The sequence below is a fragment of the Eulemur rufifrons genome, chromosome 16, assembly GCF_041146395.1.
Source record: "Eulemur rufifrons isolate Redbay chromosome 16, OSU_ERuf_1, whole genome shotgun sequence".
NCBI lineage: Eukaryota > Metazoa > Chordata > Mammalia > Primates > Lemuridae > Eulemur > Eulemur rufifrons.
Genome location: NC_090998.1, coordinates 73852626 through 73996804, shown reverse-complemented (window position 1 = coordinate 73996804; position 144179 = coordinate 73852626). Strand labels below are relative to the sequence as shown.

The 144179-nt window shown below is 37.8% G+C and overlaps 2 protein-coding genes, 1 non-coding gene and 1 pseudogene across 8 annotated transcripts; 2 read left to right on the top strand and 2 right to left on the bottom strand.

The window, feature by feature from the left end:
• Nucleotides 1–50369: 50369 nt before the first annotated feature.
• USP44 (ubiquitin specific peptidase 44) lies at nt 50370–78612 on the top strand. Of its 3 annotated transcripts, none has more exons than XM_069490516.1 (6): nt 50370–50401; nt 61156–62653; nt 64676–64871; nt 68555–68663; nt 76349–76554; nt 77996–78612. In XM_069490516.1, the coding sequence occupies exons 2-6, from the start codon at nt 61226–61228 to the stop codon at nt 78193–78195; spliced, it is 2139 nt and encodes a 712-aa protein (XP_069346617.1). In that variant the 5' UTR covers nt 50370–50401; nt 61156–61225; the 3' UTR covers nt 78196–78612. The 3 variants fall into 3 exon arrangements, with proteins under 3 accessions (XP_069346617.1, XP_069346616.1, XP_069346618.1); XM_069490515.1 differs by having other exon boundaries at nt 50370–50658; XM_069490517.1 differs by lacking the exon at nt 50370–50401 and having other exon boundaries at nt 61153–62653.
• Nucleotides 78613–80274: 1662 nt separating this feature from the next.
• On the bottom strand, nt 80275–112147 carry METAP2 (methionyl aminopeptidase 2). 4 transcript variants are annotated; one of them, XM_069489507.1, is made up of 11 exons: nt 111852–112147; nt 109931–110038; nt 105379–105444; nt 102215–102248; nt 94914–95075; nt 94009–94190; nt 93200–93294; nt 87124–87220; nt 84045–84148; nt 83432–83547; nt 80275–82341 (listed from the first exon to the last, which is right to left on the bottom strand). In XM_069489507.1, the coding sequence occupies exons 1-11, from the start codon at nt 112000–112002 to the stop codon at nt 82089–82091; spliced, it is 1368 nt and encodes a 455-aa protein (XP_069345608.1). In that variant the 5' UTR covers nt 112003–112147; the 3' UTR covers nt 80275–82088. The 4 variants fall into 4 exon arrangements, with proteins under 4 accessions (XP_069345608.1, XP_069345605.1, XP_069345606.1 ...); XM_069489504.1 differs by having other exon boundaries at nt 102215–102317; nt 111852–112143; XM_069489505.1 differs by having other exon boundaries at nt 102215–102317; nt 109931–110035; nt 111852–112142.
• Nucleotides 112148–114828: 2681 nt separating this feature from the next.
• LOC138397665 (U6 spliceosomal RNA) lies at nt 114829–114936 on the top strand. Its single transcript, XR_011235798.1, has one exon. It is a non-coding gene; the product is annotated as a U6 spliceosomal RNA (small nuclear RNA).
• A 16360-nt stretch (nt 114937–131296) lies between these two features.
• Nucleotides 131297–131628, bottom strand: LOC138397326 (ragulator complex protein LAMTOR5 pseudogene; annotated as a pseudogene).
• Between the last annotated feature and the right edge of the window lie 12551 nt (nt 131629–144179).

Below are 144179 nucleotides of genomic sequence, written 5' to 3'. Positions count from 1 at the left end.
CAGCTGTCTCAGGGGGTGCTGCCTTGAATATGTTTAGAAAATAACACACAAATAAAGAACATGACATTTGCTATACCAAAGGAGCTTTTATAAGGCAATCACACCTACTACTGCAAAACTCCAAACTGGTAGTTTAAATATCACTTTGCACTTTTAAAACTATGGGATCAAAAGATGAAATTAGGTAAATGAATAATTAGGTAAATAAATGTTCTTATCTCTCTCTGTATTTACTACAGAGATAAGAACATTAAACAGAGTACACACATATGTCTTCACTAAAGAAAGGAAAACAGAGAAAGAATACTTTAAAGATCTATTTTTAATATGAAAAATTGATGTAAACTTTCTCAAAAACAATATAACCCATTCTCTCTGACTGCTTCATTTAGTATATTTTCTTTTTAAAATGACTGATTATCTTGTTTTGATTATCTTGCTCTTCAGAAAACAGGGGGCTATCATCAACATGAAAAGAAGAATTTTACTGTTCAATTTTATACTGATTATAAATTTAAAAAGAACTTGGTAATAGTACATGCAAGTTCTATCGCATTTGCCCATTATGGGCAAATGTCAACATACAACATATTGAAATTTCCTTTACAAAGATGCTCCTTTAGGATATTTATGTTTAACCAGAATTGCATGTAGGAACCTGCAACTAACTTGCATTTAATGAAATGTTATTCATTATAGCCTTACTAGTAAATAAGTGGTTCAGAGGTCATTTGACATCTCCTAGCCACTTTCACAATGATTATAGGTTAAAAACAAAAGCAAAGAAACTTTATTTTTAGTTGCTACTTCCAACTGGCATCTTCAGAATCAAGGGAAATAGTACCATGTCACACCATGACAGACTTGCTATGAGATTTTGAAAACATTACTTTCTCAGTGATCACTACTTTTTCTAGAAATAGCTTCGTGACTAAAATAAAGTAACAATACTTTCAGCAGATCATGATCATTCATATTTAGGTATTTCTCACAGGAAGGTATAGTTGAATTAAGACATTGGTTTGAACGCCTTAACAGAATCTAATAGAACAGTGACTTAAGTAAGAGTAAAGAATTATTTCTCCTTCATGTAAAAGTCTGAGCTAGTAGGTGATCTGGAGCATAGCATGAATTCTCTTCCATGAGGGCATCCAGGAAACCAGAGTCCACCTATATTATTGTTCCACTAGAGCAGGAGTTACAGTCAGCAGGTAGGACACCTGACTTGGTAAATAAAGTTTTATTGGAACACAGCCACACCCATTTGTATAAGTCTTACCAATGGCTGCTTTTGAGCTTTAAGAACAGAATTGAGTAGTTGTGACAGAGATCCCATGGCCTACATGACAAAATATTTCCTATCTGGCCACTTAAGAAAAAGTTTGCTGACTCCTGCAAAGAAAATTTACTAAACGAAGCTCTCAACTGCACAGTCAAAACTGGTTCACCACCACATGGCAGCCTGTGTGAAAAGGTAAAAAGGAAGTAAAGAGATCTTCTTATGGGCACCCATCACCTCCTTTCACATCCCATTGGCCAGAACTTAGTCACATGGCCCACTTACCTACAAGGGAGGCTGAGAAATGTAGTTTCTAGCTTGGTAGCCATGGGCCCAACTAAAAATTGGAGGTTCTATTACTGAAAGGAAGATTGAGAGAATGGCTATTAGAAGCCAATTAGTAGGGTCTTCTGCAGACCACCTCCCTGGCCACCCAAGTATTGATGCATACCCTTCTGAGTCATAAGAACAAATTCACCTCCTTCCCAAGGGAACCAGTCCAAAGTCCTACCCAGTTACCATATCCACCTCAGAGCTCAAGATCTCTCCTTCAAGTCTGGACGTGGCTCCTTTTGAAGCAGTGACTCATACACTAAGACATCCACTATGCACTGTTGTGACAAAGACAGGATAAACACAATTAAAACTCCAAGTCAGAGAAGGGAAGAATGGGAAATATACAGTAGTCACTCATCCATAGCAACTTTCAAGTCCTAATGAGCAAGAACTGCAAAGACTCTGTGCCTTAGCAGAGAGTAAGTTCCCACCTGATCACCCCTGATTCTGCTATCTGGGAAGTTCTTGTGTGTCTGTTACTCTCTGTGGCTGCATCATAAGTCAGTATTGGAAACTATGTCCTTCTTGGAAATTTGAAACTTTCTCGGCCTGTTTTCTACTGGTATGGGCTTGGAGGCCTCAGGGGTTGCATTAGGGGTTGAAAAATCATGGGTTTATGGTTTCTTGCAGATTTAATAGGTTTCTGTAAGTGGTGCCCCTGGAGTTGTATAGCACACATGGTGGCCCTAATCCTAGCTGAGGTCAGGTTACAGGAAATAGCAAGGAGACCCCTTAGAAGGCACTCACTGTGAAGGTAGAAGCAATCTAGACTAGTGATTTAAGCTTTCCAGGAAGGGTTAAAAGTCAGAGTATTTGCTCCAAGTCCTTTGCAGCTCATATCAGAATCCTTCCTGACCCAGCCACCACAGAGCTGTGCATGTGCCTATGGGGGAAATGGCAGGGGACTTGTAGATTGAGTAGAGCTCTACCCTTGGGGATCCAGAGAGTTTTCGCCAGAGTACACCCATGAGTGAGGATTACATGCAGAAAGAGAGGACATTTTCTCCTTCTCTCTATCACCTCATTTTCAATACAATGACGTACCGATTATATAAATATTTTTCCCTTCCTCCCAAGCAAAGTAAAAATGTCCCTTCTCTATGAGATCTTATTATTATTCTCAGGTCAAAATTAATCAATTCCTCCTTAGGGCTCCAATAGCAGTTACAAATTGTGATCGTTTACTGGCTGGTTATTAATAACTTAACTTCCCTAGGTCTTAGTTTCCTTAGGGAAATAGTAGTAAAGCTGTCATACAATTGTTATGAGAATTAGATCGGTTAATATGTGGGAAGCATTTAGAACAATTCCTATTACAGGGGAAGCACTTCATGCAATTTGGCTTGATAAAATAATGATTATTATTAAGAGCCAGTGAATTACATTTTTGCATAAGGAATTAGATTGGGTTTCTGTAATTTTATTTTGTAAAAATAGTAAGAAAGTTTTACTATTGTAAGAAATAGCTAAGAGATCAGAACTGAAGCAGTGGCTCATACCTATAGTCCCAGCAACTTGGGAGGCTGAGACAGGACGCTCACTTAAGCCCAGGAGTTTGAGACGAGCCTGGGCAACATAGTGAGACCTTATCTCTAAAAAATGTTTTTAAAAAATTAGCCAGGCATGGTGGCATACATCTGTAGTCCCAGCTACTCAGGTGGCTGAGGCAGGAGGATTACTGGAGTCCAGGAGTTCAAGGCTGCAGTAAGCTATGATTTTGCCACTGCACCCCAGCCTGGGTGACAAAGTGAGACCCTGTCTCAAAAAGAAAAAAAAGAGAGAGAGAGACAAGAACCAATCAATCCCTCTAACATAAATTCATTTATTCATTTTTCACATCTAATTTCACTGAACAGTGCAGGAATTGGTTTTGAGGATAAGAAAGAGGAAAATTAAAATTTTAAGTTGCACACTGAACCCCTTATGCTTTTGTGTTCAACAAGCATAGTGAACATTGATGGTTACCTAACCAGATCCATTAATTTCCTGACAAAACCCAATTGTTTCAAGTATATATCCCTGTCCATACAGTCCCTCTGCCTTACACAAAGCTAGTCCACCCTCAACTCCTAGAGTAATCCAAAATTATATAAAGCAGTAGGTTTTCAATCAGGGCAATTTTGCCTCCCAGTGGGTATTTGGCAATGTCTGGAGACATACTGGTTGTCTCAACTTGGGGTGGGGGGTGATGCTACTAACACATACTGGGTACAGGCCAGGGATGCTGCTAAACACTCTACAATGCACAGGACAGCACACCACAACAAAGAATTATCCAGCCCAAAATGCCAATAGGCCAAGGTTAAGAAAGCCTGATCTAAAGAGAATCCCATCCCTGTTATCAGGGGGAATGGTATGTGACCCAGTTCTAAACAATGAGATATAAAAAGAGATTTTCTAGATGCTTCGGGAAAGCTTTTCATCTCTCCTAAGGAAGAGGCTCAGGTGCCTGAGGTGCCTCAGGTGCCTCTCTCTCCTGCTACATGCCAAGTTAGCATGCAACTAATTGCTCTGGAGCCATCCTCCAACCACAAGAGGAAACAGCCTCCGGATTGAAACAGAGCAGAGCAATATAAAGAACCTCTGTCTTTGGTGACATATTGAAACCACTGGACCCACCAATACTGGAGCCCACCCTGCCACTGGAGTCATAATTAATAGCAATCAGAAGAGGTTGCTATTAATTATGACTCTTGGATTGCAAATGATACAAATGCAGTTTAAATGAGCTTAAAGTAAAAGGTGCTAACACATGTTCTCATTTTTAAAGTCAGTTTGAGTTGTATATTCCATGAATTGCATCAACATCAAGCTTTATTAAATAACTACTGTGCCAGGAACAGTATTAGGCATGGGGAATGTAAAAATAAAGAAGACAGCCAATGCCGGGCACGGTGGCTCATGCCTGTAATCCTAGCACTCTGGGAAGCCAAGGCGGGAGGATCGCTCAAGGTCAGGAGTTCAAGACCAGCCTGAGCAAGAGCGAGACCCCGTCTCTACTAAAAAAATAGAAAGAAATTAGCTGGACAACTGAACATATGTAGAAAAAATTAGCTGGGCATGGTGGTACATGCCTGTAGTCCCAGCTACCAGGGAGGCTGAGGCAGGAAGATTGCTTGAGCCCAGGAGTTTGAGGTTGCTGTGAGCTAGGCTGACGCCATGGCACTCTAGCCAGGGCAAAAAGAGCAAGACTCTGTCTCAAAAAAAAAAAATAAATAAAAATTAAAAAAAAAAGAAGACAACCAATTGACCCAATGTAGAGTTTTTATTCTAAGGGAAGACATAGATCCCCAAAGAAAAAAATTATATGTGCTATAACAGAGATAGGTGTAGTGACAGCCTAAGGTAAGAAGTAGTCCATCTCCCTGGCTAGGAAATTGAGTCTCTTTCCCTCACTAGATTCCTTATAGGTGAAGAATTAAATTGCTTTCATCTTCTCATTCTCAATATTTGCATGATTCCTTGCACATAGGTGCTCAGTAATATTTGACTAGTTTTGTATTTATCAAAAGAACCATTTTACTAGGTTCTCTAAAGTGCTTGTTGATTTTTTTAGAGGATAAAATTGATGCAATGCACAATTCCATTAATGTTTCCTCCTATTTTGCCAGAAGTCTCCAGGCCTCTTTAGTATGTATGTGTGTACTTCCAAAATGTGTTTATGGTACCTTAAAATATAAAATACAGACACAATTTAAACAAAATCACTGAAGTGAAAAGAAAAATTCAAGTAAAAATGTGATGAAAAGAAGAAGTAGGAAGAAGGAAGAGACACTCTGAAACTTGGAAAATCTTAGAGGACTATGCCATTTTGCTTTGTAAATATAAAAACAATTATAAAGAGATGAATGAAAGCAAAATTACTGATCATCTATGTTTAGATGTGTGTCCTTTTCACTGCTCCTGACACACTCATCAGAAAATAGCTTATGCTAAGAGGATCATCTATCACATAATCATTTACATCTTGAAATCAATATTGCCTATCCCCAAACAGGCATTACTAAAGAGGTTCATTGGCCAGAGTTCCTTAATTCCCGTTATTTCTCTGGGTCATACATTCCTAATATTTCAGGCTAGAGTGAAGCAACAATGCTATTCCCTGGGCTAAAGCCTCCCATTAGGTAGCAATATATTTTTTTAAAAAAAGATTTGGATGGAGAATCTTGTCAGACAAGGTTCCACCTGTCTGTATTAAGGAAACCACTTTCAGTTCTGGTATTCTTACCCTTCTGAAAAATTACCAAGTTATATGAAAACTCTGTTAAGTTTTAACTATTGCCACTTACATTTCCAAGAAGAAAGCTATTTTTAAGGTGGCATACATTTTCCTTAAAGAATAAGTTGCTATTAATTATGACTCTTGGATTGCAAATGATACAAATACAATTTAAATGAACTTAAAGTAAAACAGCAAATGATCGGGTTATCTGAGAAGTTCAAATACAGCTGTTTCAGGGGCCAGACCAATATTGGCACTTTTCATCTCCTCTGTGTGTTGCCACGCTGCTCCCATGTATTAGTTTTCTCCTAAGATAAGACAGACTCCATGTGGCTCCATGCTACATCCCAATGTAGCAACTTCTGCAGAGGAACTCTCCACCATTGTCCATCTGTCAGTTCAGAGAAGGTCTCTGATTGGCCCTGCTCAGGTCAATGGCCCACACCTGACCCAATCCCAGGTCTGGACAAAGGTTACTCTGACTGGTCAAGTCTGGATCATATGCTATTACTATTGCCAAGTAAGTGAGGCCTGGGAATTGTAGCCCATCAGAATCACACAAAGTAGAAGAGAGATACTTCCTGAAAAGAAGGGATGCTGGACAAAACCAAAAAAAAAAAAATGACCACTAACATAGGAAAGCATACAGTCAGGTAAATCATATTCCCCCAGAAAGTGTTTGGACATGTATTTAAGGGGTCCGTGACAGTTAGCACTTCTCCAATTTGAGATTGTTGAGAAATAGGGAAGGGAAACAGTGGCCTTCTGCCCTGGAAAAAGTAACCCCACATCATGGGAATTTGTGTTGTGTGAACCTCACAGTCTGCCTGTCCCACAGGTCAACTCTTCTATTTTGTTGTTACCTCAGATAACACGTTTAGCTCCTACATAGTCTGAGTATATTATTTGTAAGACAGGATAGGTGGGCATGCAGTTCTTTTCTAAAGCACTTTGAAATCCTGGGAAGATTGGGGTTATAGCATATGCTCCAGTGAGCCTGCTGAGATTACTCATGATGACTCTAGGCTATGTTTGGAACTCTTTCTGAAGTGAATAAACAGATGGCCAGCAGTGGCTAAAATTGAAAGTAGTTTGAAAAATGCTGAGAATCAATTACTTTAATACTCTGCAAGCTTAAAGGTCCTTCAACAATGACTGGACAATATTTATTAGGAAATATGTTCCTTCTGGAATGAATTCAGCTCAAGGAGAACAGATGCGCTGTAATATTCAGAGACATGAATTCAAAGTGATGTGAAAAAAGAATTACTGGTTTTACATCCCTATTACAGAAGTCTTGAGGCATAATTAATTGATGATGATTACTTCAGAAATACTCTGTGCCAAGACTCCACCAAAAAATAAAAGTATTTTTCTCATTAACTTCCTAGTAGTACATATTATGCATGAGAAATTCACAGGGATGGGCATGCTATATCTTGGAAAAAGTGATCCATTTAGGAGTATGTTTGAGCCAGAAACAGCAAAATGGTGGGAAAGGCAAGTTTTAAGATCCTGAATCCTGGAAACCATGCCAGTAGGATTTTTTGAGGGCCAAAAAAGGACAAGAATCAGCCAGTCCAGCTGTGAGAATGCAGCTGTGAGATTTCTGAAGAAAATGATGAAGTAGAAGGCATGCTCACAAAATGGACACACTACCAAGCTGGGAGTGGTATTATTAGCATGCTGGAGGACAAAAACCATTATTTAAAATGACTCTGGCAAATTAAAGACTTGAGTCTAAGGGGGGTGGGGGGGAGACAATAAATTTCAATGAGACCGGTCAAAAATTAGTATCAAATAAGAATCTACAGATCCAGCATAGGGTTCTATGCAGAAGTTTAGCAGCAATGGAACAAGATGGACCACACTGTAAATAATAGTTTATAATATGTAGGGATTACCTTGTCCAACTAATTCATTTTACAGATGAATTTTAAAAGTTTTTCCCAGAGAGGGCATTCTAATTATTTCTCACTATTTAACAAATTACTCTAAAAAAATAGTGGCTTTAAATAAATTATTTGCTCACAATTCTGCAGTTCGGGCAGGGCTTGGCAAGGACAGCTTGTCACGGCTCCACATGGCGGCAGCTGGGGTGGCGCAACTATGACTAGACAGTCGACTTCCAAGATGGCCTCACTCATAGCTGTCGGTTGGAAGATCGGCTGGGGCTGTCGGCCAGGGATTTAGTTCTCGCCCACACAGCTTCTCCATGTGGCTAGGTTGGGCTCGTGGAGAGGCCATGTGGAGGATGGCTGCTCACAGCACAGTGGTCTCAGGGTAGACATATTACATGGCAGCTGGCTTCCCCCAGCAAGCTGCTGGGTCTTCTGAATGCTTCAGCCTGAAACCAGCACGAGGTCACTTCCTCTGTCTTCTATTGGTTAAATAAAGCAGGTCTCAGGGTCATCTGAGGAGCCTAGGTTCAAGAGATGACTACACACAGGAGTGTGAATATCGGGAGGCATGTTTCAATCTACCACTAAGGAGATAGGACTTGTGCAATGTTAAATATATGCTACTATCAATTAGAGGAAAATTTTATGCTAACATGTCTTCAAAATAGAACATGGAGGAAAAAAGGAAAATAGGCAGAGATAGTAAAAATGGTCACATCTCAGTTTCACAATTTAAGAGAAACCTAGAAAAATCTTGGAGATAAGGCAGAAATTAATAATTATGATTGGAGGATAGGAAAATAAAACTTATGATGAAAACTTTTTAAAAATAAAATTATATGGCCTGGAGAAAAGAAGACTGGAGAGTGACTTAATAATGATCCTAAAAGCCTATATTTGAACATTTCATCACCAATTCCTATTCTCCAAGAAAAGGAACAGAAAAGGAAGATGTCTATTGAAATTGATCATATATGATTTAGGTTGGAAGAATTTCTGGGAAAAGAGGATTGATAAGAAAAAGGAGAATACAAAAACTGTTTTCTAAAAGTCTTTAAGAAAGGCTACAGTTAAATATATGGGAATGTTTTCTCTGCTCCTGGAAAAAAGGACCCCTCCATGATGGCTGTCCCCTCTGAAGCTGTGAAGTTCCTAGGGAGTGGTGACATTCTCTGGAGAGTCCATTGTCTATACCTTCCCACCTGCATTATTATTAATCCTTTTATGCCCCTGTCCTTGTCCCTGCTCTACATCTCACCTACACTGGAGGTTCTCTGCGGGCAAGGATCATGTCTTGATCTTCTTATCTTAGGGCCTGCAACTTGCTCTTAAGAGAATATGTACTCAGTAAATAAAGCATTTAGATACCTTCAGCCATGCTAACTGATTGGGTGCTTAAACATAATGATTAAATAATTAGTCATTTGTTTAATTTGATTGATATTTACTGTGCGTTGACTCTGTGCCAGGCATTATGCTATATGCAATGAGATGCTATGATCAGCAAAACAAACATGGTTGGTGTCCTTATTGTATAGTAAGAAGACCATATAACTATAAAAATAAGAGGTCTGTCGGGAAAGTATCCAGCCATTGTTAATATAAACCAGAATGGTTTGTGCAACATCGATGTAACTTGCAGCCAAGGCGAGTGGACTGGAATGCGTATGCGTGAACAATGATGATGTCACTGTACTAGTCAGTGGGGCCCTAGACCATTGGGTGAGTATGTGTACTGTGTGGCCATCACATTCAAAATGACTGAGCGAGTAGAGCAACAAATCTGCATCAGATTTTGCGTTCAGTTTGAACATTCCTCCGCAGAAACTATTTGTATGATTCAGAAGGCTTTGGGGGATGATGCAACGAGTGTAGCGTAAATAAAAGTGTGGCACAAATGCTATAAAGATGGTCAAGAACCTGCTGAAAGTGATCCATGTTCTGGAAGGCCTGCAACAAGCAGAACATCTGAGAATATTGAGCATGTACGGGTTAGGTTAAGAAACACCAGGAGAACTGTATGAGGTACCAATGTGCCTATTTTGAAGGGGACTGAGGCATCATTGTCCTGTGTACAATGTTTCTTGTATCTTCTTCAGTAAATGTCTCCATTTTTCATATTGCATGGCTGGATACTTTCCAGACAGACCTCATATATCAATATAGTTTTTTGAAGGAAAACTATAGGAGGATGAGCAAGATTAAACTAGGGGAACTAATTGATCTGGGGAGACAGAATAGTAAGTGATTATGAGCATGGACTCTGGAGTTGGACTGGCTGTAAGTTTCTTAACAACTCTGAACACTGAGTTTTTAGATCCGTGAAATGGGGATAAAAATAGTATCTATCTCATAAAATTGTTACAAAATTTAACCCTTGGTATGACTCATTTTGGTTTTTGAAATTTTTTTTGAGTTGTTCTATTTGCAAGGATTGATTTTTTCATGGAGGTTTTCCTCTAAGAAGATATTCTCTTGTTTTATATTAAAGGTCTTTCAAAAAACTAAGAGAAATTTTGGTTTTTATTTTTAGTAGGCAAAAACTCATTCATTTTGCGATTGCCATGTGGGTCAATTGGACCCTTAGAAAATCAAGGGTTAATAAAAATTGAAATCTATAAATTATGGGCTCTTAATCATCTTATTTTTCCTATATTTGAAATATTTTGCTATTTTATCGATTGGTTCACCATTAATGATCAATTATTCTCAACTATGATTTTTAAAAAGACTAAAATAATAAGAAAATGGAAGAATTATGGAATCACCTGGAAGTACCATGCAACAGTGAAATAAATCACCATTAATACATCATTCTTATTATACTAACCAAAGTACCTTTAAAGAAGGTATAAAAGATGAATGAAAAACTATCTTTGAGTCTTTTTTTTTAGCTATTGTTAAACACAGTTAAGAAATTTGAGTATACAAGTCAAGTTTAGGAGACAAGAGGGAAGTAGCTCTTCGTGTGGTACACAACTATAACAACAGTTAAGTGGTAAATGAATAGGAAACACTGACAATCTTGAAATCCTTCAGTTAGAGTAAATGCACAGAAAAGGTTTGTAATTTTCTTATCCCCCCAAGTTGGGCTGTGCTAGGCTCACAGTTTGTTTTTAGTAAATAAGTGATTGACTATTTGAAAGAAATGGACTCAAATTAGTCCTTAATGTCAGTAAAGTGGAATGGTTAGAAACAAGAATCTCACAGTTCAATTAACCTGAGTTCTTATTCCTGCTCTGCACTTACTAGATGTTTGATGTTAAGATGTTTTTGCACTTACCCCTCTGAGCCTCAGTTTTATCATCTGTAAAAGAAGGTCAATAATATTACCAACCTCAAGAGACTGACATGATATCTAAATTACATAATGCAGGTGAAATCCTTAGAACTCAGCAAGTGCTAGCCTCTAATATTAGTATCAGTATCATTTTTTTCCTAGTTAACAGATATTTTTCATCAGCATAGCAGTCAAATGTATAAAGCCAAATGTCAACAACATTAACAAAAAGTCTCACATGACTATTTTTCCTAGCACGGAAGCCAGGCTTTTTAATGTTATGATTTTTAATAGTATCACATTTGTCAAAGGGATGAATTAAAAATCTCGGCCTGGCTTTTCTCTTAATAAGCCAGGAAAGAGAGTTCCTTAGGAATCATTGAATAACACCAAATTAAATCTTATAAAAGCAAAAGGGAAGAATAAAATTCTCTTTTATCACGTGAAAAGGGATTGGCACACTATAGGAAAACCACCTAAAATTTGAAACATGTTGAGGGCCAACTAGATATAATGTATGCACAACTGAAATGTTATAATATTCTTTTCCATTTGCACCAGATCTTACCCATGCTTAATGAAAACAAGCCTGGGAAATAATACCATGTCTTTTCAAGACATCTGCTAACTAGGTGAGAATAATAATAATAATTATGATAATAATGATAGCTAGCATTTAATAAACCATAAGTATTTCACATGCATTTTCTCATTAAATTATCATACTGATACCCATTACATAAGTTTTGGGGGAAAATAAAGATACATAGTGGTTTTAAACCCTGAGAAGCTGATCCCAAGAATAAGAAAGGATACTATGGCACCAGTTATTAAATTTAAAAAAAAAAGAATAAGAAGGGAGCATGAGGTGGACAATGTGATGCACCACTCAGATCCCTCTTCAGTGAAGGACTGGTTGCCCAGCTGCTAGGAGTTCTGTTGGCAGATAGCCTTACACTGTGTTAACATCTCCAGGAGTCTTCAGCTGTTCCCAGATTGCCTCAGAAGCAGAGAGCAGCCTTGACCCAAGTCACACCCCTTCCAGGGTGGCTCATATCCAATGACTGGATGATGTGGGAATATAAAGATTTGGCCATCTAGGGCCAACTTAGGACAACCCTAAAGGGCCATTCTAGTTTCAGAGCTCCTTGTGGGATTGGCCAATACTGTGGTTGGTGTGCTGAGCCACAGCTGGATTTATCCCTCTGCTTCCTTCCCCATCTTTCCACAAGTTTTGATCCCAAGGGCACCCCTTAATAAACATCCTGCATGCTGAGCTCTGTCTCAGCGTCTGCTGCCTGGGGAACCCAACTTGCAACAATGCAAGGACACTACCACTGTAAAAAGGCCATCTTTACTCACACAAAATACATCACATTGTTAATAATTTGTTACAAAATTTAGCTATTATAAAATACTGAATCTCAAACAAGTTACATTATTCTTAGTCTTATTTTGTAGCCTGCAGGTTGGAGAGAAGAGGGCCATGGAATATCTGTGCCTTTGATGTACAAAGTACAGTGCCAGTTCCAGCACAGAGCTGTAGGTGAATATTGAGAAACAAAATTTGTCCTACTAAAGGTGATAACTGATCCGTTTTACCAAGATAAAATCAAAATAAAGAAAACTAGGATCTTTCTCTGGAATAAAGGACAGATGTAAGAATATATTCTAAGTGGGAAAAAAATTTTGATTACAGAAATTGAATGAAATAAAAAGGGAAGGAGATGACCCTTTCCTTATCTCAACTCCATCTCATTACCCAGAGGAGATCTCTCTTGGTTTGGTGTACATTATTTCCAGACTTTTTCCTTTTTCCTTGTTCATATGTTTGAATGTAAATTTTTAATAAAAATGAAATTTACTATATGTATTGTTCTGCAACCCACATTATGGAAGGTAGCCTGCTTTACTCAATGTCTACTGATTTAAATGTTAATCACATCTAAAAAATACCTTCACAGCAACATCTAGACTGGTGATCAAATATCTGGGCACCACAGCCTTGCCAAGTTGACACATAAAATTAACCATCACAAGTCCACCCCTGGTCAACCTGGCACTCATATATATCTCTTTCAACCATACTTAATCTCCAAATAAAGATAGTAACAAGAATCTATTTCTGTCCAACATGATAACAACTATCCTGTGTACAACTGAAAATGTACTAACCCTCTCCCCAGAAGAGGATGCAAAGTCTTTGGGTGATGTTCACTCCTCTTGAGACACTGTAATTTAAATTCTAAGATGCAAAGTCAATACATCTTATGTGATATGATAAGGGGATAAGAGAGGGAAGAAAACAAAAATATTTGCTTTGATGTAGCTATACATACACACATGCATAAACATATTTATAACAAAATAAGGAAGAAATACCCATGACAATTACAGTGCTCATTTCTGTAATTGGTCACATGATCATAGATGCTATTTATAACTGCCTTCTTCCACTACTCATTCTGTATTCCCTTTGCCTTCAGCAAGTACCTCAAGTGGCTGTGGTTCTTCAGCTGGTGGAATGACTCAAACCTTCATTCCTGAAGGGTCTGGGCCATTAGCAGTCCTGCCTGGATTGGGCTATTATAGTTTCCTACTGATCGTAATCATAGAGATTGGTAATGTTAATACTAAGGAACACTTTGAGAGATCGCCTATATTGCAGACATATTCTGCCTTACCTCTATTGTGGAGTAGCAACCCAATTTCCCCTTGGTAGTCATTATCAATCACCGCAGCCAGCACAGTGACTCCTTTCTTAGCATATTGATTCAGAGGCATGAGGAGCCCATAGTGGCTGGGTAACTGTCTTAACTTTCAGTTCAATGGAATCATTATTGTGTCTCCTGCTGGAAGCATCCCTCCCTTTGGAACTAAGATTTCTAGGCCAGAAGAACATAAAGTCATGGGGATAGGAATAAAAAGGTTTGCTAGTGGATCACTAGAGGTAATAGTGAGTGGTACCATTCCCATTTTCACCCTTTCATACCTGACCTCATGAATTCTGGCTAGGGGAGAACAGCATCACATATTGGACACTGATTCAGAGCATCCACTTTTGGATGGTATTCACATACTCAGCCCTGCAAGGTATTGCCTCCTAGCTGGCACTGTAACTGAGTCTTCAAAAGGCCATTCCACTGTTCTATCAAGCCAGTTCCTTCAGAATGGTAGAGAACATGGTAAAAATTTCTTGAGCATGGGCCCATTGTCACTATGCATTTCAGCTGTGAAGTGAGTTCCTTGGTCAGAAGCAATGCCATGTAAAACACCATGAAGGTTGATAAGGCATCTGTAAGTCCACAGATGGTGGTTTTGGCCAAAGCACTGCATGCAGGGAAGGCAAATCCGTATCCAGAGTAAGTGTCTATCCCAGTAAGAGCAAAATGCTGCCCCTTCCATGATGGAAGTGGTCCAATGTAATCAACCTGCCACCAGGTGGCCAGCTGATCACTCCAGGAAATGGTGCCATATCAGCGACTCAGTGTTTGTCTCTGCTGCTGGCAGACTGGGCACTCAGTAGTGGCCGTAGCCACGTCAGCCTTGGGGAATGGAAGTCTATGCTACTGAGCCCATGCAAAACCTGCATCCCTGCCACTTTGGCCACTATTTTCATGAACCCACTGGGTGATGACAATGGTGGCAGGGGAAAGAGGCTGACTGGTATTCACAGAACAGGTCATCTTACCCACTTTATTAAAATCTTCCTCTGCCAAGGATACCCTTTGGTAAACACTCACATGTAACACAAACATCTTCTCAGTTTTTGCCCATTCAGAGAGGTCTATCCAAATATGCCTTCCCTAGACCTCCTTGTCACCAATTTTCCAATCATGTTCCTTCCAAGTCTCTGGACATTCAGCCAAACCATTGGCCACAGCCCATGAATCAGTACACAACCGCATGTTGGCCATTTCTCCCTCCAAGCAAAGTAAACAACCTGGTGTATTGCTTGAATTTCTGCCCAAAGGGAAGATTTCCCTTCATCACTGTCCTTCAGTGACGTCCCAGAAAGGGGCTGTAGCACTGCAGCTGTCCACTTTTGGATGGTACTCACATACTACACAGAACTATCTGTGAATCAGGCCCAGGTTTTCTCTTCCTCTGTCAACGGATCATAGGGAACTCCCATGAGGCCACAGGTACAGGCTGGGAGAGAGAAGGTAACATAGTAGGAGTAGGGATCCTTTTACATCCATACTGTAAGTTTAGTTCATTCATTCTAACAACTGGATAGATTTCTATTGTGTCCTTGTATTAATACAATCTTCCCATTGTAATGAATTTTTAGCTTGTCTCCATTTTTTTTTGTTTTCAAAATGTTCCACTGAACATCTGTATACATATATCTTTGTGTACCTGTGAGATTTCCATAAAAACTAGATACTAGAAATAAAAAATAAAATTTCCATTAACTGTGGTGACTAGATTGGCTACTCTAGAACAAAGATACATCAAGAGACTCAATGGACCATTTTGACATCTATTACAGAAGATTTCTCTGATCACTCAGAAAAGAAACTAATAATATTCTCAAAAAAATGTACGTGTGTGTTTATGAATATGTGCGTGTGTGTATCTACATACTTTATCACCTATGTATATTGTTGAGCTAACATCTAAAACAAGATAGAAGCAATTATTTTTCCCCACAATTTTGAGATGGCTTAGTGATTATTGACACTGAATGAACTTGGAATATTCAACAAATAGAATATAGTTCAACTTGTTTAAAATTATTCTGTTAGCTGTAAGTACAGATCCATAGGTTACCTAGTAAATGATTTAGCTATTTAGGGTTTATTTTTTTTCATCATTGATTTTATCACAGGAGATGGTCCAATCTTGGGGATAATTGTTTAAAGAATGTATTTCAAATTCAACAGAAGTCTTGTACTTTTGTATAATAATATCTTTTCTAATTTTGCTAAACTAATGATCTTAAAATTTACACTTTATAAGTCAAAAACCTCATTTCATTCTAGCCAACAGTATCATTTTTCCAGTTCCTTTTACGAAGGACTTCTAAGTTTCATCTTTTAGCAGTTGGTTATATTTCATTGAACTGAGCTGAGACTAGCTGTCTCATACGTGGGCAGCCAAAGTGTTTATCACTATGCATAGTCCATTGAGTTAGTAGAGATTTCATCTCTCACTCACACAGCAAAAACTTCAAGCAAAGTGCTCTAAATCCTTGTCAATTTCAAAAAAAAAAAAAAAAAAACCAACCCCTAACCAGAGGGGATCTCTTTGGTAGGTCTTCTACAAGCAGAGGCTGACTGTTATTTACAAAACCTTATGAGTGGGCCACCTTATGAAAAATTGCCTCACATTTCTTAAAAATAGCTTAAATTCCATCATCTGAGATTTTATTTGGGGTCTTTAAAGCCTTTAAGTCTTCAAAAAAATCTCTTAAAATACAAATTCCTGGAAGAATTAATCCCTTAAGCCAAGAGAGCAGCTATTATCTTTGTTAAATAATTCAGAAATAAGATGCAGAATTTGAGCAAGGAGATAAAATAAGGAGGGTAGAGGGCCATAAAGCCAAAAAAAGTTTTGGGTTTTTTTTTTTTTTTTTGCCTGTTTTACAATGTTACCTATAATCTACCCACATAATATTTCAGGTATTAAATGAACCAGAAATATAAACTCATACTACAAGTTAGGCATGGATATTAATTTATCCTATAAAATATTTCAAAATATTGATCTGATAACTCAAGCTAATATCTTATTTATAGATATCTCTTCTCTTACACACACTTTCCATTCAACTCAGACACTTTCTATACCTTTTTCCTTCTAGAAACTCATCAATATTTGCTAACCCTGGAGAATGGATCCTTTTTTCTTCTCCCATCCCTCTAGAGTTAACCATTATCTTATCTTTTATCCTTATCATATCCTTGTTTTTCTTTAGTTTTACTCTCTATAAGTGTATCCTTAGATACTATAGTTTCATTTGCCCACTTTTGAACTTTTTTTAATAAATGGAATCATACTGCATGTACTTTTTTTTTGCTGCATGTTGTTTGTAGCTGTAGATTGTTCATTTTCATTTCTGCATAATTTTAAATTTTATAAATATACCACAATTTATTTCTCCATTGTACAGCTAATGAATATTTATGATGTTTCCATTTGGGGGGCTGCTAGGAACAATGCCATTATGAACATTGTTAAACATGAACTGTAATAAATATAGGCAGGGCTCAGTGGCTCATGCCTGTAATCCTAGCACTCTGGGAGGCCCAGGCGGGTGGATCGTTAGAGCTCAGGAGTTTGAGACCAGCCTGAATAAGAGCGAGACCCTGTCTCTACTAAAAATAGAAAAAAATGATATGGACAACTAAAAATATATATAGAAAAAATTAGCCAGCCATGGTGGCGCATGCCTGTAGTCCCAGCTACTCAGGAGGCTGAGGCAGTAGGATGGCTTGAGCCCAGGAGTTTGAGGTTGCTGTGAGCTAGGCTGACGCCACGGCACTATAGCCTGAGCAACAAAGTGAGACTCTGTCTCAATAAATAAATAAATAAAAGCACACAGTATATTCCTGGGAGTGGAATTGTTGTGTCATAGGATATGCACACCTTCAACATCAATTATTAATGCAAACTAATTTCCAAAGCAGTTGTGCTAATTTCCATTGCTACTAGAAGATATGAGAGCTCCTGTTGCTTCTTATCCTGGCCAACCCTTGATATTGTCAGACTTTCTAATTTTTGCAGATCTAGTGGGTGTATAAAGGTATCTAAATCTGTGAAGCCCTATTAGAAATGAGGTTGAGCACCTTTTTCATATATTTTACTAATCATTTGTATACCTCTCTTATGAAATGCCTCTTCACCTCTTTTGCCCTTTTTTTCCAGAATATACTTGACTGGTGCTATAGGTTGCAAATATCTTTATCCATTCTGTGTCTTATCTTTTCAGTCTTTTTATAGCATATTTTTGCACTTACTTTTAATGTAGTCAATTTTTTCCTTTATGTTTAGTGCTTTTTGTGACTTGTTTAATAAGTCATTTCTTACTCTTAAAGTATTCCCTTATATATTATCTCCTAAAAGCTTTCTAGTTTTCACTTTCACATTTAGGTCATTAATCTACCTGGAATTGATTTTGTCTATGGTGTACGGCTGAAGTCAATTCGGTTTTTTTCTATATACATATCCAATTATTCCAGCACCATTTATTGTGAAAAGAACAAGAAGAGATTCTTCGAGTTTTTTTTTTCTTTTCTTTTCTTTAATGTAGGTGTAGGAAACGTCTGGCCCTAGATTCAATTATTTTCAGCACATAGAGAAGGTTACAAGCGAGGGTTCTACTTATTCCAACAGCTGCTAAAACTCAAAAGGATTGTTTTTTGACATTGTTAGTTGTAATAATCTTTAAAAAGGCTAAATGTAGAAATAGGTTTTTCTATCTATAACTGAGATCCAGCATGCCTTATACATAGTCCATAAAATGGAAAGACAGACAGATATTCCTGGGCTTAGCCAGGCATAGTGGCATTGCCTATAGGCCCAGCTACTTTGGAGGCGGAGGCAGTACCATCACTTTAGCTCAGGAGTTCAACTCCAGCCTGGGCAACATAGCGAAACCTCATCTCTAAAAATAAAAAGAAATATATTCTTGGGCTTATCACTTTAAATCTAACCAAACTCAACAAACATTTAAGAAGTAAAATACGTTACAACACTTGTTTCATGCCTAAGGTTATACTTGTTTAATTGTATGCTTGATTATTTTCACAATCTTTGTAAATAAATTGAGTTTTGAGATTTTTACTCTGAGGTTTTGGCAGAATTGAAGCTATATCTCTATCTCATGGACTCCATCCTATTGTCATGATATCTTCATAGTTGAATCTTCTATGTAACTGCCCAGTGGTCAACTTATTCAAAGAGCTTCATATTTAGGGAAAATTTGCCTGATCCCTATTTCTTCCATTCACTGAACATTGTCTACCTGGAAGCCCATCCAGAGCTGCCTGCTTCGTTTTCCTTCCCTCTTCTCTTCTCTTCTCTCTTCTAGTCTTGCCTTCTTCAGACTCAACAACCCTAAGATCCTTTCATTCTTCCTGATGTCGTAAATTTTATGTCCCCTTTATCATCTCCTAGCTCTTTTGAAGGAACAAGTTGATATTATGAATATAAAATTGGCCACAGGAAAGTAGAATAAACTATCAACTTCCTTACTTCAGATAATAACTCCATTGATGTATTTGCTCTTTTGGAAGCCACTTTCCATTGCTGTTTCTGTATGCCATCAACAACTAGCCATAATAATGATATAAAATAAAATGTTTGTTAACACTGCCAAGTAGCATTTTGTTCCCATTTTAAAGTGGTTGAGTATAATGTTTCTATATTTCTCTCTTAAAAAATAACCTCAATCATGTTGCTTATGTACTTACAGATGAGCCCAAATGTATTAAAACACACACACACACACACACACACACTACTTCAGAGAAAACAGAACCACTTCTAATAAATTATGTATTTAAGAGAGTTTTATGTTTCACTGTTTAACATGAAAAGGTAAAGATATTTTGGTCACTTCATTTTCTTCATTATTCTTTTTTTTTTTTTTAGTAGAATGAGTAAAATTCTGTTTCTCTGCTTATTCACAGTTCTCAGCATGTGAATGGGATAACACCTTTGTACCTAGATTTTTTCCTAGTATAGCCAGTCATAATTTTGAAGTCTTTTCTTTAGTCAATCCATGGAGGTTGATTTTTCATTCTGAAGAATTATGACTGATGATCAAAAAAACTCAGTTATGCCTAGCAAAATTCTATTATCTCATTTCCCAAGGGGTACTTGTGAGTCCTGCCCCACCAGCAGCCAGGATACACAAGAACTCTGTTTTAAAGCAGTTCCACATGAATGCCTGTTTCTGCCTTGTGTTCTCCATGGCTGGGAATCACCTCTTTGAAAAACACAATGCCATGCTGAATGTGCATTTTTCATTAAAATGTGACCTGTTTCCAGGCTGGTATCTGTGCTCCAATTCAACTAACCCTTTGGCCAAATTCACACCCACATATTTTGGACATTCTTCTGGCCTAAAACTGCACCCAGAGCATCTGTTCTGTACAAAGGATTAATGGGGAAAAAAATGTGTGTGCAGATCAGAAGCCAGGCTGGCCGCTGCACACCCCTTCTGATGCTTGGTCAGACCACAAAGTGTAGGAGACAACTATCAGCCATGTGGAATATATGGTTTACTTTAAATCTTAGAGCTTTTAAATTTCCAGATGGGAGGCAAGGGAAAAAAAAAAAACAAAAACAAAATCTTGAAAACATTTTTTTTCTTTCTATTTTGGTTCTTTGTCATTTGATAACCTCTTGTGGTTTCTAATACTAAACTCTTTTTTTTTTTTTTTTTTTTTTTTTTGAGACAGAGTCTCACTCTGTTGCCCGGGCTAGAGTGAGTGCCGTGGCGTCAGCCTAGCTCACAGCAACCTCAAACTCCTGAGCTTAAGTGATCCTACTGCCTCAGCCTCCCGAGTAGCTGGGACTACAGGCATGCGCCACCATGCCCGGCTAATTTTTTGTATATATATATTTTAGTTGTCCATATAATTTCTTTCTATTTTTAGTAGAGACGGGGTCTCGCTCTTGCTCAGGCTGGTCTCGAACTCCTGACCTCCAGCGATCCACCCGCCTCGGCCTCCCAGAGTGCTAGGATTACAGGCGTGAGCCACCGCGCCCGGCCTCTAATACTAAACTCTTAAGTCTTTTCCTTAGGATGTTCTATTATAATCAAGAGTCTAAGAAATATTTGGGATTTTTTTCATGAGTGGAAAAAACAAGGAAAATACAATTGTTAAACCCCAAAAGAAAGGGGGGGAGCTATTTTCTGTGGGCACGTGTTCCCTGTTTTAAGAGATTTTCCTTTATTCATAACTCTCTTTTCCTCTTTTTCTTGTATCACCTCTAGGAAGGAAAAAAAAAAAAAAAAAAAAAAATCAAGAAACCAATTCTGGAAAGTGGAACTTAAGGAAAATGTATTTTTAAATTGTAGGTGTTGGTATGAATATATCTTAGAGTTTTTTTTAATTAATGGCATGCATAAAGAGGACACTAAAGAGTAGTGACTAGACATCATTCCCTAATAAATCCCCCCTGTTAAATTATATATTAATAAATCCTCAGCCAAATTTTCATTTGTGTATAGAGAGTTCAATGGTCATGAAGATGACTAAAGAAGCCTCCTCTAGTTTTGCCTAAGAAACTCAGGGAGTGTATATGGAGAGAATTCCTCATTCATAAACAAAGGTATGACATTTCTCTCTATTCCTCCGCTATAAACCAGGGCCATTTTTCACCCAGGCTGGAAGGAACCAACACTTTCAAACATGCTGCAGTAGAACCCAGGGAGTTCTTTTGACCAAAACAATGAGCACTCTCTGTTCTGCCCACCATGTTGTGGCCATTTTTCTAAATGTCTTGTCAGTGACCTTGACTAGTTAGATGTCCTTCACAGCATTGTGCCCTAGGAAAAGATAATATGATTGCCTCTGATTGCTCCTTCCAGTACCTCAAAACAGAATTAGGTTTCCTTTCCACCTCCTCACCCTCCACATTTAGATAGGGAAGTATAAACCCTAAGAGTTGATCGATAAATGCGGCAGAGGTGATAGTGAAACTACTTTGGAATTCTAGGTTCCTACGCTTTTCCCCAAGGGTAGGTTAATAATGACAGAGCTTTGTAAGAAAGCAATTTCAACTACAATGCATCCCCACAGCATTGACCAAAAGACACAGTGAAAATAATGCTACAAAAATATAACTAAAGTAAAAGAACAAATGCTAACCCCTAAAATATGGCTTTCTGTTCCCGACCCAGCAGAATTCCAGTGCGGCTTCAGTTCATTGTGACTCTAATCTCTTAAAACAGGGAACACGTGCCCACACAAAATAGTTTCCAATGTTTGTCTTTTTCTTTGCAGTCAGACACTGGCTATTTACATTTTAAATATTTTTCCCTATTTTTTCCACGTTTTTAATTTAAATTGACACCTTTCAAAGATTAGTGAATATGGATGGAACACAGAATGAACAAATCTAAATGCTTGTTTTTTTTTTTTTCCAGTTAGGAGAGACCACTGCTTTGCTGAAAAGTATTATCCCAGAGCACCCCCTTATGGCCAAATGTACTAATGAAGTGATTCCATGGAAAAAGTCAAAAAGTGTTTCAATATAAGATAAATACTGCTTTTCTACTGTTAAGAACTTTTCTCCATTTTTGATAGGAAATTAGAAATCACCTTGCCACTCAAAAGAATAATCTCAGGCAGAGTGTGGTGGCTCACACCTGTAATCCTAGCATTCTGGGAGGCCAAAGCAGGAGGATCGCTCGAGCTCAGGAGCTCAACACAAGCCTGAGCAAGAGTGAGACCCTGTCGCTACCAAAAAGAAAAAACATCAAAAGAATAATCTCAGTTCACTTTATAAGTAGATTTATTTACTATTCCAACAAATAACCCCTATCATGCTAGAAGAACATAGAACCCTATACTTTAGATTCAATCATGGCAAACCTAAACCAACCCAGTTTTTATACTCCTGATGAGCTTCATTCCCAGACGGATTTCTCCCACCACCCCTGGACCTGAAGTACTTTCTGAAGTGTAATCTTTCATTAAACCATTCACACCCACTAACCCCTGAACTCTTCTTGGATGCCAGCTTCATAGCCAGTTCATGTTATGAACGCCATATGAGCTGTTATTCACTAATAATAGTAAGCTGTTATTCACTAAACAGGATCACTGATTCCTACTGTTAGGATTATGAATGGCCACAGCTGTAAACATGGTTCTCTGGAGGGTTTTTGCTGCAGCTGGAAAGACAAGAAATGAGATAATAATTCTGACCCAAACAAGCAAATGTCTATAATAATTTAGCATGTCAGGAAATTCACACATAACTTCCTTTTCTTGTTATTTTTTAACCCATTATTTAGACTTTTCAAGTATCCTGTATGTCTTCAGAATACATCTCTATGTTCTTGTATTAAACATTAGAAAAAGGCATCAAATTTAAGCAAGCTTGGACAGGAATTAATATGATAAAACTTGGTTTAACAGCATCTTTAAGTGCTAATCAAAAGCATAGTATTAGATATTGAGTTTCTCTATTTCTTTGAGAAAAACACTCTTATTAATCCATAATTACCTTATGCTGAAGGCACAGTATAAATACCACCATAACAGGGTTCTTATAAGGTCAGCTCAAAGGAAGCCTGAGCCCTACAGAGTTAGATGAGATCTAGGTGTTAAACATGGGACCAGTGCCAGGGGGTGGTGATTTGAGAAACAGGCTCACAGGTACAAGATAAACACCAGGATATAGAGGGCCAGGACAGGAGGGACTGTAATGAGACAAAAGGTCCAAACCAAATGTCCAATCCAGTTGTCCCACCATAAGAGTGGCCAGCTGCTGCCAGAGTTTGGGTCTTCATGAACAAAGTTGGGGCAGGGTATCCTCCCTAAAGCACCCAGGAGTAAGAACATCCTGAGAGGTAAGTCCAAGTACAAGTCCTTAAAGAGTTCTAGGAATTGATTCAGGTTAATCAAGATCAATGCAGGTCCAAAGGGCAGGAAATATGATCCAGAGCCAGAAAAGGAAACAGGGTGGACCCTGGGCAATGATTGTGAATGGATCTTACGGTTTTTTTTGTTGTTGTTGAGTAGGGCTGGATGAAAGGTACAGAGTGAGGTTGAGAGAGACACAAAAAGACTGAGAGATTGAGAAAATTTTATTTCCTTATAATCTCCTTTCCCCACTAACATATATACACACATATAGACATACTGCTAAGCAAAGTGCCTTACATATAGAAGGTATTCAATAAAGACTTGTTAAATTAAAAAAAAAAAAAAAAAAACTTAAAACACATGTGAGTATTCCCTAGAGTTCCACCTTTGACTTTCTTCTCTTGTCACTTTACACATCCATGCTGGGTGATCTCTCACCTCCACCTGTATTTTACAAGTACCTCTCTTGCACTAATGACTCCAAAATCTCTATCTCCAACCCTGACTTCTTGCCTATTAGACAAATTCATCTGGATAATCCAGAGGTGCCCAGATTTACCAGGTCCCAAAGAGAATTCATTAATTTGAGTTATGACTCCTTCCTCCAGACCTTCTCCGCAAGCATTTGTGAATCATTTATCCATTCAGTTGCTCCAGTTAGAAATCTGGAAGTCATCTTCTACTCTTCCCTTTTACTCATCCCACCTAATAATTACCAGATGCCATCACTTCTGATTCCTCATCTCTCAAAATCAATTCATCTTTTTTTTTTAGACAGGATCTTGCTCTTTTGCCCAGGCTGGAGTGCAGTAGCACAACTGTAGCTCACTGAAGCCCTGAACTCCTGAGTTCAAGAAATCCTCCTGCCTCAGCCTTCTGAGTAGTTGGTATTACAGGCAGACACTACCACATCCAGCTAATTTTTAAAATTTATTGTAGAGATGAGGTCTTGCTATGTTGCCCAGGCTGGGCTGGAACTCCCGGCCTCAAGCGATCCTCCCCCCACCTTGACCTCCCAAAATGCTGGGATTATAGGTGTGAGCCACTGTGCCTGGTCTAACCTCTCGTTTTTATTCCCCCTGCCACTATCTTAATTCAGGTCCTGTATACTGTGATAACATTTTAGTATTGCTGCTTCTAGCTTCCAGCCCTCACCTTATCCCAATCATAATCTGCATCATTTGGGGACTTTTCCAAGAGTCAGATGTTTATGCTGCTATCCTACTTAAAATTCTTCACTAGTCCCCCAACCAGTTATAAGAAAAAAACCTAGATGCCATAGCATGGTATAAAATACAGACTGGCTTTTTTCTCCATCCATCCATCTGTCCAACAAATATTTATTTTTTATAATATATAAAGATTTATTTAATATTTATATATTATATAAATATTTATACAAGAGCACCTTTAGCACTCCAGATACTGTGCTGATCACGGGGAATACAATGTTGAACAAAATAGATCTAGTCTGTGCCCTCATAGTCTACTCTAGTGGGAGAGACCAGCCAGTAACCAGAACATTGCAACGCATCAGTAAGTGCTATGAAGGGAAACCAACTCCATCCTGGGAAGGAATAGGAAGTCATCATGGAGGGCTTTTCACTTCAGTTCAGATCTGAAGGATGAGTGGGAGTTAGCCAAAGAAAGGAGAAGTATGTTCCAGGCAGAGGGAACAAAGGCTCACGAAAGAGGTGATCTTGGTGTGAGGAGAAGGGAAAGAATTAAGACTGGAGATACAGGCAAGAATAAAATTATGCAGGCTGGGCGTAGTGGCTCACACCTATAATCCTAGCACTTTGGGAGGCCAAGGTGGGAGGAGTGCTTGAGCCTACGAGTTCAAGACCAGCCTGAGCAAGAGCAAGACCCCATCTCTACAAAAAAAAAACACAAATTAGCTGGGTGTGGCAGTGTGCACCTATAGTCCTAGCTACTGGGGAGGCTGAAGGAGAAGAATCACTGGAGCCCAGAAGTTTGAGGTTGCAGTGATCTATGGGTGATGCCACTGCACTCTAGGCTGGGTGACAGAGTGAGACCCTATCTCAAAAAATAAATTAATTAAATTAAGTTAAATTAAATTGAATAATGCAGGTCTGGAACTCACCCGTACGTGTTTAGACTTAGTCCTAAGGGCCATTAAACAGGTGTAAGTGAGGGAGAATGACTTAAACAGATTTGTGTTTTAGAAAGTCACTCTAGCTGTCACACGGAGAATGGTGTGAGGACAAGGGGCTGGACTGAAAGCCTCCGGAACAGATATTTAGGAAGTGGAACCAGTGAGACTTGGTAATAGATTGGATGGAGTAGGGAGGAGTGAGGAAGAGAGAGAGGCCCCTTGAATGGCCTCTAGGTTTCTGGCTATAACAGAAGATGTGGTGCTACCATTCTCTAAGATGGAAATAGAGAAGGATGAAGTTGTTTTCTGTGGGGTGGAGAGATGATTAATTCAATTTTGGACATATTAGTTTGAGGTTTGAGTGCCTACCAAGCCATCCAAATGAAGATGTCAAGTATTTAGACAAAGGTCTAAAGCTCAGAAAAGCAATCTAGACTAGAGATAAAAGACTTGAGAGTCAGCTATAGATTTGAATAAGAATGCCAAAAAAACCAATATGAAGAATGAGATAAAGACAAAGATCTACACAAGGTTGAAGCTGAGCAGGGAAAAGACGAACAAAAGAGAGAAAAGTTGATTTAAGCTGGAGATAAGGACTTATTAATAGAAATCAGCATATAAATGGTAATGAAGCAGGCAAGTCAGTATATGAGATCTTTCAGGGATAATGTACAGAAACTAGAGAAAAAAACTAGGACAGAGCCCTGCGATACAGGAAGACCTCAGGAGTGGGTAGAAGAGGAGCCCTCAAAAGAGACTGAGAAGTGGATAAAAATACAGGAAGAAACAAAGAGAACTTCATCTTCCAACATTCCTACTTTGCATTCTTCATCGTAGCCATACAGAACTGCTCATGATTCCTTGGCTGTTCCATTCTCTCACTGTGCTTTTGACAGTATCCCCTCTATCTAATAAATACAAACTCCTAGTCTTCCTCCTCTAGCAACTTTCAATAGAAATTTCTGCAATGTCCAATATCTGTGTTGTCTATTAAAGCAGCGGTAGCTGCATGTGGCTATGGGTACTTCAAATGTGGCCAGTGCAACTAAGGGCCCAGATTTTTAATTTATTTTAAGTAACTTAGATAGCCAAATCTGGCTAGTAGCTACCATATTGGACAGCATACTAGCTTACCCAAATGTTACTTCCTTTATGATGCTGCTCTGTCCCTGTCTCCTCTCCCAGGCTAATCAGCTATCCTTAGGCCCCTGCAGCACTTTTTTTGAAGAACCTGTCAGAAGTCATCAAATTGTATGATAATAATTTATTTGCCAGAGATGATACTGAAAATAAAACTACCTCTCGGACTTTTTGTGAAGATTAACAGAAATGTTTATCCCTAAGTTGGAACTTTAAAAATACTAGTCTCCTTCTCCTCCTCCCACCAAAAAGTCCTAGGACTCAAAACAGAACATCAAATGTAGAATATTCACTCCTCCATCGCTTTGCCTAAAAGTTTCATCATGACTTCAAATTATTCTTATTGTTCATTATCCCAAAGAAACCACTTTTGTTTTTTCTAAAAATAATACTGTGGGTTGGTCTATCCATACCTAATCATTGGTCTGTCTCTAGAGAAATGTTAGTTCCAGGGTGCTCAAGTTCTCTTGAAGCCACTTTTAAGCAGAGATGAATCTTGCTTCTTCCAAATGTACCTCCCCTCACCTACCCCAGCCTTGGCATTGAAGCTGACCTTGCATCCAAAAGAACTTCAGGGTCCAGGGTAACTGAACAGCACATCTAACTTCACTGGTTTGTCTCTCCACCAACAATGACAGCTCCTTATTCCAGAATTTCCCAAAAACTACCAGGAAAGTCCACCAGAGGTCACTTTACTGCTGCATGCAATGGATGGGAATTTCACAGCTCCACTTACTCTAAAAAAGTTATGAGGCTGGGCGCGGTGGCTCACGCCTGTAATCCTAGCACTCTGGGAGGCCGAGGTGGGCGGATCGTTTGAGCTCAGGAGTTCGAGACCAGCCTGAGCAAGAGCGAGACCCCATCTCTACTAAAAATAGAAAGAAATTATATGGACAGCTAAAAATATATATAGAAAAAATTAGCCGGGCATGGTGGTGCATGCCTGTAGTCCCAGCTACTCGGGAGGCTGAGGCAGGAGGATCCCTTGAGCTCAGGAGTTTGAGGTTGCTGTGAGCTAGGCTGACGCCACGGCACTCACTCTAGCCTGGGCAACAGAGAGAGACTCTGTCTCAAAAAAAAAAACAAAAACAAAAAAAAAAAAAAACATTCTGTTTAAAAAAAAAAAAAGTTATGAGATAGCAGAGTAGTGGTGTTGAAGTTCTAAGAAAACATGAGAACAAACTGGAGAGTAATTCCATCTTCCCCTTGCCATAGCACACAGTTCTCCCAGAATTTCAAAAATATGGGCCTGAAAGTGCTTATGGAAATTATGGAAAATTGAGATAAAATCAGTTTGTTTCTCAAATGCCACATTCATTGCTGATGCCTTCATACTAGACAGGAACTCAGAATTCCAGAAGTGCACTAGAGCAGGCAGGACTACTAATTTGGAGATGGAACATTTGTAGGTATCAGATGGTCTCTGAACCTCGACAATTATCTGCATTCTTCTGAGGAAAGAAGATCCTCAAAAAGGTTTAAGAGATGAGAGAAAGAAATCTGATTTAGAACCATTGGAAGAGCTTCTTTTTATGTTTCCCCCCATTATTTTCTGACACCAGAAAAATTCAAGCAGAAATGTGGACTTAGAAATCCCCTCTAACACTAAGATTATCTCAGCCAGAGACAGATCAAGGAATTGGTGGTTAAGCCCCTGTTTTTCAGAAAGGGCCTGAATGGCAGAACTGAAAGGCTAGCAAAGCCTCAGCATTCAGCACCAGGCTAAAAGGAACAGAATAAATGATAATTGTCAGTAGTTAAGGCAGAATGCAGGCTGAAAACAAAAGGAAGATAAATGAGAATGGCTCACCGGGACCTGAAACCCCAGTCGCTAGGGACAAATGGGGATCATTGGCATAGAAAAAGGGGTGGAACCCCCCAGTGTGATGCAGATTTGTTTGAAGCTGGGTGACCAGCTCCTGGAGATGGGAGTCCCCACTGGCCAGCTCTCCCCTCCCCCACAGCTCAGTGTGAGCTCACAATTCCTCATCTTGCAGATGGCAGTTTCCTCACAGGGACTCAATCTGACCAAAATGGAAAACTTTGGATGAGTCGAGCCTTCCCTCCGTGTGAAGTCTGAGAATTCAGAAAAGTCTGAAGTGTGGACAGGTGAGGCCTCAAGGAAAGAGAATTTGGGGAACTATGATTTATTTCTGTTTCTTTGCGGATAGAAGGTTTGATCTTTAATGTGTACCTAAGCCATTCAGGGGAAATTTGGAGTTTTGGAAATAAGGACTTTGTTTTTGACTGACCATTATTCTTGACCTCTCCCATCTATCAATTAAATCTGACTCATTTACAATACCTAGCAAAAATCCTGCCCATTTGAGGATGGTGCTAAGTGTCCTTATACCTAACTATTCCCCCTAATCCTTCGGGAAAATGACCATATCTTTTCATCTTAGCACTGGGCCCCATCGGGATTTGCCGGGCTTAAGGAAAGAATTGTGTTTTATACTATGCCTTAGAGGCAAGCAAACTATAAATCCTAGAGGGAAATCATCTTAAGGAAATTAGAGGCACAGTCCCGCTTTGGAGCAGTTTGCAGTCCTAAAGGTACTACCAAGTTTTTTTCAATGAAACGATCAAACAGGCACCACTGTCTGCAAGGACATGGGAAAAAAATGAGCCTAATTGATACTCTGAAGCCAATTACATCCAGTAGACTACGCAAGCAAACAGGAACAAAATCAAGGGACTGCAAGGCTGCTTCCAGCTCCCAAACTAGTTCTGTGGCCTTCTTGGGTATCTTAACTTTACCATATGTCATGCAGCATATTATAGTGAGAAGAGCAATGGTTTAAAGTCCAGGCATTCACTCCTTGGGAACTCTGAGTTCTAATGCCAATGTAGCCAATTCCTAGTTGGGTGATTTTGGAAAGTTATTTAACCTCAGATCTGTAAAATGGAAATAATAAGATCTACCTTGTAAGGAGTAACATTGTAGGTGCCCAGCAAATGGTGTGTGTATGTGTGTGTGTGTGAATTATCCCAGTCTCCCTCTAAGATGAGAGAGTAAGATAAAATACAATGTACTATACAGAAAGAACTTTGAAAAATAACAGTACTATATAAAAAACAGTAATTAATAAATCCATAAGAATAATATAAAGCATATCAAGGGTTCACTTTGGCTATCACACACAACAAAAGTAGGCTAACACTTGTTTCACATCTATTGAAATTGTTCTTTTAATTATTTGTAAGACCAATAAGAAGCTACCAGAAGACTAATTTCCACTAAACATTAGAAAAGTTACCAACAGTGATCCTAAAACAGAAGGGCTGCTTCTGGAAACTGTGAGTTCCTTATTACTAGGGGTAGGACTTTAGACAGAGGAAGAAGGTGGGAGGTGAATGAGAAGGACCTCAAAATGTTCAGGTCAACTACTGGCCTGGACTTTATCTTTACTAGAGAATTACAGAAGGAAATTCTATGTCAAAACTACATTCTTAACCTACCTACACTCCTGCTCAACTTCCCAACAAGCATCTTTCCTCAACTGGTTGCACTGAAGGAAAAAAATGTTTACATTTCCTGTTTATTTGCAATTATTCCTAAAAGCACTAAGTCATAAGGTCCAGAAACCTAGCTCCATGAGACAGTGGCTTAAAAAGCAAAGTTACATTAATGATATAAAAAGTAATATTGTAGCATTTTTCAGATTGTCTGGTCAAAAACAAAGACAAAACTTTATGTATATATTTGAATTTAATTCTCCAGTTTATCCTCTTAATGAACTACTTGCCTTTTTTAATAAGAATTCTAAGAAAAGCAAAAATATTTGTCACAGCATCTGAAGACCTATTTATGTAAGTTTTTAAAAGTTAAAATAAGCTAGAAAGCTGGGCACAGTCTGCACGTATAGTCCTAGCTACTCAGGAGGCTGAGGCAGGAGGATCACCGGAGCCCAGGAGACTGAGGTTGCAGTGAGCTATGATGATGCCACTGCACTCTAGCCTGGGGAACAAAGCAGGATTCTGTCTGGGGGAAAAAAAAAAGTTAAAAAAAAAAAAAACCTGTGCCTGGGAAGGGAGTCCTCTTTGAGAAAACATAGTTTCTGGAGGAAAAACATGAAGTGGGAGACAAGAAGATGCCTGTTCAACCAGCCATATTGTCTAAATCAATTCTGGCAACTAATAAGATGCCGCTATCACAGCCAGCACAAGCACAGTCTCACAAAAAACAGATTGGTAATAAAATACTTCAGGGAACCAAAGCCCTTGGAGAAAGTGCAAGACAGCCCAGTGTACCATCAGGTACCATTGCTCTTTGACTGACAAAATTACATAGAGGTTCTTATGTTAAATCTTTCTAAATGACAGCTATCTCCATCACTTGGTAAAACATTTTCCAGCCCCAAACTCTATAATCTGGAGTAATAGCATAAACTGTGCATTTTTTTCCAATGGCTAAAAGCAAGTCCAAGCTTAATTTCCCAAAATGCTCCAGGAAAAGACACCCGTTCATCCATTTCCCTGCCTCTCTATGATCACTCCTTTACATGGCTGATGACAGTAAGAGCAGCAAACTACTCAGGTGGAACAAACTGCTGCTGTGCGGTGGTTTTCAAGCCTCTCAAAATAAACAGAAAACAAGTAAAAAAAAATATTTTAAAGAATATCTGAAATATCTATCTCTGACACCTCCCCACTCTCATTGTCTGGTTTTTCTGAAGCTTCTGGGTGATCTTAGACACTCATAAAAACAACTTCCTTGTGACTGATCTGACTGGTGATGGCTCAGAGAGCCACCCTAGAGAGCACAGCACACAAAGCATATACATGCTGTACTCACACAGCTTACACGTGTACTCACACTCGTGTGTGCATGTACTCACAAGATGGCCAACAGGACACACATACACAAAGGATATCCAGGAACAGCTGTATCATAGACTTAAAGTAAGGTTATGCCTGAGTATAAGCAAAAAGTTGTGTTAAGAGCTGAAAGAAAATATAAATAGCTCTCTCCCTTTCTCTGCCATCCTATTTCCAGTCCTTGCCATGACTTCTAACAAGACTTTCATAATCAGCGATTCCTGGCCAAGAAAAAAAAAAAAAAGCAATATTGTCCCATTCCTCAGTGGATTCAGATGAAAAAGGTATTAAAATCAGGTACAACTCCAAGAGGAGACATTGGAGAAGAACCAAGCTGGGTCTATAAGGAATTGTGTGTAAGATGGAACATATATTTATGCTGTATCAAGGTCACTATTGTCTTACTGATATATTTTATTAGGAAAATCATGAAAATGATTTTTCTCTTTGTTTCTATGTTCTTCACTAGTAGGTTGGTTCAGTAATAAATATGTGAGACCTTTTGTTTGAAAAAATAAAAATAATTGGATATTAATTGTCAAATGAACTTATGGAAGAAAATTTAATATTAAGAGGCTGACTCAAAGGAGGTACCATTCTCATAAGACCAGTTATGTATCTTTATTCAACAAACATACATAGTAAAAGTTTAAAAAGGTTACCATGCAGACTTTTTTGGGTTTTTTTGGTTGTTTTTTTTTTTTTTGAGACAGAGTCTCACTTTGTTGCCCAGACTACAGTGCCATGGCGTCAGCCTAGCTCACAGCAACCTCAAACTTCTGAGCTCAAGCAATCCTCCTGCCTCAGCCTCCCAAGTAGCCGGGACTACAGGAGCGTGCCACCATGCCCAATTAATTTTTCTATTTTTTGTAGAAACAGTCTCACTCTTGCTCAGACTGGTCTCAAACTCCTGGCGTCAAGTGATCCTCCCACCTCAGCTTCCCAAAGTGCTAGAATTACAGGTGTGAGCCACCTGGCCCCACCCCAAAGTATCCTTTTCTAAGTGAGAATATTTGAAAACAAGGCATTTTCTTCTACCTAGCATGTTCTTTTTAGGAAACCAAATCTCTAATGTATTGACTTTACAATAATTAATTGTGATGATAACTAAAGAAGAGTTAATATTTTGATGAAGAAAAGCAGCAAGAGCAGACAAATATAAGAAAGCCAAGATCTTTTTCTTCTGCCTGAAATTCTAATGTCTACTTAGCAAACTCCTGCTCAGTCTTCAACAGCCTTTTCAATATTAACTCCTTGTGACATCTTCCCCTTCCCCACTCCATCCTCATCACCGCCTCACACTCTCTCCTCTGAATCCCATAGCATTTTGTAATCACCTCTATGTGACACCATATTGAATTTACATGAGGGGAATGTGATTACTATTTCTTATCTTTGTGCTCCCAGTATATGGTGTAATGTCTGGAACAGGGATGGTGTTCAATAAGTGTTAACAGTATGAAGGAACAGATGAGCGAGTCAGTGAATAAATAAAATTAAATGAAAAAGAAAAAAAAAGAATTAAGGGTTAGGAATAAAAAGAGCAATGGTTTCTCAACAACTAAGAGGTTCCCTTCTTTGGTCAAAGCCTTCCATTTTACAGAGGAAGAAACTTAAACTTATATTAGCTAAATGACTTGTCTAAACTAGTTACTGTCATAACCGGGACTAGAACAGCAGATCTTTTAGCTTCAACCAAGCCGGCTGATCTTTTTTCATTATTATAACACTGACAACATTGTATCTTCAGTCTTCACCATCACATTAAGCTCCTTGAAGGCAGTAATAACATCTTACCCATCTCTGATCCATTTCTTGATTATATTTATGAAAGTAAGGAATATAGCCCCTTGGTGCCATAAAAATAACCTCAAACTCATATATGTGGGCTTGCAATCCCCTTTAACACCACTTGTCTACTATATTAATTTCCAGACTGCCAAAGATATCTGAGTGAGATTTAGTGAAATAGTTAAATAAGCCTGAGCTTTAGAACTAAACACAACTGGGTCTAAATCCCAACTCTGAAACGTACTGTGTGATATTAAGCATACCAGTCATGTCATCTGCAGCTCAGATCAGGAAATGGGGTAGGGGTAGGGGGAGTAGGTAATGGTGCCTATCCTGCAACATCTATATTGTAGGTGTTCAACAAATAGTACTTAGTATTTTATTGTTGTTAATACTAATTAATTAATGCTATAAAGTAAAAGTGGCATGCTTTCCCATCTCCTATCTGCATACCCAAATCTCACTTGTCCTTTAAACCATATTTCCAGGCATACTTTCCTAAAATTTCTCAGAGTGCTAAGTGTCCCTTCCTGATTTCACATGATGTTGAGTAAATCATACATACACCCTTGAGCACTGGACTAAAAATTCTATCCTGTACTGTTCTCTAATTGCTTATTATGTGCACATCTCATTTTTCTCATCTGATTGTAAGCTTTTGATCACAAATAGGGTGGAATAGAGCAACTATGTAATGGAGTGGCACACGGAGAACAAAGGCAGAGAAATCAGCATACAATGAATATGATAGCTCAGACAAAAGATGATGAGAATGAGAACTTGGGCGGTGGCAGTGGAAAGAGTAGAATGGTTTTGAGAGACATTTTAGAGATGGAAATGGCAAGATTTTCCACTGATTAAATGTGATAGATAATGGAGAAGGGGGTCCATGATGATTCTAAGGAACCTAGAATCATCATAAATAGTTGACAAGAGCCAGGAATGGTGGCTCACACCTGTAATTCCAGCACTTTGGGAGGTCGAGGCGGGAAGATTGCTTAAGACCAGGAGTTCAAGACTAGCCTGGGCAACACAGAAAAGATCCCTTTTCTACAAAATATGGAAAAAATTAGCTGGGTGTGGTGGCATGCACCTGTAGGCCCAGCTACTTGGGAGGTTCAGGCAGGAGGAGAGACTGGGGGAGGGGAGACATTGCAAGAGCAGTTTGTTCAATGTGGCCTTTGAGGGCAGAAACAGGCCCAGAGAGAAAATGTCACAAAGAAGCAAATTTTGGTTTAACCTAAGGGAGAACTTTCTACTAACATGAGGAGGTTACTTAGTCACCAACTCCTGGAGGAAATGTTATAGCAAGTGTTACAGTGAGTGGTCCTGAGGACACACCGAGAAGCACACGGAGAGTCGGAGAATCAAGGTTTAGTCACCGGCGGGCTCAGAGGGGGTCTCGCCACTAAATTCTGAGCCTCGTCTACCCAATTTTTCCCGTTTTTATTAAGTTGGGGTGATCTAAGAGGAGGGGTCTCAGATGTCTAATGCCCGCCAGGTAATAGGTTAGGTTAGTTTCTGCACCAGGTAATAGGTTTAGTGTTATGTTGATGTCCCAGGTGTTAGGTTAGTATTATGTTAATGTGGGTATTATGTTAATGTGGGTATTATGTTAATGTGAGGGGTGAGGGGTGGGGATCTTAGGTGGCTGTTGTGCTAGGTAACAGATGTATTATGTTAATGTGGGTATTATGTTAATGTGGGTATTATGTTAATGTGAGGGGTGAGGGGTGGGGATCTTAGGTGGCTGTTGTGCTAGGTAACAGATGGGGGTTTTCCTTATCAGAAACAGCTCTGCTTTGGGATCCTGGAAACTGGATATTCTACTGTGTGACTTTGGACCAGTCACTTCACTACCAACTTTAGCTGTCCTACCTGCAAAACTCAGGCCAAAGCTTTTATCTTTACTGTTTGGATGCTGGTGCTTATCAGGACACTTCCTGTATCCCTGAGTGTAACAGAAGAAATTAATATGTGACCATCAATGTATTTCACATCAAATACAAATGGAGGAAATGAGGATGCAGCACAGATCAGGAGGAGGAAGTAAAACCTTGTTTATAAACCAGTGGATCCCCACCTGATCCTTACAACGAGTAGTGTAGAGAGCACATACATTTCTGTTTCTTCCCTGAGCTCTCTCTTATCTGTTATTCTGCTCATTCTCCAAGGTCATGAGTATACCTACAACTGAATAAATTATGGTAGAAGAGCTTCTATAAATTATGATAGAAGAGCTTCTCAATCGATTTGGACACCTTGAAATGCATGTCAAATTAGGTTGGCATGGTAGCCACCCAACAGGAGATAAGCTGTAGGTAAAATTCTCTAAACCAATTTTTCTCACACCCATACAAATTCTGCTTGATAATTCCAACACACTATTCTGTCTGATTTAGTCAGTCAGGTTTCAATGCATTTTTTTTCGCAAGTAGATAAGCTGAGGAGGAAGAAGGTTTTCATAACTATTCCTCACACGAAAACACCTCCATGGTATCTATAAGGTACACTGTAAAGAAAAATGGCTAGTCATAAGACTTGTTTTCTAATGCCACATCTGATGATTGCTGTGTGGCTTCAGACAAGCCACTTAATACCTTAATTTTCTCAACTATATAATGCTAAGTATGAAGAAAAAGGAATGTATATGAAAATCCTTTGAGAGGTGTAAATTACTCTGCAATGATAAGCATTATTACTAATTGCATAATTCTGCCTTTCCTCACTTTATTTATATTGAAATTATGCCTTTAATATACCTTTGGGGTACTATAATTCTCTCTTCTCTCCATCAGATTTTTTAGTGAAATGACTAAAGGCGTTTTGGTAGATAGGCAAAAGCCTCAGTGACAAAAACCTGCTACAGGAATAAAGCCAAACGTCTCTGAGAAAAGGGTACATTCAATGATAAAAGCAAAGACTATACATCTAGTGTTCATAAGATAGATACCATGTCTCTATTATTTTTCAGATCTGTCAGTTAAAAAACGAAGTAGTGGTATGACATACTCGAGACATTTAATATTACATTAATCAAAGGTGACAACCATGAAAACCATTTATTGTTGTATTTGAACCACTAATTTCAGATGAAATCTAAAACACTGAATTCCCAGTTGTTAACACTGACATGCCAGCAAAAACCTTGAATATTTTGTAGCTAGGTCACACTATTGTGCATTTACTTGAGAAAACAAAACATACAAGCAACTAAAGTAGGTAACAAAATCCTACTGTATCATTACAGTGGCTTCAATAAAATCTACTCAGCCAAAAGTTGAACAAATTGTATTATATAGCTTACTTTGAAATCTATGTTCCAATACCTAATTTTTCAATTTAGTCCATGTGGTTAGAGCATTGCCTGAATGAATCCAAGGTTACATTGCCATTCCTATAGGAGCTAGTTAACTTGAAAAAGAGAAAAAAAATTCAGTGCAATATCACAACTTGCTATCTAGCCACCTTCTCTGATTTTGGTGAACTGATCCAAAGGCGACTTGATAAAATTGTAGATGAACTGTCTGAGTGGAAAAGCTACTTGAAATGCCAACTTCCCAAATGAAGTACAGTACTCCTCCAAATGACAGATAAATGGAATAAAACAAACTGTATTTAATCTAAATATAGACAACAGAGCATGCTGTGATCCAGTTAGGAGAAAGCTTTCCTCTTCACTGCCAAATCTAACACTTTCAGAGATGATCCTGCTCTGGTGTGTGATTTTGAGCAAGTTGATTAAATTTTGAACATGTTTCCTTAACTGTAAAGTGGGAATAATAGTACCAACCTCCTTAGGATTGCTGTGAGAATTACAGTAAGCAGTGAATAAAAGCTAATTACTAAGTAAAAGCAGTAACAATTGTAGTAGGAGCAGCAGCAGCCATAGTTCTCATTTTGTCCTGCTGCACTGAAGATCACTCATAGTCTTAGAGTGAAAACTAAGAGAATGTGTCAAGAAGAAAAGGGTGATCGACTTTGGCAAATGGTGAAGGAAGATCAATGGCTTTTGGATTTGTCAAGAAAGGAATTGTTGGTGACCTTGTTTCAACAGAACATTTCCAAAGCAGTAAGGCAGGAAGCCTGGATGTAGGCAAAGGGAAAAACAAATGTCAAGAAAATGGAGACAGCAGGTATAGACCAGGGTTTTGTTTTGTTTTGCTTTAACATTTTGTATCTACTAATCACTATTATAGTCATGATTTTTAAAAAATTAAAGAATGATTTATGTTTCCAGGCTTTTATGTGAGTTCTCATTTACAGAGTTTTAGGATTGAGAAAATTACTACTGAGACTGTCTTAGTAAAGTCTCAGTAGTAAGGGAAACACTTGGCTCTAAGTCACAAATAAGAAAAATACTCCATTAGTGGTTGACAATATATAAAACTATTGAAGATATATTTTATTATGATTTCTACAGAGCACATTGATAATGGATAAAAAAACTAGTAAGTAAAGTGGTTGGGGGAAGCATGTCATATCTCTAAGTACATATTTAGACTGAAAGAGGACTTATTTTTAGTGATTGCAATGAAACATGGTATGCCCACTAGATTATTCCTACACCACTGAAATCTGCTGATACAGTTTTCTCATTGATTGTAAGGAAGAAGAAAAGTAAGGTGGTTGAGACAGGAAGCAATCAGCCAAGCAATTTCTTTCAAGATGTGCTTAACTGTGTGCTTAAAAGCAGAAGGTAGGGCCAGAGAACAGGAAGAGAACAAAGATATAGAAGAGGAAAGGAAACACTTAGCAACAAAATACATCATGTATTAGGACAGGATAAGATTCAGTTACAATAGCACCTAACATTTATTGAGTACTATTAACATATCAAAATTTTGTTAAATATCTGTCTTATGCATAGTAATAGCTAGCACTTATAATGTAATTCACATTTGATTTTTACTGATGTCAGTATATTTAATAAATTGTAAATTAAGTAGTAATGTTATTTACCCACCTTTTAGACTTAAAATTTACCTTGAATTAATGGAGTACTTCATAGCTTACAAAAGCTTTCATGGAATCCTCACAACAACGTTGTGAATCTTCACAGTTAGTTTTATATAATAATTCCCATTTTCAGACAAAGAAATTAAGAGGTGTGAAGGTTAAATGACATGTTTGAGGTTACACAGCCAGTAAACAGGAGAGCCCATATGCAAATCCAATCTTTTGAGATACCCTCTCATTCTTCCTCTTTCTACTCCTCCAGCAATAAATTATTATTTTCCCCACTTCAACTAGCACCCCTGACAGAGAAGACACAAATAGTAAGATACCAGCAAGACATAAAGAATCAGGGTATTCCTACAAGTCAGAAAATGAACTTAGATTCTAGCCCATAAAAAGAACCACTGATTCAATATCTAAGTCATCTCAGATTGCATTATACACACATATTTAGCAAAGGGCAGAATCAACTATAATGAATCTGTATTCATGTATTAAATCCCTACCCTGTGTAATACATCTACCAACATGCCAAGTTATCTTTGAAATCTTTAAAAATAATTTGAAAAAAGAAAAATATGCACAAACTTAACCATAGGCTCCATAACATTTTTAACAAGTTAATTTTCACAGAAATGATAATTTGTAGAGGATTATAATCCTAAATACATCTATTTAAACTTAAACAGCAATTAGAATACGATAATTGAATAAATAGTGGGGTAGTTCTACCCTTAAAATGTTTGTCTATAAATTAAGTCATGAATATGTCTTTGAAGAGTAAGTAGAAACTCTGACCCTGACTTATTGTTGCTTATAATTGATAGTAAGCTACAGAAAGAGTAAGCTACAGAAAAGGGTAAATATATTCCAGGGTGTACAAATGAAAGTTATGACTTCAGCATCAAAGCTCTCCCAAAAGACAGGTTGGTGAACAAATTCCTTTTTCTTTATCAACACCTGTTACCATGTACTAGACACATTATATACACTGTCTCATTTAGTTCTCATTGTATCCCTGACTAAATAGATATAGAACCCAAGCCACAGCTAAGAAAACTGAGCCTCAGAGGAGTTAAATAATTTGTTCTATTGAAACTTACTTTATCTAATGATAGCAAAACTGAGATTACCTCGAAACTTTCAACTGAATCAAGCTGGCCCTACCCTTAAACCCACTTTAGAAGGATGATTATGTTTGCTTCAGACCCAAGAATGAGCAGTATTTTGTCTAACCCTGTTGTAAGAGATACAGCTTGTTTTGTGGGATTCCATTATTTCAGTACATTTCTTGGGTAAATTCGAGCTTGAAAAAAGGAAACAGATCTGAGGGTATGATCCTATTATTATACTATTGTAGGGCTTGACAACTATGGATTTGTGGGAAATACCCCTGAAGCAAATCTGCGTTTATAAATAAATCCAATTATCTTTCACCAAGATATCCTCAGATACGTAGGAAAAGCAATTGGAAGGAAAATGTGAGAAAAATTAGTTGAGGATAAGATATACATACATCACCTTTTTTCTATCCTTTTGGGTTCATGAGAAGACAAGAAGGCCTTTATAGAAGTGTTCGGGGAATATAATTCAGGCTTTTAAAAAATTATCTGCCTAAATAAACAGTCACTGGCATGTTTAGGGCACGTACATTGAGAGGTGGAGATTCTGAGTTTACTGGATTCTGAGTTTACTGGATTACTTAAAGACAGAGTCCTAATCCTCTTTCTATCAACACCGTCTGATAAATTACAAGGCAAATAGTATGTGCTCAACAAATATTTGTGAATGAATGAATAGCTGAATACATAAGTAAATTAAAGCAAAAAGCTAAACAGTTCTCTGCCAGCTAAAATGAAGATAAGGTTGATGAACAAATTCCTTTTTCTTTATCAACATTTTTATTACATTATCATAGAAGTATGTATAAGGTAAGTCTCCATGTGCCTTTGGAATATGCACAAAGCTCTGTGTATGTGAATATCAGTATGTATTCGAATTACACACTGTAATTTATAATCTGTAGTTATACTTCTGCTATCCAATGCATAAATTAAAACATTGCCTAGTATAGTACCTAACATATAGATGTTCAACACACATTTGTTATTAAACATATGCCATTGTTGAAGTCTTGTTAATATATGGCAATAGTTAACATGTTTTGCCTCCAGAAAAGAGGATTCCATTTTTTATTCATTCTTGGCTAAAATCTTGTTTACATTTTAAAAAATAAATCATTATAAACATTTTTCCCTATGAAAATACTTTTACATCTTTTTTGCTTTTATTTAGAAAAAAATCTCCAGCTACTGACTCTCACTAAAGCATACTTTCAATGAAGCAAAGCAACTGAGATGCTCAGAAATTACATATATCTGCAGCAGCCAATATTCCCCTTATCAGCCTTGTGAAATCTTAAAGTGACTTTTGGTGGAAATGATGATCATTGCATAGAAAAATCAAGAATAGCTGACAGAAACAATAATTTCTATATTAAAGAAAAAGAACAGGGCAAGCGACTATTATGTAATGTGCCTTTGATTTGGATTCTTCGGATTTTTCTGCTTATTTCACTCTAAAGTATTAATAAAGAGGATTAATTTTAAGAATATATTTCCTTGTCATAAACTGTATAACCAGAAATAAAAATGATATAGTATGCATTCCAGGATGTCAGACAAGGGAAAGTTACATATTAAAAATATATATATATTTGATGATTTTTTTGGATTTTTTTATATATTAATTTTTTTTATGAGATGGGGTCTCACTAAGTTGCTCAGTCTGGAATGCAGTGGCTATTCACAGGCACAATCATAGCTCACTGCAGGCTCAACCTCCTGGGCTCAAGTGATCCTCCTGCCTCAGCCTCCGTAGTAGCTAGGACTACAAGTATGTGCCACCATGCCCAGATAATTTTTTAATTTTTTGTAGAGATGGGGTATTACTATGTAGCCTAGGATGGTCCTGAACTCCTGGTCTCATGAGATCCTCCCATCTTGGCCTCCCAAAGTGCTGGGATTACAGACGTGAGCCACTGCACCTGGCCTTATTAAGTAAGCTTTTGAATATATGAATCTGGAGTTCATGGAAGGTATCTATCCTCAAAATAAAGGTTTTTAAGTGATCAGCGTAGAGATGGCATTTAAAACCATACGACTGAATGAGATCACCAAAGGAATGAGTGTAAACAGTGAAGAGAAAAAAATCTAAGAACTAAACACTGGAGTATTCTGACATTTTTACAACAAGGAGCAATATTGCAGGATTTGAGGAACCCAGCCAAGGAGCCCCAGATTGCTTGAGGCCAGGAGTTTGAGACCAGCCTGTGCCACAAAGTAAGACCCTATCTCTACAAAATAAAATTTAAATAGCCAGGTGTGGTGGTATGCATCTGTAGTCCCAGCTACTCAAGAAAGAGGCCGAGGCAGGAGGATCACTTGAGCCCAGGAGCCAGGAGTTCTAAGCTGTAGAGAGCTATGATCATACCACTGCACTTTAGCACTCGAGCCTGGTCAACAAAGCCTGATGCTATTTAAAAACAAAAAACAAAAAATTAATTTGAGCAACTTATTACTTTGAAAAGTAATAAGTGTGATACCAACAAATACATTTAAACAATGAATGAGCTATTCTTCAGGACCTTGCTACTTACACAATACCTATGCAGTCACATCCAGACTGGTTCACTCTTTAAAATCACCTGCCTGGCACAGAACAAAAATTTAAAAGCTTGGTTTTACCAAAGAGAAGGGGTAAAAAGAGGAGGCTAGAGAACCAGAATGAGATGACCAACAGGTTTACATAATTTTTCCTAGAGTTGGCCCTATGAGGGAACATGTATTTTGACATGGTGTAAATACATACAAATTAGCATCAAATTATTTTCAAAGGAGATTCTTTTTTGTTTTCCTTAAGCAGAGAGTTGATTACAAAGAATTATTCTTCCCAGAGAATTCTTAGGGTTTTGGTAGAGATTTAACGTGTTTGACTTCTTGATTATGGATAGTCCTAGATAAAAAGTTTTATATCACATTCAGATCCCCTCTATTTCCCCAAAAACCCAGTGAGTGCCCCACTCTTGATCAGGCCTCCTGGAGGCAACACACTAACCATGCACCTTTCTCATCTTTCCCTCTCATTTTCAATAAAAATTTAACAACCTGTTTCCCATTATCTTCAAGACATGATTAACTGACCTAATACATTAATTTGCACTAAAGTATTAGCACCAATAGGAGTTTACCAAATTACCCCCTCCTGGATTTGCACTTTACCCTGGGACCTTAAATTGTTTAGTAATATGGGCATTTCTGACAACCACAAGTGGGCCAAAGACATTTGATCTCTCCTAGCACCTCATCACACCAACATCACAAAGGCCTACTGTGTACGTTCTTTTGTAGGAATAACTCTAATCTTAATTACTTGTAGACCAAGCTTAACCAAAACATTAAGGGGAAAAATTATTTTCTATGAGGCTAGTCAGAATTATAATTCTTTTCCACAGTTCAGTTTTGTGGATGACTAATAATGTTAAGACCAGATTTTGTCTTAATTTAATAAAATGTTATGGGCATAAGCAAATAAGTTCAAGTCATCCTTTAATACTACCATTGATTTTCAAGAAGAGATTATTTCATAAAAATTTAATGGTGAACTTATACAAATTTCCTTCTGTGATCATTCCTGAGGCATTTTAGAGTTTTCATTCAATAGACAAAAGAAAACTTTATACTTGCAAAAAGACTCCATTACATGTCACATTTCAAACTTCCTTTTTTTCTACAATGCTTAGTTCATCCTTCATTATTTTTCCTAAAGATCAGAAGTCATATATTTACGGAGTTTCTAAAAATCAAGAAATTCATAGCAAGCCTCTGTTCTGATTAATTCTCTAAATACCAGTTTCAGTACTAAAGATAAAATGGAATAGAAAGGCACTATCTACTTTACATACAACTTCCCTTCTCCTAAAGAGTCTCCATCCTCAGAAATGTGGTTTTCTAGGAGTTAATTAATAACTAGTTAGCTAAGAAAAGGCCTACAGATGCTACTTACAGATGGTTGAACCAATGATTGTTACCAAGAGAGCCCTTGGCCTGCAAGGAAGGAAGCTTAAGATGGCAGAGAAAAGCAGGCTGATCATGCTAGCTCTCACGCATGGAGAATTGTTAGCTCTTTTTATTGATGCATACATCCTGAATAGACAGTTTGTGGTTTCCTTTATGATGAAACATCTTCCTGCATTGAGGGCTGCCTTCTATTTAACTTTTTTGTCTTTTACAACCCAGAAGCAACACTACAGGATTTCCATTTCCAAATTGTTTGGCAAGATGTAAACAATTATACAAACAACTATGGTAATCTACCTACACTTTTCTCATTCTATTGTTTTTTTAAAAGAAGTGGGTTTAAAAATATGTATGAAGTATAAAAATAAAACTTGGGTACCCCAATAACCATTCCCTCAGGAAAAATTACTAGTATCTTTTTGGCATAGTTTACTAAAGCTTTAAGAGTTAAAATTTCCACTTCTAGTGCTTTTTCTTTCCTCTCTCTCTGCCTTTCCAGATCCTTTTCCCCCCTGCTATGAGAAAGAGAAGCTAAAACCATTTGTTCGTGTTTCTCAAATTATTATAATTAATTTTAATCTTTATAGTATTTATCCTCAAATTAACTATTTATCCTCAAATATACTTTATTTTATTTATTTTTTTGAGACAGGGTCTCTATCTGCCACCTGGGCTAGAGTGCAGTGGCACCATCATAGCTCTCTGCAACCTTAAGTCCTGGGCTCAAGTGATCCTTCTGGCTCAGCCTCCTGAGTAGCTGGGACTACAGAGGCATGCCACTGTATCTGGCTAACTTTTTCTATTTTTTGTAGTGACAGGAGTGGGGGTGGGGTCAAGGAGGAGGGGTGGTCTCACTGTGTTGCTCAAGATGGTCTCTCAAAATGCTGGCCTCAAATGATCCTCTCGTCTTGCCTCGGCCTCCCAAAGTACTAGGATTACAGGCATAAGCCACCATACCCAGCCTCAAATTTACTTTAGTAGAGAAGTAAAACTAGATTTAAGAGAATACTGCTTACCTATTCTGAGTGAGGTTCTGTACTATAGGGGCTACAAATATGAACAAAACTCAGTTCCTGACCTCAAAGAGTTATAGGGTGATAATAATCCTAAGAAAAATAATAATGATACATACATTGAATTTTCTCCCTACACGTTAGGAAAATTTCCATGTGTAAAACTTCATTTGATCTTTGAAACATCCTCATGAGGAAGATAAGACAGATACTATTTTCCTAACTCTATAAATGAGATAGAGATAAAACATGCAACATATTTAAAGAATTAGAACTAAATGGTCACACATTGTGATTACAACTAATTATATAATTATATATGTATATATATGTATCTAACGTGTGTGTATGTGTATTCTGCCTTCCCCACCTCCCATAGCTTATCCTTGGAAAAGTACCTTGGCTTAAGAAAATATCTATCCCACTGATCTGTCACAATGTTTAAAATGAAATTTTAGAAGTTCCATACTCTGTGTGTCTATAGGAGGTCCCATTAGAACAGCCTTAAAGAGAGACAAATGCAAAAAAATAAAATAAAAATACTAAACATGAATAATTTACAAGTGGGCACCTGTCCTGAACAAAATGGGAAAAGTTTTGACAGGAGGGAAGAGAGAAAAGCCTCTTTCCTGAAGTAAAGCCCTGGGCACAAGCAGCCTGAGGATCCCTGAAAAACTGAGTAGGGTGGAGATAAAATGGATGATAAAAGGAGTGACAAAAGGACAGATTAACTTCACAATTTTGCTTCCATTAATACCTAAACCCTGGGCTCAGTTTCAGTTTCCAGTAGGCCTACATTGGAAATTCACCTCCAAGGTATAAGTTTCCCTCACAGACCACCAAATAAACATTTAACAGTCCTTTAAAAGCAATTTTAGTACCATCTACTCAGCTTGCATTTACCTTCCCTACATGTTACCACCCTCTTTTTTTTTTTTTTTTTTGAGATAGAGTCTTACTCTGTTGCCCAGGCTGGAGTGCAATGGCATGATCGTAGCTCACTGTAACCTCAGAACTCCTGGGCTTTGGTGATCCTCCCAACTCAGCCTCTCAAGTAGCTGGCACTACAGGCACATGCTATCATGGCTAGCTAATTTTTAAATTTTTTGTACAGATGGGGTCTTGCTATGTTGCACAGACTAGTCCCTAACTCCTGACCTCAAGTGACCCTCCCACCTCAGAGTCCCAAAGTGCTGGGATTACAGGCCTGGGCCACAATGCCTAGTCCTCATTCTTTCTTAGAAATAAAAAGACTAATTCTAAAGCCCTTTCTTTCAGCTCATTTTCCTCTCTGTTTGCTTACTAAGGCCATATCTTACATCTGCTGTCCTTTTTTTCAATAATACTCTCTTAACTCCTTTTTTCCATGTTTGCCAGAAATTTAAGGTTGTTTGGGTCCTCTCACTTAAAAAGTTCAACTACATTGTGTTGCTACACCTAAATTAAACTTTAGGGCTAAGCTCTTCAATATTTTTTACTCAACTCGTCTATTCAATCCTTCATCTCCCTGTAACATTGAAATGAAGGCTATTGTTCAACTCAGTGCTTAGCATGGTACCAGGCTCATAGCTATTCAAAACAATTTTTTTTGTTCAGTGAATCTTAACGTTATTAGATAGAAAGATTCACTCTGTACAAGTCTGAAAATTCTTGTAAGTAGTGCCCTAAAATTTGACAAACTCAAATTCTTTAGTCTGCAATTACAATTTCTAAACTATTTCTCAGATTCATGAAAGACTGGACTAGAAAATTCTCAAAATCAACAAGAAGCAGGCCTGGCGTGGTGGCTCACGCCTGTAATCCTAGCACTCTGGGAGGCTGAGGCGAGCGGATCTTTTGAGCTCAGGAGTTCGACACCAGCCTAAGCAAGGGCGAGACCCTGTCTCTACTAAAAATAGAAAGAAATTAGCTGGACAACTAAAAATATATATATATAAAATTAGCCAGGCATGGTGGCACATGCCTGTAGTCTCAGCTACTCAGGAGGCTGAGGCAGTAGGATTGCTTGAGCCCAGGAGTTTGAGGTTTCTGTGAGCTAGGCTGACACCACGGCACTCTAGCCTGGGCAACAGAGAAAGACTCTGTCTCAAAAAAAAAAAAAAAAAAAAATCAGCACGAAGCATAAAAAGCGGCCCTAAGATTTATCAAATGTACAATATTTTGTTCTTTAATTCATTCACAATCTTCTCAGGATACAAGGAGCAAAACCAGTTTGTGTTGTAACTCAGAATTCAGTAGTTACACAATAATTAGGTATCAGAGTTGTTAAAATTTTATCTTGTTTAGGAAACTGCTTACTTTGGAAAAGGGGCAAACTGCCATTTCTCCCAATGTGCGGGCTGTGAAAACAAGGGAAACCCCCTCCACCTCACTTCCACAATCCTATATTATGCTAGGGAACTTCTAATTTTGTTAATTCATTACGCATTTTAACAGTATTTTTGGGCACTACTATATACTAAGAGCTGTGGAGAGGTACACAAACGGAGCAAGTGCACAGTCCTGGCCCCTAGAGAGGTTACAATGCAAATAGAGGGAACCAGGCTCAGAACTCAGAACAAAAGCGGTGACTGCATAATAATGTGCTGCTGGGGCTGGGGGATGGGGATCTGGAAGCCCGGTTGTTACTTAAGGAAAGCAGTTTCCAGGAGGTGAGAGTTTAGGCTAGCCCTGAAAGAGGTTGATTGTAATGAATTGCAGGAGTGAAAGCTGGCAGGCCTTCTACTTAGGAGATAAACATCTGCCCGATTTAAAGGTGGGAAATGCCTCAAGCGTGGGACATCGTAAAGGGACTGATCTCTTAGCCATCCAAAGGCCGACTTGGGGAAACACTGATTTTGAGGATATAATAGGTAAGTTTGGGAATGTCAGTTGATGGAGTTGGGAAGAGAAGGAGGCTTTTTAAAGTGTCATCGTAAAAAAAAAGCTTAGACTTGATGAGATGGGTAAAAAACAAATAGGAAAATTAAAGGAGAAGAATAATTATGACTGTTATGTAAAAATGAGATTGCAATAGAGAGGTTCTGAAGCTCAGGAAACAAGCATGCCATAATTTAGTCCTAGGTAGTGAACATCAGGAATAAAATGGCAGCTGAGGAAATTTCAAAGTTGAATAAATAATAACAATAAGTATAAAGGAAAGGCTATGCTACAAACATTATCTACTCTTTAATGACGAACACTTAACAACAATCTTCAGATAATTTCTCCAGCCTCCTCCGCTCCCACTCAGCACCTCTCCCTAGCTTACATCCTTGCATTCAAGGCATTTTATTGAGGACACTCCATTCAATTCGCTCCACCTATGCCTTACTCAGCTGGCCTGTGCTTTGTTTTCTTCCCATTTCACCTTCTTCTCTTCATTTATTCACATCATTTTAGTCCTTAAAAGGCCCAGCCTAAGTGTTACCTTGAAGCCATTTATAATTGTAGGAAATTCTCCTTTCTCTGAACTTCTGTCTGCTAGTCTCTTTGACCACATGCAGCTTATTTTCTGACTAGAATCCTCAAATACTTCTTTTTAAAATTATGATTATTGTAGAAAATTTAGAAAAATGACTTGTAATCTCAACACCATTATTAAAGTTTTGATATATTCCTTCCAAGTGTTGTTCGATGTGAATATAATATATGCATATTTTTAAATATAGTATATACATTTTGCATCTTTTAGGGTTTACTCTTAAACACTTATTTTAGAGGTTCCAGACTCCAAGCAGTTCCCCTCAGTCTTGTTAAGACCCCTGATACTGCTACTTCTCTTGAACCCAGCTGCTACTTTCTATACCCTGTGATTATTTACGGCTATACTCTCTTGCAGCTCTTGCTGCCTGGTGTCTCTTCCTCCTCAACTTACCTTTAAACCATTATTCAAACCCACCCCAACCTCTCTTTCACCCTGCTCAGTGTTTCAGCAGAGCTTTAACAAACTTCCCACAGATTAACTGCCCTTGAGTCTGGTGTCCACCCCAGTCCAATAAACTGCTGGGAAAGGGAAGAGGGATTATATAGTACCAGTAAGGTAATTTGTGAAGAAGGAACCTCTTGGAAGAATGGGAATGGCAGGCATAGTTGGCTTGACTTATATACCTTTCACCTGATATTTTTTTGAAAATAATATTCTGATAATAGTCTGTCAAAAGAATATACCAGATTTACTGAACCATTCCCATAGCGCTGAATGAACAGTTAGGTGGTTTCTGCTTTTCCCTATTCTAAATAACATTGAGAGGTACAGTCTAAGTTGCCTTAGTCTCAGTAGAAACTTTGTATTTCTACAAGTAGAATTACTAGATCAGAGGGAGGCAACTAAGGCTAGTACCAGTACTGTAATCTTCCAGCTGACCTTCCACAATGGTTTTATGACATTAAGAAGGGAGAGCAAGGGTTTTGACCTTTGTTATATTTTGCTTTCAAGGAATCACAAGTAAAACTATATTGTATGCCAGAAATACTTAAATTTGAAATATTTCCTCTTAAGAGATGCCCTCATGTAATGCTTTTAGCGCATTTTAGGTGGTAGGCAAGATTATAAGACAGCAGTTTATGTGATTTGGGTGGGAGAAATGCACTGGGGACAGACTAAATTGGAATTATTATGCACTTAAATATATAGAAACAAGAATGAAAGGTCTATTAATCTATGTCAATTCATTGCTTATCTTTAATCTTTATTTGCATGACTACATTTTATGGAGTTGCAACTTTCACATAATATTTGGTATTTTTTTCAAATATGAATTGATTGGACACCCTTGCTATTTTTTGCTGTCTACGTAGGAATTTCCGAGGTTACAATGTCAGACCTTAGCCATTTCCCTTTGGTTATACTTTTTTCCCCCTTCAAATTTCTAGTGTTTACATAATATGCTATGAATAACCTTGTGCACTCGTTTCTTTATTCAATTCATACCACTAAAAGATTTTCCCCAGAGTGAAACTGTAGATGGAAAAGATACGAGCAATTTTATAGCTTTCCTTGTATTGCAAGATTTTGAACTCCACTGACATGTTAACTTTGTACGCTGTCTTGCTTCATTTTAAGCTCTCCTTAGAGTGTTTTTAAATTTTCATTATACACACAACTGCCTCAAAGCAGAGCACAAAGAACTCAATAAATATGAATGGATTAATTTTCATTTACCTGTAGGCTTGACTTTCCTCTTCTCCAGATTCTCCCCACCCCCCCCCCCCGCCCTTAGTCTGTTCTTTCTTTTCAATATTTACTTCAGTATCTCAAATCGGCAATTTCAGGTTAGTCAATTTAGGGTAGAGATGCCTTCTCGTATCCCTTAAATCTTACTGCTCAGACAGTTCCCTGTTCTGGAACCTTACTGGCCTTTCTGCTGTATGAGGAAGCCCAAGTCACAGCAGTCACCACCACTGGCGCTTACACCCAGGTGCTCCTCTGGGAAGGAAACGTTTTCTGGAAGAATTTCTAGGCCAGGGAACTTGGGCAGATTTTGAAGATAACAGAATTGGCGCGTGTTTCTGCCAAACAATTCGACGCTTCTCTGAGTCGCAGAAATTCAGCGAAGGACTACCGCCGCCTGATTATTCTGCACCTCCAAAGCACGTAGGAAACAGTGGATTCATCCTTCCGGGCCCGACGGTGACCGCAGGTGCGAAGCCCGCAGGGTGTGGAGGGGAGAGGCTTCGGCCGTCCACGCAGAGCCACGTGCGGCGCTGAGCAAAGTCCGCGGTCCTGACCTTGAAGCCCGCAGGCCGGCCCCCCGTGGGCCGCCCGCGGTTCCCGCGCTGAGGCGCCCCGGGGCACGCCGACGGCGCGGGGCGGGGCCGGCCGCGCGTCATGGGTGACGTAGGCGCGGGACCGGGCCGCTGCCGCAGAACCGGGGGCTGGGGTCCGGGGCGCCGGGGGTGAGCGCCAAGATGGCCGCTCCGGCTCGGGCTGGTGAGTGTGCGTGCGGAGCGCGCGCGGCGCGGCGGTTGGCGGAGCGAGGCCCCCTGCAGTAGCCGATGTCCGACGGGAGCCCCCGGGGCCGGGCGGCACCTGGCGGCGTTTTCCCGCCTCCACCGCGCAGGGCGCTGGAAGGTCCTGAGAGAAGGAGAAGGGGCTGCGGACGGACGGACTGGAGCGAGCTGAGGGGCGCGTGGCGGCGGCGGCTGCGGGTCCGGCGAATTTAGAATTGGCGCCTCTGGGAAGTTTAGGTGGGTCGTGCGATGCTCCGGCCAGTGACCTGGGGGAACCTCACGAGTGCCCGGAGATGCTGCGAGGAGCAGTGTCTCCTGTGGCCAGGGTCACTGGGCTGGAGGGGGACGAGCTGTGGGGAGAAGGGGCGAGGGTTCGGGGGAGATGCGGAGGAGGAGCTGTGCCCTGACCGCGGGCTGGAGCCGCGCGGGCTGGGCGCTGAGCCGAGCCGACAAGGTCAAACCGCATCCTCCCCGCGGCTCTGATTGCTGCGAAGTGATGCTCGAAGCCCCTCGGGTGCTTCTGTTTCTCGCTTTCGGAGGAATGTGCTTCTCAGGTCCTAGCGCTGTTAGCACCTGCTGCCACTTCAGGATTCCGGTGTTTGAATATCAGCTTCCCAAACCATTCCCGCTGGCCTTCGGGGGGATGGAATGGCAATAGGCAGAATTTATTTGGGGGACATGAGAAACATGACAGTGTGAAGGGGGAAAAATGCTCAAGTTTAAGAGGGTAGGATACCCCACCCTCCATAAAAAAGAAAGTGAAACGTAGTAATTGTTTCAACTGCAAGTTTGAGCTGTTTAAATTCTACCGATAGCTGGATACTTTCTTGCAGTGTTAATATTAGGAATTTGGGGGAGATATACTCTTCCCTCAGCACCATCTCCCCTTTAAATCTTAATTGTCATGTCGTGCCTAGTAAAGGGGATGTGAAATTAGCATGGAAATGAGACCTTTGGGCCCTGCACTTGAATTCCTTATTAGCTGTTAAGTAGCTACCTGTAGGGTAAAAAGTAGGGGTGGTAACTTTTCAGGCCTGGAATTTCATTTTGAGTTGGGTGCAAAACCAGCATTTGGTGTAAACAAGGAAAAAGAATTGGCTGGTCACTGTGATCAAATACAGAAAGCCAAACAGGAGTTAAGCAGATGTTTATAGAATATGTCAAAATTTTAATGAGATTCGATATTCAGTTGTCTTGAAAGAGATGAAACTTTGTATTCTTGGAAACCTAATCTTTTTATTCTTAATGGAGCATCTCAGGGTATTTGAAAGAGTGTTTAAACATTTTAGCATGCATTCAGGTTTTCTCTCCCCACTCAGATTTCTCTAGCTTTTTGTGTATGAGCCATTAATTATGCAACAGATGTTAGGTTTTTCAATGCAGTATTTATCATTGTGCACAGTATTTGAACTCAGTTTACTAGACTATTAGTAGAATGCTCAGTATTTTTCTGAATGTTTTCCCCATTGTTAAGAAGTTAGCTGCAGTAGGTTGATGTGTAAATATGTTGGTGTGACAGTAATGATAAATATTTTGGAACAAAATTGCCCATAAATTACTTGTTAAGTAAGGGTGAGGGTAAGGAATTCAAATAACCTGGAGGCAGAACTTGCTTTCCAGGAGCTTTATCTTACAACATCTTCAGCTAGATCCAGTCTCTGCTTCAGGAGAAGCATGTGAGAGACCTGAAGAAGGCACAAGGGAAAAGTGTATCTTTTACTGTTTAATGAGGAGTTTCAAGTGAGATCAGGGTAATTATAGATTCTAGATCTCTAAAGGAAGAAAGAATAACCAGGGCCTTTCTTGGGATAAAGGAAAGGAAATACATCATGATTGACATGGAGAGGTGCCAAAGCACATAATAGACATAATAGCATACCTAAGAGGGAGTAGGGAGAGTTTGAGAGCCCATTGTGTTCATTCGTTCAATAATTTGTTCATTCAAAAATATTGAACGCCTTTCTGTGTACCAAGCACTATGCTTGACCCTTGCCATTTTACAAACATCTCTTAGGACAGGGAACTATGGTGGTTCCCTGAAGTAAATGAAAACTGCTTATATGAGTGGATAGGGTTTACCCTAATTACTACAAACTGTGGATGAAGCTGTTTTCATTCTTATCCAAATGTATTTCTGTGGTTAGTAATTTCTATAGACCTACTTCCTACTGAAATTACCATTTCCGTCTATCTTTTATTATGGAAAAAACAAATCTTCCTACTTTTAATAACCGTTAGAGGCTCTGTTTAGGTTGTTATTGTTACATGAAGAATGTTTTGTTACAAAAATCATCATCGTTAAAGATTCAGCGTATGTCTACTTTAATATTTATCCTTCTGTGAAGTCTCAGGGTTTTCTTTAATGAGATAAAGATTACCGTGACACAATTTTATCTTAAAATTTATCCTATTTTATGCCCAGTGCTACTTATGTTTTTTCCTTTAATTGAAAGAGAATGTATATTTGTTTATATAAAATGTGCATACCCACTTCCTGTGAAACAGAAGTTCATAGCCCAGTTATGAAGTGTTTAAAAATTAAACATTCACAATGTGGTCAGTTGTATATAAGAATATTTTAACAAAAGATGTTTAGGAAGTGGCTAGTCATAGATGAGAGTAGAAAAGCATATATTGTGCCACAATTTGAAGGCTCTTACATGCCATGTTAGGGAGTTTAGATTTATCTTGTGGTCTTTCAAGACTTTAAACAACTTAATAATTGTAAAATCATGCCTATAAGCCACTAAGTATATAAAATGTAAATGTTATATGATTTTGACTAAGTGTGAGCTATGAGAGGGGAAACCTTCTTAATAGTGCATAAAAATTTATTTTAGTGTCTGCTCAGATTTTAACATATAGATTAATTCTTTTTAGGAATGTATATTAGCTATTTCCCTCATCCTGTCACTTTGTTAAATAGTAATTTGCGTGTATGTGTATTTTTCATGGTAACTGCCTGGTTTTCATTAAAATTTTTTAAAGGAAAGAATCCAAAAATTGAGCTACTAATCGTACTGATTAGCAGATCTGGATTATAGTATTCATCCTGTTGACTTTTGGTACCTGATTATCTTGTAAGAACCTCCAAAGCTTATAGCTATGTTGTACCTTTCCATGCTGTCTTTTCAAAGTCTTAGTAAACTGAGGTAGAAAGGGAGTGTTGCTGAAAAGATCATAATGTTGAAGATAACTAAAATTTATAGTGGAATGGTAATTTTTGAAATAAAAAATTTAGCTACCCTAATTTTCAGTGATTCTTGGAGTTTTCAGTAACACTCATTTAGAGCATGAGTATAAAGGGTCACTACATATCATACCAAAATCTAAAATAACCTAATTAGAGTTGGGAAAAGGGTCTCAGTTTGATTTTTGTATAATATCTATTTTGGGTATCAAAGCATGTAGCATGGGACATGGCACACATGGCTCTGGTTAAGGACAAAGAGGTATAGTATCACAAAATGTCAGAAAACTGTCTTGGCTGATCATGGAAAAAAAATGGCCACTTGGTTGAGAATGGTGTGGCAGTTTTGGGTCACTAGTGATCAATGACTGCTTATTTTCAACCACTGGTTCAAATGTCATAAAGAGGATGACCTGCAGTTAATGGCAGTTCATTGCTCCAGGAATTTGGTAGCCTGGAACAATATGGCTATACACCTATAAAATCTTCATAAAGCCGTGAGAGATTTTTTTTTTTTTTTTTTGAGACAGAGTCTCACTTTGTTGCCCAGGCTAGAGTGAGTGCCGTGGCGTCAGCCTAGCTCACAGCAACCTCAAACTCCTGGGCTCAAGCGATCCTCCTGCCTCAGCCTCCCGAGTAGCTGGGACTACAGGCATGCACCACTATGCCCGGCTAATTTTTCTATATATATATTTTTAGTTGTCCATATAATTTTTTTTCTATTTTTAGTAGAGACGGGGTCTCGCTCTTGCTCAGGCTGGTCTCGAACTCCTGACCTTGAGCAATCCACCTGCCTCGGCCTCCCAGAGTGCTAGGATTACAGGCGTAAGCCACCGCGCCCGGCCGAGATTTTTTTTTTTATTTATTTAGGTGATAATGTTTAGGATATAGTCCCCCCTTCCCCCCGCCCCCACCATAAGCAGCCTACCCAACAGTTAGCAGAGTGAAGACATGTGCACAAATGGAACACAAGGATTCACATTTGGCAAGTGACTTAACAGTGGTACAATCTAAGTCCTTTAAGTCCTTTAGGAAGTTAGAGTCGAAATTATTTTTGACTGGGAAGATTTTATGACAGAGTTGGGCCTTGTAAGATGGAATGATGAAGATAAGTTCTGGAAATTAGCTATTCCAGAATAGCTAATGACTATTAGCTAATGACTAATAGCTAATGACTATTTTTGGTTAGAGTACACATAACAGGTAGAAGGGTAATGAGGCAAGGAAGATGGGTTGGAGTCTGAAAAATTTTGAAAACAAGACTGACAAATGTGGTTTTTTTGCGGTGGTGTTTTGTTTTTTTTGTTTTTTTTTTTTTTGAGACAGAGTCTCACTCTGTTGCCTGGGCTAGAGTGCCATGGCGTCAGCCTAGCTCACAGCAACCTCAAACTCCTGGGCTTAAGCAATCCTTCTGCCTCAGACTCCCGACTAGCTGGGACTACAGGCATGTGCCACCATGCCTGGCTAATTTTTTTCTATATATATAATTTTAGCTGTCCAGATCATTTCTTTATATTTTTAGTAGAGATGAGGTCTCGCTCTTGCTCAGGCTGGTCTCAAACTCCTGAGCTCAAACAATCTGCCCACCTCGGCCTCCCAGAGTGCTAGGATTATAGGCGTGAGCCACCGCGCCCAGCCGATTTTTTATTGTAGTATTTGTCATACTGCTGTTATGAAATCAGTTTAGTGAGTTGTGACCCGCATCTTTTAAATGAAATAAAATAGGAAATATCAGAATAATACTATTCTTGTAAGGATAATTTATGAAACTTTTGTTCCAGATTGTCTGTATTATGTGTATACACCTGTCTCCTGGGGCATGATATAAAATTTCTTATTTTGAGTCTCAAAGTTCAAAAGCCACTGCTTTATTAGACTATAGGGAACCACTGGAGGATTTTTGTACAAGAGTTAAAGGCTCACAGGGATTGGGGGGGAGCCGGGAATGGGGAGTTACTGTTCATTTCATACAGAGTTTTGGTTTTACAAGAAGAGAAGAGTTAGGGAAATGGATGGCTGTGATGGTTGCACAACAAAGGAAACCTATTTAATACCTCTAAACTGTATAGTTAAAAATGATTATGATGATAAATTGTTATTTGTATTTTACTACAATTTAAAAAGATAAAACACATTTTAACAATTGCTACTTCTATGTGGTGAAATTTGGGAAATTTTTTTTTGTAATGGATTTTTCTGTAATGACTATTTTCATAATCAGAAAAATTTTTAATGTTTTATCATTAAAAAAAGAGTTAATGACTCAAGGCAAACATGAAGATTAATTTGGTGGGATAGTGTGGAGGAGAGTGAGAGTGTCAATGACTGGAGACCAGTTTGGAAGCTACTGCTGTGCTCCAGGAATGATAAAGTCTACAATGAGAGGGAAAACTGTGGAAACAGAAAGGAATAAAGACGTAGGGAACAATAACCCTCTGCGTGTAGCTGACAAATTGAATGTAGGAATGGAAAAGATGAGAGTAAAGAATTTAAAAATATGAGATTTCTAGCCCGGGTACTAGAATGATGCTATAGTACCTTTAATAAGAAAATATAGAAGCAGCAGCCAATTCTATGAAGGCAAGATACATAGGTAAGCAGAGTTTGAGGTGTGCTGGAGACTGGTGTTCAGAAAGGTTGGGGCTAAGAATAAGGTCTCTGTCATAGTCAACTGCCTAGAACTGATAATTGACCCTCTGCTGGAACCTTTGTAGGATGAATTCATTATGAGAAGGGGTTTGGAAAGCTATGAAAATAGATCAGAAAGGTATTTTACTACATATTTAAACCCTTGATTGTATATTGCAAAGGGCTGTAATTTGAGCAAATGAAAATTAATTTCAGAGAGTCCTCACTGTGTGGTAAGTATAAGCAGTTTTATGCTGTTGAACTGTAACTGGCCAAATATTTTACCTATGATCTTATTTGATTTTTGGATGGTGATACAAACCTTTGATTAAAAATATCTTATAAAATCTTCTGTTTTATTTCTCTTCTAGTCATTTTAGCTTTCTATTTTATAAATGCTTTAATGATACGCTAATTCTATATAATATTTTCAATAAGTCACATAAACCTTAGAGATTTGCTAAAGGGAATTTTAAAAATATAGCATCAGTCATGTTTGAAAAGTTTGAATAGCTTGAATGGTTTTCTTTGAACAAATCAAAATTTTTATTATTGTCTTTTAGTACATTTTAGAAGAATGACAAAAACTTTTACAATATTTGTAAATATATCTGTCTTTAAAATATAGTGTGCTTGGTTTTTGAAAAAGCTGTCTCATAGCTATTAATTTGAATTTCAAGTATAAAAACATTTTTAAATGTATGAGAATGATAATATAGATAATTTTAATCCTTATAGTAGATTTCATTCAAAACATCTTTATTTGTATGGTACAGGTAATATTTTATCAGAATCTGCATGGGAGATGTAAAAATGTTTTGTTGTACAATCTCTCTTTAAAATAAATATGCCAAATCATATATTCAATCTGCTAGAGCCAAACGGAGTTAATACATAGCTTCACAGCAGTGGATTAGCAAATGAAAAGAAGTGCTCTGAACCCAGTAGAGGAAAATAGGAAGTGTCAAGAAAATACTCACATCCTCCTTTCTTGTCCTCCAAGCTTTTAGATCTTTGTGTGATGAGGCCCCTTTGGAGATACCCTAGTAACTGTCTCTGAGCTTTGGCTCCAGGCAGGAGAGCAAACTGGGGATCTCTGAGGCCGCAGCCTGGCTCTCCATCTCCTGCTTTCCTACCAGCCCTTCCCTTGGTCATCCACCCCCTACTGGTTTCTTTCATAAGTAGACAGGGTAAGTGGGCCCCCTGCCCTAAAATATTAATCTCATGATCTGTCATTCTACCATTCTGGTTTTAAGTCTTTCTATTTTTAAAAAGATTTTATCTTTGAGAGACCCCCTTTTAAAATGCAAATACCCCTGGGAGAGGTCAGACCTTAGTTCTCAGTTAACATCTTGATTATCAGTTAGCACCTAAGTTAGCTTAGTACATATTTGGCTGAGAAGAATGTACCTCTGGTTCAAAGTGATCAACTGGAAGGAAACTGGCATTTATAAAACTTATTATTTTATTATTATTGGTAGCTAATATGTACTGAGGCCGTATTATTAAGTGCCAGGAATTGTGTTGTTAGTTAATTCCCTCACCAATCCTATTGGTATTATTACTGTTATTTTACAGATGAAAAAAATTGAAGTATGTAAAGTATAAATAATGTCTATGATCACATAGTAAATACAGCCAAATGTAAAACTCAAGTATTTGGATTCCAGTGTGTGCTCTCTTGCCATTTTGCTGTGATACCTCCTCTCTGCTATAAACATCTCTCAGAGATGACATCTGGTCAAAGTTTCACTCTTTTCACAAGTTTTTGTGGAATAGAATCATGTGTTCCATTGTAGGTGCCTCTTCCTGTTGAAGGTCAAGGACCTTGCTATCAACTAAATAGGTTTTTTAGTAAAACTGCAATGAAATAGGCAAATTCTTTGTATCCAAGGAAATGTCAGTATAAAATAGAGAAGGGAGTAAAAAGGCTAGTGTATAATTTAGCACATACATAACACTATGTTTGAGCTGTTTTTACTTAAAATTTACTATATAATTAACATGTTTGTTATTTTTAAAATTTTGAAAATGTAGATTAGTAAAAAGAAAATACAATAATTTGCAGTCTCAATACCCAGAGATAACCCCAGAATAAATACATATATTCTCTCCAGGCTTTTTTATATTGAACCTTCTCTGAATGTTGTACACGGTATTAACTCATTCTACCTCTTTAAAATTTTAGAATGAAATGCTTTTCTTTGAGTGTAAATAAATGGCATTTCCCTCTTCATCTCTGCAAGGGTGTTGAATTAAAATTAGTCTATGATTTGCCAGAAACATGTTTAACTAAATTTTCTCTAGATTCTTTATTTGATCTTTTTTGGATAAAAATTAGTAGTGGACTTTGGGAGGCTGAGGTGGGAGGATCACTTGAGGCCAGGAGTTCAAGACCAGCCCGGGCAATGGTGAGACCCTGTTTCTACAAAAAAATACATATATATATTAGCTGAGTGTGACGGCGTGTGCCTATAGTCAGGTGACTGAAGCAGGAAGATCACTTGAGCCCAGGAGTTTTGAGGTTGCAGTGAGATGTCATGACAGCGCTACACTCTAGCCAGGGTGACAGAGAGACCTTGAAAAAAACAAAAGGTAGTAGAGAGTCCTAGATTCTTCCCCTAACCTCCAAATTGAATCAGTTCTGTCAACCAGTGTTTATTAAGTGCTGATTCTACCTCTGCTTCCTCCTTTAAAACTGCTACAGCTTTAATTTCCTTATAATCTCTGGACTAGTTGTGTCTTTTAATCATTCATCCCTCTTCTAGAGCTGTTTGCTGTTCAGATCCCTTTGTAACGTACAAGCCTAATCATGTCATTCTCCTCTACAGAACTCCCCAGTGGCTTGATACTGCTCATAGGCTCTAGAAGCAAGCTTGAGGATAGCTGGGGCAAGTGATTCCCTGAGTCCCAGGTCCCGGTGAGTGGGTCTAGAAAGGGAGTTGGGAGGTGTACAAGTTTCAGATGGCCACATCCCCTTGGCCCCACTGACTACACATTAATGGAGGAGGGCCAGAGTAAGGGTCCCCTAAAGTGTCACATGTGGTCCCTGGTTGTCTGGGTGTAAAGGCAGATTGCCACTGTGTGTTGAGGTGAAAACTTTTGGTGGCAGTAAGGGTAGAAGTAGGGAGACCATTTATGAGTGTTATTGCAGTAATCCATGTGAGGCTTGATTGTGCCTTGGACCAGGTTGCTGGCAGCAAAGGTAATAAGTAGTCAGATTCTAGATATATATTGAAGTTAGAGCCAACTGTTTTTCCTGAAAGATTGATGTGGAGAAAGAGGAATCAAGAATGACACCACGGTTTTTTGCCTCATTTCCTGTAAAGATACCGGATGATGGAGTATATTAATCACTGATATCTCAATTTTGCCATTAGCAACTATTGTTGAATCTTAGGAGTTCTAATAAAATACTATATTTGACCAGATTTTAGACCTCAGAAAATTTTGAAGGAAGAGAAGTAAATTTAAAATGTGCACATGAAATGTGTGCACATGTGAAGTTGAGTCTTTCAGTACCTGATGTCTAAAAGTTAAGGAATGAAAGGCTCTGATTACTAGGAGATTTTACAAAAAGAGGTGGGAAGAAACCAAAAATCAATTTTACCTTTGCAGTTTCCTAGGCCCTGTAGGTTGTACCTGCAGATACCATTGAAATTCATAGTCTTACTGCCCTTAAAATTTAAAGCATTAGTCATGATCCGCACAATGTTTTCAGTGTTCTGTAACTAGGTCCCCACATGCACCCTGAAGTTTATGTTGAATTAATCATAAAAAAATGTTTTGTGGTCACTACTTTTTAAATAGATTTCTGTTCCTTGTTAAGTACCTGTAGCAGAAGTGTTCCTGACTTTAACTGATAAAGGAGCAAGTTCTTGATAAAATCACATAGGCTTTTTCTTATTTGTTTAGAATAAGCTTATAATTTCAGATATGGTTAGGCCTGCTAAAATATAAACTCTCATTTTATGGCTATCCACTTCATATTCTTCCTCTTTTCTCTTTATTTGCATACACATCCTTGTATATTCATGAGAGTAGTCAAACACAAACGCATTATTCTCCTTTTTTCTTTCACTCTCCCTAAAGCAAACTGTCAAGTCTCTCAAGTCTGAGTATGTTATAGAGCCATACAGTAAAGGTAATTATTGATTTACTAAATGGAAAGCCAAGTTTAATGGTAATTAAGTAGACTATTTAATATTTGTTTAAATAAATGGAATATTTAGCTACCATTATAGCTACCACTTACTGAGCATTTACCATGTGTCAGATAAATATTTTATCATAATTCTTCAACAATTCAACTGAAATTTGTATGATTTTCTCTTTTATAGATGAAATTTATAGAAGTTAAAATGTGCTCAAAATCATATACATCTAACAGTATGTGACAGAAGTAGGATTCAAACCTAAGTTTTTCTGCCTCAAACCCATACTTTTATCTATGATTATGCTTTAGGAACTCCACATAGGGCTCAGAATGTTTGCAAATGTTAGTGAGATATATCTGGGTCTTGCCAGCCCCTATTTTTAAGAAAGGAATGTAGTTTTGGAAACTGCCCTCAGACTATTGGGTAAAAAGAATAGATCTTATTCTCTGACAGTGAAAAATGGTCACTACCCATTTTTTACCACTAGATGGTGGCAGAAAATTAAAAACAAAAGTTTTTAAAGGGGCCTCACTAGAGAAAGTAAAGTGAAGTGTGTCCCTTCAGAGCAAGGTGGATGAGAGATTAGGGAAGTCTAGAGCAAGGGAAAAGTGAGAACTGCCAATGTTACTATGACAAGCAGCCCAGAAATTGGGAGCAGAGGCAGCAAATTTATGTTATTCTTTGGAAAATACATTATAAAAAGGAAAAATATTGGGTTCTTGTTTTTATTTTATTAAAATTTGACATTGTTCTGCTTAGTTTTCAGATACATCAAGTATTGTGAACAGAGACTTGTTTGGATTATGTGTTTCTCAGCTTGACTAAATAAATGGTAATAATGGATAAGTGCAAACACGTTGGGCAGTTGCAAATTGCTCAAGACCATTCCATCCTCAACCCTCAGAAATGGCACTGTGTGGACTGCAATACGACTGAGTCTATTTGGGCTTGCCTTAGCTGTTCCCATGTTGCCTGTGGAAGATATATTGAAGAGCATGCACTTAAGCACTTTCAAGAAAGCAGTCATCCTGTTGCATTGGAGGTGAATGAGATGTATATTTTTTGTTACCTTTGTGATGATTATGTTCTTAATGATGATGCACCTGGAGACCTGAAGTTACTACGAAGTACATTAAGTGCAATCAAAAGTCAAAATTATCACTGCACCACTCGTAGTGGAAGGGCTTTACGGTCTACGGGTACAGGTGATGATTCTTATTTCTTACATGATGGCGCCCAATCTCTGCTTCAAAATGAAGATCAAATGTATACCGCTCTTTGGCACAGGAGAAGGATGCTAATGGGTAAAAGCTTTAGAATGTGGTTTAAACAATCACCCATTGGAAGAAAAAAGCAAGAAGAACAATTTCAGGAAAAGATAGTAGCAAAAAGAGAAGTGAAGAAAAGACGGCAAGAATTAGAGGATCAAGTTAAAGCAGAATTGGAAAGTATGCCTCCAAGAAAGAGTTTACGTTTGCAAAGTCTAGCTCAGTCCACCACAATAGAAATAGTTCCTGTTCAAGTACCACCACAAACTCCAGCATCACCAGCAAAAGATGAAGTAGAATCTACCTCAGAAGATGTAGGACTTAAAAAAATCAGTGACTCCTCAGTTAAACGAAGGCCAATAGTAACTCCTGGTGTAACAGGATTGAGAAATTTGGGAAATACTTGCTATATGAATTCTGTTCTTCAGGTATTGAGTCATTTACTTATTTTTCGACAATGTTTTTTAAAGCTTGATCTGAACCAATGGCTGGCCGTGACTGCAAGTGATAAGACAAGATCTTATAAGCATCTACCAGTTACAGACACAGTAGTATATCAAATGAATGAATGCCAAGAAAAACATACAGGTTTTGTTCGGTCCAAACATTCAAGTTTGTCATCAGGACTAAGTGGTGGGGCATCAAAAAGTAGAAAGATGGAGCTTGTTCAGCCAAGAGAGTCAAGTTCACAATACATTTCTCTTTGTCATGAATTGCATACTTTGTTCCAAGTCATGTGGTCTGGAAAGTGGGCCTTGGTCTCACCATTTGCTATGCTACACTCAGTGTGGAGACTAATTCCTGCTTTTCGTGGTTATGCCCAACAAGATGCTCAGGAATTTCTTTGTAAACTTTTGGATAAAATACAACATGAACTAGAGACAACTGGTACCAGTTTACCAGCTCTTATCCCCACTTCTCAAAGGAAACTTATCAAACAAGTTCTGAATGTTGTAAATAACATTTTTCATGGACAACTTCTTAGTCAGGTATGTTTTTGTTTGTTTGTTTGTTTGTTTTTTTCTGTTTATTTTCATTTTGGAATTCATAAAGTGAAGCCTAAAAATGCATATGTGTACATCTGGTGTTTTAGAGCTAGTATCATTTTCAGTTCAAACTAGATTGCTTTTATAAATGTATATAAAGAAGTCAGCTCAGTCATTTACAATTCCTTCCTTCATGAATCATTGGAAATAGTTTTATGTCCATGGTATGGAAAGATTTTGGGGGGAGGGGGAATCAGGAAACAACTTCTTAGGTTAATAATACCACATTCATTCTCTGAGGGATTGAGATGAGGAGGTTTTAATCCCAGAGGGAACAGATCTGAAGTTGCTGCAGTACTAGGAATAAATGTGGTGTACATTTGAGCAATTTCAGGGACCAAGGAGTAGCTCTGGAGGACTGCTATAAAGCCAAAGGGTCAAGGTCTGAAAGCTTTAACAAGTAGGCAGGGAAATTTTAAGGTGAACAAATGTGATTTCCTAAATGGTTTTCCTTTATTTCAATCACTGCTCAGAAGTTTCCTTTGTTGTGAAAAAGTGGACTATTTGTAACTAGAATCTTCATCTAATTAATGAAATTATTAAAAATTGTTATACCAACTTTTTGCTTCTCTCCCCTTAATAAACCCTTGGGAAACTGGTTCTCAGAAAGAGATTAAGAAAGTTGGTTGCTAGAATGGCTTTTTTTTTTTTTTTGTCCAACTCAAGAAAGTTCTTAATGTCAGCCTCTGGCAATAGTGAGTCCCCAGACTATAAACGCTAGGAGTGTACTTTGTGTCAGTTTGTTAAATCTAATATCTGTATTAGAACTGGCTTCTGGGATGGCTGGGCGTGGTGGCTCACGCCTGTAATCCTAGCACTCTGGGAGGCCGAGGTGGGTGGATCGCTCAAGGTCAGGAGTTCAAGACCAGCCTGAGCAAGAGTGAGACCCCGTCTCTACTAAAAATATAAAGAAATTGGCCAAACAACTAAAAATAGAAAAAATTAGCTGGGCATGGTGGTGCGTGCCTGTAGTCCCAGCTACTCGGGAGGCTGAGGCAGTAGGATCGCTTAAGCCCGGGAGTTTGAGGTTGCTGTGAGCTAGGCTGACGCCACGGCACTCACTCTAGCCCGGGCAACAAAGCGAGACTCTGTCTCAAAAAAAAAAAAAAAAAAAAAGAACTGGCTTCTGTATTTTGTTGCCTATGCCAGGAATGTAGCTTGTCTGAATGGGCTTCTTTGTAACATTATATATTATATGTGGATTATCTGTTCATAGAATCTGTCTTCAATTATGTGCAGTGTGTGTTAGCATTTAATCCTGCTGAGTGTTTTGCTGAAGTTACTATTCATTTCCTTCCCAGTTGCTACATTGCCTCTATAAATTCTTAGAACTGCTCCATGTTTTTTGTGGTTTCTGTATCTGGGTGGGGGTTCTAATGTGGTGATGTTTGCTTTAAGTGGGAATATGATGACATTATTTATATTATATGTATTGTCTTTTGAAATTGTCATTTAGTAGGGCTTCCAAATCTGTATAATGAAAAGCACTTATAGTATTTTACTTGTATTATGGTTAAGACTGGATTGGGTTAAGAAGATATAGGATTTGTGGTTAGAAAAAAAATCAGTGAAAGATGAGGAAGGAAAAAGGATGAATAACCTCAAGCCTAAAGACATAAACATGTTAAATGTGTACAAATGTCTCATATATTTAGACACACATAATGTATATCTATTAAATACGTCCACAGTTTTGGATTTTTACTTACATTCTGGATTTGACTAATGCCCTTAGAGCTTTTTGAATGCCCAGTAGTTCAAGCCCACCAATTCATAATGGATTTAATGACAATCTTTTAGAAGGAAAAATTATAAATTCTTGACAAGAATATAAAGCAGATTATCCAGAATTCTAATGGTGCATTTTCAGATGAAAGTTCTATTTACTGGTAATAATCTCTAGTGAAAGGAGTTTATGTTTGATGGAAATATTGTAATCTGAAGAACGAATATTTTTATTTGCAGGTTACATGTCTTGCATGTGACAACAAATCAAATACCATAGAACCTTTCTGGGACTTGTCACTAGAATTTCCAGAAAGATACCAATGTACTGGGAAAGATACTGCTTCCCAGCCATGTCTGGTTACTGAAATGTTGGCCAAATTTACAGAAACTGAAGCTTTAGAAGGAAAAATCTATGTATGCGACCAGTGTAATGGTAAGTAAAGACAGTATATTCTCTGTGCTTTTCTAGGAGTGATAAAGAGAAACACCAATGAAAGGAAGCTGGAAAAAATTTCTTTACTAGCAAATTGCTTAAGAAAAAGAAACTTTTAAGTTTATCAAAAGAAATCAAACTAGACACTTCTACTTTATAATTGGCATTTACAAACCATTTGTATTGCCTTATTGATGGCATTTAAATTATTTTTGATCCTATAGTCATTGTGGAAAGAAGGGATTCATAAAATAAACTTACATTTCATATGTGGAACAGAATAAAGTAGCAAAAAATAGTAAAAAGAAAGCATTTCATGTAGTGTGAATGAAATGTTTGCTTTATGAATTTTTTTGCTACATATCAAAGCATTATATATAGCTAAGTGTGTGTGTATACATATATAATAGGAAATAATATATGTTGGATTGCTGCTATGGAGATTGGCTTCATAAAAACAAAGATTGCCAGGCACAGTGGCTCGTGTCTGTAATCCCAGCTACTCAGGAGGCTGAGTAGTTTGAGACGAGCCTAGGCAGCATAGCGAGACCTTGTCCCACCCCCCAAAAAAAAAAAAATTTTTTTTTTTTAATTAGCTGGGTGTAGTGGCATGAAGCTATAGTCCCAGCTACTCAGGAGACTGAGGCAGGAGGTTCCCTTGAGCCTAGGAGTAAGCACAGGAACCCTACATTAGGGGTGAAATAGCCACCTCAATTAAAGAGAAGTGTCTTCCTCCAAGGAAATAGTATATAAAGCTACATCAGACTTGTAGCTTCTGTGGCTGTCTAAAAAAAAAAAAAAAAAAAAAAAAAAAAACACATCAGATCTGCTGTGTCTTTATCTCCTCTATCAATGTATATGTGCCATTTTAGTGATTATATATTTTCAGGTATTCTCCATAGTTGTCACATCTCAAAAAAATCATTTTAGGCCAGGTGTGGTGTCTCACACCTATAATCCCAGCACTTTGGGGGAGGCTGAGGAAGAAGGATCACTTGAGGCCAGGAGTTCAAGACCAGCTCAGACAACATAGTGAGATTCCGTCTCTACAACAAATTTAAAAATTAGCTAGGCATGGTGCCATGCACCATAGTCCCAGCTATTCAGGAGGCTGAGGCAGGAGGATCACTTGAGCCCAGGAGTTTGAGGCTGTAGTGAGCTGTGATTGTGTCACTGCATTCCAGTCTGGGCAACAGAGTGAGACCCTGTTTCTAAAAAACAATAAAAGATTCTAGAGCTTTAGATACTAAACTTTCAAGGTAGTGTAAAATATTGGATGTTCCAACATTGAAAAAATGTCTCATCGGTTGATGGTTTTCTAGAACAACTTAAACTAATATTTTTTTCTGAGTACTATCTAATGTGAACTCTGTTATATAATAAGTAGCCTAAGAGTTATAAGGTTTTAGAAAAAATAAACCTTTTTTAAAGTTATGATGAAGTATTTTTCCTCAGACATATATGTGAATAGGCACAGATGCTTTCATCACCTAATTTGGGAGTAGACAAATATGAATATAAAATATAGTTTTATACAAAGTTTGTTTATATGTCTACTGGGGATACCAAATACAGGCCTAGGAGACCTGCTTTAATACATAAAGGCAAATGCTTAAAATTATAAGTCAAGTAGTTACATCCCCTGTCTAGCTACACTTGGACCATATGTTGTAGGAGACAATCCAGAGATAGATACAGGACACTTTCAGCAGCAGCCAGATACCTGCATCTCAGGGGTATAGTCCTGGAGGAAAGGCTTTTGGTAGCCAGTGGAGGTGGCTTAGAGCACAGCCTCATGATGGACTGATTCTACCTACTACATGAAAAGCAGCTGCTGTGGCTGGAGTCAGCTGAGGTACAAGTTGAAGCTGCATCCATCCCCAAACCCCGGGCCATGGCCTGTTAGGAACTAGGCTGCACAGCAGGAGGTGAGCAGCTGGTGAGGGAGCAAAGCTTTATCTGTGTTTACAGCTGTTCCTCATTGCTTCCATCACTGCATAAGCTCTGTCTCCTGTCAGATCAGTGGGGGCATTAGATTCTCACAGGAGCATGAACCCTACTGTAAACTGTGCATGCGAGGGATCTAGGTTGTGTGCTATTTATGAGAATCTAATGCCTGATGATCGGAGGTGGAGCTGAGGTGGTTATGCTAGCACTGGGGAGTGGCTGTAGATACAAATCATCATTAGCAGAGAGGTTTGCACAATAAATGCCATGTGTTTCAATCATCCCAACACCATCCTCCCCTTACCCTCCAGTCCATAGAAAAATTGTCTTCTATGAAACTGGTCCCTGGAGCCAAAAAGGTTGGGGAACTACTAAGTTGAAGGGTAGCTCCTGGCCATCAGGAGCAAACTTTGATAGCCAGTGGCCTGCCAGAAGCTGCAAGTCACAATCCACAGACAGACTGCTGAAGGGACAACAAGAAGAATCCCAAGTTCCACTTGTCTAAGATCTGTTGCCAAAAGAACAGAAGCAAAGCACCAGAGTCAGGGAGGCCTCAGATACAGAGCTGGTAAAGACCTGCTTTCTAAGACCATCAGCCAGGGCTGGGGTAGATCCCCAGGAAGGGCAGTGGGGTGTTCTGGGCAGGCAGGACCCCCATCCCCTGTATATTAAAGTATATTTAGGGAGCATTTTAACTTTTTCCTATTAATTGGCATAGCCAAGTCCATTTTTTTATTTTTATTTATTTATTTATTTATTTTTTTGAGACAGAGTCTTGCTTTGTTGCCAGGGCTAGAGTGAGTGCCATGGCGTCAGCCTAGCTCACAGCAACCTCAAACTCCTGGGCTTAAGCGATCCTACTGCCTCAGCCTCCCGAGTAGCTGGGACTACAGGCATGTGCCACCATGCCCGGCTAATTTTTTCTATATAGGTTTTAGTTGTCCATATAATTTCTTTCTGTTTTTAGTAGAGACGGGGTCTCGCTCTTGCTCAGGCTGGTCTTGAACTCCTGACCTTGAGCGATCCACCCGCCTCGGCCTCCCAGAGTGCTAGGATTACAGGCGTGAGCCACCACGCCCGGCCTCATTTTTAAATATTATAGCAGTATACTTCATTCTGTTGCCTTATTTGCAAGGTTATTATTAAATCATATACTTGTTTACCTGTCTGACTTGACTAGCTCATCCGGTTTTGTTCTTTTTTTTTTTCCTTTCAATTAGATCACAAGTTTCTTTTTTTTTGTTTTTTTTTGAGACAGAGTCTCGCTCTTTTGCCCTGGCTAGAGTGCTGTGGCATCAGCCTAGCTCACAGCAACCTCACACTCCTGGGCTTAAGCGATCCTACTGCCTTAGCCTCCCGAGTAGCTGGGACTACAGGCATGTGCCACCATGCCCGGCTAATTTTTTTTCTATATATATTTTTAGCTGTCCAAATAATTTCTTTCTATTTTTAGTAGAGACGGGGTCTCGCTCTTGCTCAGACTGGCCTCGAGCTCCTGACCTCAAGTGATCCTCCCGCCTCAACTTCCCAGAGTGCTAGGATTACAGGCGTGAGCCACCGTGCCCGGCCAATCACAAGTTTCTTGAGGGCAAAGCTCATGTCTGTATCTCTACCACAATACAATGCCTGTAACACAATAGATATTTTATTAGTTCATGACCGAATTAATTAAAGTGTTTACTCATCTTTTTCTTGTATTTTTAAATTTGATTTTCATTCTTTCTTTAATATTACAGCAAAGCGTAGAAGGTTTTCCTCAAAACCAGTTGTACTCACAGAAGCCCAGAAACAGCTTATGATATGCCACCTACCTCAGGTTCTCAGACTACACCTCAAACGATTCAGGTTAGTAGTAGTAGTTTTAGCAATTGCCAACTATATACTTCTAACATGATCATTTCTTGTGCTTATAATGCCTCAAAACTTAAGGAGCACATACAATAAACTAGCTTTAATACCATTTTACTTGGCTAGTATATGACTTACATTTGCTTCCCCCCCTCCAACAGCAGAGCATTACCTTTGTTTTGCTTTTTTTGTCTTTTGTTTTTAAGGAAAAAACAACAGATATTATCCATATTCAATAAGTAACCATCTGATTAGCTTCCCTTGTAGAAGGTGCTGCTGATCAGCAGATTCCTCACATTTCGGTCTGCTGGGTGATATTATTCTCTTTGTAAATGTAATTCTGCTTATAGTGTTTAATATTCAGCATATTTAAGGTATAAAAATTTTTAATTTAATCTATAACTTAAACTATTTGACCCAGTTGCTTTGTCCTTGGAAAATATTTTATCTAAGGTATAGCAGTTCAAAAACTGCTAAAATATATTTAGGTGAATTAATTGGCAAACTGATTGACCAAAGTGAATGGTTTCATACTTTGCATGAACCATGTTAATCTGAGGGGCTATTGTTCTTTTAAGGAATGAGACACACTGCAGAAGTTACTTACTGTGCTATGATTTGAAAACTATTAAGGCCATGTTTCTCATACATATTAGTCACTGCTATTTGTCTTAATAATTAAAACTACATGTTTTTAAAAATTCAAGCATTATAGAAGGTAAAGTAATAGTACCTCTTTCCTCCGAGTCCCACTTCCCAGAGATACTGGTAAATTCATCATTTAGTTACTCACTTTAGCTGTTACAGAGACAATGAGCAAATATATGAATACTTTTTAATGCAAGACGTTCCATGTAAATAAAAATAGGTAATAACATTTTCTTAGGAATATATATAAACTTCCAAAGTCCACCCTGCTCAATTTTCACATAAGTTATTTTACCACATACAATATTCTTGAGAAGAAAAATTATCATTGTAACTATATACTAAATATGAAAAGTTATGAGCTCTAGATCAATTTACTAATAAAACAATTTTCCTAGAACGAATTTGCTTAAAGCTAGTTTTCCACAAGCCAATTCACTAAATGACCAATTCAATAATAACAATTTGAATATAGTACTAAGAATAATATGTTCATGGTCATTGAATACATTTTTAAAATATTCCTTAAAACATGGTAAATTAGTAAATTTAATGAATTTATCATTCTGTAAATTATCTTTTTGTGAACTGACATGCTTTCAAACTGACAGAGTCATTTCATTCTATACTAAAATAATACATTTCATGAGCACATACTAAGTAGCAGGGATTGGATGTTTAATACTGAATGAGGCAGCCCTTAACAGTAGCAAAATTAGAGTTCAGTGGAAGAGGGAGTCAAGAATATCATTGCAGAACAGAGGTTGCCATGATAGGAGTGTTATGGGAGCATAGAGGAAGACTATCAGGGAGAAATAGATTATTCCATTTGATTATTGGTAACAGGAAGCTTCTAAGAGGAGGTCATTCGTTAGCAGAGATTTGGAGGCTGAAAATGATTTACCCAGGGGTAAGGAAGTGATCAAAATGTAGGTCAAAAGATCAGAATTGCTAAGGTAGTCTTTTTCAAAGTGATGTCTGTCCTGCCTACCTCTCAGGGATCCTCTGCAGCAGTCAACAAAGATATAGTACTAATATAATTATTAATATGATCCAGACTATTGAGTTTATATGTACATACATAATTATCAGAGCTAATACATAGTGCTTATGATGTGCTAGGTACAGAGTAAGTCATATTACATTAATTCATAGTTATAATAAGTCATATAACTATCACAATAATTTATGAGGTAGATAATACTATTATCCCCCTTTTACAGTTGAGAAAACTGAGATGTAACATCACTCGGCACCATAGAGGATTCAAATCCAGGAGACGTGTTTCAGAGTCTATGCGTTTAATCTCAATGATACAGTGCATGCTAGGAGACACTTTGGGATTCTTGTGTCATGTAGATTTCTTTGTCCCTACCTATAGTAGACATACTGTAAATACAATAAAGAGATCACAAACTTAAAAAAAAAAAAAAAGACGTTCCATATTTCTTTGAGGAATATAAAGTGGGCTCCTTTTCTCAAGATTATAGTCAGACATGTATAGAAGTTATGGTGAAGTGGAAAAACTAAGTATCATAAACTTTATAAAAATATCTATCAGAGACTTGGAAGAGGGAGTTACCTGATGTCTAAAACTTTCCCAAAGCCTCTCTAATGGCACATGGGGCTCTAGATCATTCAAGTCTCAGTTCATGTGTCACGCCTTTAGAGAGGACTTTGACCATCCTGTTTTAAAGTAGTACCACAGATCACATCCTATTTTGCTTACTGGCAAAAACTACTATCTGCAATTAAATAGCTCATTTACTTATTTCCCTCCTCTTGCCAGTAGAACAGACGGTCAGTAATGACTTAGCTGTTTCATCCTTGTATCCCAAGGCCTAGAACCATGCTCCATATGGTAGATGCCAAAAACTATTTATTAAGTGAATGGAGTGTATACAGAAGGAGGAGCATTTAGCCTAAGGGAGCAATGTGAACAAAGGTATGGAGGAAGGAGTAGGATAGAGGATACATCAGAAGGTTTAGTGAAAAGTCAGGTGAGTCCTGCCATTGTGTATAAAATTAAGTAACATGAAACAGGAAGATTAGTTAGGTTAAGAGTAACAAGGGCCATGGAGATTGGAGAGATGAGTACAGATATAAGATTTTACAAAGATAAAACTGAAAGAGCTTAAATTTTTGTTTTTGTTTCTTAAACTGGTACTTAATTGGCCTCTATAAACTATTGAAGAATCTCCTGTTCTTCATAGTTGCTACTTTAATTCCATCATAAGTGTTACTTTAATCTAGCATTTGGAGCTCTCCTTAATTCGGACCTATTTGACTCTATCTCCTTCCATTTTCTGCCCAAAATATTTTTAATTCTTTGTGCCATTCATTTCTGATTCCAGAAGTTTTTTTTATGCTTTCTTTACCTCATTTATCTTTCTCCTTTCTCTTCATGTATTAAAAAATACTACTGTATTTGCCAGAATATAAGACATATAGCATGTATAAAAAATGAATACCATTTTTTTTTTCTTTGAGATGGGGTCTTGCTAAGTTGCCCAGGCAGTACTCCTGGACTCAAGGGATCTATTGCCTCAGGCTCCCAAGTAGCTGGGACTATAGGGAACTAATCTGCCTGGCTATAAATCCCAATTTTTAAAGGACTTGTTTTTTTGGATTTTTAAAGGACTTGTTTTTCTCTAAGTGTTTATTAGGCATGATTTTAAAGTGGCTTTATAGAGAAAAACGTGATTTTATTCCTATAGCTTACAATTAACCATTTTTTTAAAGCAAGTATATAGCTAAAAAACTGTTATAATTACTTTTGGCAATTATACTTGTATGTGGTGTTAGTAAGCAACAAAACCCAGCAAATGTATCAGTAAATGAAGTCCCACACCTTATAGGTGATATTATAAAAGCAAATACCAATACTATACTTCAGTATTAAGGGCAAAATATAAAATAAATTAGAATGATTTTCTATGCAGACAGTATAAATAAAACGCTAATATGGAAAAGCTAATTGGAATGAATTACCAAGTAGCCACATACATAGAGGAAAAAGCATCCAACAAAATAACAAAAGTAGTGTGTATCACCCATCAGTACAAAGCAAGTAATAAGGGGAAAAATTAATTCTAATATAAGTTTACATTTAATTATAGTATAAATACTTAGCAGAAAAGTTTGACCAAAAAAGTTCATCTTCATCCTGTGAATTATCTTTGTAGCCAAATAAGTCTTAACCCAAAGCATTAAAAAAGAATATTAATTTCTAAATTTCAGATGATTCACTATTCAGCCGTTTGGAAACTAATGCATCATTCTTTAAAAAATTCCACTGTGCAGCCCTAAGTATTATCTTTCACAGTTAAATCTCTCACAGATACCTATAGTTAAACTTAATATGGTCATGTATTTCTTACTTGTGAGGGATGAGTTACTCTAGGAGTACATTTAATTCCAAAATGTTAGAGAAACAATCCAAGCTTTACTGATGATTATAATTGTTAAGAAAACTGATAGGGGCCGGGCATGGTGGCTCACGCCTGAAATCCTAGCACTCTGGGAGACCAAGGCGGGTAGATTGTTTGAGCTCAGGAGTTCGAGACCAGCCTGAACCAGAGTGAGACCCCATCTCTACTAAAAATAGAGAGAAATTATATAGACAACTAAAAATATACACAGAAAAAATTAGCCGGGCATGGTGGCGCATGCCTGTAGTCCCAGCTACTTGGGAGTGAGACTCTGTCTCAAAAAAAAAAAAAAGAAAGAAAGAAAACTGATAGGATATGAACTTTTTATATTTCTAGCAAAGGTTATTGTTGTTTTGGCCTCCTGCCAGAAGTATTAGGGATGGGGAGGCTGCCATGGGTTAGCTTTGGTGTTGTCAACTCGTGGGTTCTCCACTTTGAATGCCAATGGCAGACTTCTCTGTTAACATTTCCTTAATCTTTCTCCTATATGTGTATTTGTCTCATTGTGTCTATGTGTATGTATTCACACTCTTAAATATACACATTTTTAAATTTTTTATTGAATATATTTTTAAAACATAAAATGAAGTAAGGTAATGTATATATAACATTCTGGATAATGAGTACTTTTGAGGAAAAGGGAAAATGGGACTGGTAGGGGCATGAGGGGCACACAGGAGCCTTGGAGGAAGCATAAGAAATGGAACATTTCTTCTTTTTCTTTAATTCTTTTTGAGATGGAGTCTTGCTAGGTTGCCCAGTCTAGAGTGCAGTGGCACAGTCATAGCTCACTGTAACCTCAAACTCCTGGGCTCAAATGATCCGCTTGCCTCAGCCTCCCAAGTAGTCTGGGACTACAGGTGTGTGCCACTATGCCTAGCTAATTTTTTATCTTTTGTAGAGATGGGGTCTCACTATGTTGCCTATGCTGGTCTCAAACTCCTGGCCTTAAGTGATCCTCCCTCCTCAGCCTCCCAAAGTGCTGGGATTATAGGCATGAGCCATGCCTGGCCAGAAAGGGGACAAATATATATCTCACAACATCACAGAGGGATTGGAATATGACATGTAGTCCAGCAGATAATGTAATTTGCATGACTCACCTTTAGTTCTGTACCATTTTACACTGTACTAATTTTTTCACATTTTTTTCTTCATAAAACTGTGTTCCTTTCTCTCCCTTCTCTACCTGCTGTTACTTGTCTGAACCTTATGTCTTAGTACTTTAATACTAATATATATATATATAGGTAGATAGATCTCTGATTTGTCTCTGTACCACACTACACCAAACTGGATTACAATCTCTTGAAAGTACTACCATGTTACATTATTTTTCCCCTATAGCACTATCTCCTCATAGTCTATGTATGATACAAACATTGCTTGCCAATGCTTAGACCCATGATGGGAAGTATAACCAACAGATTGAGAAAATGACAGCGTAAGGGCATTCTTTAAGTTCTGTCACTAATGAGTATGGTGCTGACTTGAAGGGTCACATTTCTTACTATTTTAGTCTGAAGTACTCTGAGGAATTTGTGGTGCTGTGTTTTGTTTTTGTTTTACCTCCACAACTGGCTGAGAAGGATCCGGATTTTATCTCCCATCAGGGATAACCCTCTCCATAACCTGGCAAGACAACAAGGAATTAAAAACCCTGTGGTGCTTTGACTTTATCTGTTAGAAGGGGAAAATGTCCATAGGGCTACACTTTTCTAAAAGTTAATTTTCTTCCCAGATTATCATCTAACTACATAAGGCATATATTTACGAGGTCATTAAATATGAAATGTCCAGTTTGGAATCAAAAGTGTAGTTTATAAATATCTCAAACAAGAAGCAGTACAATTAATCAAAGTATGCACCTAAGCTATCGACACAGTTTTGCTACCTTAACGGTAACTTGTTTATGCCAGCAACAAAGAAGTCTAGAGAGCTGGAGAGCAAGTAGTGGTGAAATCGCAAAAGGTGTTCTCCACAGTTTGTTGAGAATTGAATATTTTTCCTTGTAAGAAGTGGTCCAAAGCCTGGAAGAAGAGGGTAGTCAGTTGATGTAAGGTCTGATGAACACAGTGGATGACAGAGTGTTTCCAAGTCCAGATTCTATAGTTTGAGCAGCATTTTTTTTTTTTTTTTTTTTTTTTTGTGGAGACAGTCTCACTCTGTTGCCCGGGCTAGAGTGCCATGGCATCAGCCTAGCTCACAGCAACCTCAAACTCCTGGGCTCAAGCAATCCTTCTGCCTCAGCCTCCCAAGTAGCTGGGACTATAGGTATGTCCCACCATGCCCGGCTAATTTTTTCTCTATATATTTTTAGTTGCCCAGATAATTTCTTTCTATTTTTTTAGTAGAGACGGGGGTCTCGCTCTTGCTCGGGCTGGTCTCGAACTCCTGACCTCGAACGATCCTCCCAGAGTACTAGGATTACAGGCGTGAGCCACCGCGCCGGCCTTGAGCAAGCAGCATTGTTTGTGCAACATGTGGTTGAGCGCTATCTTCCAAAAGGATTGGCCTGTCACTATTGACCGAGCTTGGCTGCTTAATCACAAGCATCCTCATCATTTCATCCAATTGGTTGCAGTTAATATCCACTATAATCAATTGACCAGGTTTCATGAAGCTGTAGTGGATAATACCAGTACTTGACCACTAGACACCATTAGCTTTTTTTGATGAATATTTGGTTTTGGACAATGTTTTGGCACTTCGTCTCTATTCATCCACTGTGCCCGAATGCTTGCGATTGTCAAAGAGTATATTTTTCATCATTTGTAACAATACAGTGTAGAAATGGTTCACCTTTATGTCATGACACCAAAGAAAGGCAAGCTTCGAGATGATTTCTGTTCTGATGCTCGTTTAATTCACGTGGAACCCATCTATCCCTCTTCTTTACGTTGCCGATTTGTTTCAATTGGTCCAATATTGTTGGAATAGTAACGTCAAACCTTGCTGCTAATTCACACGTAGGTTGAGATGGATTTGATTCCACCAGAGCTTTCAGCTCATCAGTATCCACCTTGGTCTCAGGTTGCCCACGTGGTGCATTTTTAAGATTAAAATCACCAGAATGGAACTTCTCAGACCATTGACATACTGCGCGTTCATGGCCACATCCTTCCCAAATACTTGGTTGATATTTTGAGCTGTTTGTGCTGCAGTGGTTCCATGACAATTCATATTAAAAAAATAACATGAATTTTTGACTTATCCATGGTTTCACAAAAATTGGTTTAAAAAAATGTGAAAAATAATCATAAGCCAAAACAGTCATTTGAAAGACTGAGGGTGTACCTTCACAATAAAAATAAAACAAGAGGTGTCAAGTAAAATGTCAGAGATATCAACTGTCAAACTTAGTACTTAAGGAAATCAGACATTTCATAGTTAACAACTTAATATTTGAAAACATGACTGCATTTGTTTGGTAAATAAGCCTAAATTATTCATTCCACTTGAGAATTGAAAGAATTTTATATTTATCATATATATGATACCTTGTATTCTATACTCTCTGGGGTCATCCATTACAATCGTCTAGCTGGAACATGGTCATTTTCCCTTAATTTTGTTGATAATTTTACTCTGGTTTGTTCACAGGTGGTCAGGACGTAATAACCGAGAGAAGATTAGTGTTCATGTTGGCTTTGAAGAAATCTTAAACATGGAGCCCTATTGCTGCAGGGAGACCCTGAAATCCCTCAGACCAGAATGCTTTATCTATGACTTATCTGCTGTAGTAATGCACCACGGGAAAGGATTTGGCTCAGGACACTATACTGCCTACTGCTATAATTCTGAAGGAGGTATAGATAGGAAAAATTATTTTATCTTTCATTAGACTTGGAAGCTGGAGTTCAGGCTTTAGCAATTTCTAAATTAGCTACTAAATCATCTTAAGCAAACCACTTTCTTTTTGAAGAATACTTCTGCAGTACTGTTAGTTTTTTAAAGAAATGGGAATTTGTGCAGAAAATTAGATACTATATTTTCTGCAGGTTTGCAGTACTTATTTGACTTATTAAGGGCTGTAGGAATACAATAATGAAGATAGTCTTGTTAATTAAAAGAGAGTATTATCTTTTCTTAAAGGCACACTTCCAAGAAGAGGTCTTATGTTTACTGGTTTATTTCAGTTAATCCTGTTAAAGAATAGGGTATCTTAATCAGCTTGGGGGTTACAGATATTTGTAACAAACATTCAGTTCAAGTTTAACATACAAAACTCACTTTCATTTGCTGCCTCCATGGACCCTTCCAGGACAGTGTAGTCCTAAGGTAATTGGATTGAGGTTTCACTTTTTACTTCCCCTTTTGGTACCTACAGTCGAACAAACAATGAACCACCAGTACCCCCAACGAACGGAAAAGAGGTGTAGACAAAAAGCCCAGATAATCCACTAAGGCAATTAATTAAACATTAAACTACCAAGAGTTAGTTGTACACTATTTGCTTTGTAATACTGGTTGAATATCCCTTATCCAAAATGCTTGGGACCACAAATGTTTTGGATTTTACATATATATATATATATATATATATATATATATTTTAAGACACAAGGTCTGGCTCTGTCACCCAGGTTGGAGTGCAGTGGCATGATCATGGCTCACTGCAACCTCAAACTCCTGTACTCAAGCAATCCTCCCACCTCAGCCTCCCAAGTTATAGAATATTAACAATTTTGTGCTTTAAAGTTAGTGTACATTGAACCATCAGAAAGCAAAGGTGTCACTATCTCAGCCCCCTATGTGGACAGTCTGGTGGTTTGGCATCACCATCATTCCTAACTTTGAATTTATATCTACCAACAAGCAATCACTTTATTATACTTATGTACCCATAAGTATTTAACAGTAAAAAATATGACATACCATAAATGTAGTGAAAAAAATAGCATTCAGGGTTACGTATGGTGTCATGTCAAAGTTTTAGCTTTTCAAGTATTTTGGATTTTTGGATTAGAGATGATCAACTTGTATGATTAGTGGCAAAAACATTCAATGGTAGGTTTCGAGCGGCAATAGTGTCAGGTACTCTAAGCAGATTCCATAATTTCAAACTTCTAGAATAAAGGTAGAAAATTCTAGGGTAACATATGGCCCAAGCTATATTTCTCACTGAAGAAAAGAAAAATTGGCTAGAAAATTATTTTCTCTTCAGAAAAAGCTTAACTCTGACAAACACCTATTGTACTAGATATTTCTAAAGTTCCCTTATAAACATATTTCTGTGCTTTGCTCTAGGGTTCTGGGTACACTGCAATGATTCCAAGCTAAGCATGTGCACTATGGATGAAGTATGCAAGGCCCAAGCTTATATCTTGTTTTATACTCAACGAGTTACTGAGAATGGACATTCTGAACTCTTGCCTCCAGAGCTCCTGTCTGGTAGCCAGCATCCCAGTGAAGAAGCCGATACCTCTTCTAATGAAACCCTTAGCTGATCCAAAGACAGTGGGCTTTCTTCTTACGATTTGTATATATACTTTTTAAAAGGGCTGACTTACAATTTTCAGCTTCATTGTTTTTATTTTTTACTTATGAATCAGTGCACACTACATTTATACATTTTGTATCTAACTACAACAAAACTTTTTTTTACAGAGACAAATATTTCAACTGTAGGTAACTAAACTTTTTTCAAATACTTGGGAATTTTAGAGTTTACCTCAGACTGGTGTTACCTCTTTTATATGTTGGTGTCTTAATTGGCTTAGATCATGACTTTGTGCAATCTTCTACTGAAAAAGTTCAGATGGCATCATTTTATATACATTTGTTACTTATTTATCTTTCGTACCTATTTTCTATACAAATTTTTGATGGATGGAAAATTAGATACTTACTTCACTAATAGTCTTACCCCAAAAAAGGCTTTTCTTTCAGGCCATTTGTATATTGAAGTCACCTTTGCCCCCTGAAGGGAGTTAAACTAATACTTCAAAGTATTAGTATCACCTAAATATTCACCAATCATACTCCTTGACATTCCTGAGGCTTTGTTACAGGCCTCAGAACAGATATTACTTTGGTTAGTGCAACTTCACTTAAAAATTTATTAAGATTATTAAAATAATTATTTGGCATAGTCAAACTGTATCTAAATGAAAATGACAGCTTTACAAATAGTATATTTAAGTGAACTTCAGAACTACGGACATTAAAAAAAAATGATGGCTGGGATTTATGATTTTTGTCTGGCAACAAACAGGTTTGTTTGTCCAGATTCTAATAAAGCAGTCATATAAAAAATCTGAATTTAGCAAACTGGTGTATTATAATGTTATTCAAATATTTTATCTTGGGTACGGGTTTAGATCTCTTAAAAGCTTTGTATGTATATCTTGATTTTTAGTTCAAAGGAGAAAAAAATTGTATAGGGTGGAGAAGATAATTGCTCAATATTGGTAACTGGGCTGTATGTCTAGCACCTCATTTTCCTAAATTAAGCCAGGATTACTTACTTTTGCTAGAATTATGTGACTACTAGGCAGAAGCCTCTTAAACACTGGCCCCAAGCAGTTTTTTTAAAAAATTTGAAATTATCTAAACTTGCATCTAAAAATAGTACGACCCTTTTTGCTCTTCTAATAATCTGGTCAGATCTCTTTAAAGTCGTACTGCTGCTAACTTAATCTCATTTAGAAAGGGTAGAATCCACTAACCTCTGTAGAACAGCTATATAAGATCTTAAGCTCAGTGTTAACCACTGGAGATCATTTATTAATTTTCTCTTAAGTGGGTTTATTTGCCAGTTGAAATCTTAATGAAAGATAATATCCTATAGAATGCTGTTTGCCACCAGTGATCATCTATAAGTATAAACTAGAAAGGGACCTCTACTAGCAAATGTTTCTTAAATTTCAAAGTAAGTCATCTGGGTCAGCTAGTAGTGAAGTGCAATGAGACTCTATCACTGAACAGACAAATCATTTGTGCCAAATACACATCTGGAGTATTAAATGGCTAGATTTAAAATTGTTCATTTACTAAACACCTATGCAAGTTGTTACCTCAACTGTTACATACTTATACCTCATTAAAGATTGATGTGCTTAAGATACCTGAGTCTAGTTTTTTCCAATTTCAAAGACTATTTTTGAGACATACATTTAGCACCTAATTTTAATGGGATTTAAAAAAAACCTCAAACTACGTTTTTTTAATGGTATAGTTGCATGTATGTACTTCAGCGTAAAAATATACAGGAAATAATGACTTAGCCTTTTACTTTTTAATCCCTTAAAACTAACACCCATAGGGGGGAGGTTTGGGAGGGAATTTGTAAAACATGTAGTCACTTTACACTAAACTTTGCTGTAAACCTAAAACTGCTCTTAAAGTCTTAAAATACAAACAACAAACTAAAACCTTAAACAATAAACTTAAGATTGCTTACAATATACCTTAACTCTCTCACCTTGGACTTCTACATTCTGCTTAGTTGATCTAACAAAAAAACAACGTATTTTGGTTGTAAAAGAATTTACTAAAGGCACTATTGTTAAACATCAAACTAATTTGTTACCAATAAGGTACATCATTGTAAATACAATTTCAAGAGATACAGGGCTAGTAGGCAAACAATACAGTTTCTTTTCTTAAGTAACAGCTTTCCTATTTGTAAGATCATATCCCTTCCAGCCATTCCAGGGACATACAGTGATGGCATTGCTCCACCTGTGACCTTAGAAGGAAGCTTGGAGCTCATAATTTGAGATCACTACCGCCCAAGATCTCATAAAGCTCCAAAATTCTTCCCTCATAGGGGTCAATTCTAAAATTCCTGGGTTTAGAAATCACAACACTTGCTTTATGCTTCCTACCAAAGCACACAAAAAAGGTATAGACTCAAACCCCCCAAGGAGTTAGCTGGAGGGTACAAGCCCTGACCATATGCCCAAGCATGAACTGGTGAGCTCTGCTGCTAGCACAACATCGCAGAAAATGGAAAAATTATTCAAAGCTGGCTACTGAACATTAGCACCATGATAAACATAGCTCACACAGCAAAAAGCTAGGCTGATTTTGCCACAGTGTAACATTCATATCTCTAATGCTGAAAGAGTAGCTTTTTGCTAACAAATGATCTAGGTACAGAAGTCATAGGTTTCCCTTTGTATGAGAAAAAAGTTAAAATACAAACTAAACAGCATCCCAGAGGCAATAAAATCTTATTGTGCTAAAGCATATACAAATTAAGGCTCGACCTTGGTACATAAACAATTTTCAAATTATGTTGGAACATTGCCACCAAATCATATACATATAAACATTCAAGCAGTTCCTTAAGGAATTAGTAGTGGGGCTCAGTTCAAACAAGTTAATATTATACATCCTTACATTCAACTTAATACATTTTGCTGCTGTAAGGAGAGTAACTGTAACCTCACTTCCTGAAATACCACTAGTAGTGTTAAGAATCCAAACCAGTCAAGGGGCAGGGTATTATAGCATTTGGCTCATAAATGAAAAAGCCTTATAATTTCAGTTTAACCTTTCTAATTAGGACAAGATCCAACCATGGGAAGTTTTCCTGTTTTTCTTTGCTTTTGTGACTCTAATGCCCTTTTGGTTTTTTGAGCAACCTGAATACTTTCCCAATAAATACTACCACTGGACAAAGGATCTAAATGTTGAGATTTTTACTAAATCAAAGTTTTCAGTTAGCACAATGTTCTTACTAAGTCATGTTTCAATTAGTACATCTTTCCAAATGTCAGGGAGAGGAAAATGAAAGAATGATTAGTATGGTCCTATAAAAAATGGCAAAATATTTCTAAAGCTCTGTATTTATGAAGAAAAAGGGATTGTCCCACTTTTCTTCACATTTCCCTACATTAAATTTAAGCTATTTCCTGTCCAGAATTATAACCACAGACATTGAAATGTAGCTCTCAGATCTGAAAATGTCTTTATTTTTTAGAAAATGGATTCCAGGAAGGTTAAAAAGCAATACCAGAGGGTATAGGTGCAGAATTGGATGTAGTCATTCAAAGCATTCAAGTAAGAATATGGCAATATAAATATCCAAAAAGCATCTCTTAGGGGTTCAAAACAAAATGTTTAAGTCTTTTCCTAACTAATTTGACCTTTATAGCATTTCCTAGACAAGAAGGGGTAAAACAGTTAACATTTGAAAAGTCCTGAAAGCTTTTTCCTTGGTTAATTACATTAGATGGTTTGTTTTTGATCAAATTCCTTCTTTTTTAACATGGATAAAAAGTATTACATATGTCCACTGTTAAAACAGACAACATGTTGCAAATTAATTCTGGTATAATGTATTCCAACAAAGCTTAGAAAATAAAGATGTTGAGGTGGCTTTGGACTAAGTTTAATAGTCATCTCCTCTGCTGACAACTTCTTTACATGTTGGACGCAACAGTATGGTATGTTCAAACTGTGCTGTGTATGATCCTTTAATGTCACATAATGGTGGATATGGATCTACAATGCCCAAGTCACACAGATTCTTCAGAGCCATCAAATATTTACTTTCTCCCAAGCGATCCAGCCATCTGCGGCAGAAGGCAAGGGTGCCAAAGTTTTCATTGATAACATTTAACAGGTGTTTTGTTCTTGGAAGCCTAAAAGGAAAAAATCCAAGATTAATAGTTGGCAAGAGTTACCAACCCAAACCATAGCTATGTCTTAGTAATTAAAGTTCAAAAACTTTTGTTGTTATTCTTTCAACAATCAAAAGCCAGGGCCGGGCGCGGTGGCTCACGCCTGTAATCCTAGCACTCTGGGAGGCCGAGGTGGGCGGATCGTTTGAGCTCAGGAGTTCGAGACCAGCCTGAGCAAGAGCGAGACCCCATCTCTACTAAAAATAGAAAGAAATTATATGGACAGCTAAAAAATATATATAGAAAAAATTAGCCGGGCATGGTGTGCATGCCTGTAGTCCCAGCTACTCAGGAGGCTGAGACAGGAGGATCGCTTGAGCTCAGGAGTTTGAGGTTGCTGTGAGCTAGGCTGACACCACGGCACTCACTCTAGCCTGGGCAACAGAGTGAGACTCTGTCTCAAAAAAAAAAAAAAAAAAAAAAAAAAAATCAAAAGCCAGAATGTATAATAGCCAATACCTAATTATAGATGGCAGCTAAGAAACCAGCTGGAGGCCATCTTATAGTGTTTATGTGTCTAAGCACATGTGTGTTTAATTCCCAGGACACAGTCATCCACAAAGTGGCATCATGAGAATTTCCTGGTGTGCCCCAAACTCAAAGAAAGACCTGAACATAAAAGGAGGCATAAATCCAGGCTACAATCATCTTCTCCAAAAGTAAAAAATTCAATTTAAATTAAAATATGAAATTTACCAGTGAGAAAACATTAAGACCAACAACTAGGAATGCTAGCAAAATAATAATCTCTGATGTTATTATATTATGAAACTGGATTTAAAGAGAATACTTGCCTATATATATTATTTTCATCTCAATTAAAATTTTAACATGCCAATTTTTTTTGCCATATTATAGAAACCCACAGAACTTACTGTTAGGCTATAGATCTATACATTTATGTATAGATTTCACTTGTATGTATGTCACATTTTTAAAAATACCATCAAATGGGAAGAGATGCTCCTTAGTCATATAAAAATCAAGAGTAAAAAAAATATGCTAGCTCTCTAAGTGGTTAGGCAAAAAAATAAAATAAAGAGTCTCTCACCTTATTGGCACATGTCCAACATCAAAATTTTTCATGTAATGTGAACATTCCATATCATCATGAACAACACCTTTTCCTGTACTACCAAAGGTTTCAATTGCATAGACTTCTCCTTCCTTAAAAATACATAAGGGTCAAGGGGAGAGAAGAAAAATTCAGAACTAGTCACAATCACCATCTCTTAACTTCCTTGGCTGATAGAAGCAGCAACATGAAATAGCCCCTGGTAGTCCTTATCCAGCCTCTTCCTGCTTAGCATTTTTTGGGTTTTCTGCCACCTCCTATCAGAATACAGGCTTTACATGAGCAGGGTATTTTGTTTTGTTCACTACTATACCTCCACTGCGTACTAAGATAGTGGTACCCAGAAAATGCTCAATAAATATTCATTAAATGTTGAATAAACAATACTTTGTTAGTTGCAACTTCCACAGCTGATTTCGCTCTGGTCTGACCAGACACCATTTACACAAATGGCCCAATTCCTATCTGGGTGAGTATGAATGGCAAGCTAATTTTGGTCAACATACTATACACTTAACTATCACTAGCTGTTGTTTAGGGGAAAATAAAATCACAATGTTTTTCACAGATGTGTTAATGACACACATACCTCCATTCTTGTTGCCTCTCCTCCTTTCACAATGGGCACTGTTTTCCCAGCATGTATTCTATATTGCCCAATTGAATGTCCATTTAGATTACGGATTGGTTTCACTGTCATAATAAATAGAGAAATAAAAGTTATTCAAGATATCTAGAAGCTCAAAGCATCTCTTGGCCTTTTGGTACAGGGTTCAAGCATTTATTTAAAAACAAGATATCACTCTACTAAATAACCTTAAATTGAGGTAATTAAATATAAAGTGAAACTTAGCAAAATATAACAAGTAGTTTACTGCAGTGTTATTGGTTAAATACTAGAAAGGAGTAAAGGGAGACGGAAGAAAAAATAAAGAGTTAGGGCACAATGGAGGTTGGCTAAGGAGGTATTGTTACTCAATAAAAAATGAGAAGACGGCCCAATTATATAAATACTGTTCAATTCCATATACTTCAAAATTAAATGTAAATTGTTTAGGGTTGCATAATTAGATAGTAAAGACATAAGGAAAAGCAAATGCAAATACTTTCATACTTGCAATACTTGATAAGCTAAATTTAAGATTCAGACCACATTACTGTTTCTCCAAGACCTGGCAAACTGACTCCACCAGCCAAATCAACATTAATATCCCTAAGGAGGTGGGAGGATTAACAATGAATAGAAGAATTCTTCCTCAAAAAACAGAGATATGCTAATGAGTCTGAGCAAGTAGAAAAAAAGAAAATGCAAAAAAAAAAAAAACCCACCATAAATTAATAAGGATAGAAGGCAGAATTTTCTTTATGCAACACGGCAAAAGTTAAGGGATGTTAGGCCTATTTGGCTATCTTTCTTATCAAGTAAGTAATTTCCTGAAAGGGAAAAAAAGATTTGAGAGGAACTTGAATAAGCACTGTATTTGTGGCACCAATCCCAGAACTGGGGCAGGAAGGGAAGGAATGACAAATATTTATTGAATACTTAATAAATTTCAGGCACTGTCATATAATTTACATGTCTGAAAAACAAGCAAATCAAATATCTTTAATCCATTACAGTTTAAGAATTTTGGGTGCTCAGAGGTTATAGGATTTATCTAAATTCAAAGTTAGACCTGCCTGACCCCAAATCATGTTTTCTTCATTATACACAACACCACCTATCCAAGTGTGAGTAGCCTTAGAGTATTTTGCTTTGCACTGACATTCACAGTATCAGAGATATGCCGAAGAAAATCTAAAAATCAAAGCATTCATGGATCCAAGGTACAAATGAAAAAGAATTAAAGTTGTTGACATAGGTACTAGGCAAGAAGAAACAAAATAAAACATGAGAGTGACACTCTGGGGAAATAGAAAGGATATCTTGATATAAAAAGTACATAAGTTAGAAATAAATGAAAGAGCTGGAAAGAAAAAGACTAGCTCTTGTTTAACAGTGTAAGATTGGTGGTAAGTTTCAGTATCTGGGCATGAAAGACTGTTAAGGAGGTGAAAGTCAACAAGTTGGTCAGGGTTAGGGTTAGGACTGATGATGCCTAGGTGTTAACTGAATTGCCCATATAGACACTGAAGCCATCCAGAATGCCAGCAGAAGTTAGAATAGTGCCAGATGTCAAAATCAAGGAGGAGAATGAACCTCGCAAATGAGAGCACAAGGAGAGGCACACACTGTCCGGTCTCAGAGGAAAAACTACTTCTGCACTTGGCAGAAACACAATGGTCTATAACTGGCAATGTGGAATGCAAAGAATGCCAAATGGTGTGAATTTATTGACTGAAGGGCAAGGAAGGCAGACAAGAGTTGCCACTCAAAGATCTATAAAGAAGAGACAGGCCAGACACAGTGGCTCACGCCTGTAATCCCAGTGCTTTGGGAGGCTGAGGCAAGAGGATCGCTTGAGGCTAGGAGTTCTAGATCAGCCTGAGCAACATAGCAAGACTTCATCTTTAAAAAAAAAAAAAAGAAAGAAAGAAAGCCAGGCATGGTGGCACACACCTATAATCCCAGCTACTTGGGAGGCTGAGGCAGGAATATAACTTGAGCCCAGGAGTTCAAGGGTACAGTGAGCTATGACAGCACCACTACAATCCAGCCTGGGCAACAGAGCAAGATCCCATCTCTTTTTTTTTTTTTTTTTTTTGAGACAGAGTGTCGCTTTGTTGCCCAGGCTAGAGTGAGTGCCATGGCGTCAGCCTAGCTCACAGCAACCTCAAACGCCTGGGCTTAAGCAATCCTACTGCCTCAGCCTCCCGAGTAGCTGGGACTACAAGCATGTGCCACCATGCCCGGCTAATTTTTTTTTTCTATATATATTTTAGTTGGCCAGATAATTTCTTTCTATTTTTAGTAGAGACGAGGTCTCGCTCATTGCTCAGGCTGGTCTCCAACTCCTGACCTTGAGCGATCCACCCGCCTCGGCCTCCCAGAGTGCTAGGATTACAGGCGTGAGCCACCGCGCCCGGCCAAGATCCCATCTCTTAAAAAAAAAAAAAAAAAGGAAGGCAGGATTCAGTTAAAGGAAATATTCTGTAAGAAAGTTATTAGTGCAGGGATACAAAAAGTAATAAGCATAGATAAAGGAAAGGATGGTGGCTGGGGGATGAACAGACAGACCTGGGAATTGGATGAGGGCTGGACAGATAGAGATGAATGAAGGCACAGGTGACTGGGAATATATACCTAAGGCAGGGGCTATGAAAGATTAGGAGACAAAGGGATTTGAGAATTGAAGGGACACAAAGGAATTAACTGACCTCCAAATTCTGAATGTGACTCAAGAAAAAAAAAAGAAAAGTGGGAGGGAGGAAATCACCAATGAAAAGGGCCCCTGGCTTCTCTCTGAGCCTTGATTTGACTAGTCACAGAAAACCTAGTCCACATTTTGCCTACCTTAGGATAATTCCTCAGGTGTCTTATCAGCTAACAGAATAGCTTGGCAATAATTTTCAGTTAGCAATCACAGTACTACCATGCTCTGAGCAGGTCATTTCCCCTGTTTTCTTTATATTCCCAAGATATAAAGATGAAGTAGCTGATCCAAAGAAAGCACTCAATAGTAGTTTATAAACTTAATTTCAAAATACGGTATATTTAAAAAATATACCTTGATATGTCTTCCCATCTATTTCAACTTCATAGGATTCCATAACTTCTTGGATGGCCTCACCAACATCACACAGACGAACATCAATTCCAGCACACTAAAAAATAATAATGTATACTTTGTTATTCAAACCAACTTAACTTCTTAATATTTTAAAATAAGCGAATCAGAAAAACTGCTTTGAACATAACTTCCTATATAACAGACTTCAGGGAGGATTCTAGGAGATGGTGGAATAGTAAACACCAGGAATCTGTCTCCCCACTTAGACAACTGTACTGGCAGAATCTGTCTGAGGTAACTACATGGGAATCTGGAGTCTACTGAGGGCTTGCAACTTACAGGGGCAGGATCAGATGGTCAAGTGCAGTTAATTTCCCTCAATTTTAGCTCTTAGCATTGTAGCAGTGCTACTACATCCCATCCTATAAGCTCTATGGCTGGCACGTGTTCTATGAGCAACCTGCACATAGCCTGGGGGGTAAGGAAAACAGACCTTTGTATGAGGGATCTATGCTCTGATCCTTGGTTGCTGCTGCTTTTTTTTCTTTTTTTTTTGAGACAGAGTCTCACTCTGTTGCCCATGCTAGAGTGCCATGGTGTCAGCCTAGCTCACAGCAACCTCAAACTCCTGGGCTCAAGCGATCCTCCTGCCTAGCCTCCATAGTAGCTGGGACTACAGGCGTGCACCATCAAGCCTGGCTAATTTTTTCTATTTTTTAGTAGAGATGGGGACGGGGTCTCACTCTTGCTCAGGCTGGTCTCGAACTCCCGAGCTCAAGCAATCCTCCCGCCTCAGCCTCCCAGAGTGCTAGGATTACAGGCGTGAGCCACTGCCCTGGCCTGGTTGCTGCTCATAATCACAGAGGTGCAGACAAAGAGGTAGGTGGCCATTGTTGTTGCATCTCGCCTTATAGTTGCAAACCCCTGCCACTCAACTACCTCTCTGGCTAAAGTGACTTTAAGGAAATTTAAAAGGCCAGCACCTCTCCCTCCTTTGCTTCATTTTTTTCTTTTTCCCCTTTTGAGAGCCAGATATTAAAGACTAGGACATTCAAAAACAACTGCATATGTGAGAGAAATTCACAAGTGAGCACAGGCCGGGCGTGGTGGCTCACACCTGTAATCCTAGCACTCTGGGAGGCCGAGGTGGGTGGCTCGCTTGAAGTCAGGAGTTCAAGACCGGCCTGAGCAAGAACAAGACCTCGTCTCTACTAAAAAAAAAAAATAGAAAGAAATTAGCTGGACAACTAAAAATATATATATAGAAAAAATTAGCGGGGCATGGTGGTGCATGCCTGTAGTCCCAGCTACTCAGGAGGCTGAGGCAGGAAGATCGCTTGAGCCCAGGAGTTTGAGGTGGCTGTGAGCTAGGCTGACACCACGGCACTCACTCTAGCCCAGGCAACAAAGCGAGACTCTGTCTCAAAAAAAATAAATAAATAAAAAATAAAAAAGTGAGCACACATGCCCAGGGAAAGATGCAGGCTCAGGCAAGACCTGAGAACACCTTAAATTGACACCTCAGGTGGATTCTTACAGGTGGATTCTTACAGAGACAGCTTACAAGAATAAAAACCAAAACAAAACTAAAAACCTGCCAGCAAATCCTGGTGAAGAGGGAGAATGTGATTTCCAGAGTTACCATATTACACTCAAATATGTAGTATTCAACAAAAAATCACAAGGAATGCAAAGAAATAGGAAAGAACACCCCTTCAAACGGAAAAAAAAAATCAACAGAAACTCCATGAAAAAGACCCAATGGCAGATCTAGATAAACAACTCTTCTATAGAAGCTTAAAGAATTAAAGAAAGAAGCTAAAAAAAAAAAAAAAAGTATAAGCAAAATTAAAATATCAAGAGCTAGAAAACCTAAAAGAAACTAAAATTCTGGAGCTTAAAAGTATAGTAACTGAAATAAAAAAAAAATCACTAGAGGAATTCAAAGACATTTGAGCAGACAGAAGAAAAAAATCAACAAAAATAGGACAAGTGAAATTATCAAGTTTGAAGAACAAAAAGAAATAAGACTGAAGAAAAGTGAAAAGAGCCTCAGTGACCTATGTGTCAAGTGGACCAATATATACATTATGGAAGTCTCAGAAGAAGAGAGAAAAAGAAATAGAATATTTTAAGAAATAATGGCTGAAACTTCACAAATCTGATGAAAATTATGAATATAAATGTCTAAGAAGTTCAAAGAACTCCAAGTAAGATGAACTCAATGAAACCCACACCAAGACACATTATAATTAAACTTTCTAAAAGAGAATCTTGAAAGCAACAAGAGAAGTGACTCATCACATATAAGGGATCCTCCACTACATTATAAGCAGATTTCTCATCAGAAACTTTGGAGATCAGAAGACAAAAGGGTGATACAGAGAAAGTGCTAACTAAAAGGAAAAAAGTTATCATCTGAGAATCCTATATTTGGGACAACTGTCCTTCAAAAGCAAGGCAGAAATTAAGATATTCTCAGATAAACAAAAACTTGGGAGAGAGTTCATTACTACTAGAAATGCCCTGTAAGAAATGCTCAAGGGAGTTCTACAAGGTAAAATGAAAGGACATTAGATAGTAACTTGAAGTCACATGAAATGAAGATCTCAATAAGGGAAAATTAATGGGCAATTATAGCAACTAGTATTATTATAACCATAGTTTGTAATTCCACTGTGTTTTCCACATAACTTACTTTTAGTCTAAAAGCTGGTGTTATTGATAACTTTGGTTTTTAACTCCACATTCTGTTTTCTACATAATTTAAGGGATTAATACATTTAAAAGTAATTATTAGTTTATGTCTTTGGTACACAACATATAAGGATGTAATTTTCTGACATCAACAACTGAAAGGGGTGGGGATGGAGCTCTAAAGGAGCAGAGTTTTTGGTTGTAGAAAGGAACTAAACACTTCACTATAAAAAATCAACTTAACACAAAAGATAATAATGTAAGAAACAAGAGACAAAAAACTGTAAGGTATGTAGAAAACAAATAGCAAAATGACAGAGTCCTTCCTTTTCAGCAATTACTTTAAACGTAAATGGACTAAACTCTCCAATCTAATGAATTAGCAGAATGGATAAAAACCCATGATCCAACTCCATGCTGTCTACAAAAGATTCACCTTAGATCCATAGACACAAACAAGTTGAAAGTGAATGGACAGAAAAAGATATTTCAAGCAAATAGTAACAAAGAGAGCAGGGGTGGTTAATATCAGACAAAATAAACTTCAAATCAAAAAAGGCTACAGAAAACAAAGAAGGAAAAGATATATTATTGATAAAAGGTTCAACACAGCAAGAAGATACAATAATCATAAGCATTTACATACATAAAAACAGACCATCAAAATCTATGAAGCAAAAACTGACAGAACTGAAGAAGAAACAATTTTACAGTAATAGTTGGAGACTTCAAAACCACATTCTAAATAATGGATAAAGCAACCAGACAGAAGGTAAAGTATGGAAATAGAGGACTTAACACAATAAATCAACTAGATCTAACAGACGTACACAGAACACTCTACCAAACAACACAGCATATACATTCTTCTTGCACATGGGACATTTTCCAGGATAGATTATCTGTTAGGCCACAAATTAAGTCTCAATAGATTTTAAAACACAGATATCATACAAAGTATGTTCAATCACAATGGGGGGGAGGGTGTTAGAAATCAGTAACATGTAAAACTGGAAAGTTCACACAATTATGAAAATCAAACAACACTCTTAAACAATCAATGGATCAAAGAAGAAATCACAAGGGAAAGCAGAAAAGGAAAACACAGTATACTAAAAATTAAGGGACACGGTGAAAACACTGCTAAGAGGGAATCTTATAGCCATAAGTGCTTACATTAAAAAACAAAACAGATCTCAAATCAACAACCTAATGTTACAACTTAAGGAATCAGAAAAAGAAGAATAAATTAAACGCAAAGCTAGCAGAAGGAAGTAAATAACAATGAGAGCAGAGACAGACAACAGAAAAACTGAGAAAAATCAATGAAACCAAAAGTTGGCTCTTTAAAAACATCCACAAAAATCAATAAATCTTTAGCTAGATAGACTAAGAAAAAAAAAGAGAAAAATAAAATTACTAAAGTCAGAAATGAAATTGAAGACATTATTGCTGATTCTATAGAAAAAAAAAAGATTCTAAGACAGAACTATGAACAAGTAACTGTATGGCAACAATTGGATAACAGATAAAATGGAAAAATTCAAAGACACAAAAAACCTACCAAGACTAAACCACAAAGAAACAGAAAATCTGAACAGACCTAGAAGTACTAAGAAGACTGAATCACTAATCAAAAATCTGACAAATGTTAAGCCCTGGACCTGGATGGCTTCACTAGTTAATTCTACCAAAACATTTAAAGAACTAATACCAATCCTTCTCAAACTTTTGCAAAAAAAATCAAAAACGAGAATACTTCCTAACTCATTTTATGAGATCAACATTACCCTGAAACCAAAACTAGACAAAGACACTACAAGAAAACTACAAACAAATACTCATTATGAACACTGGTGCAAACCTACTTCAAACCTAATTCAATAGGATATTGACTTAGTGGGACTTATTCCTGGAATGCAAGGATGGTTCAACATACAAAATCGATCAATAGTACACATTAACAGAATGAAGCAGAAAAAACCCACATAATCATCTCAATTGGTGCAAAAAAAGCATCTGACAAACTTCAATACCCTTTCATGATGAAAAAAGACTCAACAAACTAAGAAGAGAAGGAAACTACCTCAATAAAAGCCACCTATGAAAAATCTGTAGTGAAGATCATACTCAACAGTGAAAGACTAAAAGTTTTATCCTCTAAGATCCGGAACAGAAAAGGAAGGATGTCCACATTCACCATTTTCACTCAACATAACACAAAACAATTAGGCAAGAAAAACAAAAAGCATCCAAATTGAAACAGAAGAAGTAAAATTATCTCTGTTCACAGATCATGTGATCTTACATGTAGAAAACTCTAAAGATGCCACAAAACAAAGTCTTAGAATAAATGAATGCAACAAAGTACAGGATACAAAGTCAACACACAAAAATAAGTTGCATTTCTATATATTAACAATGAACAATCTGAAAAGGAAATTACAAAAACAACTCCATTTACAATACCTCCAACAAGAATAAAATACTTACGAATTAACCAATGAGGTAAAAGACTTGTACAATGAAAACTACAAAAAGATTGCTCAGGCCAGGCGCCATGGCTCATGCCTGTAATCCTAGCACTCTGGGAAGCCAAAGCGGGACGATCCTTGAGCTCGGGAGTTCGAGACCAGCCTGAGCAGGAGTGAGACCCCCATCTCTACTAAAAATAGAAAAGTCAGCCAGGTGTGGTGGTGCATGCCTGTAGTCCCAGCTACTTGGGAGGCTGAAACAGGAGGATCACTTGAGCCCAGGAATTTGAGGTTGCTATGAGCTAGGCTGACGCCATGGCATTCTAGCCCGGGTGACAGAGAGAGAGAGACTGTCTCAAAAAAAAAAAAAAAAAAAAAGATTGCTCAAAGAAATTAAAGACATAAACAAATGGAAACATCCCATGTTCATGGACTGAAAAACTATTATTAAGATGCCAATACTACCTGAAATCATCCACAGATTCAATGCAATCGCTACCAAAGTCCCACTGTCATATTTTTACAGAAATAGAAAAACCCGTCCTAAATTCATATGGAATCCCAAGACACCCTGGATAGTCAAGACAATCTTAAAAAAGACAAACAAAGATATAGGACTCACACTTCCTGATTTCAGCAAAACTGGGGGGAAAAATAGTCTTTGTGCACTATGTTACAATCACTCACTTAAGACTCCAAGGGCTTATTACCACTGATCTGTGCACTTAAAAATACCAAAGATGCTAAGCTATGTATGTATATTTTACCTTAATAAAAAAATTTTTTATAACAACCCTCAGGGCAATGGACCAGTTTTATTCAACTTAATTACCCAAAGACCTTAAACATGCTAAAAAGTGCTCAAAATATGTTAAGTGAAAGGGTGCTTACAATTCACATACCTTTATTCCAGTATTAGTAGCATCTTTTACAGCTTTTAATAATGTATCATATTTGGGATTAAAAGTGACAGTAAAAGCACAGTCAATAATCCTACCTGAAAGAGAAAATTCTTTAAGTTTACTCATCAGCCGGCCAATTTACCTACTTCATAGCATTTACTCTATTAACCTTGCTACTTAACAGGAAAACAGAACAATGAGCCCCCAAAAAGTAAAAAGTATACAAAAGATTTTCATATCACTCCAAGACCAATTCAGTGTTCACCCAGGAAGTTATACAAACATATAAACGGAGGAGAGAGAAAATGTACAGGACCCAAAGGGCCCTAAATATATAGTGTTACTTCTCCAATTTTGTAAAACTTCATCTAAGTAGTTATCTAAGCTAGCTTTCTCGCCTGTTAAGTAAGATAACAAAGTATTTACCTGACAGGGTTTGGGGTAGAAATTAGAAAAGCAAACATGTATAAAAAGGTTGACAAACTTAAAAGTTCTACATAAATGTTATTATTTATTATTCAAATAAATGATGTATGAAACAATGACCCAAATGAAGAAATGTAGGATATTTTTCATGCCTTGAGACATAAGTAATAAACCCCAATTACCCAACAGTTTTCATTTTATTCCACTTCCTAGTATGCTTTAAAGTAAATCTTAAAATCAGCCTCAAGACTGCTCTACTAAAAAAGTAAGGAAGCAAGAACAAAATTTGGGAGTTCAGTGTTTATAGCTACACCTAACAGATAAAAAGTAAGCGTTTTTGGGGGGCCCTGGGGGGGTGGTAGGAATTTTTTCCAAGAACTCACCGCTTATATGTGTTCCAAAATCTATCTTACAGATGTCATCATACTGTAATACTGTTGTGTCACCAGCATTGGGAGTATAATGGGCAGCACAATTATTGAGAGAACATCCAGTAGGAAATGCCAGGCCTGCATTTAATCCATTCTCTTTTATCAACTTTCGCGAACAGTCTTCCAACTTTTCACTAAAATAAAAAAGAAAGAATTTGTTTGCTTTTAAGTTCTTACCCTTATATACCTTATAGGTCAGGTCATCAAGTCCAGAAAGTTTGCTAAAATCCTTAAATTATTTTCTGGGAATGATCTGAGCACTAACTTTCTGAATGTAAATAAATAACATTTCTCTGGCTATGAAAATAGCTCATCTCTAAAAGACAAGGATTCCACTAGAAACCTAGAGAAAACAAATCCACTTTTAACTTAGTTTACTAGGAGTCTGACTTAGACCAATTTAAATGCTGATTTTATTCATGTTGCATATTTTTACAATTGTCTGAATCAGAAAATTAGGTTGTCTTTCATACTAATCATTTCTCAAAAGGAAAAATTACAGAAATAATTACTTTTATTGGCTTCTTCACTTCATTATGTTTTATCTCTAAGAATTTTTCTTATTATGAATTGTTAGATGGCAAAATATATCCAGGTAAAAAATAACAATGAATATTAAGTGCATGTGCACTTATGAGTATGCGTGTGCACAAAATAGGGTGGTTGGGGTACAAATATGTGCTCCTCTTAGTTTTTTCATTACAGTGACACTACAATAACTTAGAACATATTTCTACAACCTTTACTTAAAATAAAGGTTTAGTAAAGTGGTAATGAAAGCCAAACATTACAATTGGAGAGTTAGTATTTGTAAAAAAAATTTTTATCATGCTCTTACAAAAACAAATTCCTTTTACCAGATTTCTATCATTGTCATCCCAGGCTTGATCCAGCTCATAACATATTTTCTAACTTGTCGATGTGCTTCCGCAGCTTCTCGAAAATCATTCCAAATCTCTTCACTGGCCTGATCTAATGCTTTCTTTTCTTCACTTGTAGTTCTCCAAGCAGCTGTTCGCCTTTAGATTAGGCATAGCATTAAGTATTAGTCATTTAAAAAACAGAAGAATAAGCATAAAAGCCAAAGGAGATAATATACTAAGTAATATAAGACACTATAATATACTAAGTAATACATTTTAGATAAAAATACATTACAAATTCAATTTATGTCAACAAAGTTTCTGAAATAAAGTCATACACTTGCAATTAACCCAAATCAAGGTAAACGTTTTGTAACACTAAGGGGGGAAAATCCTAAGTGAGATTTCATTCACAGTCAGAGGAACTAATACACTGCCAACACAAAATGACAAGAAAGGAAAGAATCGGAAGAGTCCTAGAAACAAAGCAGGTGGAAAAAATGTCATCCTTTCATTTGAGGTAATACATACTGAAGAGTCATCAAAACAGCACAACAATTTATATTTAAAACTTTGCCAACAGGGTAAATATACTAATTCAAAGACTTGACCTGGAAATCTGCATATACTTCCTCAAAACACATAATATGTGCTTGTGCATGATCTTTCAAATTGGATATATATTAGAGGTAATCTTCCTTGAAAGATATGGCTCAGGTTTTGAAATTATCAAACAAATTTTTATTCAGCATCTGGGAATGAGATCCAAATACTTTAAGGAGTATGTTTTCAGAAACATTAACTGTTTTAGAATAAAAATCTTTTAAAAATGTTATAACTTTCACACATTCTTAAACAATAATGAATATATAATTCACAACTCAGTGATCACTGTGGTATAAATTACACTTAAGTATAAAAGTGATGCCTTCAAATAATAACTCTATTTTTGCCTCTAAGCCAGTGGACAGCAAACTATAGCCTGCAGATAAATCCAGTCTGGTGCCTGTTTTGTAAAAAAATTTCATTGCAATACAGCTGTGCTCATTCATTTATGCAGTCTCTACAGCTACTTTCATACTACAAGGGCAGAGCTGAGCAACACTCAAGGCCTAAAACATTTACTTTATGGTCCATTACAGAAAAAGTTAACCCAACTCTGCTGTAAACTACAGGCTCCTTAAGTTAATGCCCCAAAACGCTTTCTGCAGTTTTTCTGTGTCACTATCCAGTTTTCACTATGATTACTCCCTGCTGATGCTGCTACTTGTATGCCAACATCTAGCACCTCTCATTTGATACAAAGGCCCAAAGGAGCTATCCTATGTGATTCTACGGCATAGGGGTAGTGTACTTGAGCATCACAGAGATTTCTTTGGCATGTTTTCTTTTGGAAATGTTTTAGGTCTACCTACTAATGTTATCATATAACCAAATATTATAGTACCATCAATTTAAAGTTAGTTTTAAACTCCCTAAGTATTTAAATGTGTATGGATTACTTACAGGAATAGTAAAAACTCAGGCAACTTCTAATCAAGGTATTCAAAGAAACCCCCTATTATCTACATATAAGATCCTCAGACTAGAAAGTAATAGGATAAGATTCTTTAAAGAGTATATTCTCAAGAAGTAGTTCAACTTTTTCAATTACAATAAACTGACAGTTGCTGGCTCCATGCTGGGACAGATAAGCTAAATTATAAGGGTACCACAATCCCCTGACCTGATCTCTAGCAGTAAACTCAGTCCTTTCTCTCCCACTAATCCAAAAATCTTTCCTGGGAACTAAGAACTCAAATGTTCATTTTCAGACATAAGGGTACTAGTTACATCCCAAGATCAATTTTTAAACAAAATGTTTAATTCTTTATCCTTAACATGGGCCATAATTCTAGCACATATACTATAGCTGCACCCAGTAGTAAAAGTTGAAGCACCACCTGCCTCAAAAGCCAAAGGTTTTGTGAAAAAGTAAAACCATTACCAAATATATACTCTAGAGTGATAACATGTTCACAAAGAACTGGCGGGTATCATGCATCTAGGACTATGAAAGTGGAACTGGTCATTATAAATTCTTATTCCTGCCCTTCCCCCATTCAACTGTCAGAGTCTTCAAATCCACTTCTTAAAGATTACAATGTTGAGTGTAATTCAATTTCAAATGCTGTTTTACTACATTTTAGAATTAGAATATGATATGATAAAGATCCCCAATATTGAAATCAACAGATCTCACAAATATCTTGTACTTCTAAAGGTTGCATGGCTGACTCTTAGAAGCAGTATATTCTCCAAAAGAATATGGAATCATCTGCCATCAGTAGTAAAGAACTAGCAATCAGAAATGGGATTAAAGAAACTCTTTTGCTGAAAATCTTGAGTTCAAATGCAAAGTTATTAATAGTACTTGAGAAACCTACTATCAGGGTCTGTAATTATAATTCCAGGCTCAAAAGAAGAACAAAGAATATTATTTTCCTACATTTGATCTTTCAATGTTCAGTCTATTTAACAAAAGTATAGAAATTAAGATGATAAAAAACATAATTACCATTGTGAATGTGTAACAATTAACCAAAAAGGTAATTAATTCATCCAACTGACAGAGGCAGGGCAGAAATGCTTTTTAAATATATTATTATGTCTGTAAAACGAAACTAACAAATATTGGAAAGATAATCTTCATAGGAAGTGTTTACAACGTATGTAAATTCTTCCCACCTCTTTGATATTTCTTTTCCACATTTTATTATTTTTACCAATGGATATACAAGAGCAGGAAAATATAGATAAAATCAAAAATATATATTTATACAATATGTAATATTGTATAAATATATAATAAATGAATATATAAAGTATATATTATTTATATATAAATATATACACTACAACAAAGGTATCTGACTATTAATTTGTTCCAAACAGCCATAAATATTTCTAAATCTATTGCATGGATAGCTTAAAAGCTAATTATATTATATTTGTACCTTTAAATCACTATATGTCATACGTATAAAAACCATTTAAAAATGTATGCTTTTTGCCCAAAAATAATTAAAACACATGGACATATGACACAAATTCTTGCCTCTGAAAACTGGTACTTAAACGGTAAAAAATAAAGCATGTTCTAAGTCTGTCTAGAAGAAGAAACTATAGCTGATTCTCAGTTGATAAAACTTTTTATAGAATAATATCAATTACTAAATGTAGAAGAAATGATAGAATTAGAAACCCACCATTTTGCAATCCCCAATGAAAATAAAGCAAGGATCATCAACGGATATTAAAATAATTAGGTAAAAAGTGGTTAAGAAAAGGATATTCCAATGATACCAAAGTACCCCACAGATTGCTTGGAAACTGCAAAAAGAAAAAAGCATAGCATCTTTAAAAAAGAGCTGGCTGTCACATTGACCAAGAGATCAAACGCAGTAAAACTAATAGTAAGACAGCCTAACATTACATCTAATGCAATGAAAGTCACAATCACTTACGTATCCATCAAAAATGCTTAATTTAAATCCAACTTAACCCTGTTAATACCAAACTCCAGTTTACAGAAAATACAGAAATGGAGGAAAAAGTTTACCACCACTACAAGGAAACAACTAGAGAAATACCCAGAACATGAGACTTTCCACAATTGCCTTGGTTTCTTCAAAATCATGCAATGGAGAGAGAGAAAAAGGTGGGGATTCTAACCACATGCAATATATGAACCTCAACTGAATCCTGGTTTTGGGAAGCAAACAAATATTACTACGGCTATTAAAAATTGGTTTCAAAAAATTTTAATGATGTAGGAAATGCACAGAGAATGTTCATTTTGTTTTTAAAAGGCAACAAACCATCATAAGCTACATGTGAGAATGACTGGTTATCTAGATAGTCTCAATGAAACTTCCCACAAATTACTAATTACAAAAGGAAAAACAGTAATGAAATACTGGAGAAACTGGATAATACCTTAAACAAGCTATAAAAAGTAAGACCATCAATAAGAAACAAATCGACATCGTATGCCTCCAGATGTGACACCTTGAAAAGGATACCATGTCTTTACTCAGGCCAAAAAAGCACAAGCTGCTTTCAAATGTTCACAAAAAGTAGTATGTATACAGATTTACCAATGTAACATTTTCCATCTTTGTCATCTATCTTCCAGGAAGAAAACAGAGTACTACTTGTATATGATATGTAATATGTACAATTGTCACATTCCATTGAGATAAAGAACAATAAAACAAATGTGGCAAAACAAATGGAATCTGGGTGAAAAGTATGTAGAAGTTCTTTGTACCATTCTCTCTACATGTAAGTATGGAATTATTTCAAAATAGGAAGTTAAAAGAAAGAAGAATGAACTTAACCTAGTGGTTAGTTATACAGGTGAGTCATTCAATTTTCAATAAAACTTTATTAAAAAAACCAATGAAGATACAAATTATATTCAATAGCTTAACAATCGGTAAGGATACTGATTCTGATCTATTTGCAAATAGTCACCACTGGTTACATGAAGGTAAAAAATACTGATATTTATTAAAGAGCAAACATAACCACACTATCTTACACTTCTGTATTTCTCTAGGATAGTATACAATATTGCAATATTTAAGTACTATTAATACTTTGAGAAATATTAACCATCTATTAACAATTATAGTAACTCAAATGGCTTTACTCTAGCAATAAGCATATACAAATGGAAATGAGAATAAAAATATTTCATTCACATCAGTTAACATAAACCTAAAACACTTAAGAATAAATTTAAAAAGAAAGGGATAGCACTTACATGGGGAAAAAAACTGAGTAAGTGAAAAAAACAAACTATGACATTGGATAGGACAAGGTGATAAAATTGTCAACTTTCAGAAACTTAATAAATAAATATAATGCAATTCTGATGAGAATTCTAACAGGGCATTTCTGCATGTGTGTTTAAGAGTATATGACTTAAAATAGCTAAGTACACAAATAATTGTATTTGGGCGTGTGTACCAAGAGAGAATAAATTTTCAAATTATCAGCACATATTACAGAGTTTCTGATAGCAAATCAAAATATTAGCATAAGAATAGACAAATAGATCAGTGGAGCAGAATAAATAATCCAGAAACTGTTTCCATTATACACATTAGAATATGCTATGTGACAAAAGTGGTCATTAAATTCAGTAAGAGGAATTATTTAATAAACAATAAACTGGCTATCCATTGAAAAGAAAAATAAAATTAGTGCTAACCTTATACAAAAAAATTCCAGATAAATTAAAGATGTAATAAAATGCAAAGTAAGAGTTCAAGAAAATCTAAGTGACTGCTAGGAACCCAGAAGTATAAAATTATAAATCTATAATGCATTTCAAAATTTTAAACTTTTAGAAGAGCAAAAGATACCACAAACAAAGCCAACAGTCAAAAGATGCTCAAAATCACTAGTAGTCTAAGAATCGTAAAGTATTAATGTCTTTTTTGATTCAGTAATCCGACTCCTGAAAAACTATCTCATGATAATACAACTATGGGGACATGAGATTTTATATATATACACAAATAAAATATACACACTCTACCTACCAACTTACCTATCTATCTAGAGAAGTTTATTGTAGAATGGTTTACAGCAGCAAAAAATATTGGAAACAAAGTAAATGCCCATCAACTAGAGAATAGTGGAATAAAGTATGGTATATTCACACCATAAAATATGATGAAACCACTCAAAATAATAATAGAGCTACTCTAATTGACTTGTAGGGACTTCCAAGAGGTAGTGCTGAAGGACAAATGCAAGGTAGAAGAAAGTATGCCTATGATTCCATTTTTGTAAAACAAACAATGACCAAAACACTCCTCTTACATAAACAGACACAGATGTACACATACATGAGCACAGAAAAAACATGGAAGGCTACCTGCTAGATGGTTAACATGGGTCTGGAAGGAAGGTAAAGAAGAGAGGGAACAAGCAAAAAATAAATAAATAAAAGATTATATTTAAAAACAAATGTGATCACATCATATGTACTATGAGAATTTATTAATGTAAAATTATATGTATTTTTGACATTTTAAAAATAGATGCTTTAAGATAGGGACGGCAATCGATGAATTCAAATTCAGAAAAGATGCCCATGCCATAAAATTCCAAAATTGTACAGATTTATTCCCTAAGGACATTCATAACTGAGAATTAGGAAGAAGGTGAAAATACAGCAGCATTAAGTCCTTTTCTATGTTTAAAGAAAAGCAATGATGTCTTTATAGGCCACGAAACAATGCTACAGTAGAAGCTTTCTTAACCAATCAACTGGATTAATCAATGCTCTTAAGTCCCTCTGTAAAACTTACTGACCAATGCCCATGGTATTATGAGTATCTGTGGCTGAGAGGTTACTATTCTGAATAACAGCAGCTAACTTACTTAATGTTCATTATGCATCTGTTACTCTTCTAAGTGCTTTACATATATTTTTATTCCTCACAACTCTCTAGAATGCTCATTTTATAGATGAGGAAATGAAAGCACAGACATGACAAATTACTTGCCCAAGTCACAAAGCTAGTAAGTCTTAGAACTGGCATTCAAATGCAGACAGTTTGGTCCCAGCTTCCATGCTCTTAATCAATCTGCATAATGTCACTATGAGCTTCTGCTGACCAGCTGAAATGGATCCTTATAGGATTCTAAGAATTAGGCAAATTTGTTCCCATCTGTACTTGTTACTGTAATTACATAATTTAATAACATTTTACACAAAAATAATTGTTTCTATGAAAACTAAACTGACTACTCTGAAAAGTCTCCATAAAGAAATGTCATCAAAAAACAGTCCTGTCAAATTAAGTGTAGATAAGAACCATAAAAATATAGGCATCAACCCTTAGATCACTCAGTTCTTGCTCCTCTTCACAGGAACCCAAAATGGAAATTGTAGATAATACATTATAAATATAGTTTATGGGGGGAGGGGGTGAAATCCAATGCAAATCTGTGCTAAAATATTGAGAGGTTAAAAGCAAATTTGTTTAAGTTAACTTTTATCTACAAAGATTTTTATTCTTTATGATCCCGACCATAACACACTCTTTTCATTAACCAACCTGCTACTGGTCCCAATCATTTTGGATAAGAGGGCTTCTACTGTATTTTCTTCGCAATAATTTCATAAGCTTTAATTAAAGTAGTGGAGCAAAATTCTGAGAAAAATTAAATCTGCTTTATTGCTAAGCTACAACTGTCAAAAGTCAAATTGGAAGTTATTTTATGATCCTTACCCATCTTGTGTGGGTGGGTATTCGCACTCTTGTCCTTTGGGAAATACACCATTAGGATACAGGTCACATATTGGAACTGAGGGAGGGTCTGTCTGAGCTTTTGCTGTGAGATACAAATAAAACATTAACTTCTGTAGTTAAAAATAAAATCAAGCAGTTATTACAGTTTTCTCAGTTCCTAATGGCTGTTATTACATGTCCTGATTTTAAGGAACCTCCTTGCTGTCACCTTACAGTTAAAAACAGAAGACACTTCACCATGCTGGCCACCTCCTCTCTGATTTACTGCTGCTTGAGAAAAGAAATCTTCAACTCCTCAGAACTCCATTATGTATTTAAACAATATAGGCCCTGGCAAAAAAGCACACTCTAATGTTTTCACCTTCATTAACTATATCAGAGGTGGAACAGCACAGACAGGTTGGCTTTACAAATAAAAACCAAACAATAAGAAAATCCTATAGCAATAAAATAAAAATATAAATTATGTATTAAGTGCAAAACTACTATTTAAAGGGCATATTAGGAATAAACATTTTTATTTATTTATTTATTTGTTTTTGTTTGTTTGTTTTTCAGCTCATTAAGGGGGTACAAAAGATCAGGCTATATACATTGCCCATGCCTCCCCATCCCCCCGAGTCTGAGCTTTAGTTGTGTCCATTCCCTAGACAGTGCACATCACTCTCATCATGTAGGTGTGCACTCCTCCCCTCCCCCCACCCCATCCCCCCCAAGTCAGAACTTCAATCGTGTCCATTCCCCAGGCAGTGCGCATCGCACTCAGGAATAAACATTAAGAGCATATAAAATCAATGCTGGTCTTCTGAAATCTTAATTTATGTCAAACTAATATCTCATCAGACCCCAGCTTTATCTCATCTACAAATCTGATAAAGATGCCTTTTATACTGTTCACAAATTAAGATCTGATAAAGGACTCAAAAATATCATTAGAGAAAAAACACAGAATTTGCTGTCAGAACATCAGAGTTGAAGTCTAGCCTTTACCACTTATTAGCTGTGACTTGGATACATGGCTAAATGGTGCCATGCCTCAGTCTTCTCATCTACAAAATGAAGAATCAGGTGAAATCCTGGATAACTTTTGAAAATTATAATGCACTATGTCCAAGCCATTATATAAAACTATGAATGATCTATAATAACTATTCTTTATAATTCTCCCACTGCATAGATGAGGAAAATGAGGGCAGTGAACTGCCCATGATGACATTATTTGCCTTATTCCAGAAGTGGTTTAAGGTAGCCTATCAGAATATCAAAAATACAAAAATGAGACATCAGAGTAAATTAGAAAGCAAAAATTAAAAGAAAAAGAACATAAAATAGAACCTGAAATAAGGGGAATACAAAACCATAGATTTGGCTCTAAGCCCTCCAGCAGCCAACATTAAAAAAAAAAAATGCCAGGTTATTTGCACAGTTCATGATGTTTCTGATATAAAACAGACAGACCACTCAGGTATATAAAACAGCCAATTACTCAGGTAAAGCACAATTACTCTTGATTCTAAGACCAGGAAAAAAAGAGTGTCTTTAAAGAGTGCCCATAAAGAACTATAATGAACAGTACATTCAACAACATCTTCAGAGGAGACACACAAAGGCTGATGGCATCATACTCAAACATCTGTCTGTGGAAGAATTCTATCAAGGGCAAATACAAAACAGTCCCTTAACACTCCTCTCCACTGGTCTGTCTCCATAAGGGAGTAATTTCAGAGTACTTAGAGAAATAGGTATCTCTTAAGTCATTCTCAGGTAATATACCATTTCTCACAGTCACACCCTTAACAATTTCTGAGTGGAAGGATTAGGACATTATAATCTCTGGAAGATTCCTGGAATCCAAGTAACTTGTGATCATTAAATACAGATTCACATGCCTTCATAGGCTAAGGGAAGGGCTGACATCTTCTCTTGAGAGTAGAAGGATCTAGCAAGAATGGATGCAAGAACAAAAAGAAAGCTATCCCACCTCCACATGGAGACATATCGCAGAAATGGCTGACACAGGCAATACCTTCCTTAAAAAACAATTTAAGTACTTCTCTCAATATAGATAAAAATGAAAGTCAGCCAGGTGTGATGGCTCATTCCTGTAATCACAGCACTCTGGGAGGCTGAGGTGGGAGGATTGCTTGAGGTCAGGAGTTCAAGACCAGCCTGAGCAAGACTCCCCCCCCACACACACACTCCTCCCCACCTCTACAAAAAATAGAAAAATTAGCCAAGCCTGGTGGTGTGTGCCTGTAGTCCTAGCTACTCAGGAGGCTGATGCAGGAGGATTGATTGAGCCCAGGAGTCTGAGGTTGCAGTAAGCTATGATGATGCCACTGTACTCGCACTCAAGCTAGGCAGACAGAGTAAGGCTCTGTCTCCAAAGGAAAAAAAAAAGGAAGTCAAGCCCCCCAAAATCTGATTCATAAAATTTTAGCCTGAAAGATTTTAAAGAAAAGTATAACCAGATATTCAGTGGTCCCTAATACCCAATAGCCCAAAGGGCATCCAAGATTAGAATTAAGTGCTCTGAATCTTAACCTTTATTCAATACTATACAATCTCCTTCAGTCTACCTAATATATTTTCAGATCCCTAAGACGTTTGGTTATATCATTTATAGAAATGCAAAACAAGTAGGAGCATATTTTATACAAATTTGACACAGTATAATATAAAAGTTACTAATAAAAAAATCTCACCATATGCACACATTTTAAATAATGGGACTCCTCCTTAAATATTCATCAAGAATCTCATAATTTCAAAGCTGACAGGTAAATTGCAAACTATGTTTACCCTATTACCATATAGTGGCACCACTTTAGCCATAGCTGATAAAATTATTCTTTCAATTATGTAAGTTTTAAATTATAAAATTTTTAGAAACTCATCCTTGACTTGCAGTAAACCAATTCATATTGATATCCCTTAGCTGAATAACAGCTAAAGAAAATACCAAAAAGTTTGTTAAACCAAAGGATTTGCTAAATAACTATTAGTTTCACTAAATTCTACCTCTATTAAGCCTCAGTTTATTTCCTGACATATTATCAGGACCTAAGCAACTTTAAACCTACTCTTCAAACCTGTCGGTTAATAATCATTTTTAATTTATCAAGTAAGATTAAGACACTAACGTCCTCTCTTCTTCTTCTTCTTTTTCTTCTTTTTTCCAGTTGTTCCATCCCCATCACCATCTCCATCTAAGAAAAGTTCAAACACATTCATTTAAACCTCATAAGCAGAGGGAAAAAGCAAATGCAAGTAGACAAGTATTCAGTCTATTCAATAAATAAACAAACAAACAAACAAATAAATAAATGTATGTTCTTTTAGTTTATTTTATCTTGCTTATACCTATTCTTTCACTGAAATAATAGGAAGCAACAGTTTAGCCAAGAGGGAGGTAACATGATCTAGGAGTTATATTGGTTGAACAATATGAAAATGCCAACATTTGATTTTCAGTGTCCCTCATGCATCATATAATCTAATTCACATATGATGTACTACAATTTTAACAATAGCCTTGTTCATTGCATTAAATGTTTGCTGAGTTCTTAAGTGCCAGGCAATAGGGATAGAAGAGGAAGTAAGATAGTTTTTGCTCCAGAAAAAACATTCAGTGTCTAACACATTGCTACATACACTAGGTTCAACCTAAAACAAATGATTCAAGATGTATAACCAATTTTAAACACATGCAACAAATCTTTCCAGCTGTGTGACCTTAGGCAAGTTATTTAGCCTCTCTCTACCATGGTTTCTTCATTTTTAAAATGTGGTTAAGAAGGTCCTTCTTTCATACTCTAATTCTTCTGAAGCTAATTTACCTTATTCAATGCCCAATGTGTCTGTATTCAGTACAGAATAGTAGCCACCATTTATTGAAGTTTTTATGCCAGGATGGCATCAGAGCCAGGACCTGAATATATTAAACTATTTATGCTTATGGTTGCAACCATTATATCATGCTGCAATTTGTTTTTACATGTCTTTCTTTCATGGCATCCCAGGATAGTCTTCACAGGCAGAGAGACTGTTCATGTTTACTTCTGTATTAATTACTATGCCAAAATCAACTGATATTTGTTGAATGACAATTACACAGCCATATGCAAAAAAAAAAAAGAAAAAAAAAAACCAAAAACCCTCAACCTTTACCTTGCACTATATAGAAAAATAAATTCTAAATGGACCATAGACCTAAACTAACAGCTAAAAATATGTAAAACTTCTCATGCGCAAGAGGCAAGAAAAAAGGGAAAAAAAAAAAAAAGTATGTAAAACTTCTTGAAGAGAACACAGAAAATCTTCATGACCTTAGAGACACCAATGATTTAATTTTCTGGACGGAACACAAAAAGCACTACTCATAAATTAAAAAACAGATAAACTGGGCATCATCAAAATTAAAATTGTGCTACAAACAATACCATTAACAAAGTAAAAAGACAGTCCACAGCATAAGAGAAAATAGTTGTAAAACACATATCTCATAAAGAACTGCATCCAGAATATACAAAGAACTATTACAACTCAGTAAGATGACAATCTAGTAAAATATGGACAAAAGATTTGAACACTTCACCAAAGATACATGAAAGGCAAATAAAAGCATGAAAAGATACTCAATATCATGAGGAAAGTGCAAATTAAAACCACAATGACATATCACTACAAAAAAAACCCCAACAATACCAAGTCCCTAAAAAGGATAGGAAAAACTGAACTCTCAACCATTGCTGACAGGAACGAAAAATGGTATACCCACTTTGGAAACAGTTTAACTGTTTCTTAGGAGGTTAAACACATACCATATGTCCAGCAACCCACTCCTACATATTTACTCAGGAGAAATGAAAACACGTCTACACAAAGACCTGCATGCAAATATTCATAGTAACTTTATTGATAATAGACAAAACCTAGAAACATCCCAAACAGCCTGCAATTATAAATGAATAAATTAGGAATACTACTCAGCAATAAAAAGGAATGTACTACCAAAATATATGCAACAACTGGATGACTTTCAGAAGTATTATGCTAAATACAACAAGCCAAACACAAAAAGCTGCATACTGAATAATTCCATTTATATGATATTGTAGTAGAGGCAAAACTACAGAGACAGAAAACATAACAGTGGTTGCCAAGGGAGCAAGAGAACTGACTATAAGAGGACACAGGGGAACATTTTTGTGAAGATGGAAATGTTAAATGGAAATAATCTATATCTTGGTTCTGGCAGTGGTTACACAATTGCATACTTTCTCGAAACTCACCAAACTATGCATTTAAAAAGGATGACTATTATTTTAAGCAAATTGTATGTTAATAGGCCTGCCTCAAAATTGAATGAATGAATTACCTCCTGCACATTGCCAGCTGCCCACAGGATCAACTTTTCATACCGATACCCCAGTTTTGAATTCAAGACAACCAAAATTACACTCAATACCCTCTTCTTGGCCTGCAAACCCCTCCCCCAACCTCTAAACAGCTCTAAATCTCAACTTCGTTATTTCAGTCAACAGCACCTATACCCTGGAGTCTATTAATGCCTCTCTTTCCTGCTCCCCAGAATGAAAGTGTCCAAGTCCTTTGAATTCTGCTTCCACACTACTGTTCCACTGGACTCTTCCTTTCCATTCCTATTCACGAACATTAGTTTTAAACTTCATTACCACATGCCTGGGCTATTACTAAGTGGACTTTAAGATAATCTCCTTGCCTTTTCTATACATTTCCTCTCCTGTAAACAACTCTGCATATATATGAAGCCTAAATTATTTGTTTATAACATTTTTAGAAATGCTCAATGGCTTTCTCAGTGAATCATCTCATAGGGATGGTTTGCACTGTTCATTATGCTTCAAATAATTTCTCAGTATTATCCCTACCCAAAATGGTCTCTTCTATTTGGTTTTGTTCAAGTCCTATTCCTTCCAATGAGCCTGCCGTTAGCATTCAGCCTACAATTCCACCTCCAAATTTCAATACATCTTATTGCAGATACCCAAATACTTTTCACCTCTGGTTTATCTCTCCACTATACCCAGATTCTGAAATACTAGCTTTCCATTCCCTCAAAGATCTCCCTTTACTTGACACATTAAACTAAAAAAACAAAACAAAACCCCCAAACCAAAAATCTCTCATAACAGATTAGTATTGGTTGATCCTGATTATTGAAATTAATTAGGAAAATGACTAGCTCAAACTGGAAAAAACTACAAATATTCCTAAAATCTTTTTAATACACTGAAAATTTCCAATCTGACAAAAATTTTTCCCTTTCAATGTCAAAAGTTTCATACAATTTCATAGTGGTGCAATGGAATAAAATGCACTTCAAGATTAGCACTGTGATACTGTATGCACAGTAGGTCTACAGCAACCCATTATATTACCTTCAATTTTCAAACCCTTTTCTTGTTAATAGCTCAAAATATGTTCCTAACCTGAAGCATAATCAAAGGTTGAATGGAGAAGAGGTTTGCTTAAAGGAAAGGGAAAAGCTAACAATTCTCTTGAACCTTGGCACTTTTTTCCACCAAATGCAGACTGTAAGCTTCTTGAGGGCAGAAAACATCTTTTTAAAGGAAAAACTACTACTTTACATCACCCTATCACAATAATTAAAGTATAGCTCCTGCTAATGGGTGATAGGCATAATAACCCCAGGCTGGCAATGCTTGAGGTGGAGCAGTTGGTCATGGCAGTATATAACTATAAATTCAAAGAATGGCAAAGTCCCATCTCCCTTTCTGCCAAAAGGGGCTACAGAATACTAATTTGTCTTTCCTAATCATCTCTCTCTCCACTGTCTTACCGATAGCATCAATTACTAGAATTCCAGCAATTACTATCTTAAAAGAAATCTTATAGCACCCAAATACCCACAAGAGTCTAGGGTCAGGGAATTTCTAAGAAACTTTGGAAGTACTCCAATATGCTCCTTTGAGAATGAAGAGAGGTAGCTTTGGTATAGAGAGTAAAAGGAACAGACTTGGAGTCAGGCGCTAGCTTTGAAATTCTGGCTCTATTCTACACATAATAGCTGTGTTACACTGGGTAAATCACATAACCACCACTTCCCTATCCGTAAAATGAGAATAGTACCTACTTTGCTTGGTTTTGTGAGGTTAAAATGAGAATGCATGTGAAAGTAACCTGGAAAAGTACCTTGTACATACTAGTTGTTTATTATCAGTTAAATAAACAACCACTCCATTTTATTTTATTAATAACCACCACTTGGCCTTCTACCAAGTACATTTTTAAAAGTTGAGATCTATACTATCTGAGCAGCTAATTAACATGTTCAACTTTTTAAAGAGTTGCTAATATATACTTTTTTTGAAAAAAAGAGATGAGATCTCACTCTGTCACCCTGGCTGGAGTGCAGTGTTCTGATCATAGCTCACTGCAGCCTCAAACTCCTGGGCTCAAGCGATCTTCCCGCCCCAGCCTGCTGACTACCTGGGACTACAAGTGACCACCTGGGACTACGGCCTTGAGCCACCACGTCCAGCTACCTTTTCCTTTTTATCTGTGACATTAATGGAGCCCTTAAAAAGTGAAATGTCAGAAAATAGACTATCTGGACAAATAAATAGATTCTGCTTAGGAATGTCACATCTTCCAGCTTTTCTAACCACAAAGATCAAATTAACTATTTACCTTCATCATCATCATCTCTTTCTTTCTCTTCCAAAGCTTGTCTTTCCAATTGTTTTGCTACCTCATCCACTGAGGCTCCTGATTCTTTATCAGGTTCTTGTTGCCCTGCTGATCAAATAAAATAGTATAAGTTAAATCTGACACAGATACTTTCCTACTAGAGTATGTTCTAACAATCTTGAGGAATTCAAAAATCCTTTTCTCATAAGTGTGCAGGGGGAACAAAAACAGAAACATTATTGTAAACATAACAGAATTTGTCTAATGACAGAGAAAAACCTTTCATACCTAATATTGTCCATTCATTAATTCACTGAACAATATATCCATTACACATGTTAGCAACTAAAAGGTAAACAAAAGTGAGTTGGACCCTATCCTCAAGTAGTTTAACTTTTAAAAGTAGTCAGTCATTAGACTCTAAACACTTTAATTATTAGACAGATACTTAAGATAGGCAATAAATGTGGAAGACCTTAGGAAGAGGAGGATTCATGTGCAACATAGTGGGGGGGGGGGCCTTCTGAGCTTCATGAAGAACTGTCCTGATAGGCTGAGTAAAATCAAACTAAACAAAAAAAATATAGTCCATTAGTAAAAAACAAAATTCCTGAACATCTAAGCACAAGACCAAGTCCTTCATCTGGAAGTGATTACAACCTAGCTGTAAGAGCAATATGTCACGCATGGAAAGAAAAAGTATTATCAGGTAGCACATAATGAAGTGACATTCTGGCTTACTGAAGAGAATCCATACTGAGAAATACAACTGTTAAAAAATATTACAGCCAGTCAGCTGAACACCCTACAGAACAAACTGCAGTTTGGATCTCATCTGAAAGCCAGGAACAGTCACCAGACTATGTCCTGGGGTTAAATCTTGTTATGGAAGAGTCCCAATAACGCTACAACTCAACCTCTTCCACTCCCATCTAATCAAAATTTCAAAAAGATGTACATTAGCCTTCTACAACAACCTCTCATAACTCTGCATTAATCACTTCTGGCCTCTCCATTTTTCTCTTTCTTTCTGTGGCTGATTTTAACTAGGAAACAGGTAAAAAAATTTTTTTTAAACTGAAAGAGCTTGTGCAACAAAACATTGACTTCTCAAAAAGCAACTTTTAAGTTCCTACCTCATAAGATCCAACTGTAAACTTTCGACTGTTTTCCTTGCCTTACCAGTGCACTCAGAGGACACCTCTGAGAAGTTCCATTCTGAGCCACAGAATATCCTACCTGCACTGCCTGCAAGTGGCATCACAATTCGGGCCTAAAGGCCCTAAAGCTTGACTCTGCTGTGAGATTAGGCAGGTGAAAATTCGCACCACCACCACAAATCCTGCAATTACTCAATGACATGAGCGCACGGGCATACACACACCCCAGAAGTGCACCCCGCAACAAAAACCCCAGTGAAAACAGGATGGTGGGGGGAGATGTGATCGGGCATTGCATTCGCCCACACCGCTCCTACCCTGAAGGAAAACACGTCCCAGTTTGCCCCAGCAAAGAGGCGGCAATACGGGTCAGAACCGGACTTCTGAGTTGGCCAAACCGCGCGGAAGACGGGGGTGGGGGGGGCTGTGCTCTGGGCCGTTTCAACACCGTGCCACGGTCTGTGTGGGAGCTGAGTTCTGGCAATATAAGGACGTGGGCCCAGCGACCCCGGAGCTACCACACGCGAAGCTGAGGCACACTTTTCTCCTCCACCCCACCCCCACCGGCCCTCCAGTTCCACAGGAGATGCCGCCTCTTCCCGGGATTGGGAATCTGTAGTCCAGAGTTCCCACCCTCTCAGGCCTGGGTATCAGTCTAGTCCGAAGCTCCGGGTCCCCGGTCCCTGCAACCCCCGCCGGGCCTGCGCCAAGCCATTCGGCCATTCCTGACGGGGACTGGAAAAACATAAAACTCCTTTTACCTGCAGCAGCCCCTTTACTCTTCTTCTTCTTCCGTCTTTTTTTCTTGGCTGCCTCCTCAGCCGTAGAAGCGGCTCCCTCCTCCCTGTCGTCCGCATCCAAGTCGCCATTCAGGTGGCTCCCGGAGGCCGCTGCCTCCTCCACGCCCGCCATGTTGCCTGAGAGAGCGCGAGGGAATGAGACAGAGCGGCGAGGGCCCGCTCCTTCTTCACCCACCTACACCAACGGCGCCGGAAGCTGCTCTCGATGGTGGGGCGCAGGGAATGCTGGGACGGAGAAGGACTCGACTGAGGAGATCCGGGGAGCCTCAGGCCAGGCGTTCCTGCGTCTCCGCCTGGAACCCGGCCTGGGCGTGCCAGGCTGCAGTAGGCTGGAGCCAGACCCGACTCCTGCCTTGCCCCGCGCTTTGGGCGTTCCCGGTGCAGTTCGGCCTGCGTAGGGTCAAGTTTAGAGGTGATCTGGAGGTCCAGAATAAGCTGTCGATGCCTGTGCCTGCCCTGTGAAAAGGGACATTCCTACCTTTAATGACTCAAAAGGACTACGTTGATATTCATACTTACGGTTCACGACGAGGCAGGCAGTCTAGGCACTTAAGGAGATAATTTTGGACTCTGAAGTTCTCTGTTAGTTTCTCGTACTACTACTCTGAAGCCCTGACGGTTCCTTGTGGGATCCCCTCACAGTCCTCTCACTTTCCAATTCATGACAAGAATTACAGGTTTGGAAACACGGGGACATAGAGCCTCTCCCATTAATGTGAAAGATGACACTCCAATTTCTCTATTTCTGGTCACCTTCCCTTTGGATTTAGGACGTTTCACCAGAATGTAAGTGAATTTTGCCCGTTTCTTTACCTCAGACCTTTTATGAGAGAGCCCATGTTCAGACTGCAGTTTGAGATTGAGTTTGTGGCCTACGTGGATTGTGATTGGCTGCCTGCACCAACTCCTCAATTTCTCCTAAATATGGCTCTTTGTCCATCCAAAGAGTTTAGGTGTTTTTATTAGCTTTAAACTAAGCATCAAGCTTCACGGGCATCAGAATGTCTTTAATGGCTTTCTTGCCATTAGTTTTACAGTAAACTTCTTGCCAGTAGTTTTACAGTAAACTTTACACAGGCCCTGACCACAACTGCATAAATGTATATTATCTGTATTAAAGGTTCAGGCAGTACCTATCCAATCCTACTAAAAACTACTTCTCTTATTCCTTTACATATCTTCATTTCTCTCTCTAAATCCATCTCTATTTGGATTTTTAAATTGCTTTCTCTGTATTAGTTCTGTACCTATTTGAAAATAGTAAACAGACAGCTTGATCTGGTTGATAGCTAGCAATACAAAATTTGCTAAACCAAATACAATGCCAAAAAATAGAAGTAGTTTCCATTTATCCAAAATCCTTTAAAATACCCAATACCATTCAGCCTCTGCATAATTCTCTAGTCTCTCCACACTCTTTCCTGCTCCAGCTCTCAAAGTTCTTTCCGACCTTGAAGATCTCCTACTTGCTGTTCCTTATGTCTGGGCTGCTCTTTGCCTGGCTGACATTCACTCACTCATTTATTCATCCATATATCATACATCTATCCATTTATTCAATGCTTAGTATGTGCCTGGATCTGGCAATACATGGAAAGCAAAACCATATATGGTTCTTGTCATCATAGAGCCAATTAACAAAAATAAATATTTATGATGCTAATTAAAGTAAATTTACAACTAGTGCCATGAGAGCATGTAACGAGGGAATCTGCCTAGATAGGATAGTCCAGTAAAGCTTCCCTGATGAAGTAGCAATTAGGCTGAGATCTAAAGGATAAATAGTCAAAGAGGAGGGGAAAGGTTTAGGGAGAGGATTCTTGGCAAAGGGAAACTAAGGAGAGATCCATTGTATTTAAAAGAGAAGACAAAGGCCAGGCGTGGTGGCTCACGCCTGTAATCCTAGCACTCTGGGAGGCCAAGGTGGGAAGATCACTTGAAGCCAAGAGTTTGAGACTAAAAGAGGAGACATGGATTCTAATTTTAGCTATAACCTTGTGTCTCTGGACAGCTCATATCATCTTTTTGATCCTTGGTTTTCTCATCTGTAAAACAGAAGGGAGGGAATATGACACATTTAAGGAACTAAAAAATAATCAGAATGGCTAGAATGCAAAGAGATGGAGTAGGGAGTGAGTGTGATGAGGGGAGACTGGAAAGGTAAGTATAATACGCGTTGGAGGAAGGAAAAAGGTGGGAGGAGAGCTTACAAGGCCTTTTAGATCATTCTCAGGGCTTTGTCCTTTGTCGTAAAAGGAACAGAAATCCCTTAAGTGTTTTAATGGTGAGGAGACAGTTAATCTGATGAGATTTGTAGTTAACATGATCAGATTTTGGAAAGATATCGTTGGCTGCAGTGTGCAGTGTAGATTTGAGGGTGGCCAAAATGAAAGCAGGAAGACCAGTTTAGAGTCTATTACAGTCATCCAGGCAAAAGACAATAGTGGCTTGAACCAGTGTGATGGTGGATATGAGGAGAAATGAATAGATTTAAGAGATATTTGGGAGATAAAATGAGCAAGACTTGGTGATGAATTGTATGAAGGGGTTGAGAGAGAAGAAAATATCAAAGAAGCCCTTAAGGTTTGTGCTGATGAAACTGGATGAATGGTAATGTAAATATCAGAGCCAGGAAAATATTCCAGATTTGAAAGGGAAGATCATGAGTTTGATGTGAGATATGCAGAGTCTGAGGTGTCTTGGGGCATTCAAGTTGAAATGTGAAGAAGGCAAATGACTACAAGGGACTAGAGCTCAAAAGAATAGTTGGGGCAAAGATAAAAATTTGAGTCATCAGCTAATAGATGCAAATTGGAACTTTGACAGAGATAAGATCATCCAGCAAGCATATCTAGGCTCAAGAGCTATACCTGAACTGTACAACATGGTAGCTACTAACCACATGTGGCTATTGAGCACTTAAAATGACACTAGTTCAGTGCTCGCTTCGGCAGCACATATACTAAAATTGGAACGATACAGAGAAGATTAGCATGGCCCCTGCGCAAGGATGACACTAAAAAAAAAAAAAAAAAAAAAAATTGTTATAGCCTCAGATGCGAGAAATGACCACCTAAAGACTGAATTGAGCCAAATTAGGAGTCTTTATTAGCTGGCCAGCGACCACCCCCTGTTCTGGGAAAGTCCAGAGACAGAGAATGGCCCTGAGCTTAAGGTGAGCAGGGGTTATATACCTTCACCACTAACAATACTAACAATACACATATGGCTAAAAAAACATGTTGATTACAATAATTCATAAGCAAGCAAACTTATCGAAGCAGATAGCATCCATTAAATCAAGGAACATTTCCTTATGGAACATCCAAGGAACATTTTCCCATGGAACTGCCAAGTGTAGTACAATGTAACTATACACCTAATGATTTTAAACAATCACTTACAAATTAATCACTGTATAAATTTTTTTTAACTTTACACAACAGTGAGTCCGTTCACAAGATGGCTGCACTAGCCTGCATACAAGATGGCCTCACTGTGGCTCACAGAGCTATACTGATTACTGTGCCTCATCACAAAAATGACACTAGTTCAAATCGAGATGTGACATAACTTATAATATACACCAGATTACAAAGATTTACTACAAGAAATAGTAAAATCTCTTAATAATTTTACATTGATTGCATGTTGAAATGATATTTTTTGTTTTTTATTCAATTTCTCTTTCATTCTCCTAAAGCCACTTGCCCTTGTTCTTCTAATGTGGCCTGGAGGACAAGCACCAAACTTTCAGTAACACAAGTGACTCCATTTTTAATCTGATAACTTTCCCACTTTGCTCCTTGAGCTGGTGCCCAGGAGAGTGCATACTAATCTCTCTAAGTATCCTGTTTTGGTGCCCACCTAACAAAAATTTTTAAAAGGCAATCCTACATCAGTTCTCAAAACCATTTTTTAAACTTTTCTGAATGGTGACATCCCTAAGTCTGATGGTCTCCATTCTAAGGAAAGAATTGGTGATGGGACAGCTTGGTGTTATGGGAGAACTGCTAAGGTATTGCTGATAAAAATATTGATGGGAACTTATGCAAAGGCTGTGGTTGGGGACGTAAAGAGGAGAGGTTGGACTGCGGAAACATTTCTAAAGTAGTATGAAGAAAATTTAATGGTCCATTGAATATGTAGAAGGAGGAGTTGAGGGTGACACCCAGGTTTCTAGCTTAGGTTCCTGGGTGGAGAGTGGTACCACTTCCTGAGATAAGGAATGAAGGGGGAGGAGTGGCTTTAGAAGAAGTGAAGTGCAAGATAAGCTTTGGGCATTCTAAGTTTGAGATGCCTGCAGGGCATCCAGGCAAAGATATGTATTAGCCAGTTAGAAGTATGGATCTAGAGATATAGACATGGGAGTCATTAGGGCCTAGGTATGGCAGAAGGCTATGAATGAGGTTGTTCACGGAGAAGAGAAATGTGCCAAAAAGCACAACACAACCCAGAAAGACACTACTGTTTGGGGGATTTTGTTTGTGGGGAGGGTGGGAAATTCTGTTAAGGAGACTACAAAGGAACGGTAAGACAGGAAGGAGAAAGTGCTTTAGAGAATCACGTGGAAGTAAGGAGAAGAAATGTTCTACAAAATAAAGTTTGGTCAAATATATCAACTGCTGGAGAAAGAGCAAGTAGCAGGAGTCTCTCTGAACTTATTCTGATTCAGAGGGGTGCCTGATAAAAAATTTTTTAAAAAAAGAAAGATTAGGTAGTGCAAAGTCTCAAAATAGATCATTGATTTTGGCCATTAGCAGGCCACTGGTGACTTTATCAAGAGCAATTTTGTTAGGTGGGCACCAAAACAGGGTACTTAGAGAGATTGGGATGCACTCTCCTGGGCACCAGCTCAAGGAGCAAAGTGGGAAAGTTATACTAAAAATGGAGTCACTTGTGTTTCTGCAAGTTCAGCACTTGTCCCCCAGGCCACATTAGAAGAACGAGGACAAGTGGTTTGAGAAGAAGGAAAGAGGAATTTATTAATTTGCCAGCAAATGAGATTGGCAGACTCCCATCTCAAAGTACTAACATCTTCCTTCTGAGCAGAAGTACAGAGCTTTTAAAGGTTCTAATTAATCCCATAATCCCATCTTCAGCTAAGACAATCTTGTGACTTCTGCCCTTGAGGCATCTCCTGTGGTACAAAGAAAAAAGGACACTTCCCTGCCCCTCCTGACCACTGGCCTAAGGCAGGAATATAGGTTTTAGTTCTCAAAAAAGGGTAAGGGGGTTTTGAAGAGACAGAAAACATTTTTACCTTTTTTTTAGGCCATTTTCTCTGTTACTCTTTTTTTAAAAACCCCGACAAATGGCCCAAAAAAGCCATGAAGGGAAGGCTCTCATGCACAAACACATGATAACAAGAACAATCACAAAAGACTACAAAACCACAACCTTACACAAAGACTATCAGAACCTTATATACACAAAAAATACTTCTGGGAGGACATTTGCCCAGCAACTGCCTGTCCAACCTCTGACTGGCTCCACCCTTGTTATTGATCCACATAGCCAAGAATAATTATCTCAAAACAATAGCGCAATCCTCCTCATTTTCCCTTAAAAAAACTCTGTCTTCTTTTACCTTCCTGAATATGCACATAATTTACTACTGCAAGCATGTTCCCATTGCAATACCTATTCCCAAACATCTTTTTTTTTTTTAAAGAGCATCTCTCTTTCTGTTTGTTATTTAGGTTGACAGAAGGATCATTTATCTGAAACTCATTTCATCAGTGACTCTAGCAATACTCTAATCTTTTGTTCTCCTGGAGAGGGCCTTTCTTGAAATGGAGTGTGGCTCTCTTGTCTTCTGTAATTCTTTCCCCATTTTAGTTGTATCCAGTGACATCCTAAATTACTTTTTAATCTTCTAATTTACTTCCTTTTGTAATTGGAATAAAGTTATATACCTAATAGAACTTTTTACCTTCCCTATAGTCTCTATGTAGTGTCCATGTATTGAGGTTGGACTTTGGGAAAGGAATATATAGTTCCAAACAATATTCCTATGGCCAAGATGTCAGGAGTATCATTACTCAGATGGAAGTTTCAAGTGCTTATGTTGCTGAAAACTGGGCACTTGTCCACAAGGCCAAATCAGAAGAATGAGGACGAGTGGTTTGGGGAGGAGGAAAGAGAAGTTTTGTTATTTTGTTGGCAAAGGAGGAAAATTGGTGGACCTTTTCGTCTCAAAATCCCAATTTCCTGAACATTCACAGAAATACAGAGCTTTTAAGGATGGATTCTCAGCTTCAGACAATCACTGTTTAACTACAGTTCATGATTCTGATCATCCCATCTCGGTCTCTGCTGAAGACAATACTGTGACCTCTGCCCAGGACCTCCCTTTACCAGGTCCAAGCTGGGCCATCTCCTATTGCACAAATAAACAAAAGACTTACCTTGCCTTTACCAACCACAGGCCTGAGGCAGGGATGCAGGATTTTGTTCTCAAAAAGGATTGGAGGATATTTTAAAAATAAAGAAAATATTTTTGCCATTTTTTCCAGGCCATTCCCTCTGTTACACTTACTGGCCAGAGCCATGTAGGATTCAATATCAAGGGTTCACAAAAGAAAGATTAGAGGTAGATGAACCACTTTGCCTAGCCTCCTGTAGCCTTTCCCTTAGCAGATTTCTGGAGTTCTTTCTCTGTGCAGCTTCCTTCTACCTGATATCTGATCTCTGTTTCCTTAATGACAATGACCATGCCTGTTGGTTGGCCCCTCCCTAGGCTGAGGTCTGGAAAGTGCCTCCAGGCTAAGAGCTGTGGTGATCAAGAGGCTTGCTTCATTGGTTTCCTTTCCATCAAGGAATCACAGTTCTAGGTTTCTTACTGACCAATATCTAAAAACAGTTATTTTATTTATTTTTCCCAGTTTTACAGTAGTGTACGGCAGGAAGGTCTTGTCCAGTATCAGTTACTACATTATGGTTGAAAGTGGAAGTCCTTATCCTGGTCTTTCACTTCTGTGTTGCAGGCTTTCCTTCAATATCTTATGAGCTTTGCTGGCCAGTTTTTAATTTAAAATAATGTAGTGGAAAAACTGACTGGGAACCCTGTATTTGTGGGCACGGTTTTGTCAACTGGGAAGTTTTGCTTTAGTGTGAATGGATGAAAAGCAGACCATATGCTTTGGATAATAGACACCATTGGATGCCTACCCAGAATTCATTTTTAATTTTTCCCTTGCTAACATAACCATGCTTTGATTTAGGTGTCACCCTTCTCTCTCTAGCCTTGTGAACCTATCCTTTACTCAAGGGTAAATCCTGACTGGGCTAAACTAAAACATGATAATTCCAATCTCTCTTGCCAGTGGCTTGTTTAGGTATAGGCAATTTTGCAATATTGCAATATTGCAATTTTGGTCAATGAGACATGAAGTAAAGCCATTGAAAACATCTGGAAGAGGTTTTCCAAATTAAAAAAAAAAGACAAAAGAAAATATAGTCCGTTTTCTTCTTCAGATATTTTCAAATCTGAGAATGATCCCTTGTGATGAGACCTGAGGAACACAGAAGAATGGAATGATGCTGGGCCCTTGATGTTATTCAGCCACTGAATTGAAAACCCTAGTCACTCTCCCGCCAAACATGTAAGATATCACACCTCCATATTCTTCAAAACAGAGAGTTCTGATACTTATAAATAAAGTCATCCTAACTGATACAGACTCCAGAATGTAGAGGACTTGGTCCTTCCTTGTCAACTTGCTTTCTAACTTCCATAGCATTTCCAAATCATGTGTTCAATTTCTTTGGAAAAGAATGCTCTATTTTGTAGTTTTGGCTTTTGTCTTATTTTTTTCCTGGAAGATGGGGAAAACATCTAGATCCCAGGTATCATGCTTATAAGAATAGGCTTAGTGTAAGGTGTGAGCTAGTGCACACAGGTTTTGAGAAAGATTTCTCCAAAGATTAGGATAGAAAGAAGTTTATTTACTCTTTCCAAGGCAGAAAAAGGGCCAACACAAAAGACGAAGAGGAAGAGTGTATTGGCATAGAAAGCCGATTACTCAGACTTTTTATTTAGGAATTGTAAAAAAGGGGATGAAAGATGATTTATGACTGTAGCCAAATTAACAGGGTATTGTGAACTGTCGAATCTGCTTGTTCTCTTCTTTTTAGCAGCAGGCAGATAACAGAAGTGGCTGTCAGAGCTCTTGTCGGTGATCTTGCCCTTAAGAATTGATTTTGGGCAGGATCTGAGGCCTGAAGTTTGTCCCCCTGCTGTCCGTCCAGGAAATTCTCAGGAACTCCTCAAGGCTGCAAAAGCAGATGCTAAAAGGGCAGTCTTACTCAATAGGTCTAGCTACCATAAAAGAAAAAATTTACATTTTTTTTCTGTCTGTTGGGCTCCTTTTAGATGTTGTGAAAACAGAGCTCCACAGGGTGCCTGTTAACTAGAGAGAGAGAGAGAGAGAGAAAGAGAGGAGAGAGGTGAGAACTCATTTTTCTGTTATTTTGTTAGCCAGATCAACTGTCTTTTTACTTGGTGACTTAATTCTCAATATAGGTTTTAAATTAATCCTTCCGTTTTAAGCCCCCAGGTGCTACTTTCTGGCATCCTTAGTGTTTGCAAGTCCTGAGCTTCTCCAAAGTTATGCAGGGCTGATTGGGTCCTTCTTCGGTAGCATCTTATTCTACTGAATTCTTGGATGTTCCTCCATCCTATTTCATGACTCTTATTTCCTTCACTGAATTTCAGTCAGAAAAAATTTTATACCCTTGTTCCCTGAAGCCCTGCTCCTATTCTATGTGTTGTTATGGACTGATTTTTTTTATTCCTTTACTATCATTTTAATAAGGTCCTGGGAGCAATGAGAAAATCACAGGCACTCATTGGCTCTCTTGAATCAGAAATTCCAAGCTTACACTTAACAATGACTGAGGATGACCTAAGATAAAAGGCATGAATGGAATCAACTAGTCTGGAGGTTCTGAATGGAATTCTGGCATTAAGTTGTTTTGAGGTCAGAACCAGTAGATCTCTAATATTTTCTGATCTGAAAACTAGAAGCAACTGTTGAGACACAAGGTAGGTACTCTTTAAGGTGCTCAGATATTTTTGAGGACCTGATCTCTGGCAGGTGGTATCTCCAGGTTGGTATGGGTACAAGCTGGAACTGGCTGAGGCTCTTGAGTACTCCTTTAAAAAAAATTATGATAATTCACATACCATAAAATTCACCATTTTAAAGTTTAGAATTCTATGATCTTTAGTATATTGAACAATTATCACGACTATCAAATTACACAACATTTTCATCGATCCCAAAAGAAACCGTGTACTGATTAGCAGTCACTATCCATTTCTCCTTCTCCCTAACCCCTGGAAACCACTCATCTACTTTCTGTCTCTATGGATTTGTCTATTCTGAATACTTTATATAAAAGGAATCAAGCAATATGTGTGCTTTCTTTCACTTAGCATAATGTTTTCAAGGTTTATCCATGTTGTAGCATATATTAAAACTTATTTCTGTTTTAAAACTGAATAATATTCCATTGTATGGATAGACCACATTTTGTTTACCCATTTATCAGTTGATGGACATTTGGGTGGTTTCTACTTTTTGGCTATTATGAATAATGTTGCTATGAATATTCCTGTGCAACTTGTGGTATGGACATATTTTCATTTCTCTTGTGTATATATAGGAGTACCATTGCTATTTGTTTGGGCTGCTTTAAAAAAGTATCTTAGCTTGGATAACTTATGAACAACAGAAATTTATTGCTTACAGTTCTGGAGGCCGGGAAGTCCAAATCAAGACACCAGCAAATTCAGCGTCTGGAGAGTGCTTGCTCTCTGCTTCAAAGACAGCACCTTTTAATAAAGTACCAGACTGTTTTCAAAAGCAACAGAACCATTTTACATTCCTACCAGCAATGTATGAGGTTTCCAGTTTCTCCATATCCTCACCAATACTTTTTATTGTTACTGTCTATCTTTTTGATTATAACTATCCTAGTTAGCGTGAAGTGAAGTGGTAACTTATTGTGGGTTTTTCTCTTTTTTATAGATGAGGTCTCACTCTGTCCCCCAGGCTAGAGTGCAATGGCATCATCATTGGGTTATTTGTCTTTATTGTTGAGTTGTAAGAGTTCTTTTTATATATTCTGGATAGTAGACCCTTATTAGATTTATGATTTGCAAGTATTTTCTCCCATTTTGTGATCCATTTCAAGTAAATTTTTTATATGGTGTGATGTACAGAACCAATTTTATTTTTTTGCTCATATATATCCAGTTGTACCATTACCATGTGTTAGAAAGAATATGCTTTCTCCCATTGAATTATCTTGGCATTCTTGTCAAAAGTTAATAAACATGAGGATTTTATTTCTAGACTCAGTTCTTATTTTTTTTTTTAACACTGGTTGTGTTGGGCTTTATAGACTAAGTTCTAATTCATTGATCTATATTTCTTTCCTTAGGCCAATACCACACTTGATTATCATAGCTTTTGTAGTAAGTTTTGAAATTGGGAAGTCTGAGTCCACCAACTTTGTTCTTTTTCTCAGAGTTGTTCTGGCTATTCTGGGCACTTGAATTTCCATATAAGTTTTATGATTAGTTTGTCAAATTATGCAAAAACAAAATAACAAAAAAGGCTGTTGGAATTTTGACAGGGATTGCATTGAATCCATAGATCGATTTGAGAAGTGTTGTCATCTTAACAATATTAAGTCCCCTAATCTCTCAACACAAAATATCTTTCCATTTATTTATGTATTCCTTAATTTCTTAAATAGTGTTTTGTAGTTTTCAGCATAAAAATCTTGCACTTCTTTATTTAAATTTATTCTTACATATTTTATTTATTTTTCATGCTATTTTAAATGGAATTATTTTCTTAATTTCACTTTCAGATTGTTTATTACAAGCTGTCTTAGTCCACTTTTTGTAGCTTATAACAGAATACCTGAAACTGGTTATTTCTTAAAGAAAAGGAATAGATTTCTCACAGTTAGAGAATCTGAGAAATCTCAGGTCAAGGGGCTGCATCTGGTGAAGGCCTTTTTGCTGTGGGGATTCTGCAGAGTCCTGAGGCAGCACAGGGCAACACAAAGCAAGGGGGCTAAGAGTGCCCCTCAGGTCTCTCTTCTTAGTCTTATAAGCCACCAGTCCCACTCTCATGATAATTCATTAATCCATTAATCCATGAATGGATTCATTCATGAGGACAGAGCCCTCATGATTCAAGCACCTCTTAAAGGCTGCACCTTTCAATACTGCCACACTGGGGATTAAATTTTAATATAAATTTTGTAGGGGACAAATATTTAAACCACAGCTCAAACATATAGAAATACAACTGATTTTTGTATATTGATCTTAAATTATGCAACCTTGCTGAACTTGTTTCTTATCTTTAATACATATTTTGTGGATTCTTTAGGATTTTCTATTTACAGGATCATATTATATGTAAATATATATAGTTTTACTTCTTTTTTTCCAATTGAGGTGTTTTTCATTTTATTTATTTGTTTATTTAATGAATGGTCTACTAGCCATGGCAAGAACTTCCTGTACAATGTTGAATGGAAGTGATGAAAGTGGACATCCTTGTCTTGTTTCTGATTTTAGGGGCATGCTTTTAACTTTTCACTATTAAGTATGATGTTAGCTGTGGGGTTTTCCCAGATGCCCTTTGTGGGATTCAGAAAGTTCCTTTCTATTCCTAGTGTGCTGAATGTTTTTATCATGAAAGGGTTTTGGATTTGGTCAAATACTTTTTGTATGTCTATAAAGATGATCATGTACTTTTTGTCCTTTATTCTATTAATATGGTTGTTGCATTGATTGATGTTTGGATGTTACACCAACTTTGCATTCTCTGATAAATCCCACTTGATCATAGCATATGCTCCCCTTTATATATGGCTGAATTTGGTTTGCTACTATTTTGTTGAGGTTTTTTGTGTCTATATTCATAAGGGATATTGGTCTGTAGTTTTTGTGATGCCCTTAGTTTTGGTATCAGTGTAATGCTGGTCTCATAGAATAAGTCAGGAAGATTTTCCTATTCCATTTTTTTGAAGAGTCTAGGGTATTCTTGTGCTAGATTTTTTGATAGCTCTAGTTTTCCTTATTTTGTTAATCTAGACTTGAGGCTCTTTGATGTTCTCAGAATCATCCTTTTACTTCCCTCTTGCCATATTACCTCTTAGATTTCCTCAGGGCTCACTCTTTATGTTTCAAGGTGATAATGACTTCATTTGATATAATATATACTTATTTGTTTAAGCTATTTCTTCTCTTCTTCCAAGGAAACATATGGTCTGTTTTGCCACAATTTGTACTTTTATAACACAAATTAGTTAATGATTGTTAAATAAAGGAATGTCAGTATAACATGGAAATCATCTTGCTCAAGTTTTCATCGTTGATTTTTCTAGTGAAAGGGGGGCCACAGCAAAGGTAAGAGAATTATAACCTTTATGAGGAAAGGAAAAAGCTTTCAGCTCAGCTGCTGTACAGACAAGAACCCTTTCAACTCTTAAACAAAAACCCCAGCATTAAAAATAAGCACTGGTACCCAAGGCTCCCTCCCCAGACAGGTGCACCCCCAGACTTCCAGGGCTCTCAAATTTTGGCAGGTTTCACTTCCTTCTGTGCCACCTCACTGGCAAGAAGCTCCACTTCCGTGTACATGATCTCAGTGCCCATAAGTTTGCATTTCTACTCTGTTTTTTTTTTTTAATGTCCCCTGAAGCAGTGTCTGGTTATAACTTATGCCTGGGCTGTCTGAGTTTCTCCCCATTGTGCCAATTATTGTTTTTCTCTTGTGCTCTGGTTACAAAGTGGCATAGGTTTTAAGTGGTCTGCCCTAACACTATTTTTCTTGTGAGCCCTTTATTTTTAATGTATAATTTTGCAAAACATGAAGTTTTTCACGAACGCATACATAATTACAGCATAAATGCCTGTATTTTTTTATGTTTGAATCAGAGATTTCAGAGATATTGGATTCATACAAAGTTGAATCTTTAGTTACAGTGGCAGGACAATGAGATAGAGAAATTTAGATAAGCGGGAGCTTTTGGTGTACCTCAAATCTTATTTTAAAGGCATTGCTCTACTCCTTTTTAAGGAAGAGCTAGCCCAGTCTGAGCCTTGGAAAATTTTCTTTATTAATAATAATCCAGCTTGGCACGGTGGCTCATGCCTATAGTCACAGCATTTTGGGAGGCTGAAGCAGGAGGATCCCTTGAGGCCAGAAGTTCAAGCCCATCATGGGCAACATAGCAAGACCCTACCTCCTCAAAAAATTTAAAAATTAGCCAGACATGGTGGGGCTCACCTATAGTCCTAGCTACTCAGGAGGCTGAGCCAGGAGGATCGCTTGAGCACAGGAGTTCAAGGTTGCAGTGAGCTACGATCATGCCCCTGCACTCCAGCCTGGGTGACAGAGTGACATGGTATCTCAAAAAATTTTTTTAATTAAAAAAGTAATAATAATAGCTAATGTCCCTCAGTCTACCATGTGTCCCAGTCCTCAGATGCTGTTACTGCTGCTCAGTCCTCCATTGTATGGTCATTACAAACCCTCAAGGCCATTTAGCTTTGGTTTAGCCAGCCCCAGAGTTCCCCTCCAGTCACAATTGTGTGTTTTTCACAACCTGCTTAGTAAAATGTGTCCTTGTGGTCAGTGCTTTGCAAACTTCAGCATTCACCAAATCCCAGTGGAGAGTTTGTCCAGATTTCTGGGTGCCACCTTCAAAGATTCTGACACATGAGGTCTGGGTAAGGCCTGAGGATTTGCGTCACTAACAAGATCCCAGGTGATGCTGCTGCTGTTCTAGGCACCACATTTTGAGTGTGACTGCTTTAAAGACCCTGCTATCATCAATGTCACCCATCTTCATAGGCATCAGTTCCTTTCCTAAGAAACTTTTTTTTTTTTTTTTTTACCATTGCACAGATATTCTCAATCAGGGGCAATTTTGACCCCCAAGGGCGTAATTGGCAATGTCAGGAGATACTTTTTATTGTTACAACTGGGTGAGAGGTTACGCTACTGGCATCTGGTAGGTAGATGCCAGCCTTGCTATTAACATTCTACAATGCACAAGGTAGCTCCTTCCCACAACGAATTATCTGGCCCAAAAATGTCAATAGTGCTGAGGCTGAGAAAGTCTACGTTGAAATGTTGTTGCTTTGTTCTCCAATAGCATTCAATCCTGATTATATTTATGTCAAACCAATAGCCTATAAAATAAAGATAGAGGCAGGGTGCTCACGCCTGTAATCCAAACACTCTCAGAGGCCAACACAGGAGGATTTCTTGAGGCCAGGAGTTTGAGACCAGCCTGAGCAAGAACAAGACCCCGTCTCTACAAAAAATAGAAAAAGTTAGCTGGACGTGGTGTTACACACCTGTAGTTCCAACTACTCAGGAGGCTGAGGCAGGAGGATCACTTGAGCCCAAGAGTTTGAGGTTGCTGTGAACTATGATGATGTCACTATACTCTATCCCCAGGAGACAGAGCAAGGCCCTGTCTCAAAAACAAACAAACAAACAAATGAAGATTGAGATAGAGAAACAATTGAGTTCCCCCATCCCCCCCCAATTTTTTTTACACTTCATTGAAAATAAAAGATCTAAACTTTAAGACCATCAAATGCCTTAAAATACCAGGTACAGACACGACAACTTGTCTTCAGATTTCCAATTTCTCCTATTTAGGTCTCATGGCAGAATGGAAGACTGTACTAAAGCTACACCTTTGGACCCTGGGCCTGTCTATTTCTTTGATCAGGTAATAATCTTGCTCCATCTCATCAAATTATACTTTTAAAATAATAATTTTCTTTTGACCAGTATTTTCTCATACTTTTTAATCAGAAAGTTTTATTTTATTTTAGTTGAAACCTAAAAGGAAAACATGGAGTAAGAGAACCTGCAAAGAGCAGTTCTCTCACCTGAAAGACACCTCAGGAGCTACGTATCGGTAAGACATTTGGAATTATTCTGCAATTGTTGGTGCTACTTTACATTTTCAAAGGCTTATAAGATACCCAAGACCAATGCTTCTACATTCCTCATCCCTCATCCCCTAAAAAACTACACCGAGGAATTGCAGTTTCAGATATGACCATGCAGTCATTCAGAGGGCTTTATACTTAGTCAGGTCAATGGTTAATTTAAGCATAACTGGTCATATTAACCAGTCACCCTGGTGTCCTTGCTATTCTGCAACAACCCAGCCCACTTCTACCTTAGGGAAAGTTTACGCTAAATGTTCCTTCTGTTTTCTGCATAGCTTCCTTCCTATTCCCTTTAACTCTTTCCTAAAATATTACCTTTGCTGTAAGAGTTTTCTTGATTATTCTATTTCGGATTTCTGCCCTGCCCCACCTTGGCGTTCCCATCTCCCTTCCTAACGTAATTTTTCTATTGCACTTATCACTGTGTAAGCATGCTAAATGATATTCCTATTTATTTGTTTACCCTCTCTCTGCTCACAAGACTGTAAGGTCTACAGGGGCGGGATTTTTTTTTTTTTTTTATATACTTGATCACTTCTATCCCCAAAACAGTGCTTAGCATATAGAATGTCCTTAAGAAAGATTCATGATTAACCACCATGGAATTGTCTGAAGTTCACAAAGATGAATGAAATAATGGAACCAGCCATTCCACAATTTTTTTACCCTCTAGTTACTATTTCTTTACTTGTGAAGTGGAAATTAAAATACCCCAACCTGTCTTAGAACATATATCATAAGGGTGCATAAGATTAAAAGCCATTAATTTTATCAGTGAATTCTCGACTGGGAGCTATTTTATCCCATAAGAGACATTTCACAATGTCTGCAGATATTTCACAATGTCTGGAAACATTTTTGGTTGTCATAACTGGGGCTGCTATTGTCATGTGGGCAGAGACCAGGGATGGTGCTAAATATCCTACAATGCACAGGACAGCATTGGGACCCCACCATAGAGAATTATACTGTCCAAAATGTCAATAGTGCCAGGTTGAGAAACCCTGGTTTATACTAATCTGTATTTCATTTTTTGGAACTTGCGATAACTTTTCTCAAAACCACTGCAGTTTACTGTTGTTTTCAAAAGTTCACTGTCTCCCCATTTTCCACTCTTTCTGTCTGAAAAGCAATTCAACGTAACTAGATCATTTACATTCATGATGCTTGGCTTATCATTGGCTCTCAACCAACAAGTTCAGATTGTCATATGTATCATAGAGCACCAGGGGTCTATTGGCTGCCCATTTTTCTCATCTGATGCACTCCTTGGGAATGTCTTAAGCATTGCATCTGCCCACCCTGCTTAGAAAACCCCATTTCTCACAGTAGCTATCCTACTGTTGCCATTGCACTGGGAATAAAATCCACACTTCTTACCTTGACCTGCTCAGGCTGGTCTCGAACTCCTGACCTCAAGCTATCCTCCCGCCTTGGCCTCCCAGAGTGCTAGGATTACAGGCCTGAGCCACTACGCCCAGCCTTGCTCAGTTTTTTTACTACCAGATACACGTATATATTATGCATTTGAGATCATTCCAATATACAGTTGTGTATACTTTTTATGTAATATTATAACATAAGCATCTTCTCAAATTATTAACAGGAATTTTCCAAGCCATTTTCCATGGCCACCCATTGTATGGGTATGGCATTATTTACTTAGCTATACATCCCTATGAGCCATTAGGTTCTTTTTAATTTTTTCTAATATCAAAAAATAATGTTACAGTAAGCAATTTGATTAGTAGATGTGTTACCTCTTTTTTATTATATTTTGAGATGAATTTCTAGAAGTCGAATTACTAGGTTAAAGAGTATAAAATATCTTTAAAGTTCACATATGTTTTTTACAGTCCTAAAAAGAAAACAAAATCAAAAGAACTAAAGAAAGTACAACTACTTTCAGTAGCTGCACCTGAAAAAGAAGATGAGTTCCACTCACCTAGCATTTCACAATCTTTTATTGTGCCCAAGCTCCCTTCAAAACTTAAATTCTCCAAAGTACGCCTGCAAAAGGACCTACTGGAAGAATACAAACTCATTGCTCCTGAAATACTGTATGAACTCGGGGAGACATTGCAGAAATATGCTGAGTGTAACATTACTTTCCCTGTGGGAATTGTAAATCTCATGAGTTACACGTGGAAAGATCTTACCGAAGATGCTTATAGATACGTATCCAAAGCTTCAACATGCGGGCAAGACAAAGCCTTGCAAGGAAATTCCAATTTCATGACCATAGTTGACTTAATTGGACGCAAAAGCAGCAGCTATTCAAGAGAAGGATGTCATAAAGAAAATCATCTGGTTAAAGCAAAAAAAGACCACCATGTTGCATCGACTAAATCTATGGAAAAAATATGTAAGTAGAAGTTAGTGGTTGAATTTATAAATGATGCTCCAGGATATATAAATAAAATAGCAAGTATGTGAGCTATTGATTTAAAAACATCATATTAGTGCTATTTAGCTTTAATAAGTAATTAGTGAATGCTAGGAGAAAGATACAAGAATTTATAGTGCTTTCAGTTAAATGAAACATCAATTAGGCTTTTATTAGATTCCATGTGATAAGAAGTTTCTGCCTCAGGATATCCGTGAGATTCTGTTACAGCAGTGTGGTCCAACAGAAATATAATGAGGGACCCATATATAATTTTTTAAATTAAACTTTGTATTTTAAGATAATTGTATATCCATATGCAGTTTTAAGAAATAATACGGAGAGATCCCATGTACCCTTTACACCTTTTCCCCATATGGCAACATCTTGCAAAACTACAGTATAACATTATAACCAAGATATTGATGTTGACATAATCAATATTCAAAACACTTCCACCACCACAAGGATCTGTCACGATATCCTTCCATAGCCAGACCCACTTCTCTCCCGATCCCTCTTCCTCTTTAATCCTGGCAACCATCAATATGTTCTCCATTTTTATCATTTCAAGAATTTTATATAAGTGGAATCATACAATGTGTAACTTTTGGTGATTGCTTAGTTCTCTGGAGATTCATCCAGGTTGTTGTGTGTATCAGTAGTTTGTTCTTTTTCATTGCTGAGTAGTATTCCACATTATGGATATACCACAATATAACTATTCACTTTTTGAAAGACATGTAGGGGTTTGGTTTGGTTTGGTTTGAGTTTTTGGCTATTCCAAAAGGTGCCAAAACATTCACATACAGGTTTTTATGTAAATACAAGTTTTTATTTCTTTTTGTTAAACATCCAGGAATACAATTGCTGGGTTGTGTGGTAATGCCCTATTTGCTTTTATATGAAACTGCCAAACCATTTTCCAGGAAGTCTACTATTTTTACATTCCCATCAGAAATGTATGAGTGATCCAGTTTCCCTCCATCCTCACCAGTATTTGGTATTATCAGTATTTTTTATTCAGCCATTCTGATGGGTGTGTGGCGATGTCTCATTGTGGTTTTAACTTATATTTCCTTCATGGCTTAATGATGTTGAATATTCTTCATGTGCCTATTTGCCATCAGTTTCATAATCTGTAAAATGGTGCTACTAATTGTACTTCCTTTCAGGGTTATTTTAAATATTAAATAAGTTAATACTAAAGCACATGAAAAAGTATCTGAAAATAGTAGACACTACATATGTGTTTATTGTTATTCTCATTGCCTCATATGAGTCTCATAGTTACCCTTTCATATACTTATGTTATTATTGGTTCCTGATGGTTCACGAGGTCCAATACATTTGCTTTAACAAGCTAATTCCAGCAAAAGGTATTTCTTTTTTTTTTTTTTTTTTTACTTTTTAAGAACAAGTGATTGCTGTTAATGAAAGGATTGAGATGCTTTATAGCAATGCTTCTGAAAGTGTGGTCCACGAACCAGCACCATCAGATCACTGGGAACTTGTTAGAACAGCAAATGTTCAGGTCTCATCCTAGATTACTCGATCAGAAACCAGAAATGGAGCCCAGCAAGCCCTCCAGGTCATCCAGGTACATGCTAAGGTTTGAGAAGCATTGCTTCACAGCTGTTTATCTTGTGGTAATTTTATAATTTCAGCCAGAAATGTAAGCATCTGTGATGGTGGAGCTTTTCATCTATTTTAGTCATGGCTCTGTCCTGAACAAACATTAATAGTAGGTACTCCATTAATATTTGCTGACTGACTGACTTTATGAATGATCATAAATCTCTCTGAAACTCTGTTTCCTTCCCCCACCAAAACAGATTTATTGAACATAACAAAATCCTATATACAAAGTGACCTGGACCTACTGCTTCAAAACATGATCCTTTTTTACTAATATCTTGAGAGGTTGGTCCACAGAGTGTTAAGAAGCAACTTACTCTAAAATAAATAGAAAAGTACCCAATGTGCACTAAATGAATAGCCTAATTGCTAGAACTTTAGTAGTTCTATAAGATAATTAATATAAGTAAGATCGAGTCCTGTGACAGGACAGGACATTTTGTGCGCTGCCACTGTGATGCTATCATGTTTCTGAATCATAATATTCCCATTATCTGATTCTAGACATACCACAGGAATATCAGCGGGTTAGAGGTTAGCTTAGCTGCTTGCTGGGCTAGAACAGATACCACTCCAGTATGTTTATCCAACTGGGTTCCATGGCAGCCTGGATTAAGTCCTTGTGAATCTGTACACATAACTCCAACAATAGATAGATTCTTCATTGTGTCCTCCAAGTGCTGCTCCAAGGTCATCTCCATCCTGCCCTCTGTCCACCTCATCCCAGAACCCAGCCACTGAAACTGTTTCTAAGAGTCTCTGTGAATGTAGCCTGTGTTAGATGCTTAGGGTCAGCATTCCTAATCATGCTCCTGTCTACCTGGAAGAGAGATTGCAAACATGGATACACCACAGGTTGATTCTGCTAGTGATGATGATGATGATGATACTAACAGCGAACTTATATTGGGCCAGGCACTGTGCTATATTTTTACATGCATTATCTCATTTAATCTGCTCAAGAACCCTATCAGATAAATATTACTGTATCCATTTTATAAATGATAGCTGGGCCCAGAGAGAGTAAATAGCTTGCCCCAAATAGCAAAGCGATCCTTGGCAGACCAGGGTGTCAAATTGTAAGTACCAGAGAGTGTCTTCCTGCTTTCAGTGGTCAGAATTTTGAATTTAGGAGCCAGACATTAACTCAATGAAGACAAAACTTAGGGGAAAATGTGTTGCCATCAAAAGTATGGAGATCCTACTCTTCCAGTTACCAACTATTTTTTCTAGGACTGTACTCTCCTGTATAGTAACACTAGCTATGTGTGAATTAATTAAAATTGGATAAAATTAGAAATCCAATTCTTCAGTCTCACTAGCCACATTTCAATTGCTCAATAGTTACATGTGGCTAGTGGCTACTATCTTGAATAGTGCACATTTAAAATTTTTTTTCATTTTTTTTTTTTTTAGAAACAGGGTCTTGCTCTGGCTTTAGGGCAGTGATTGGTGCGATCATAGCTCACTGTAACCTCTAACTCCTGGGCTCAAGTGATCCTCCCACCTCTACCTCCCAAGTAGCTAGGACCACTGCACCTGGCTAATTTTTTTTTTTAACATTTTTATTATCACAGAAGGTTCTGTTGCAGTGCTGTTTCAGGAGGTAACATATCTGTAAAACAGGGTTAAGTCCACCATCAAATAACTAGTAGATGAATTAAGTTTAGAAATTAAGCCTCCCATCCACTAGGATGGCTGTTATTGAAAAGATGGAAATAACAAGTGTTGGCGAAGATGTGAAGAAACTGGAGCCGTCATACATTGCTGATGGGAAGGTAAAATAATGCAGCTGTTTTGGAAAACAGTTTAGCAGTTCCTCATAAATGTAAACATATATCAATAATTAGCATATGACCTAGCAATTCTACTTCCAGGTAGAATTGAAGCAAAGAAAGAAAAGAAAGAAAATGGAAAACATGCCCACGTGAAATCTTATACACAAATGTTCACAGCAGCATTATTCATAGTAGCCAATATGTGGAGACGACCCACATATCTATCAATTAATAAATGGCTAAACAAAATGTGGTATATCCATACAATAGAATATGATTCAGCCATAAAAAGGAGCAAGTAAAATACTGACCTATGCTATGAAATGGATGAACCTTGAAAATATTATGCTAAGTGAAAGAAGCTAGTCACAAGGGGTCACATATTGTATGATTCCATTTTATGAAGTTTCCAGAAAAGGCAAATCCATAGAAACAGAAGGTGCATTAGCGGTTTCCAGAGGTTGGTGGGAGAGGGAAATGAGGAGTTACTGTGAATAGGTATGGGGTCTCTGCTGGAGGTAATGAAAATATTCTGGAATTAGATAGTGGTGATGGCTGTACAACTTTGTGAATATGCTAAAAACCACTGAACTGTATACTTTAAAAGGGTGAGTTTAGAGTACGTTATTATAACCTAATAAAAAAAAGAAAAAAATATGCCCATGAAAACAAAATAAACTGTGACATTCCAATTCAAATGGCCAGCATTTTATAATAAAAACAGCTAGCTAAGAGTTGGAATTCATAGTAACTACAACTCCAGACTCTGGAGTTGCTTTGAAATCTGAAGAGAGCTATATAGGTGGTGGCTGTTGTTTACACCAGTAATCTTAGTAATTGTTGCAGAGTTTGAAATGGAACCCTGGTCTTCAGACTCCGGACCCAGGGATCAATGTACTCCATTCTTTTGCTTCCCTTTGCCCAATATGTGTGATTACAATAGCTGGCAACAGCTTAGGCTCCTGTAAAAGGAGAGTGAGGGAGAGAAAGAGAAACAGCCTTCCCAAAGCAATGAAGTCTTGTGCCTCCATTGAGTTTTCTGTGGCCAGCTCTGCTCCTGCAACAGTACTGTGACTGTGAGTTGAGAGAGGGTTTCATTTTTGTCCTGTGATTTCAGAGGATCTGGCTTCTTGAAGTCCTATCAGTGACTGAGAACAGATAGGCTCAGGGGCCCCTAAGAAGACTTAGGAGCCATGAAATTTAGGAGAGATTTTTGTTTGTTTATTTATTTTATTTGTTGGTTGGTTGGCTGGTTGGTTTTTAAAATTTCTAATGTGCTGGGTTTTTTGTTTGTTTTTTGAGACAGGGTCTTGCTCTGTCCCTTGGGCTAGAGTGCAGTGACATCATCATAGCTCACTGCAATCTCAAACTCCTGGATCAAGTGATCCTCCTGCCTCAGCCTCCCAAGTAGCACAGGTGATGCACAGGTGTACATCACCATGCCCGGCTAATTTTTTCTATTTTTTTTTTTTTTTTGTAGAGACAGGATCTTGCTCTTGCTCTTGCTCAGGCTGGTCTCAAACTCCTGGCCTCAAATGATCCTCTGGCCTGGGCCTCCCAAAGTGCTGGGATTACAGGCATGAGCCACCACCCCCAGCCCTAATGTAGTGTTTTCCATTTGTAAATCCCTTCTCTCTTTCTCTGTCTCCCTCTGTTTTTATTTTACTTTTGTTTTATGGGGGCATTCAGAGTAGATGAAAATCCATGTTTGATGTTAAAATTTGTGTACATTTGTTTAACATGCATGTTTCCATTGAGAAGCATGTCAAGACCCTTGAGGGCAGTTTAGAATGGCCTTACAGAAGGCAGTGGCCGTGAAAATGCATCTCTCAAGTCTTGGACTACAGTAAGGGTAATTGGCTGATGACCTCAATGGCAGGGCTCAAAAATTCATCACCGCTTTTGTGCTGAGGCCACATTTTACGTAGGCTACTTCCAGTCAATGAGTGAACATGGCAGGACACCAAGGCAGGTTCATTCCCGGGAGACATAGGTCTCTTCTGATGGACAGCTGTGGTTTGAGAACTCTCCATGGGCTTTGCTGAACTTAGACTGCACAGCAACAGAAGATGCTCCTACCCAACCTTCCTTCCTTCCCTCTCTCCTTCACTCAGGGTCAGACCTACATCACAGGCTGAGAGGAGGCTCTCCCAGCCTCCTCCACCTCCCTCCTCACGTTCCTCTCAGGCATTTCCCCTGATAAATCTCTTTTACATCTAGTCACATACTGGTGTCTGGTTCTCAGAAGACATGGACTAATATGGAGGGGATTCCCAAAGACCTGCCGAGCAACAAGACATAGGACCAATCCTTCCCCACTGACCAAGTTTATATGGCAATGATGAACTTGATTGTTACGAGCATCAGCAGCTAAAGAAGCACTGAATATTTTCTCTGGCTTATATTTTTAATTTTAATGATGGCCAATATGGTATGGTGAGTGGAACCACATTCTTTGGAGTTGGAAAGATTCCAAAAGACTGAATTCCAGCTCTACCACTAAGCAGTTCTGTGAAACTGGGGAAATCTAAGTGCTGATTTCCTCATCTATAAAGTGAGGATAATTAACTGTAGAACTTTGTTGAGAGAATACAATGATAAAATGCATACAAAGTGCTTAGCATAGTGCCTAGAATGTAGTTAAGTGTTTGATAAATATAAGTCGCAGTTGTGAAAATTCTTACCTGCAGCCGTATTTCTTTTATTTTTTTATCATTATAATTTTTCTTGTATTTTAGATGCAGCCTAATTACTATGGAATTCTGGACTTATGAACCTCCTAATTCATATAATAAAGTTTAAGAAGTTCCCAGTTTTGTTTTCTTTTCACAATGTACCGTTTTTTTCTTTTAGATAGCTTATAAACCATATTTTTTTTCTCCACAGGATGAATTCATTCCACTTCATAGATTAGTAAAGTTTCTTGTTTTTAATTTACATTTTAGCACAAAACTTAATAATGACACAGAGGGACCTTGTGTCCTGGGAGACTTTTTTTTTTCTTTTTTTGCCTCTGACTATTACCCAGTTTCTAAAAGAAGGAATGAAAATAAAACATGAGTCCTTTTTCAGTAGTCTCATGTGCAGGGCAGTTCTTACAACAAAAGCATAAATGAAACAGTCTTTTCATAAATCAAAAAATTATGCAGCAGAGTTTTCAGTTTAGAAAGCTGATTCATTTCCAGAGCAAATGATGAGCATATTTCATGGGTTGATATTTATGGAAAACTTTGCTAATGCCCTGATGAGAATATTAAAATAGTGACAACTGAGTTTTCTGTTGATGATGTTCTTTTTCTCTCTTCATTCATGTTCCTTATTTTTTCCTAGCTATTGTCAACCAAAACCAGCGTCCCCAGATCTTCCAGGAGAGCAGTTCACCTGTTGTCATCCACTTCTCACTTTCATCCAAGATCTGTTTTGAAAATGGTAAGATCACGTTCACCCACCCAAATCAGGGTCGACTCTGACAAGCAACCAGAGAGAGTCACTTCCAGTCCTTGAGTTTTGAACCCTTCCCCCAGCCATCCTCTTACTGTAACCTTCATCAGAGCCAGACAGTTAAGTTCATGGACTCCAGCTCAGACTTTTCCAAGGCATCCCCCTCTGATCGAGCCCCCGCCACCCCAATTTCACCATCCTATACCCTGGGAGTATTTTCTTCATGGCTCTGAGAAGCCAAGACCATGGCTTTGGTGACAATGAGATTCATGTGCCTGGAAGAGTGGCTCAGTGCCCTTCCATCACAAAAACAAACTACCCTAGATAGGGAACCAAGGCTTCTATGCTAAAAGGCAAAAATTTGTTCTTAAATTGTTTAAATGTTATAAAAGAGACCTCCCAGGGAAAATTATGGTTGCCCAAATCTAGAAAGAATACTGTCTATCCCTGAATGCGGTTGTAAAGGAGATAAGATGTGAGCTGTAGGAAAAACGGAACCTTGTTCTCCCTCAGAGCACAGGCATAGGACAGCTGACTGCTATGCCGCTCAGGGAGTGAGTAGGAGGGAGGGTGGACTGCTGCGGGTCTCATGGGCAGGCTTCTGATGACCTTGTCATCAGACATCTAACAACCTTAAGAACTCTTGAAAGGCTCTTACTTCTAGAGAATGTTCTTAGGTGTCAAGTGTCCGTTCCACACCTCCCCCATTCCCCTACATATACTTCTGAATTTGATGTAATGAGGGATCAGAATTTAGGACTGGACCTGTCTCACTGGGGTGCGCCAGATAGTGAGGAAACAGATCCAGGTGCATATGCTAAGAGCAAGCCTGTGAGGTATGGCAAAGAAGCAAGTAGGAGTGAGGTAAATCATGAGATATCCAGAGGGTCCAGCATGGAAATGTCCAAGAATTTAAATAGGTGGCCCAGTGACAGGAAGTCTCTCAGTAGGCAATCAAATGGCAAGTAGGTGGTGAGCCCACCAGGCAGTCTGTGAGCAAGGAGCAAGGCCCTCGGCACTGAAGAGCAGGACTTAATCCCAGGTTTAGAGGCTGGGAACAATTAGGACATTTTCCAGTCCTAAGGAAACCAGAATGGAGCTTGTTCACTCTTCCAGTCTAAGGTTAGGATTGTTCTCATGATCCAGTGGGGATGAGCCTGAATGTGATTATGATTACGTTAGTCAGGACTCTTGGTGCTGAGTGACAAGAACTCAACTCACATTAGCTTAAGTGACAAGATAATTATTTGCTCATGTCCTAGAGAGTAGCTTACAAGATTAAAGGAAGAACTACAAGAGCAGGATCCACGGCAGGATGTGAGGACTCCACACTGCAGGGACTCCTCTGTCCATCTCTACATGACTGCACTCTGCAGTCAGGGCCTCTCCACGTGGTGAAGAAGATGGTCACTGCCATCCCTAGATTCAAGTGCTCCCTTCCTAGGAAGAAAATAACTCTTTTATCCCAGTGTCATGTATCAATCCCAGCTAATGGCTCTGATTAGCTGTATTTGAATGAAGTGCCCACACTATGGCCACATCATGGTCACCTGGAAGATGGGGTAACATTATTAGTCAAACCCAGGTCGTTGGCTCTTGGATGGCAAGGAAGTATAATTGTCAGCCCAACTTGAGCCCAGTGGAATGCAGGTGGGATAATACCCCAAAGGAAAGGAAGTGAAGTAGTTCCACAGTTTTGCAAGAGAAAGGAAAACCTGTTCTTAATCTAGGGCTAAGATGGGGAAGAGAGGTGAAGAAAAAAATAGAGAGGACCCAATGCACAGTTTCACCTGGAGCTGTGGCTAAAATGAAGAGCTACGGCAAAGGCAAGAGAACAGGACATATAATACCAGTTCCCCATTCTAATTACAGCCAATGTTTCTCCTATGTATAGGGCAAAAATTCTGGAAAGAGATACACCAAAATGTTAACAGTGCTTATGTGATAGGATTCGATGTTCTTTTTTCTCCCTTTCATTTATCTTCCAAATTTTCTTCTATATGTAAAATACTGACTTATTGAATGGACTAGACTTGGTGGGATGAAATAAAGAAATAGCAGGTTTTCCTCTTCTCCCAAATTCCTGAAAGTTGTCTGTGGATCTTTCCATATATACACTACAAAGCTAGAATTTTTACAAAGAGAAGAATGTTAGAACTGAATGGAGCCTGAGAGATCATCATGTTTAATTCTCTTATTTCACAGATGAGAAAACTGAAGCCCAGAGATGTTGAGTACCCAAGCTGGTTAGTGGGAGAGTCAGAAACAGAACCCAGTTTATTGACTACTGATAAAATGTTTTCTCTGGTAGGTGGGAATCTGTCCCTAAACTGGTGGATGCTGAAGAATCTGGTCTGCGGGTCCATACACTATGCGGAATCCTCAAAGTCTGCAAATACTTCAGATGCCATCATAGGGATTTAATTATTTTGGGTTAGAGCTTTGATCCCATTTCAGTGCAAACTCCCTTGAGAAGAGGTCATCCTGAAGCTGACGATTATGTATACTTTAATAAAAATGGATTTTGGTTCCTTTTTTCAAGTAAGCTTTGGCAGCCTGATGGCTGGCAGGGTTTACCCAGTGAGAGTACTGCCTCGGTTTAATTTTGAAATATCCCCTTTGTGTTTAATGTGTGTGTCTTCTTTTTTAAGGTTGGATCTTTCAACATCCTTACTCAAAATTGGAAATTCTGAAGTGGAAGACAGTCCTCAGTACTGCTGTGGAGAGACTACAAGTCGCCATAATTCAAATGTAGGGAGCCCTCTACAGTCTTTACAATCATATACTTTTTCTTTTCTTTCTTTTTTCCTTTTTTTTTTTTTTTTTGAGACAGGATCTCACTATGTTGCCCAGACTGACCTTGAACTCCTGGGCTGGAGCTATTCTCCTGCCCCAGCCTCTTGAGCAGCTAGGACAATAGGCACATGCCACCACGTTCAGCTACAGTCATATAATTTTATGAGGCATATGATATGATAGGTAACAGAAATGCAAAGCCTGTGGTACCCTTGACAAGTCACCCTATCACCCTATTGTATCTACAATATGACCTTATCAATCAGGTTTGCCAGGTGACTGGTACCTGGTACAGGATAATATGTGAAAATGGTGGGGAGGAGGGAGGAAAGAAAAGCGGGAGTCAGAGAAAGAAAACTCAGCTATAGGCAAAGCACTGTTCTAAGAAAAAATAAAACCAGTCCATGTGTTCAAGGAACTTGTCACCTAGAATGGGAAACTAAGCATCTCAGCAAGTTAACAATCATCAGAGGACGAATCAAACTGATACAGGAAAGTGGACCCCAAAACGGGTGTCCAGTATGAAAGCCAAATGGGTTCTTGGCTTCGCGAGCAAGAAAGAATTCAGCAGCAAACCGACGAGTAAGGCAAAAGCAAGTTTATTGAGGTAACAAAAGAACAGAAGGAAGGCTTGCTGCATAGGCAGAGCAGCGGCTTTCTCTCAGAGCAACGGAGAGTAGCACTTTGTGAGTTTCCAGGGTCTTATTTTATACCTTTAATCTAATTTTATGTTAAGCAGAGGGAGGATTATTCATAAGATTTTTGGGTAAGGGGTGAGGAGTTCTTGGAACCAAGGGTCCCCCCCGCTTTTTAAACCATATAGGTGGGAGTTTCTTTTCGTATGATGAAACATCATAAGTGGGGTTTAATGAGCAGGGAGGGTAACCTGAGGTCGTTTTTTTCATCACCGCCTTGGTTCTGGCTGGTTTGGGCTGGCTTCTCTACTGCCTCCTATTTTATCAGAGATCTTGGTTCGGCCTTATGACTCCTTATAGAGCAGGGCATGCCAGTTCCCTATCTCAAAACAAATAGAAGGTAATAATAACAATAGAAACCACTGCAAAATATCCACTCTGTGCTAGACAGTACACTTGACACTTTACATGTGTCACCTATACTTTTCGCAGAAATCCCCTGAGAGAGGTATGACTGTCATCTCCATTTTATTGATGAGGAAACTGATGTACCGTAAAGCGTGGCACTTTGTTCACAGTAATACAGCTAGAAAAAGGCTGAGCCAGAGATAAAACCCACTCCATTTGACTGCAGAATGCAGATCGTTTCTACTCCAGTTCCTCACCTGGCCTCTGGGGTGAAAATAACAACGTATTGCTTTGGGGGGTGTATTTAAAGTGTAATCCATGCTCAGTATTTATATTTTTCAAAACTTTAGAAAAGTATAAGAAAGAAATTAAAATCACATAATCTTTTCACCAAGAGAATGCCATTTTACCCTTTTGGCGTATTTCCTTCCAACATTTTCTCCAATATACATACACACCTTCCATCCCCTCCAACATACATATAGTAAATATGTATTTTATGCTATGTATTTTGTGTGTGTATATCTTTTTAATATAAACTATCTTTTGAATACCATTTTTGTCCTGCTTTTTTTCCTTTTGTTTTATCATGAGCATTTTCCCGTGATATTCCATTTTTCAGAAGCAAGAGTTTGAATGGCTGCTTTGAATTCCATGGCATGGATGTTCCATGATTTTTTGAGCCTTTCTCCTACTATTGAACGTTTATTGTACAACCATCCTAAACATTTTTTGTTTTTTGATTCTTTCCTAAAGCTAGATTCCTAGAAGTGGAACTTATTAAAAAATATGAACATTTTTAAGGTTCTAGAGATGTACTGCCAAATTGCTTTTCAGAAAAACCAAGCTACCTAACCCTTCAGAGCAAAGCATGGGAGGGCCCTCAGCTTTCTGGGCACCGAGTGGAGTTATCATGTTATTCAATTTTGCAAAATTGATAGACACAAAATGCTCTTGTTAAGTATCTATTTCTTTGCTAATTAGAGAGGTTTATCATTTAAGCATTTCTTGATCTTTTAAAAAATTTCTTCAATGAACTGGGTATTCCTGATCTTTGTATCTTTTTTCCCACCCTATGGGTTTTAATGTCTTACCTGTTCATCTATGTTTTTTTATGTACTAAGGATATTAATTCTTTGTCATTTGTGGTAAATATCATTTCTCTAGTTTGCTTTTTAACTTTAAGACATAGGTGTTCTAACTTTTATTATTATAAAATTATCAGTGTTTTAATATTTTTCCCATTGTTTTTATAACTAGAAAAACCTATCCTCATTTGATAGACCTATGCTACTTTTTATTTCTTTTTTAATTTTTTTTCTACATTTAACTGGAAATTTTGTGTGTGTTGTATGAGGTGGTGAGTTCTAGCTTTATTCTACCTATGCCAATAATACTGATGCTTAATATTTATTGAGTGCTAATAATAATAGCTAATGTTCATTGAGTGCTTATTTTGTGTAAGGCGCTACATGAAACACTTTACATACCTCCATGAGTTAGGTGCTGTTTGTTTTGTTTTGTTTTGTTTTGAGACAGTCTCACTCTCTTACCTACGCCAGAGTGCTAGAGTGCCGTGGTGTCAGCCTAGCTCACAGCAACCTCAAACTCCTGGGCTCAAGGGATCCTCCTGCCTCAGCCTCCCCAGTAGCTGGGACTACAGGCATGCACCACCCTGTCTGGCTAATTTTTTCTTTTTTTTTTATTTCAGCATATTACGGGGGTACAAATGTTTAGGTTACAGGGTCTTGCTCTTGCTGAGGCTGGTCTTGAACTCCTGACCTCAAGTGATCCTCCACCTTGGCCTCCCAGAGTAGTTGTTGTTTTTGTGCCAAGGTCAGAAAGCTAGCAAGTGGGTGAGCTACTATTCAAGCTTAGGTCTATCTGATCCTAAAGACTCTACATTTAACCACAATACTCTCTTATCTCTCTGGAGCCGTTTATTGAATGCACTGTTATCTACTGATTAATCATATCTTCATTGTTGTATACATTAGGGTATGCTTTGGAGCTGTCTTCTGTTTTTCGTTTTTTGTTTTTGAGACAGGGTCTCACTCTGTTGCCCTGGCTAGGGTGCAGTGGCGAGAGATCATAGCTCACTGTAACCTCAAACCCTTGGGCTCAAGCAATCCTTCTGCCTCAGCCTCCTGAGTAGCTGGGACTATAGGTACATGCTACCATGCTCAGCTAATTTTTAAATTTTTTGCAGAGAAGGGGTCTCACTATGTTGCCCAGGCTGTGAGCTGTCTTTTCGATTCCATTGATCTGCCTGTTAAGTATTCAGCTGCCTTAATTATTCAGATTATATCACATGAGAGAGGCAGGTAGAGAATGTTATTAGAAAGAGGCCTTGAAGCCCAATTGATTCAATTAAAATCCCAGCTCCATCCATTCATGTGACCTTGGCAAAGTCACTTAATTTCTCTATGCTTCACTTTCCTCATCAGTAAAGTGGGGATAATAATAGTGGCTACCATTTAGGGTTGTTATAAATATTCCTAACACCAGTAAGCATTCAGTAAGGATTAATATTGCTGTCTTAATACCTGATACAGCAAATCCTCTCTGTTACTCTTTCTACATAGAAGCATCTTGGCCAGTTTCACCAATTAATTCTTCTAGGTAAACTTAGAATTAGTTTTTAAGTTTAAAAAGGCCTCCAAAGTGATGTAGAGCAGAGAGCATATTTTAATGCAATGAAAACCAAACTTGTAGGAGGTATATGGGAACTCTCTGTACTTTCTGCTTAATTTTGCTGTGAACCTAAAACTGCTCTAAAAAATAAAGCATATTTTTTTTTAAATTGAAAGAAAAAAAAGTATAGTATAAAGTTAGAGTCTGAACACTCAATTAGTCATAGGCATAGGATCTTGTGTAAGTTACTTGGACTCCCTGAACCTCAATGTATTCAGTCACTTAGGGATAATAACATGTCTCTGTTTAACACAGTAGGTTGTTGTAAAGCTGAAATCAACACAACATACATAAACATGTTTTGTAAAGCACTAACAAGTAAAAGGCATTTTAAAAATGATAACCTAGTACCATCAGAGGTAGTTTCTTGAAACAAGTGGGTTGAGAACCAAGAAGAGATGGCCTGGCAGAGAAGACAAAGGAGGAGAACTTAGCTGGCACACAGCAGCGGGGATGAGTAAGAGGCCATTAAAATGACCATAGTAATAAACACTGTCAAGGGAGTGGTTTTTTAACAATGAGAATTGCTACAGTTGCTAGAATTTGTTCCCAAGAGATCTGTCATATACAAAATCCAAACTTTAAAAAGAGTATATGTAATTTTATAATATATGTATCATAAAACATTTCTGCAAGAAAAGCAGCCCAATCTTAACATCCCCTGGTTAGTGGCATTAGAGATACCATGAGATTAAATAAATAATTGCTAGATGAAATGCAATTTTAGGTGAATCAGACCTTTCAGCCTATTTACCCTACCAAATTTCTACCACATTCACTCAGCATGGAACATTATAGAAGTTTACTAACAAGTCAGACCCAGGGAAATTAAGGGCGGGAAGAAAGACAGAAGCTTCTCTAACCCAGTGGCAGGTCCACCCTGGGATAGACTCTGTGGATTGATCGCAGGAAGTCTGGCCTGACAAACGTAGTGAAACCATCCCAGACTGGGTCCCAAGGCACTTCTTAAAGCAGAGGTTATTCCCCAGCAGGGGTCAACGTGAACCTTTTGTCTGGGCCTGAATTAGATCTCTCAGCTGTAGCTGGTGACACTCCAGTGCTGTGATTTTGCTTATAATCACTGTTTTAGCGTGGTGGTGCAAAGCGCTAGTCTGGGAATCCCAGGCTTGCGTAGAACCCTGACCCCACCACTTCTCAGCTACATGACCAGGGTTGAAAGGGTTAATGTGGTGCACACGTGCAGAGCCCAGGCTCTGGTGTTCACGCGACTCCCATGCTCCCGTTTGCCAACCTCGGGATTTGAGGCACTGAGGTTCTCAAAACCTCACTTTCCTCCATGTAAAATGGAGATCCTAATAGAATCTACCTCATAGGGTTGTTGGAAGCATTAAATGAAATAATGCAGCTAAATAACTGAGCACAGTCTGTAGACTATAGCAAATACTCATAAGCAATAACTATTATTTAGCAATTATTATTCCCTTTTCTGTACTTTGGCTCCCTCATCTGTAAAATGGGATTAGATATTCTCCAAGCATC

Coding starts and splice junctions, on each gene's coding strand:
- METAP2 (XM_069489504.1), bottom strand. CDS start 112,002: ATGGCGGGCGTGGAGGAGGCAGCGGCCTCCGGGAGCCACCTGAATGGC. Junction 105,445..109,930: donor AAGAGATGATGATGATGAAG/GTAAATAGTTAA, acceptor AACTTTTCTTAG/ATGGAGATGGTGATGGGGAT. Junction 84,149..87,123: donor AGATGGGAAGACATATCAAG/GTATATTTTTTA, acceptor TTATTATGACAG/TGAAACCAATCCGTAATCTA.
- USP44 (XM_069490516.1), top strand. CDS start 61,226: ATGGTAATAATGGATAAGTGCAAACACGTTGGGCAGTTGCAAATTGCT. Junction 62,654..64,675: donor ATGGACAACTTCTTAGTCAG/GTATGTTTTTGT, acceptor TTTTATTTGCAG/GTTACATGTCTTGCATGTGA. Junction 76,555..77,995: donor CTGCTATAATTCTGAAGGAG/GTATAGATAGGA, acceptor GCTTTGCTCTAG/GGTTCTGGGTACACTGCAAT.